This window comes from Scyliorhinus torazame, chromosome 8, assembly GCF_047496885.1.
Source record: "Scyliorhinus torazame isolate Kashiwa2021f chromosome 8, sScyTor2.1, whole genome shotgun sequence".
Taxonomy (NCBI): Eukaryota; Metazoa; Chordata; class Chondrichthyes; order Carcharhiniformes; family Scyliorhinidae; genus Scyliorhinus; species Scyliorhinus torazame.
The window spans coordinates 214,326,286-214,470,464 of NC_092714.1; the positions used below are offsets into that span (position 1 = coordinate 214,326,286).

The 144,179-nt window shown below is 47.5% G+C and overlaps 1 protein-coding gene across 1 annotated transcript; it reads right to left on the minus strand.

Annotated features, from left to right (window-relative positions):
- Window positions 1-9,566: 9,566 nt before the first annotated feature.
- On the minus strand, window positions 9,567-90,609 carry LOC140428905 (sodium- and chloride-dependent neutral and basic amino acid transporter B(0+)-like). Its single transcript, XM_072515553.1, has 5 exons — window positions 90,460-90,609; window positions 22,978-23,131; window positions 22,031-22,162; window positions 11,584-11,751; window positions 9,567-9,688 (listed from the first exon to the last, which is right to left on the minus strand). The coding sequence occupies exons 1-5, from the start codon at window positions 90,607-90,609 to the stop codon at window positions 9,567-9,569; spliced, it is 726 nt and encodes a 241-aa protein (XP_072371654.1).
- Between the last annotated feature and the right edge of the window lie 53,570 nt (window positions 90,610-144,179).

Genomic DNA, 144,179 nt, shown 5'->3' on the forward strand with positions numbered 1-144,179 from the left:
ACGGCAGCTTTCCAGACCCCTTACTCAGCACAACAAGCCGAACTTTTTGCCCTCACCCGTGCATGTATACTTGGGAGAGATCGCCGGGTAAATATTTACACTGACTCCCGATATGCTTTCGGGGTAGTTCATGACTTCGGACAACTCTGGAAGAATAGGGGATTCCTTACCTCGGCAGGCACAGAAATATCCAACCGGGGTTTAGTTAATGACCTACTGCAGGCCCTCCTTATGCCCGCGCAGATTTCCGTTATTAAATGCGCTGCACACACGAATGGTACAACCCCAGTTGACGTTGGTAATGAACGAGCAGATTGTGCAGCGCGAACAGCCGCGCAAATTCAGCAAGTGATGGTGCCTAAGATGTTAAGTCAGACTAAACAATCTACTATAAATATGTCTGCTTCTGACAAGTCAATGCCAACCATCCAAGACGTCATAAGATTACAGGAGGACGCTCCTGAGAGTGATAAACAAATATGGAAACGGTTAGGTTGTACATATGATTCTGTTTCCTCTTTATGGACCACGCCTGCACATCAGACTTGTATGTCTGATGTGCTGGCTTTATGGGTCATTGAATGTGTACACTTTGCAACTCATTGTGGGGCTCGAGGGACTAGTGATTTGTTGCTGGACACTTGGTGGCACCCTAAAATGCAGGGGTTGGCCCAAAGTATCAGTAATCGGTGTTTGATTTGTCAGCAATATAACACCGGAAAAGGTATCCCTTGTGGGATGGGGCAAACCCCGTTGCCCAGTGGTCCCTTTGAGACGCTCCAAATGGATTACAGTGAGTTGGAAAGGTGTCAATGTTATAAATATGTTTTGGTCATTGTGGATGTGTTCAGCAGATGGGTCGAGGCGTATCCGACTATCGATAATAAAGCTGCTACTGTGGTTAAAGTCTTGATGAGGGAAATCATTCCCCGGTACGGTATACCAGCTCAGTTAAGTTCTGATAATGGGCCTCATTTTATTGGACAAATTAACAAGGAGTTTTGCTCCCAGTTGGGCATACGCCAGCAGTTACACTGTGCGTACAGACCGCAGGTGGCTGGGTTGGTTGAGAGACACAATCAGACCCTCAAAACTAAATTGGCTAAATTAAGAGCAGACACGGGACTGACATGGCTGAAGTTGCTCCCCGTTGCCCTCTTCCAGCTGCGGGTTACACCTGCGGGACCGGCCCGGCTCTCTCCCGCCGAGATTCTTTATGGCAGGCCTCTTAGAACTCCCTGGAACCTGCAGGTTCCCAGACTGGTTCAGTTTCATCAGATGACTGAAGAGATGACCACCTATGTTCTAGCCCTCACGCAAGTGCTCAAGGAACTCCATGGCCAGGTCCGCGCGGCTCACCAGCATTGCCCCCAGTACCTAGCTAACTTTCAGTCCAGCCCTGTAGTTATGACATGGTCAAAAATTGGACTAGGAAGGGGTCGGAGCCGCGATGGGACGGGCCCTTCCAAGTTCTCCTTACCACCCCCACAGCAGTTAAAGTGGAGGGGCGAAGTGCTTGGGTCCACCTACATCACTGTAAATTGAGTCCATCTCCACTACTGTAAAAGGTCGGATACTAACCTGCCTCCCTTCTCCAGTGCTATTTTACAGGTGTGGAGCATGATGGAGTGGCTACGCATCGTCTGTATGATATTTGGCCTCACTTCGCTTGGCGTGTTATTGGCGATGGACATGGAAAAGGGGAATATTATGTATCTGTGTAGCCCAAACCAATCTACAAGGATACATCACCTATGCAAAGGTGATGTTCTTCGCTGCCCCCATATACGAGGACATGGTATCGACTTATGGAAGGTCACCAAAGTTAAGGAGAATGCAGGAGTCATGAAGCGGTTGCACCGGTCCCGGCGATGGGAAGGGAACATTATATGGACATTGCCTTGTTTTTGGAATACATGTAAATTCGATTTTGGATGTGTTAAGAGTGGTGCAATAAAGGTAAAATCAGGCTGTCAGGAAAGCGTAGGAAGAGGCTATGAGAAAGTGAAAGGGACTAGAGAGAGGATGGGGCGTATGAGAAGGGAAGTACAGCTAGAACGTAGGTTACCGGGAGATACACTTAAGTTATTTAAAGGCCAAACTGAGGAAAACCCGGGTAGTATGAATCTCTTCTACCAGATTTACCACCGCTTGTATGGCCAGGGACGGGTTGTCTGCTACCCAAACCCCGCAGCGGTGTCTAGGTTATTTTCTGTTTCACCGCTTTGGGGCACTCCCCAAACGGTGGTTCATTGTCAGCATTCCGAGCCACTGCCCGAGCAGGTCACTGTTCCTTACGATCCAGGTTCAGCACCACCGGCTATTTGCCTTCCCCTTCCTCGGGATAATTCCCATTCACAGTACGATAGGCTGCGACGGTGGAGGGCGTACATACCTAGCCACTTCACTCCCAATAGGGATTCCCGGTCCTACGAGAATTGCTTCAGCAGCGAAGGATACGGCTGTTTGCTGGTAGAGGTGGACACAAATATAACATGTCTGTTCCCCACCTGTACGGACAGGAGGTGCCATATCACCCAGGCGTCTGGCCAATGCGTTTGTTACAACACCACTTGCGTTCCATTGAACGCCGGTCTCCAGCTCCTTTGTGGCTGGGCGAATGTCTCTCATATCACTGTTGGGACTAGGGCTTTCCGCATTGCTGGGCGGCCCGAATGGGCATTTCAAAGTTGGATAAACTGGGCTACGGGGGGGTCCTTACGCAACCGATATGCTGATTGTGATGCTAGCCTGCACACGGAGCAAGGATACTACTTTTTATTTAATGGTACAGCGACCAACGTTTTGTCACCCCCATTTCCCCGCCGAATTGCTATAGGGACTCTAGTCCCTACCACAGTCCCCTGCCCTTCGGCGTGGAACCTGCATAATCAGTTAGCACGCCGGGCAGTCTCTGCTGAATTTTGCGAGAACTGGAAAAAACCTCAGGTTCTTGCACCCAACCGGGGCCACTCAGCCGGGTGGGGATTCTGAGCGTATTGACACTGGGAGGTGTGGGGGGTTCCTTGGCTGTCAGTGATCGGAATTATTTTATTTGCGGCCTTACCATCTTGGGAAATGAAACCTTGGGAGCCCTCGGGGCAATAACCAAGGAGTTGTCTCAGCTACGGTTGTTTGCAATGCAGAACCGGTATGCTGTTGACTATCTTCTGGCCCGTGAGGGTGGGGTATGCGCCATAGTGCAGGGCAAGTGTATCATGGGAGTTCAAGACTTGACCGCTAACATCACTAAATTTATGGATCGCATACGGGATCACTTGGACGGGATGCAGGATCCTGGCTCTTGGGGTAACTGGGGATTTGGAGGTTGGAAGGACTGGTTGATAAATATGGCCATGTATCTAGTGGTAGCTATCGGCTACATCTTTGTGGGCCTGGCCATCCTTAAATGTGTGATGGGTAGAATGCGGGGTGCACTGGATCAGATCAAAGCCCAAAAATATTTAACTGTTAAAATCCATGAGGGTGAAGCAGATGAAGGGGGGCTAAGACAGGAATTGGAAATGCAGCGACGGATCTTTTTAGATGAGGAACCGTAGCTATGGATTGGATAGTTCGGTTATCATGGAATGATAAAAGGAGGGAATGACGAATGTGATATAAAATAGTTACTTTAGAGATATTAGTTAATGTAATGTAGAAATAAGCCACTTTGATTCTGGCAAGTAGAGGCAAAGGATTTTAGACCGCATGGAAAAAGCAGGAAGAGGTGTGTCTATGAGAGTGATGCTGAATTGATAGGGGCTGGAGAAAGGGATTGGAAGTGAGCCAATCAGAATAGATCAAACAAGTCAGGAGGGACATAGGATGACCTATGGGCGTCGAGTATGTGAAACTTGATGCCATTTGAATGTATTAGTACGGAGCTCTTTGTCTGGGACATTCACTTAGTTCCCGGGGCTGCAGAGAGCAACATGTTATCTGTATCACTGTGGACTAGGTAGCTTGCAAGCTGAATAAAATAACTAATGTTATACCTGCAAATCCATCTCGACTTTTATTGAGGCCAGACTGACGGATAAAGAAATTTGGGATTCAACACTTCTTCAAAATCCATGCTGACTCTGTCCGATCCTGTTTTCTAAGTACTCTGCTGTAAGATCTTGATAATGGATTCTAGATTCTTCCCTACTACCAACTTCAGGTTTACTGTTCTATAATTCCGTTTTCTCTCTACCTCCCTTTTTAAATAGTTACATTACTACCCTCCAATCTGTAGGAACTGTTTCAGAGTCTATAGAATCCTGGAAGATGACCACAAATGCATCCATTATTTCTAGAGCCACTTCCTCAAGTACTCTGAGATGTAGATTATCATGCCCTGGGGATTTATCAGCCTTCGATCCCATCAATTTCCCTAACACCATTTCTCTACTCATATTGATCACCTCCCTCTCATTAAACCTGTGTTCCTCAATATTTCTGGTATCGGTGTCCTCATTTCCGACTTCGCTGGAAGGCCCATGCAACCCTGCACTTACCCGTGCCGGCTGCAGAAGGTCGGTGAACCTTTTGCAGCACTGCAGCCAGGTGCAGGCCTTGTCAGGTGGGGCAGCTTTCTGGACCTGTCTCTGGGCATCAGGTTGTTCTATCTGGCACTGGCCTCTTGCACCAGCATGAACAGGCATGGACTCATCCGTGAAACGGGGGCCATGAGCTGTACATAGAAATTCTGTCTTTGGTCAGTTGCTTTAAGGCTTATGCAAGTAGTGATGTCTTTGTGCCAGTGGAATGTTCTTCACCAAGTAAAGAAGTTGATGATCAGTCCCTCACATGGAATGAGTGAAGCAGTCAGTGCCCATAATTATCAAGACTTGGACAACATTCCACATTGGGCTAATAAATGGCAAGTAACATTAGTGCCATACAAGTGCCAGGCAATGACCATTTACGACAAGGCAGAATACAACTATCTCTCCTTGACATTCAATGACATTACCATTGAGGAATCCGCCACTATCAACCTCCTGGCCATTATCATTGACCAGAAACTAAACTGACCAGTCATATCAATACTGTGCTTAACAGAGCAAATCAGAAGCTAGGAAATCTGCAGAGAGTAATTCACTTCCTGACTTCCCAAAGCCTGTCCACCATCTAGAAGACACAAATCCAGAGTATGATGGAATACTCTTGGTTGGATAAATATAGCTCCAACAACACTCAAAACTTACTGTCCACGGCAAAGTAGCCTGCTTGATTAGCATCCATCCATCACAATAAACATTCACTCTGTCCACTACCAACACACAGTGGTAGCTGTGTGTCCCATCTGCAAGATACACTGCAGCAACTCACCAAGGCTCATTCAATAGCATCTTCCAAAGCTGCAACCTCAAAATATAGCAGCAAATGCATGGAAACACTACGAACTGCAAGATCCCCTCCAAGTCACACACCATCCTGACTTGAAACTATAATCCCTGTTCCTTCACCGTCACTGTATCATAATCCTGGAACTCCCTCTCGAATAGCACTGTGGGTGTATCTACACCACATGGACTGCAGCGGTTCAAGGAGGCAGCCCACCATCACCTTTTCAAGGGCAATTTGGGATGGGCCATCACTGCTGGCCTAGTCAGGAACACCCACGTCCCATGAAAGGACTTTTAAAAAACAGACACTTAGATCTTTGACCCAGGAGGTGCCAATGCTTTGGCCTAGGATGCCTCCATATAGTTTTTATTTATCCTTCTGGCGAAGACAATGTTTATAATAATGAGGCCAAGTTGAGAACATGTTTTCAGTCGGACTCTATTTGCATTGGCCTTTCGATCATGTTTTCCAATGGCTCTGCTCCAGACTTGAGTCATGGCCAAGCCTGGCATAACGTCCCCCAGGAGATAATTATGTTCTGTTTTTTGAGGTAGCAGTGAGGATTCATCAAAGTCAAAATAGAACTTTTCCTCAGTATCTTCATTGAAGATGTTGCCTGTGATTCTTTGACAGTTGCCTAGAATAAAATCAATGTCCTCTGGTTCTTGACACTTCTGCCAATTGGAAAGATTTCCTCCTATTTACTCTGTCCAGACTTATGATTTTGAGCACCTCTATCTCATTTGGAATGCGGAATATTTGGCTAATGGTAAAGTTCTTGGAAGTGTGGATGAGCAGAGGGATCTAGGTATCCATGTACATAGATCCCTGAAAGTTGCCACCCAGGTTGATAGGGTTGTGAAGAAGGCCTATGGAGTGTTGGCCTTTATTGGTAGAGGGATTGAGTTCCAGAGTCAGGAGGTCATGTTGCAGCTGTACAAAACTCTGGTACGGCTGCATTTGGAGTATTGCGTACAGTTCTGGTCACCGCATTATAGGAAGGACGTGGAGGCTTTGGAGCGGGTGCAGAGGAGATTTACCAGGATGTTGCCTGGTACGGAGGGAAAATCTTATGAGGAAAGGCTGATGGACTTGAGGTTGTTTTCGTTAGAGAGAAGAAGGTTAAGAGGAGACTTAATAGAGGCATACAAAATGATCAGGGGGTTAGATAGGGTGGACAGTGAGAGCCTTCTCCCGAGGATGGAAATGGCTGGCACGAGGGGACATAGCTTTAAACTGAGGGGTAATAGATATAGGACAGAGGTCAGAGGTAGGTTCTTTACGCAAAGAGTAGTGAGGCCGTGGAATGCCCTACCTGCTACAGTAGTGAACTCGCCAACATTGAGGGCATTTAAAAGTTTATTGGATAAACATATGGATGATAATGGCATAGTGTAGGTTAGATGGCTTTTGTTTCGGTGCAACATCGTGGGCCGAAGGGCCTGTACTGCGCTGTATCATTCTATGTTCTATCTAATCTCTTCTCAACCTTTGTTTCTCCAAAAGGGAGAAGACCCAGGTTCCCCAATCTATCCTCGTAACTGAGTCCCTCATCCCTGGATTTCCTCCTTGGAATGTATGAGCACACATTATTCATGGAGCTGTAATTTGCAGAACTCTACTGCACCACATTATTGTATACTATAGCTTAAGTTAAGCTACCTAATGTAGAATTTTGTGTCTGCAGTCATTGCCATCAATTTTCCCCACAAAGCTTTACCTCAATTGCTCCAATACCCCCCAGGTCTAACTGATCAGCATCAGGGAATGAGAAATTTATAGGAAAATATAGGAGAAAAGTGAGAAGAGAGTTGTAGACATCAGAAACAACAACCGATAGACAGAAGGGTAGGAAATCTAACAGAAATAAAGATGAGAGACTATGAGACTGTGAGACAGAAAATACAAAGAAAATTACTTTATCAATAAATTAGATACATTGGTGTAAGAACCTACATTTCTTAGTATAATCACAATTCTATTTTCCTAAACCCTTTTACCTTTCCTGAAGATCGGATTCCATGAAATAGGGCCAGCGCAGTTATCAGCCATGCCAGAAGCAAGCAGAGGGCTAAATACCAGACCAGCTCACCAGTCTCGTCGATCGAATGTGTACGACGCAAAACTGCTTTACTGAATAAAATAACGCTTGATGATTATACTATTCGTTAAACATTTTCTAGCAAATTGCAATGGTAATTACATATTGTAAGATTTTACCCCAGATCCAAATGTGTTTGAAAAATGTCCAGGTCATTGGTAATCGTTTTAGATTCTCTCCTCCACCCCCCTTTCCCCCCCTACGTTTATTCTTTATGGGATATGGAAGTTGTGGGAAAGCCAGCAGCTATTGCCCATCCCTAATTGCCCTAAAACTGAGCAGCTTGTTAGGCCATTTCAGAAGACAGTCAACCACATTGCTGTGGGTCTGGAGTCACATGTAGGCAAGGATGGCAGGTTTCCTTAGTCAGCATTAGTGAACATGTTCTTATATTTAACACTAGTAAATCATATGGGTTTTATCACCGTGAGACTAGTTTTATGTTCTAAATTTATGAATTCAAATTTCACTAGCATGGTGAGATTTTGAATCCATGGCTCCAGATTATTCGTCTGGGCCTGTGACATATCTACTATGTCATCACTTCCTCTTTAATGTAACGTAACTGTTCAATGTATTTAGAATTACAAAATCGAAATTAAATTCAATGGGCGAGATTCTCCGACCCCCCCGCCGGGTCGGAGAATCGCCGGGGGCTGGCGTGAATCCTGCCCCCGCCGGTTGCCGAATTCTCCACCACCGGATGTTCGGTGGGGGCGGGAATCGCGCCGTGCTGGTTGGCGCCCCCCCCCCGCGATTCTCCGGCCCGGATGGGCCGAAGTCCCGCCGCTAAAATGCCTGTCCCGCCGGCGTAGATTAAACCACCTACCTTACCGGCGGGACAAGGCAGCGCGGGTGGGCTCCGGGGTCCTGGGGGGGGGGGGGGGGGGATCTGGCCCCGGGGGGTGTCCCCACGGTGGCCTGGCCCGCGATCGGGGCCCACCGATCCGCGGGCTGGCCTGTGCCGTGGGCACTCTTTCCCTTCCGCCTTTGCCACGGTCTCCACCATGGCGGAGGCTGAAGAGACTCCCTCCACTGCACATGCGTGGGAATGCCGTCAGCGGCCGCTGACGCTCCCGCGCATGCGCCGCCCGGAGGTGTCATTTCCGCGCCAGCTGGCGGGGCACCAAAGGTCTTTTCCGCCAGCTGGCGGGGCGGAAATTCGTCCGGCGCGGGCCTAGCCCCTTAAGGTTGGGGCTCGGCCCCCAAGTTGCGGAGCATTCCGCACCTTTGGGGCGGCGCGATGCCGGACTGATTTGCGTCGTTTTGGGCGCCAGTCGGCGGACATCGCGCCGTTTCTGGAGAATTTCGCCCAATGTGTTTGATTCCTGTTTTATTTTTAAATATAACTTGGACTTAGGATGTTAAGACTACTCCTTCTGTACTCTCTGCATGAATATCTTCATCACTCAATCCCCGCCTCACTAGTTTATAAATAATTTACTGACCTCTATGTGAATCAAACAGATCTATTAATATCTACAGAATTCTTAACCTCCACCAGATTTTAGTTTTATTCCTTTTAAAGTTTTCAATTAACCCAAAATTTGGCACTCGTTACGGGTGAAAGCTATTTCAAAGCATGTCTTTGATAGAATTATCAAGTATGGTGAAAATTGCAAAAATATCAATCTATCTGCTAATTCACATCTGTCACATTGATGGATATGGCACTTCTATCAAGCCCCACACACCCTTCCCCACCATAACCAGCAATTCTGTCATCAGTACAATTAATTAAAATGGCAAGGAGGAAATTAAGCAAAGGTTAATTTTTGTCATTTAATTTTCAAATGTTGTGCTCAGTGTGAGACTTCTTCAGAACAAGTTAAAAATCTAAAATGTAATCAAATTTTGACTGCACACAATGCATTACTGAAGCAAAACTACATTATCCATTATTTTAATCATTTTGTCATGAGAGGTTCAAATGGGGTGACACAATTAAATGCTGGCCAAGCCAGCAACACCCCACGTCCCATAAATTTATTTAAAAATAAATTAGGTTAACCTCATTGTTATACATTAGGTATATCAAAATCAAAATTTAAAAATGTCAAGCAGCATATCCATTTTGATAATTTCACAAAAGATAAAATCTCTCAATGTAGCTATTCAGCCATTCTACTTACACCCAGTAATGCTCACTTGGGCTTTGTTGAGTTACATAGGCCAGAGTTCCATTTCTGCAAATTTCATCACTTTCTCCTTGAACACTCCTGCCAGCCAGTGTAAAATTGCAGGAAATATCTGTAAATTGTAATAGTATTAATAGCTATTAATCTAGTTTGCCAAATTATAACTACGGGGACTTTAATTAAACCCATATACTGGTGTCTAACTTTGCCTATTCAACAGGTCATCCGATAAGAATAAACAAAATCTAATCATTCAATCTTAGGAATGTAAAAGACAAGCAATTTGAAATTATTTATGGGACGGATAATCTGGATTTATCGAGAATCACTGAGGGATAAGACAGACAATGCCTGAGAAATTGGAATATCATCAGGCCCAAATGTGCCTTTGGTTGTTGTTTCAATTCAAAGCCACATGTTCTCTTGGGTGAACATTGTGCTCGTCACCAGTATAACAGGATACAAAAAATATATATTTTGAGAGACATTAAGGGTGGATTATTAGATATTCCAACAAATAACTAAAATTCAACTGAGCATTCTGTGGTTACCGGATGTTTACATTTAGAATTGTTAATCATGATGGCTCATTTAAAGGATATTATGCTCAAATGCTTTAATCTCATTTTAATGGTAGAACTGCAACATCTGCTGAATGATTTATACACAATGTAAAAAACTCTTCCAATTTGCAATTGCTTGTTTTCCTGGCTGAATTAAATGACCATTAACATCAGCCTAATTGCCACCACCATTTAGGCCTGCTAAAGTTTGATCAGATTCACCCGTTGGGGAAATTGCTCAGCCCTGTATATAGCCTGCTGCTTCTGCTGTTTAGAACATGCATTCCTGTTGTAGCTTTACCAGGTTGGCACCTCATTTGTAGGAATGCCTACTGCTCCTGGCATGATCTCCTATATTACACTGAACTCAGGTTGATCCCCTGATTTGATGATTATGATTGACTATATACCCCATTTGTTCTGCCACTGGAATGAAAAAAATGTGGGTATCCAGGCATGTGCAGTTTAAATTTGCCACTTTTGTAGAATGGAACATATTACATGTTATAACCTGCATGAGACCTACGGGGTCGGAGCAATTAGTCTCCCCATGAGCCTCGTTGAGTACAAACTCCCTCACTGAGGGGTGGGGAGCCCATGGACAGGTTAATAGACTTTGATATAAAAGTCGGCCAGACTTCGAACCGGCACCTCAGACCCAGCTGTGATCTGAAGATTATTGTACAAGTTATTACTTTGCAAGAAGACTAGTTTATCTTTATCCACCTGCCTCAGACTAGTCTGTGGCCACTAAACTGGCGACGAGAATAAAAGTGGCGTTTCACTCAACGTTGCTAACCATCAGATGAACAACTTTTCTGCACTACTGGACTAAGATTGGAATTCATTTTCCCCCGCAATATTTCAGAGCATAAATGGTTCAACGAGCTTTCAAGTTAGTACTTCCAGTAGCCCACAGTAAGGTTTTGGATAAAAAGGTCCGTAAGACCCTGAGCGGGATCTGTGATCCTGAAGCTAAGTATTGACGCCGTCGGAAACGCTGTCGCATTTCTCGACGGCATCAACACGGCCTCAGGATCAGCAATTCCCGGGCCGAGAATCGGCAGGCTGGCCACGTAGAGCGGCCCCCGACCGGCGCCGCGAACCACGCTGGATTCTCTGCGGAGAATCACGTGCCGGCGTGGCGCGATTCGCGCTGGTCGCTGGGATTCCCTGTTTCTAAAACTAAATTACATCAGTACAAAAGCACAGGAAATAAAAAGTTAATTCTTCACATTTTTTTCTGCAATGTCCATCTCCCTCCACCTTCCCCATCCGCATAGAAGAAATATTGCCAATCAAAGATAATTGACTAACTTGTTTACTTTCAACTTATAAATCACCAAAACATTTATGGCTTACCTACACAAATTCTGATCATTAGAACTACTGTATCTTTGTTAATCAAACTGGTAAATTCAAACTAAAATTGCTGACAGAATACCTTTCACTTTTCCACTGCATGTTTCATCTGCGCCCCACCAATCAAAGCACTCCGACCACGGCAAGGGGTATTGGAAGGAAGCAAAGAAATAGTACACAGAGTAGCCTATGATGCAGTTGTAGTAGAGGGCCACAAATGCTGACACAAAGACCATAGTGACACCTACACCTTCAAATGAAAGGAGAAAAAGGAACTCAGGTTAGAAATAATTTATTTGACTGCAGAAAATCGTTTCACTTTTACCTGGTTAGACAAATCAATGATTTTGTTCAATGACGGGTCCCACCATTTAGTTTTTACTCAAATCCAAAGAATCTCTACAGTGCAGAAGATGGCCATTCGGCTGGGAGATTGTGTATTGAGTCTGAAGAGATAGGAGAGGTCTTGAACGAGTACTTTTCTTCTGTATTTACAAATGAGAGGGGCGATATTGTTGGAGAGGACAGTGTGAAACAGATTGGTAAGCTCGAGGAAATACTTGTTAGGAAGGAAGATGTGTTGGGCATTTTGAAAAACTTGAGGATAGACAAGTCCCCCGGGCCTGACGGGATATATCCAAGGATTCTATGGGAAGCAAGAGATGAAATTGCAGAGCCGTTGGCAATGATCTTTTCGTCCTCACTGTCAACAGGGGTGGTACCAGGGGATTGGAGAGTGGCGAATGTCGTGCCCCTGTTCAAAAAAGGAACTAGGGATAACCCTGGGAATTACAGGCCAGTTAGTCTTACTTCGGTGGTAGGCAAAGTAATGGAAAGGGTACTGAAGGATAGGATTTCTGAGCATCTGGAAAGACACTGCTTGATTAGGGATAGTCAGCACGGATTTGTGAGGGGTAGGTCTTGCCTTACAAATCTTATTGAATTCTTTGAGGAGGTGACCAAGCATGTGGATGAAGGTAAAGCAGTGGATGTAGTGTACATGGATTTTAGTAAGGCATTTGATAAAGTTCCCCATGGTAGGCTTATGCAGAAAGTAAGGAGGCATGGGATAGTGGGAAATTTGGCCAGTTGGATAACGAACTGGCTAACTGATAGAAGTCAGAGAGTGGTGGTGGATGGCAAATATTCAGCCTGGATCCCAGTTACCAGTGGCGTACCGCAGGGATCAGTTCTGGGTCCTCTGCTGTTTGTGATTTTCATTAATGACTTGGATGAGGGAGTTGAAGGGTGGGTCAGTAAATTTGCAGATGATACGAAGATTGGTGGAGTTGTGGATAGTAAGGAGGGCTGTTGTCGGCTGCAAAGAGACATATATAGGATGCAGAGCTGGGCTGAGAAGTGGCAGATGGAGTTTAACCCTGAAAAGTGTGAGGTTGTCCATTTTGGAAGGACAAATATGAATGCGGAATACAGGGTTAACGGTAGAGTTCTTGGCAATGTGGAGGAGCAGAGAGATCTTGGGGTCTATGTTCATACATCTTTGAAAGTTGCCACTCAAGTGGATAGAGCTGTGAAGAAGGCCTATGGTGTGCTCGCGTTCATTAACAGAGGGATTGAATTTAAGAGCCGTGAGGTGATGATGCAGCTGTACAAAACTTTGGTAAGGCCACATTTGGAGTACTGTGTACAGTTCTGGTCGCCTCATTTTAGGAAGGATGTGGAAGCTTTGGAAAAGGTGCAAAGAAGATTTACCAGGATGTTGCCTGGAATGGAGAGTAGGTCTTACGAGGAAAGGTTGAGGGTGCTAGGCCTTTTCTCATTAGAACGGAGAAGGATGAGGGGAGACTTGATAGAGGTTTATAAGATGATCAGGGGAATAGATAGAGTAGACAGTCAGAGACTTTTTCCCCGGGTGGAACAAACCATTACAAGGGGACATAAATTTAAGGTGAAAGGTGGAAGATATAGGAGGGATATCAGAGGTAGGTTCTTTACCCAGAGAGTAGTGGGGGCATGGAATGCACTGCCTGTGGAAGTAGTTGAGTCGGAAACATTAGGGACCTTCAAGCAGCTATTGGATAGGTACATGGATTACGGTTAAATGATATAGTGTAGATTTATTTGTTCTCAAGGGCAGCACGGTAGCATTGTGGATAGCACAATTGCTTCACAGCTCCAGGGTCCCAGGTTCGATTCCGGCTTGGGTCACTGACTGTGCGGAGTCTGCACGTCCTCCCCGTGTCTGCGTGGGTTTCCTCCGGGTGCTCCGGTTTCCTCCCACAATCCAAAGATGTGCAGGTTAGGTGAATTGGCCAATGATAAATTGCCCTTAATGTCCAAATTGCCCTTGGTGTTGGGTGAAGGTGTTGAGTTTGGGTAGGGTGCTCTTTCCAAGAGCCGGTGCAGACTCAAAGGGCCGAATGGCCTCCTTCTGCACTGTAAATTCAATGATAATCTATGATTAATCTAGGACAAAGGTTCGGCACAACATCGTGGGCCGAAGGGCCTGTTCTGTGCTGTATTTTCTATGTTCTATGTTCTATGTTCATTGAGCCTGCACTGACCCTCCAAAAGAGCACAGTTCATTCAATTAAATATTCTTTGAACCAAATTTAAGTAGTTTTTTTGGGGAATCCCATGCAGGCACAGGCAGAGTGTACAAACTTCAAAAACTCTATTTCTGAAATTGTTTTGGAGTTTGAATAAATACCAATTTTACTGAAATATATTTAGAACATTTAGAGTATGTCAAAACAGTTTGATGAGCTGTGGGTACAAATAGCCAGAGTGATGTTAACAAACACCTGACCTCAAACATGGGGAACAATAGGCAATTAAAGTAACAGGTTAACTCTGGCAATGGTTTAAGTTATTGAAATTAAGAATATGGAAGCGGAGCGTAATCTGTAAACCACCAACAGTGGGAAGAGAGGAATAAATGTGCAGGTAAATTTCATTAAGGTTGAAAGGAGTTTAGTGCAACGATAAAGGGGTCCAAGTATCCTACTATAGGCTGTGAAAATAAAGGAAGCATGAACCATAAGAAGGGGAAACAATTCACAAAATGTGCATTAGAGAATTTCCTTAATCAGTACGTTTCCAGCATAATGAAGGGGGGGGGGGGAGCTGTGCTAGCTGTTGACCTGGGAATGAAGTGGGGAAAGTGGAGTATGTTTCAGTTGGAGAGCAGTTGGAGAGGTTCTGTCAAATTTCCCAAGTGGCCTTTCCACTGTTTTTCCACTCACCAGCTATCTATGTCAATTTTACATGGGGAGGACAAGACCTCAGGCAGTCAGCCCACCGAGGGTGGCCAACCCTCACAAATTTTACAGGATTGTCCCCTAATTGAAGCAAGTCTCGAGTCAACAAGTTGCCGGGTTGTATGTTGCCAGGATGCTGTTCAGTTTGTATTTCAGCATGCACACTATGCAATGTATGTCTGCACTTCTCCCAGCTGCTCAATCTGACAGTTCGTCAGCAACACAGCCCTCCCACTCACATTTGATATCAACCACTTCCGCTGGTATGTTTCCCCCATGCCACAGTCTCTCTTCATTTTCTCTGAGAGTTGAGCAACCTGAGCCCACCCTTCACCCCATTTGAAACCCCTAAGTGACCAAAACTGGTGGTAGGTGGTCAGGAGCAGGGTGGAAATCTAACATGTCATCCCTCTCATACCTCAGGGTGTGATGCCACCCTCAAGGAACCCTTTCCACAGCAGGCACTTATTTTCCCAAGGTCTTTCACCTGCATGTGGACCCTCCCTCCCCTGGTCTCTCCATCAAAATCCACACTCCTTTTGTCTCACCTACCATCACTGCCATGAGACCCCAGATTTTACCTGGTCCTGAGGGGACTATAGCCGCAGTCCTGTCTACTGCTGCCACTAGCGCTGCCAGGGCAACAGACCTGCTGGCCGATCTGACTGTCCAACAGCTCTCCAAGGCGGGACATCCACCCAACTGAGATAATCCTGTCTGCAGCTAATTAACACTCCTTGGAGTATTAAATGGCTGTGCGGCTGTTGTGATGGGCGGAGATGTGTCCCCCCCCCCCCAACTCTCCATTTGGTGGGGTAGAAAACGCCACCATCTGAATAATCTTACTCATGGTGTCAGAAGAATAAAGGCTTCAAATGTTCAAAATGAACCCAACAACTACAGATCTACCAAACTAATTGGAGACACCAGTCCCATAATAAAAAAATAATTTGCTCTTGGGAAAATTGAGTTCATGAATGAAAACAATGTTAGCAGAAATTTGTTAAAGGCAGTAACGTTTGACTAACTTAATTGAGCTCTTTGATGCAGCATTGGATAGAATCAATGAGAGTGTATGGTTGGTTGTATATACAGACATTATAGAGGCATCTGATGAATGATTACACAAGAGACTCAACAGCAAAATTGATGCCAATGAGAATGAAGGGCCAGTGATCACCTGGAGACATAACTGACAATGAAACAGGAAGTAGAATGTGGTGAATGGTTGCTTCCCAATGAGGAGGGAAGTGTGCTCTGTTGAGTTCTAGGGATTGGCTTTGGCTCACTGTTCTTTTTGATATGATCTAGGCTTCGGCTCACCAGGTAGAATTTCAATGTTTGTGAATGACACAAAATTCAGAAATGTATTAATTACGGAGGAAACTAGAAACAGATGCCCAGGGTACAAGGATTGGTGAAATAGACAACATGAAGTGAATCATTTTGATCTGGTGAAGAGGCAATGCAAACTAAATGGGGCAAATTTTAAAGGGAGTGCAGGATCAGAAGGACATGAGGGGTGTACATACAAGGGGAGGCAGTGACTTAGTGGTATTATCACTGGGCTCTTAATCCAGGGTAATGTTCTGGGGACTTGAGTTCAAATCCCACTTGGGCAATTGGTGGAATTTGAATTCAATAAAAATCTGGAAATAAATGACTAACGATGACCATGAAGCCATTCCTGAAAGCCGGTCGTGGCCATTGGACACTTCTTCCCGAGATTGGGAAAGGCGCGACCGATCACTCCGTGGCCGTCCTGACACCCACCCATGACCCTCCCGTGGGTCGCGACCCCGAGTTTGAAAATTGATGTGTTGGGTGCTCTGCTACACAGACGAACCAACACGGTTGCGAATGGTACAACTCAGTTGTATTACTAACATTTATTTACAGTGGTAAACTGGTTACTGAGGTTCGATCATAACCCTAGAATCTGTGGACCTATTCCTAATACTATCTTGGAGTGGCACTCAGCACATGGTGGATGTCTGAGTGGTTTGCTGTGAGCTCTGTGCCCTGAGCTGTCTCCTGCTGGAATGCCCGGGAAGTGTCGTGTTCCCTGTTTTGTAGTGTGTATGCTCTTGCCTGTGATTGGCTGTGGGGTTGTGTGTGTGTGTTGATTGGTCCGTTGATCTGCCCATCAGTATGTATGTATGTTTGTACCATGATGTTTACCTGAATATCATGACAAAAATGACTGCTATAAAACACTGATCAGGCTCCTGCTGGAATGTGTCTAATTCCAGGCTGTGCTAGGAAAGATGTCATGGCCTTAAGAGAACGGAGAAGCCATTTACGAGAATGGTTCCAGGGAGCCAGTTGTGTGTGGGGAATCAAACAGTCTTTACGCCCTCCAGTATCACAGTGTGTGAAGAAATCAAATTTAATTTCCATGGAATGGCTAGAGAAACCTTTTACCTCCTTCTCAAAGACATTTAACGGGGAGGTCGGGCAAAGGAGAGGAGAGAGACAAAGAGGAGTAGAGATTCTTGATAAGAGCAAATAAAGACCTGGGGCGGGATTCTCCGATCCCCCGCCGGGTCGGCGAATCGCTGGGGGCTGGCGTGAATCCTGCCCCCGCCGGTTGCCGAATTCTCCGGCACCGGATATTCGGCGGGGGTGGGGATCGCGCCACGCCGGTTGGCGGGCCCCCCCCCCGGCGATTCTTCGGCCGCTGCTGGAATGCCTGTCCCGCCGGCGAGAATCAAACCACCTCTCTTACCGGCGGGACAAGGCGGCGCGGGTGGGCTCCGGGGTCCTGGGGGGGTTGCGGGGCGATCTGGCCGCAGGGGGTGCCGCCACTGTGGCCTGGCCCGCGATCGGTGCCACCGATCTGCGGGCGGGCCTGTGCCGTGGGGCACTCTTTTCCTTCCGCCTTCGCCATGGTCTCCACTATGGCGGAGGCGGAAGAGACCACCTCCACTGCGCATGCGCGGGAGCGTCAGCGGCCGCTCACGGCATCCCCGCGCATGCGCCGCACGGCAAAGTCAGTTTCACGCCAGCTGGCGGGGCACCAAAGGCCTTTCCCGCCAGCTGGCGGGGCGGAAATCAGTCCGGCGCGGGCCTAGCCCCTCAAGGTTAGGGCTCGGCCCCTCAAGATGCGGAGGATTCCGCACCTTTGGGGCGGCGCGATGCCGGACTGATTTGCGCCGTTTTTGGTGCCGGTCGGCGGACATCGCGCCGATTGCGGAGAATCCCGCCCCTGGTTCCAATAGATGTATAACCAGAGGACACTGATTTAAGGTCATTGGCAAAAGAAAAAGGGATGACAGGAAGAAAAAAATTCTTACACAACAAGTTATGATGATCTGGAATGCACTGCCCAAAATAGTCTCCCCAAAATAGTCTCAAAAGGGAATTGGACAAGTACTTGAAAAAATGAAAATTTACAAGACCACAGGGAAGATCAGGGAGTTTTGACTAATTGGATGGTGCTTTCGAAATCCCAGCACAGACAAAGCTGAATAGCCTCTCTGCAGGCTGTATCTTTTATTATCTGATCATAACAAATGCTTGATGTTCCAAAATGCTTTACTGGGGATGGGGGTCAAAATGGTAAATGAACATACTGCTTTCCCCTCAGTGAATGAAGCATTCGGGGATATTTTAAAATTGTGAAATAGATATCGGTGTGCATATGTAAATAAAATATATTTTTAAAAATTCCCGCCCCCGCTGAATATCCGGTGCCGGAGAATTCGGCAACCGGCGGCGGTGGGATTCACGCCAGCCCCCGGCGATTCTCCGACCCGGTGGGGGGTCGGAGAATCTCGCCCCTGATCTTTTACTATCAAGGCTGTGGACCAACTAGGTAGGAAATCTGACAGACAGTCAATAGATGGGATGAAAAGTACAGTTCTACTCAGTTCCCGCCTGGCACAGCAGAAATTTTAAATAGCAACTGATTTTTAGAGAATGTATGACACTTGCGACAACAGTATCAGATTCATGCACAATTCAGATTAGTAACAGTAGCTAAAACTGAACTAAGACCATTCATAAAAATGGTTTTGAACAAAGTCTTGAAAGGTCCAGCATTAAAACAGGTTTGTTATTGTTTTGCACTTTGATTTATGGGCAATATGTCACCAAATTATTTAAAAATAATAGCAGAACTAAACATTGTGGGCCAAAAAATTTCCAACAGACATCTTGTGTGATTTGGGCAGGCTGTTTCTCGTTGGCTGCCGTGTTGAGATCGAGGCCTGTATTCACACACACTTAATCCCAAAAGTTTGCTACCGTGTGAATCTCACCATGCCTGTTTCTCTCGCTGTCTGGTTCGTCTGACTCATGCCTTAGCTTCGCGCAGCTAACAACTCAGCACTCTATCCCAGTCAAGACACGAGAATGGCAACGTTGAGACCTGCTCCTCCTTTTGGAGATGTTAGCCTGTGTAAGGTGTAGCAAACTCATCAAAGGACCAAAAATGAACTGGACATGTTGGAAAAGAACATTCCCTTTAAAAAAGGACAGATTGCTGTACAATCCATGTCTGCAGGCAGACAACTGAATATGCATTTTTCAAGACAAGCAGGCCATGAGTCATGAAACGGCCCGATCTCATTCAAAGAGGGGCAGTTGAAATACCAATCATTTGTTGCCCTGGCCAGACGGAACCACAATACCTTAATGGGATAACAATTAAAGTTGTCTCCAGCGACCATTGTCAAGAGACCAGCAGAAACCAGAGATATTGCAAACTTTTGTAAGGGCACTGATTAAAATCAAATTACATTATGACACCTTTTGGTTGGGGAACTTAATCACTTCCATCCTGTCAACAATCAGAAAGGCTTCCTTTGTCCTGGAACTCACCTGTGGGTCAGTATTTGACCCATTCAGGGTTTTGCCCTTAAAATGACAAGTCTGAGGAACTGTTTTGGGACTCTACTCTCCTGCCTGACACACTCTTCGCCTTGCTGAAGACAGACCACGCGAACCGGAGGAACAACAGCTGCAAGGACCGGCCAGCTTGGAAGAAGATCTAAAGAAATCTGTGCCAATTTTTTTTTAGCTATCCTGTTCCTGGAGAGGTGAGTATATTCTTCCAGCTCACAGAAAACTCCCAATTAGTATAGTTTGTTGAGGTTTGGGGTGGGGGAGTGAATATGACAGTGAAGTGCCACTGTTTTTCTGTGATGGAGGGATTGAATGTTTGTGGAAGGGGTAGCAATCAAGTAGGCTGCTTTGTCCTGGATAGTGTTGAGCTTCTTCAGTGTTATTGGAACTACACTCATCCAGGCAAGTGGAGAGTATTCCATTACACCCCTGACTTGTAGTTGGTGGTCAGGCTTTGGGGAGTCAGGAGGTGAGTTTTTCGCCATAGGATTCCTAGCCTTTGACCTGCTCTGATAGCCACAGTATTAATATGGCTAGACCTGTTCAGTTTCTGATCAATGGTATCCCCCAAGATGATTATTGTGGGGGATTCAGCGATGATAATGCCATTGAATGTTATGGAGCAATGGTTCAATCCTCACTTTTTGGAGATGGCCATTGCCTGGCAGTTGTGTGGCATGAATGTAAATTGGAGAGGGAGAGAGACTAACAATCAGTTTGGATTTCCAGCCCAGGAGCCTAAAATCCCCCCAGGCCTCCCCCACGCTTACCGTGACTGACCCTCCTTCTCTCAAGAGTGCCATCCAGTAAGCCAGTTGTACTGGAAAACCTCACTCTGCACTTCCCCCTGGCCAGATCAGGTGCCCCCAGACTCCAGACCTCAGACTTCTTCCAACAACATTAGAGAGCCAGTGCTTTGCTGTCCTTTGCCCATGCAGACACTTATCCTTGGGCCCAAAGAGGGTTGTCAGTGTTGAAGTCCTGCTCTTTAGTGTTTGATTGTTTGCAGCTGCCTCTATAGTGCTGATGCGCCTAGAGTACGGGCACACTGTTCAGACATCAAAGGTTACAGGACATCTAGTGCACTAATCGTTCTACCAGGCATGGCACTTGTTCCTTCGAGGAGGCACCTGAGAGTATGAAGTGCTCACAAAACTAACAAGACTAATTCTTCATTTGAAATAGCCTTCAGCTGTGAACCTGGAGGCTGCTCACAGTCAAAGGGGAGGAAGCCACAGCAGCGCTCTCCTGGAGAGTTTGGTAGGACTGGCAAGCTTCAGTTCTGGTTGCCCCCGTTATGGGTCTCTGCAATATTTAAATATGGCTTCAAGACGCAAAACTTCTCACACCCACCATGGGAGACCCCCCCAACCTGGACTTCTCCAACACCCCCCCCCCCCCCCAAATGGGAAGGGCTACTCACCTTCTCACTTCCTCTTGACAGCCACTGCACCCACTTGCCAATTTTTGTAGAGGTGCACTAAACGACACCCACTTGGACTTCTCTCTGGGGAGGGGTCGGGGAGAATGCAGTCTGCATTCGACTACAATCTCGCTAATGTAAAAGGCTGGTTTAGCTCAGTGGGCTAGACAGTTAGTTTGCAATGCAGAACAAGACCAGCATTGCGGGTTCAATTCCCATACCAGCTTACCCGAACAGGCAGCGGAATGTGGCGACTAGAGGCTTTTCACAGTAACTTCATACATGTGACAATAAAAGATTATTATTATTATTATTATTAATGAGATTGAAATGAATGCAAATTAGGCAGAGTGACCCCGGCATTTTTGGCCAAGATCTGGGACTCGAATTGGAAGCGGCCCGGTGAATTGCAAAATGGTTCACACCTGGTGAGAATCTCAAATTGGGCCTTTCCCGCAATTACCCCGGCGCATCCGAATCAGCGCCAGGCGCAATGCGGTGGGAAAATCACACCCAATTGTTGGCTTTAAGAGCACTTCAAATAAATGAGCAGTAAATTATTCAAAAAACCTGTTGCTACTTAACAGCATAGTAAACAAAATGGACCCTACGTTGAATGTTTAAATACATAAGTGCATTACGCAAAGAACTAACCAAGCACTAGAAGCATGAATCCAAAAGTCGGTCTTCCAAAATAATGAAACAGTAATGGTTTTAAACATGAATGTACACATTCATTACTGAATGTAAATTTCCTGCAGTTTGCTGCAATCCAGAGCTGTATCTCTGTCCTTATCTACTGCTGAACTTGCTATGGGCTTGTTAATCCACTTGAACAGGCAAAATGAGAATTGTGGCTCATAAATCCTGACTAGCTTTATTGGCAAAAATCTGATTAAATAAATTCCATATGTACTCAGCAAGAAATTGAATCAGCAATGCTAGTTGTTCTCATTGAAATAAACCAAAAATTGCAAACTTCAACACCCATGCTTCTAAAAATACAAAATATGCCATGCTGCTTTATAAATACCAACCTTGTAGGATTGGCACAGCTTTCCATATTAAAATAGGTCCCGAGCTGGAAAACTGCCCAAGTGAACATTCCAAGAAAAACATTGGCAATCCTGTTAGTGTCAGCATGGCTATGTAAGGAAGAACGAAACCACCTACACAATCAATAAAAATATGAAGCGAATCAGACAAATAATGTGAAAATGGTTTGCCATTGAACATTTAGAATATAAATTAGAAATACCATTGCCATTTCCAACAGGAATATATTCCTACGATCACAACAGTATGCATTGTGATAATTTATTCAACATCAAGATGATGTCCCATCCGCCCACCAGCCATAATAAGCCAGATGCCTGTAATTCAGTCATCCTGTATTGTTGCTAATTCTAAAAATTATTAAACAACCAAGTTTTCAAGTTTTGCACAACACCTTTACTCTGCCTGGTGCTTAAAGAGCTGCCATAACCAATAAATTGATCAATTTCACCAAAGCCAAGTAACTTACATAGAATTAATTACTTGGTTGCTGTTGCTAGACAAGGATGTGTTCCCAACTCAGAAATAGCTCTGAACAGTCAGTAATGCTGAAACTAAGCTCACAGTTCACAATTATGCTTTCCTTTCATAATAAGAAGGACCATTACTTCAGTTACACTCTACAACATTTTCAAAACCCAGGTAATTTGTACAATATAATGGCAAGTTAAAAATAATAACAGTAATAAAATTAAAACTAATGCCATCCATTTTTACCCTGTCTTTCTGTGGGAATTTAAGAATTTAATTAAAATTGGCTCTTGAAGATGCAAAAGGGACTCAATATCATTTGGACAGGCTCAGAAGGGTAAGAAGAAAGTGCCAGAATATTTTATACTTGTTTGTCCTTTAGAAATAAATTTTTCCCTCCATATTTAATTTGAACATAATTCTCTACGATCTCCTCTTATCAGTTTTATTACAGTACCTCCTCCATTTTTGTAAGCCAGATAAGGGAACCGCCAGATGTTGCCCAATCCCACAGCGTAGCCTATCATCGACATCAAGTAGTCAGTTTGAGAGTTCCAGACATCTCGCATCGTAACTGAAACATTATTAAGCTCAGATGAATCACTGGAATTCTGGAGAAAAAGTGTAAAAGAAAAATCAGACTTAGCAAGGTTTTTCTCCACGATATCTGAAACAATTATTATCATTCTGATGAAAGGTCACAACTTGAAACATTAAACTCTTTTGTTCACGACAGATGTTGCCAGAGCATAGGAACACGAGCTAGAGTAGGCCATTCAGTCCTTCAAACCTGCAACACCATTCACCGAGATCATGGCTGACCTTACTTCAACACTATTTTCCTGCTCCATCTCGCTTGATGTTTTTAAATATGTAGAAATCTATCAATCAATTTCAGTCTTGAACATACTCAACGACAGACCCCACAACTCTCTAAGGCAGAGAATTATAAATATTCACCACCTCATCTCAGTCTTAAATGGCCTGTCCCTTATTACGAACACATGAACAAGGTGCAGGGGTCGGCTATTCAGCTCCTCATGCCTGCTCTGCCATTTTATCAGATCATGGTTGATCTGATAACCTCAAATCTGCATCCTGCCAATCCCAATAATCTATCACCCCCTTACTTACAAAAAAAGCTATCCACCTTTTAATAAAAATATTCAAAGACTTTGCTTCCAACGCCTTCTCAGGAAACGTTCCAAAGTCTCACAATCCTCAGAAACATATTTTCCTCATCTCTGTCTTATATGGGTGACCCCTCATTTTTAAACAGAAACAGTTCCACATTCTCCCACAAGAGGAAACATCCTCTCCAGATCCACCCTATCAAGTGCACTCAGGATCTTGTATGTTTCAATGAAGTCACTTCTTAGTCTTCTCAACTCCAGCTGATACAAGCTTAGCCTCTCCAACCTTTCCTCACAAGACAACTCACCCATTCCAGGTTTAAGACTGGTAAACCTTCACTGAATTGCTTCCAATGCATTTACTTCCTTAAATAAGTTGACGAACACTGTACACAATACTACACATGTGGTCTCACCAATGTCTTGTACAACTGAAGCATATATAGAACAATACAGCGCAGTACAGGCCCTTCGGCCCACGATGTTGCACCGAAACAAAAGCCATCTAACCTACACTATGCCATTATCATCCATATGTTTATCTAATAAACTTTTAAATACCCTCAAAGTTGGCGAGTTCACTACTGTAGCAGGTAGGGCATTCCACGGCCTCACTACTCTTTGCGTAAAGAACCTACCTCTGACCTCTGTCCTATATCTATTACCCCTCAGTTTAAAGTTATGTCCCCTCGTGCCAGCCATATCCATCCGCGGGAGAAGGCTCTCACTGTCCACCCCATCCAACCCCCTGATCATTTTGTATGCCTCTATTAAGTCGCCTCTTAACCTTCTTCTCTCCAACGAAAACAACCTCAAGTCCATCAGCCTTTCCTCATAAGATTTTCCCTCCATACCAGGCAACATCCTGGTAAATCTCCTCTGCACCCGCTCCAAAGCCTCCACGTCCTTCCTATAATGCGGTGACCAGAACTGTACGCAATACTCCAAATGCGGCCGTACCAGAGTTCTGTACAGCTGCAACATGACCTCCCGACTCCGGAACTCAATCCCTCTACCAATAAAGGCCAACACTCCATAGGCCTTCTTCACAACCCTATCAACCTGGGTGGCAACTTTCAGGGATCTATGTACATGGACACCTAGATCCCTCTGCTCATCCACACTTTCAAGAACTTTACCATTAGCCAAATATTCCGCATTCCTGTTATTCCTTCCAAAGTGAATCACCTCACACTTCTCTACATTAAACTCCATTTGCCACCTCTCAGCCCAGTTCTGCAGCTTATCTATATCCCTCTGTAACCTGCTACATCCTTCCACACTATCGACAACACCACCGACTTTAGTATCGTCTGCAAATTTACTCACCCACCCTTCTGCGCCTTCCTCTAGGTCATTGATAAAAATGACAAACAGCAACGGCCCCAGAGCAGATCCTTGTGGTACTCCACTTGTGACTGTACTCCATTCTGAACATTTCCCATCAACCACCACCCTCTGTCTTCTTTCAGCTAGCCAATTTCTGATCCACATCTCTAAATCACCCTCAATCCCCAGCCTCCGTATTTTTTGCATTAGCCTACCGTGGGGAACCTTATCAAACGCTTTGCTGAAATACATATACACCACATCAACTGCTCTACCCTCGTCTACCTGTTCAGTCACCTTCTCAAAGAACTCAATAAGGTTTGTGAGGCATGACCTACCCTTCACAAAGCCATGCTGACTATCCCTGATCATATTATTCCTATCTAAATGATTATAAATCTTGTCTCTTATAATCCCCTCCAAGACTTTACCCACTACAGACGTGAGGCTCACCGGTCTATAGTTGCCGGGGTTGTCTCTGCTCCCCTTTTTGAACAAAGGGACCACATTTGCTGTCCTCCAGTCCTCTGGCACTATTCCTGTAGCCAATGATGACATAAAAATCAAAGCCAAAGGTCCAGCAATCTCTTCCCTGGCCTCCCAGAGAATCCTAGGATAAATCCCATCAGGTCCCGGGGACTTATCTATTTTCAGCCTGTCCAGAATTGCCAACACCTCTTCCCGACGTACCTGAATGCCATCTATTCTATTAGCCTGGGGCTCAGCATTCTCCTCCACAACATTATCTTTTTCCTGAGTGAATACTGACGAAAAATATTCATTTGGTATCTCGCCTATCTCTTCAGACTCCACACACAATTTCCCATCCCTGTCCTTGACTGGTCCTACTCTTTCCCTAGTCATTCGCTTATTCCTGACATGCCTATAGAATGATTTTGGGTTTTCCTTGATCCTTCCTGCCAAATACTTCTCATGTCCCCTCCTTGCTCGTCTTAGCTCTCTCTTTAGATCCTTCCTCGCTACCTTGTAACTATCCATCGCCCCAACCGAAACTTCACACTTCATCTTCACATAGGCCTCCTTCTTCCTCTTAACAAGAGATTCCACTTCCTTGGTCAACCACGGTTCCCTCGCTCGACGCCTTCCTCCCTGTCTGACCGGTACATACTTATCAAGAACACGCAGTAGCTGATCCTTGAACAAGCCCCACTTATCCAGTGTGCCCAACACTTGCAGCCTACTTCTCCACCTTATCCCCCCCAAGTCACGTCTAATGGCATCATAATTGCCCTTCCCCCAGCTATAACTCTTGCCCTGCGGTGTATACTTATCCCTTTCCATCATTAACGTAAACGTCACCGAATTGTGGTCACTGTCCCCAAAGTGCTCTCCTACCTCCAAATCCAACACCTGGCCTGGTTCATTACCCAAAACCAAATCCAACGTGGCCTCGCCTCTTGTTGGCCTGTCAACATATTGTGTCAGGAAACCCTCCTGCACACACTGTACAAAAAACGACCCATCTAATGTACTCGAACTATATCTTTTCCAGTCAATATTTGGAAAGTTAAAGTCTCCCATAATAACTACCCTGTTACTTTCGCTCATATCCAGAATCATCTTCGCCATCCTTTCCTCTACATCCCTAGAACTATTAGGAGGCCTATAAAAAACTCCCAACAGGGTGACCTCTCCTTTCCTGTTTCCAACTTCAGCCCATACTACCTCGGAAGAAGAGTCCCCATCTAGCATCCTCTCTGCCACCGTAATACTGCTCTTGACTAGCAGCGCCACACCTCCCCCTCTTTTGCCTCCTTCTCTGAGCTTACTAAAACACCTAAACCCCGGAACCTGCAACATCCATTCCTGTCCCTGCTCTATCCATGTCTCCGAAATGGCCACAACATCGAAGTCCCAGGTACCAACCCATGCTGCCAGTTCCCCTACCTTGTTTCGTATACTCCTGGCATTGAAGTAGACACACTTCAAACCACCTACCTGAACACTGGCCCCCTCCTGCGACGTCAAATCTGTGCTCCTGACCTCTATACTCTCATTCTCCCTTACCCTAAAACTACAATCCAGGTTCCCATGCCCCTGCTGCATTAGTTTAAACCCCCCCAAAGAGCACTAACAAATCTCCCCCCCCAGGATATTTGTGCCCCTCAGGTTCAGGTGTAGACCATCCTGTCTGTAGAGGTCCCACCTTCCCCAGAGATAACAACTCTGTTTGTTCTAGTTCTGAGCTTCCATCATAGCTCCCTGAAAGCCTGCCTGACATCCTTGTCCCCTTTCCTACCTATGTCGTTAGTGCCAATGTGGACCACGACTTGGGGCTGCTCCCCCTCCCCCCTAAGGACCCGGAAAACACGATCCGAGACATCACGTACCCTTGCACCTGGGAAGCAACATACCAAACGTGAGTTTCTCACGCTCCCACAAAATCTCCTATCTGTGCCCCTGACTATAGAGTCCCCAATTACTAATGCTCTGCTCCTCTCCCCCCTTCCCTTCTGAGCAACAGGGACAGACTCCGTGCCAGAGGCCCGTACCCCATGGCTTACCCCTGGTAAGTCGTCCCCCCCACAAATATCCAAAGCGGTATACTTGTTTCTCAGGGGAACGACCGCAGGGGATCCCTGCACTGACTGCTTTTTCCCAGTCCCTCTTACAGTTACCCACCTATCTCCAATCTTTGGTGTAACTAATTCCCTGAAGCTTCTATCTATGACCCCTTCTGCCTCCCGAATGATCCGAAGTTCTTCCAACTCCAGCTCCAGTTCCCTAACTCGGTCTTGGAGGAGCTGGAGATGGCAGCACTTCCTGCAGGTAAAATCAGCAGGGACACTAACTGCATCCCTCACCTCAAACATCCTGCAGGAGGAACATTGCACTCCCTTCCCTGCCATTCCTCTAACTTTCTACCAAGATCTGGCTCACAACTAAATTAAATTTTTATAAAAAATAATAATATAATAAAATATATCTCCCAATATTTGCATTCAATTTCCCTTGCAAAAAAGGTAACATTCTATTAGCTTCCCTAATAATTTGCTGTACCTGTATACTAGCCTTTCGTGATCCATGCATTAGGGCACCAAGATCCCTCTGAACCTCAGAGCTTTGCAATCTCTCACAATTTAAATAATATGCTTTTTATTGTTCCTGTCAAAGTGGACATTTTCCCACATTATACTCCATTTGCCATAATCTTTACCCACTCACTTAACAAATCTATATCTCTTTATAACCTCTTTATCCTCTTCACAACTTACTTTCCCTACATAGAGTCATAGAGATTTGCAGCATGGAAACAAGCTCTTCGGCCCAACTTGTCCATGCCGGCCAGTTACCACTAAGCTAGTCCCAATTGCCTGCATTTGGCTCATGTCCCTCTATACCCATGTAACTGTTCAAATGTGTTTTAAAAGATAAAATTGTACCCGCCTGTACTACTGCCTCTGGCAGCTTGTTACATCGAACATAGAACATACAGTGCAGAAGGAGGCTATTCGGCCCATCGAGTCTGCACCGACCCACTTCCACCCTATCCCCGTAACCCAATAACCCCACCTAATCTTTTTGGACAATAAAGGCAATTTAGCATGGCCAATCCACCTAACCTGCACGCCTTTGGACTGTGGGAGGAAACCGGAGCACCCCGAGGAAACCCACACAGACACGGGAGACCGTACAGACTCCTCACAGACAGTGACCCAGCGGGGAATCGAACCTGGGACCATGGCGCTATGAAGCCACAGTGCTAGACACTTATGCTACCGTGCTGCCCAAGTTCCAGACACTCACCACCCTGTGTGAAAAAAGTGCCCCTCTGGACCCTTTTGTATCGCTACCCCTTCACCTTAAACCTATTCCCTCTCGTTTTAGACTCCCCTACCTTTTGGAAACGATGTTGACTATCTCTGCCCCTCATTATTTTCTAGACCTCTATTAACTGAGTAGGTCCATATGTCATCAGCAAATTTGGTAACCGTCCTTTCATTCAAATCATTTACATGAAATGTAAACAGTTGAAGTCCCAGCACTGATCCCTGTGGCACACCACTTGTTACATCTCAGTAACCTGAAATAGATCCATTTATGCCTACTCTGTGCTTCCTGTTTGCCAGACAATCTTTTATCCATGCCAATATGTTATACCAGAACAGTTACACCTCGGGTTCATTTCCAGGGATCAAGCGTAGACTTGTGTGACATATGTGAAGTCAGGATGTCGTGTGTGCCCGGCAGCTGACAATATATACTTTGAATTGGACCAGGCCCATCAAGATGCCCAGGCAGCAGGATTGTCTGCCATCATGGATGCCCCAGATCCAGGGTGTAATAGATAGCATGCATGTAATAGATGGCACGCCTTGCAAGTACCGGAAGGTGCGGGAGCACCCTTCATTAACAGGAAAGGGTTCAACTCCCTAAACGTCCAACTTGTGTGCAGCCATCACCTGAAGATCATGCACATGTGTGTAAGCTTCCCAGGGAAGCAGGCGGTGGCCCAGTGGTTAGCACTGCTGCCTAACAGCTCCAGGGTTCAATTCCAGCCTCACGTGACTGTCTGTGTGGAGTTTGCACTTTCTTCCCGTATCTGCATGGATTTCCTCCGGGTGCTCTGGTTTCCTCCCACAGTCCCCAGGTTACGTGGATCGGCCATGATAAATTGCCTCATTGTCCAAAAGGTTAGGTGAGGTTACAGGGATAGGGTGGAGGCGTGGGCTTAAGTATGTTGCTCTTTCCAAGGGTCGGTGCAGACCTGATGGGCCGAAAGGCATCCTTCTGCACTGTAAATGCTATGATTCTATAACAACTACATCCTGGAACACTCGAGATCCCTGATGTCTTCGACAGACACCCAGGTTAACCAGTTGACTCTCGGGGGTGAAGAAATACCCACCTTGGTCTGCTGTGCCCTCCACAACCTGGCACGGCAGCAGGCGACGTGCTAGTGATGGAGGAAGAGGAACATGCAGCCTTGTAAGAGGAGGAGCAAGACCAGGAAAGGATGGAGAACGAGCTCGGCGAGGACCAGCAGGAGCTGCCTTCAGGGTGATGGGCCATGGTCGGTGCTTTCTGTGGGACAATATACAAGGCAGGAAGGTGATGATAACCCACTGTGAGCTGAGCTCTGGTGCTCCTCAATCTATGCCATAGTCTGACTCCTGTCTGTCTACTGACAGTGTGCTCACATCCATCACCTGCATGTGCTGTGCCTGGGGGATGGGAGCGCAGACCCAGGACCACCATGCCTGGGAGTCTGGGACTGGAGGAGGAGGGTATAGGCTGGCCCGCAGTACGGAATAACAAGACTTCACATGTCTCGGGTGTAATGTGTTTTAATGGTGAACAATTGCGATCCTAACTGACCCTAGCACCAATTGTGAGAACCTCCCTCGCCCCCAGTACCCCCTCAGTGATCCTGTATTGGCTTAGCCCTCCGTGCTCTGCCTTTACACCTAGGTGTGTCCCAAGGATGCACCTGAGGCGGAGGCAGCCTGCTGCTTACCGCACCCTGTGGCCTTTGATGCCCCTGGCAGGCATCCTCTGGATGGCCCGGAGATCGAAAGGCCCCGGCCGACTTACCTGTGGCACATGGCTCGCTGTGCCACCCTGTTCCGCCGGCTGATACCTAGACATGTCAGAAGGGGGGGGCTCAGGAGAGCTAGTGACCGCCATAGTTTCCCTGTAGGGTGCCTCCGGGTTGGCCTTCAGCGTTCCCTCATCCCGGTCGGCACCCATACGGCCCTGGGGGTCACTGTGGGATGGAGGGGCAGCTGGATTGAGCACCAGAAGCCTCTACATCATCTGGCTCTGCCCCATTCTCTGCACCATGGTGATGACGACCTCAGCAATGTCCCTCTGTGACCAGGCCATGCTCTGCAGTGCCGCGCCAATGTCCATCTGAATCTGGGACACTTCCCGCAGTGACTGAGACATGGTCTGGAGTGGTTCAGCAATGCCCACCTAAGATTGGGACATGCTCTGCAACACCTCGGTGAGGTCCACCTGAGGATGGGACATGTTCTGCAGTGCCTCGGCTAGGTCCACCTGAGACTGGGACACAGTCCTCAGTGACTGGAACATGCTCCACAGCATCTTGGCAAGGTCCATCTATGTCAGGTAAACGTCATCCAGTGATCGGGACATGCAGCCGAGGCCCTCAGCCATGGCCGTCACTGACTGAGCAACACGTTGGACACCACCACTCATGCTGCTGACACCGTGCCCCAGGCTCGCCCACTGCAGTCGCCACCCTGGCCAATGCCATCTCCTGCGCCAGTAGTCTTTGGGACTCCTCCAATCAGATATGGACCCACTGCAGTGTTGCTGACACCCCCTCTGATTCTCACGATCACATCCTAGCACCTGTATCAGCTCTGGGATAACCTGGTCCAGAGGCTCAACATCTGACAGGGACCCAGCTGGGCCCTGGGATCCCCCAGGATGTTCCTGCCTCCACCTGATATTCATCCGCAACCGCATAGTACTCACCAGATTGTGCCTCAGAAGCCTGTCCACTTACGCCCAACAAGATGTGTGTCAGCACTGGTGAAGGGTGGGGATGACAGCTGTGACGTCTCAGTGGTGGCATCCTTGGAACTCTCCTCCGAGGTTTTTCGGGAGGCAGGGTGGAGGCCACCCCAGATGGGCTGGCACCATCGGGTGGTGATCCTGCGGGAGAATGGACATGTGGTCAAAGGGAGGGAATGATCATTATTCTGACATGAACAGCACACGTGTGACATGTCATCTGAATGGGGGCCGGTGGCTCCTCACCTCTGCAGCACTAGCCAAGCTCAATGTGATTGGCTGCTTTGTCCTCAGTCATCCCCGCAGGCTCCGAGGCCCATTCCTCGTAGGGGGCGAGGACTCTGATGACCGGCACCCTACTGCCCATCTGGAGCAACTCCATTTTGTTATGGGCCAACTTCTCCTGTGGGGACAAAGAGAGAGCATGGTGAGCCACACGCTTCATTCATCATGGGGGGGTGCTATGGTGAGGGACAGGAGTGGGCATCGTTTCTGGGCACAGGTGGGTTGTACTGGTGGATGCCAGGGTCTGCTGGGGCACTGGTGTGGTATTGTGCTGGGGGGGGGGGTCATTTAGCTTCTTCTGGCACAGGGTGACACTCCCCGCGGATGGCTGCTGCCACTGCCTCCAGGTGACGCTGGCTGCACTGTAGCTGACCCTCTGGCCCCCTCGGGGGATCAGAGTATCCTATCTGGACTCCACCGCGTCTAACAGTCTGGCCAGGTTGACATCTCCGAATCGTGGAGCTGGCCTGGCCAGCTGCGTGCAGTCTGGGGTTTGATCTATGTAGCGCACAATGACTTACACGAGACGAGAAGCGATGAAGTCAATCTAGGCTTTATTAAGCGAGACTTGTCCCCAGCAGCTCAGCAACAGAATGAGGCTGCGGGGAGTAGCTCGAGCTCTCATACTCCACCTTCAGGGCGGAGCCAGAAGTCGGCAGATCCAACCAGGACCCGGGACCTGTCAGCCAATAGCCTCTCGGCTTCACAGGTACCACATTACCCCTAATACATACCACCACAATCTACAGGATCGGTTTAAGTGCTGCTCCCCCTAGTTAGCGGGGAGCTGTCGGGCACGGTCCACGCACATCAGCTGGCGGTTCATTCATTTCCAACATGAAGCCCATGGGGCATCATTACCAGCCCTAATTGGTGTTCGAAACCGGTAGCGGTTTCGCCTGGTCGCACATCAGGAAGCACCTGGCAATTCCCGCTCGATACCACACTTAGAAACCTTTCCGTCAGATCGCGCCCATAGTTGATGTCTCAAGCCGATAACTGTTCATGTTTTAGTATTGTTTTGCAATTATTTAAGAACAGGACTTAATTGTGCAACAGATGATGAGGCTGTATTTATAAACATGCACCACCCAGGAGTCCAGCAGCCATGAATTTCGAAATACAGTACTCACTTTTTCTGGATGTACAATTTCTTCACGGTGTGGCAAAGATGAGAGCAACTTCTTAAACATTTTCCGTGACTCTGACTGAAAGGTCTGTTAATGTCGAGAGTTGGGTGCGGAAGCTGGGTTTTCCTGATGATCCTGAGATTCGGTGTGGTGGGGGGAGGGGGGGGGGAGAATAAATTCTTCAGCTGGAAAGGTTTCTAAGGTGTGTGTTGAGGGGGAGAAGGTTGCTGGCGAACTCTCCTATGGCCGCTGCTCGTTCCACCAAACGGCCGTTTAACCGCTGCGTCAGCTGCATTTTTAGACTATTTAAAACCGCCAACTCCTCAAAAGTGTCCATTTTAAATTTTAAAAACAAACCGCAAAACAGGATCCGCCCCCCCCCCCCAAAAAAAATTACCTTATAATAGTTTGACAGTCATTGGGTGAAGTTTATCGAGCATTCGCCATAGAGGTGGTTTCACTGCAGTCTCTGAGCTGGAGGACTACCTTTTTACTCTTCTTAATGCTCTTCTCCTACTGACATATTTCTCTTTGCTTTCAGTCATGCCTGTTCACTTCCTTTTATTCAGTCCGCCCCATCCTTCAGCTTCACTCTTTGCCCCTCGATCCTTCGCTCGGATTCTGTGTAGGGGTCACTCTGGATAAACAAGTTGTGGATCTCGTGTAGCTCTGGCTGGAGGAAGGGGGTGAGGAAAGGATGTCAAGGATCAAGAGCAAGGGGGGGGGGGGGGCCAGTATGGTGAAGATGAGCAACATGGAAACTTATCCATTGTGGAGAATTGTATCCAACAGTTTGAAAGAGGTAAGGAGAAACTTGTAATGAACAAACAGCAGAGAATATTACTAAATAATGCCCTGAAGGAGATGATAGATGTTTTAATATGGGGTTGAAGATGTGGTTTGATCTAGAAGCATCCACATGGAGACAGTATTAGAAAGGGTGATGCATTGGTAGAAAGTCTGGTTGCTATTTAGAGTGTGTGGGCCCATCTCCACCTGACTTCGTTACCGATTTTGCGGACAGTGGGCGGTTCGTTGAGTTGGAGAGGAATTCCACTCCCATCTCTGAGGAGGGCCTGCCTCTGATAGCTGACAGCCAATCAGAGAACTTGCAGATGTCAACCCAAAAGTGCCATCAAGAGCAATGACACTGTTGGAACTGCAAGTAGTCCCAAACACAGAGGAGCCATGGAGACAGATGCACAAGTAAGTCAGGGTGTGGCCAGGTCCAGGCTGAGAGCATGCATACAACAAAAAGACAAACCGATTTGCATTTGTTTGAAATTCTGTCACTAACGCAATCCAACCAAACCAATATCGAAAGGGAAACATTGGGCGGGATTCTCCCATGCTGCGCTGTTTGGGAGAATCGCCATTCCCGCCGGATTTTTGTGTGACGCTGGTCCGACACTGTTCCGCCATTCTCCCAACCGGCGAGAATGGCGTCATCGAGTTCGGCGCATGCCGCCCGGAGAATCGCCTGAGGGGTTAAGTTTGGTGATTCTCCGGGCCCCCTGGTATTCAGCGGCCCGGATGGGCCGAAGTCGCGACAGCGGGGGGCGTTTGGGGAAGGGTGCCAGCATGCTCGGGGAGGAGGGGGGTGCATGGAAGGGTACAGCCATGCTCCGGGGGGGGGGGGGAGCGACGAGGGGTGTGGGGAAGGGTGCCGCCATGCTCGGGGGGGGGGGGGGGAGTGTGCAGCCATGATCGGGAGGGGGGGCGAGAGGGGTGGGGAAGGGTGCAGCCATGCTTGGAAGGGGGGGAAATGAGGGGGGTGGGGAAGGATGCAGCCATGCTTGGGGGGCGGGGGATGAGGGGGGTGGGGAAGGGTGCAGCCATGCTCAGGGGTGGGGACGAGGGGGGTGGGGAAGTGTGCCGCCATGCTCGGGAGGGGGGGGATGAGGGGGGTGGGGAAGGGTGCAGCCATGCTCTGGGGGAGACGAGGGTGGTGGGGAAGGGTGCAGCCATGCTTGGTGGGGGGGGGGAACGAGGGGGGTGGGGAAGGGTGCAGCCATGCTCGGAGGCGGGGGATGAGGGGGGTGGGGAAGGGTGCAGCCATGTTCAGGGGTGGGGACAAGGGGGGTGGGGAAGGGTGCAGCCATGCTCTGGGGGGGACGAGGGGGATGGGGAAGGGTGCAGCCATGCTTGGGGGGCAGGGGATGAGGGGTGGGGATGGGTGCAGCCATGCTCGGGAGGGGGGTGGGGAAGGGTGCAGCCATGCTCGGGAGGGAGGTGGAGAAGGGTGCAGCCATGCTCGGGGATGGGGACGAGGGGGGTGGGGAAGGGTGCAGCCATGCTCTGGGGGGGGTCGAGGGGGGTGGGGAAGGGTGCTGCCATGCTCGGGGGGGGGGGTTGAGGGGGGTGGGGAAGGGTGCAGCCATGCTTGGGGGGTGGGGAAGGGTGCCGCCAAGCTCGGGGGGGGGGGGGGGAAGGGTGCAGCCATGCTTGGGGACGACGACGAGGGGAGTGGGGAAGGGTGCAACCATGCTCGGGGGGGGGGGGAAGGGTGCAGTATGCTCGGGGGGGTGGGGAAGGGTGCAACCATGCTCGGGGGGGGCTGGGGGGGGAAGGGTGCAGCCATGCTCGGGGGGGGAGGGGGGGGGAGTGTGCCGCCATGCTCGGGGGCTGGGGTGGAGGGGGGTGGGTGGAAGTGTGCCGCCATACTCGGGGGATGGTGAGGTGGGGAAGGGGCATCACTTGGAGCAGGGGGCCTCCATGTTCCGGGGAGGGTTGGGAGGGTTTTCCGCAGGAGCGACATGCCTGCCGGCCTGCCATAGCAGGGCGGTGGCGAAGCCGCGCCTGCAAGTTGAGGTCATGCTGATGGTCAAAGGTCACTGGCACTGCCATCCCGCACAGCCACAAGCCTTGACATTGGGTGTGCTCAGCCCCCCCCCCCAGTTGCCGCAACACCCAGCTGACGGAGACCATCTCTGGGAAGGGTCAAGGTGACAAACATGCCAGCCCCCGTGAGGGCATGGCCAGCCCACAGTGGCGCAATGAGGAGGGATGGGCAAAACTGGGCAGTGGACGGATACTGTGGGCAGTGGTCAGGTTGCCTGTGTGTCTGTTGTGACACCAGCGAACCGGGGCACCCATGTATCCCATGGCACCTGGCTGTTGAGATGTCAATGCACCATCCTTAAACGTGTTTACCCCCCCCCCCCCCCGCAGATGCACCATCCTTAAACGTGTTTACCCCCCCCCCCCCCCCCCCGCAGATCCTAATGTTTGGGCACCAGCCAGCGATGTTTGCCGTTGTGGTGGAAGTCGCTGCCCTGTAGGTGCCTTTTGGCAGCGCCGCCGCAGGCGGCTCAGAGGAGATGCGGCAGCGGCGACTGCAGCAGAGGGACGGGCTGCAGAGAGCCCCGTGCCACCCGCTCAGGCTTCAGACCCGCCCGCCCGACAGGAGGGGGACAATGACCACCACATCGATGGGGATGCACAGTAGGAGGATACCGATCTTGATGGGGCGCAGGAGGAGGAGGAGGAGTAGGTGGTGGTGCCAAGGCGCTGGAGACACCCCATGAGACCTCGAGTGTACCGTCACCGCATGTCCTCCGAGGACCTGCCGGATAGGGCATGCAGGAGGAGACTCAGGATGAGTTGGGAAATCGTCGCCCATATCTGCCACCTCACAGCACACCTGGCACCACGTGGAACGGGAGGAGGACATGCTATCCCGGTGGCCATGAAGGTGATGTTTGCCCTCAACTTCAACGCGACAAGGTCGTTCCAGGCGCCGAGCGGGGACCTGTCCGGTATCTCCCAGGCATCGGTGCATCCGAGCAGTCACCGACGCCCTGCATGCCATCGCTGACCGGTTCATCCAGTTCCCAGAGGACCGTGCCCACCAGGGTGCCCGGGCAGCAGGATTCGCCTCCGTGGCCAGGATACCAATGGTGCAGGGCACGATTGATGGAATGCACGTTGCCATGTGTCCACCAGCGGAGAACAGGGACGTGTTCATGAACAGAGAGGGGACCTACTCCATGAACATTCAGGTGGTCTGCGACCACCGCATGAAGATCATGCACGTGTGAGCCCAGTACTCCAGCAGTGTTCATGATGCCTTTATACTGGCACAATCTTTAAGTGTGCTGTTGTAGTGTATTATAGTCCTTCTTCATGTGTGTTTTTTCTTTTTTCAGTTAATAAATATTCTTTATTAGTTGATCACAAAATGACTGGACTATTCCTCCCTCATTTGGATATCTTTCCCACCTTATATTGTTGATCTCCAAATTTCTTTCTCTGTCAGTCTGGCCTCAATAAAAGTTGAGACGGATTCGCACGTAAACAGAAGTTATTTATTTAGCTTGCAAGCTTAATCATCTTACAGAAATGTAAGAGACATCCAGCCTCTTTCATTCCAGAAAACGACTGAACTAACAGACAAAGGGATCTCTGCAAAATCAGTTCAAATGGTATCAAGTTTCACATACTCGACGGACATAGGTCAGCCTATGTCCCTCCTGACCTGTTCGATCTATTCTGATTGGCTCACTTCCAATCCCTTTCTCTGGCCCCTATCAATGAAGCATCACCCTCATAGACACACCTCTTCCTGCTTTTTCCATGCGGTCTCAAATTCCTTTGTCCCTAACTGCAAAAATCAAAGTGGCTTATTTCTACATTACATTAACTAGTAACTCTAAAGTAACTATTTTATATCACATTCGTCATTCCCTCCTTTTATCATTCCATGATAACCGAACTATCCAATCTATAGCTACGGTTCCTCATCTAAAAAGATCCGTCGCTGCATTTCCAATTCCTGTCTTAGCCCCCCTTCATCTGCTTCACCCTCATGGATTTTAACAGTTAAATTTTTTTCTCGGTGATTGGGGCGGTGATCTGATCCAGTGCACCCAGCATTCTACCCATCACACATTTAAGGATGGCCAGGCCCACAAAGATGCAGCCGATAGCTACCACTAGATACATGGCCATATTTATCAACCAGTCCTTCCATCCTCCAAATCCCCAGTTACCCCAAGAGTCAGGATCCTGCATCCCGTCCAAGTGATCCCGTATGCGATCCATAAATTTAGTAATGTTAGCAGTCAAGTCCTGAATCCCCATAATACACTTGCCCTGTACTATGGCGCATACCCCACCCTCACGGGCCAGAAGATAGTCAAGAGCATACCGGTTGCGTAAGGACCTCCCAGTAGCCCAGTTTATCCAATTTTGAAATGCCCATTCGGGCCGCCCAGCAATGCAGAAAGCCCTATTCCCAACAGTGATATGAGAGACATTCGCCCAGCCACAAAGGAGCTGGAGGCCAGCGTTCAATGGAACGCAAGTGGTGCTATAACAAACGCATTGGCCAGACGCCTGGGTGATATGGCACCTCCTGTCCGTACAGGTGGGAAACAGACATGTTATATTTGTGTCCACCTCTACCAGCAAACAGCCATATCCTTCACTGCTGAAGCAATTCTCGTACGACCGGGAATCCCTATTGGGAGTGAAGTGGCTAGGTATGTACGCCCTCCACCGTCGCAGCCTATCGTACTGTGAATGGGAATTATCCCGAGGGAGGGGAAGGCAAATAGCCGGTGGTGCTGAATCCGGATCGTAAGGAAGAGTGACTTGCTCGGGCAATGGCTCGGAACGCTGACAATGAACTACCGTTTGGGGAGTGCCCCAAAGCGGTGAAACAGAAAATAACCTAGACACCGCTGCGGGGTTTGGGTAGCAGACAACCCGTCCCTGGCCATACAGACGGTGGTAAATCTGGTAGAAGAGATTCATACTACCCGGGTTTTCCTCAGTTTGGCCTTTAATTAACTTAAGTGCATCTCCCGGTAACCTACGTTCTAGCTGTACTTCCCTTCTCACACGCCCCGTCCCCTCTCTAGTCCCTTTCTCTTTCTCATGGTCTCTTCCTACACTCTTCTGACAGCCTGATGTTACCTTTATTGTACCACTTTTAACACATCCAAAATCAAATTTACATGTATTCCAAAAACAAGGCAATGTCCATATAATGTTCCCTTCCCATCGCCGGGGCCGGTGCAGCTGCTTCATGACTCCCGCATTCTCCTTAACTTTGATGACCTTCCATGAGTCGATACCATGTCCTCGTATATGGGGGCAGTGAAGAACATCACCTGTGCATAGGTGATGTATCCTTGTAGATTGGTTGGGGCTACACAGATACATAATATTCCCCTTTTCCATGTCCATTGCCAATAACACGCCAAGCGAAGTGAGGCCAAATATCAGACAGACGATGCGTAGCCACTCCATCATGCTCCACACCTGTAAAATAGCACTGGAGAAGGGAGGCAGGTTAGTATCCGACCTTTTACAGTAGTGGAGATGGGCTCAATTTACAGTGATGTAGGTGGACCCAAGCACTTCGCCCCTCCACTTTAACTGCTGTGGGGGTGGTAAGGAGAACTTGGAAGGGCCCGTCCCATCGCGGCTCCGACCCCTTCCTAGTCCAATTTTTTGACCATTACATAACTACCGGGCTGGACTGAAAGTGAGCTAGGTACTGGGCAATGGCTCGTGAGCCGCGCGGACTTGGCCATGGAGTTCCTTGAGCACTTGCGTAAGGGCTAGAACATAGGTGGTCATTTCCTCAGTCATCTGATGAAACTGAACCCGTCTGGGAACCTGCAGGCTCCAGGGAGTTCTAAGAGGCCTGCAATAGAGAATCTCGGCGGGAGAGAGCCGGGCCGGTCCCGCAGGTGTAACCCGCAGCTGGAAGAGGGCAACGGGGAGCAACTTAAGCCATGTCAGTCCCGTGTCTGCTCTTAATTTAGCCAATTTAGTTTTGAGGGTCTGATTGTGTCTTTCAACCACCCCGGCTGCCTGTGGTCTGTAAGCACAGTGTAACTGCTGGCGTACGCCCAACTGGGAGCAAAACTCCTTGTTAATTTGTCCAATAAAATGAGGCCCATTATCAGAACTTAACTGAGCTGGTATACCGTACCGGGGAATGATTTCCCTCATCAAGACTTTAACCACAGTAACAGCTTTACTATAGATAGTCGGATACGCCTCAACCCATCTGCTGAACACATCCACAATGACCAAAACATATTTATAACATTGACACCTTTCCAACTCAATGTAGTCCATTTGGAGCGTCTCAAAGGGACCACTGGGCAACGGGGTTTGCCCCTTCCCACAAGGGATACCTTTTCCGGTGTTATATTGCTGACAAATCAAACACCGATTACTGATACTTTGGGCCAACCCCTGCATTTTAGGGTGCCACCAAGTGTCCAGCAACAAATCACTAGTCCCCCGAGCCCCACAATGAGTTGCAAAGTGTACACATTCGATGACCCATAAAGCCAGTACATCAGACATACAAGTCTGATGTGCAGGCGTGGTCCATAAAGAGGAAACAGAATCATATGTACAACCTAACCGTTTCCACATTTGTTTATCACTCTCAGGAGCGTCCTCCTGTAACCTTATGACGTCTTGGATGGTTGGCATTGGCTTGTCAGAAGCAGACACATTCATAGTAGATTGTTTAGTCTGACTTAACATTTTAGGCACCATCACTTGCTGAATTTGTGCGGCTGTGCGCGCTGCACAATCTGCTCGTTCATTACCAACGTCAACTGGGGTTGTACCATTCGTGTGGGCAGCACATTTAATAACGGAAATCTGCGCTGGCAGAAGGAGGGCCTGCAGTAGGTCATTAACTAAACCCCGGTGGGATATTTGACCACACATAATCATGTCAGGTTGTTCTGACGAAATGTCACTCAAATCGCCCCTTATTGTGGTAGTTTCCTGAATCAAGGCTAAACAGTCGTGGCCAGGTGCGTCTTCATGGACAGGGGGACCACTAAGAAAACAGGCTGGATTGATAGTGGTACAGTATTTAAATGTCAGACGTGGATTGTTCAAAAGGTATATCTCATACCTATTCTGACGAGCTGCGGTAAGATGCTGACCATTCGCCCCATATCCCTGGCATGGTACTGGTCATGGACCTGACGTGTAATATGAGGGCTTACCGAAGCTGACTGTGGCCATAAATGTGGTGATATTGTAACAAAATCGGCTGTACCTTCTTTTCCCGTGACTGTGGCTGTAACCTTGACTGGCCATTCGGTCTCAAGTAATGGCCGGTATTTGTCCTCCAACTCCCTGTTTCGTCCAGTTCTGTCATAGGCCAGGGTAACGTGATGCAGTGATAGTGGCTGTTCAATGTCTAACGTCCACCACTGGGGGGTGATAGAAATATAGCACTGTTGTCTCATCCTCCTCTTCGCTGATCCACCCACCCAAAGTCACTATATTGGAGCTCCTGCTGGTAAACTACCATTTCTGCCGCTTGTTGGGATCGCAGATCATCCTTTTTCATTACATACTCAGTCTTAACCTTTGTAACTGAGCCTCCTTCTTGGCCTACACCCTCCTTCCAGTAAAATCTGACTGCCCTTGCCATCTGGGAAGGGTCGTTCTCTGTCCAATTCATGTTATTACATTTCACAGCAGTAACCACAGAAGGTGGTAGGCAATGCATTAACATAGCACAGTATTGAGGGGAATTCTGACCAGTTTGATACAGCAAATCGCCTGACTGCCCCCGGTAGATTTCATTAAAACGCCCCAGACATTCCTATGGCTCATCAATCTTCCTAGGTTTTAGGTCTAAGATAACAGAAAGATTTATGGGCCTTTGAAATGTGCTATTCAACGCATTCAAGATCTGTGTCCTTCTTTTCTCTATTTGCTCTCTTCTTTTTTAAAACTTAAAAATGTTTGAAAATTCAAATTGAATTACTGCAACTTGCAAGCTTAGCTCTGATCTCAACTCAGAACTAAATTTACAATTTGCTTAACACAAACTTGTATAACATTTACAACTTAATTATTTCTTTATCTTAACAATTTTTTCTTTTAACAAGTTTTTTTTCTGTTACATACACATAAGTATTAGCAAAATCAACTATCATAAGTATGAGCAAAATCAATTATCATCTCCAGATTGACACTTTTAAAATGGTGTCCATGATCTTCTTTAAGTTTCTATTAATCTCCAGATAAAATGAGATAAACCTTATTTCAAGTAAGTAAAATTTAAGATTCTGGCAATTTCAATCAATTGCTTTCGAAAATAATAACTTTTATCAAAGAGGTGGAGAAACCCACTGGTTTCCTTTAATTAATTCAAAACGTAACTTTGCTGGTGTTCACTGACTCAAAGGAAAGGTATCCGATTACACTGCAGACTGTTATCTCAAGGCCTGAGTGAGAAGCACTGTCTGTTTTCAACTCCGCCTGCTGCTGTTAACCCTTTGAGAGACTTCTGCTTCAACCTCACAATCTCAACTAGACCTCGGAACTTTACAGTCCAAGGAGACAATTTTAGCTTAATCAACTATATATTTAAAACACTCACACATAGAGTTGAACCATCTTCAGATTTAAAAACAGTTATACTGGACTGAACCCCCATCTATTGAAGTCCCATCAGCCCCTGAACCCATATAATAGACTGAACCTTTATTATTTAAAGTCCCATCAGCCTCTGAACCCTAATAATAGACTGAACCTTTATTATTTAAGTCACATCAGCCTCTGAACCCCGATAATAGACTGAACCTTTATTATTTAAAGTCACATCAGCATCTGAACCCCGATAATAGACTGAACCTTTATTATTTAAAGTCACATCAGCCTCTGAACCCCGATAATAGACTGAACCTTTATTATTTAAAGTCCCATCAGCCCAAAACCCTAACCCAAGCCGAAACAACAATATGAAATCCCATCAATTAAAGTGCTAATCCCCAGACTGACCTGTGATTTCGTCGAGGCGGTCTTTCTGTGCCAACCGCGAGTGACCAGACTAATCAGACGATAAGAAGAGGGGAACAATCAATGCTGGTCGTTTTCCATTTCTACATTGAGGGCCCTTTGTTCCCGTCCTCCTGTTCATAATCAGTCTAATTCTGATTTCGCAGTTGGAACAGGATCGCCCAGAGAAATCCCGGGTTTCGGCACCAAATGTTGATCTCCAAATTTCTTTCTCTGTCAGTCTGGCCTCAATAAAAGTTGAGACGGATTCGCACGTAAACAGAAGTTATTTATTTAGCTTGCAAGCTTAATCATCTTACAGAAATGTAAGAGACATCCAGCCTCTTTCATTCCAGAAAACGACTGAACTAACAGACAAAGGGATCTCTGCAAAATCAGTTCAAATGGTATCAAGTTTCACATACTCGACGGACATAGGTCAGCCTATGTCCCTCCTGACCTGTTCGATCTATTCTGATTGGCTCACTTCCAATCCCTTTCTCTGGCCCCTATCAATGAAGCATCACCCTCATAGACACACCTCTTCCTGCTTTTTCCATGCGGTCTCAAATTCCTTTGTCCCTAACTGCAAAAATCAAAGTGGCTTATTTCTACATTACATTAACTAGTAACTCTAAAGTAACTATTTTATATCACATTCGTCAATATCACATTGAAAATATACACCACTGAGAACTGGTGTTCCAAGTTACCTTTCTGGGTTTTACGATACATTAACATTAGTGAGGTTCTTAACATGTGGTAGAAACTGCCAGTGGAGATGATTTGGCATAAACCATTGACCAGTGCACTACCAAGATTGGAATATCTTTTCATAAAGTTTCAAGGTTATGACTGTGAGATTGGGTACCAGCCAGATAATGTGATAATCACATTGGATACACTTAGCAGATTGTCTAACCACGCAAAAACAGAAGATATATCTTCAGATCTTAAGAATGCATATGGAACCCTTTTCTTTATTAGTTGAAGTATGGAATATAAGAGCAGGGAGATTTATGTTAGAGCTGTATAAATAATTTGTGAAGCCACAACCTGAATACTGTGTGCACTTCTTGTGACTTCATTAGAGAAAGGATATAATTACACTCGAAAGGTTACAGAGGAGATTCATGAGGATGTTGCCAGGACTGGCAACATGTAGCTATGAGGAAAGATTGCATAGGCAGGGGTCCTCCTTTGCACAGAGGAGGCTGAAAGGAGATTTGATTGAGATGTACAAAATTGTGAGAGACCTGGAGAGAGTTGATGGGAAGAGCCTATTTACCATAGAAGAGAGATCAGTGACTAGGAAGCATAAATTTAAAGTGATTGGCAGAATGATTAGAGGGGAGGTGAGCAAAAACACCTCATCCAGAGGGTGTGGGGTGTGGAACTCACTGTCTGAAAAGTTATCAAAGGCCCAAACCCTCAATTCAGTGAAAAGGGTTTTGGATATGAAACCAGGGCTATGGGCCAAATACTGGAAAGTGGGATCAGGCTGGATGTTTCGGAAGGCAGAGACACAAGGGATCAAGTGGCCTCTTTCTACGCCATAAATCTTTTCTGATTTGTTGTATGTGTAAAATCTGATATTTCGACTAGTGTATTCATCAACATTTTTACCCAGATGCCCTTATTTGCGAGCTGAACAAATGAAAAACAAGTTCACGGTTTAACGCGATTTTATTCACAATTCTCTCACTCAACAAAGTATGACTCAGAGCTGAGCTTTAGGTTTTACCCGCACTTAATGAAGAAGACTGGCCAGGCTACTGTAGACATCTGGGATGGCCACTTCCAGAACACAAAATGGACGCTCACAAAGAATGTAGGGAAATGTGGACAATACTAGACAGCAAGCAGGCATAGTGTCTGAATGTATATTTGGGAAGCAGTTACCAGACGGAATCGAAACTCTGGGTCGATTAGCATATTGATGGCCCATCTCCGAGAAACAAAGGACTAACACTCAGATAATTGATACTGTTACAGACATCCCGGCGCCAGAAAGACACAAACAAAGCAAGGCCAACAGCACCTAGGACAAGCCCAGCCATCAGGGCACCCACCCCTTTATTGGTCAAGATCGATAACAATGATCGAGAAGCTGCCCAATTAATTGGGATCAAGTTTAAGGCCCGCCTAAAAGCGCTCAAAGCCCCTCCAAGTACAAGAAGGAACCCCCACGAGAGATTCGCTCTCTTGGACTTGGCTCTCAAAGCGGAGAGACCCATCCACCAGCATCACCAGAAGCAAGTAAGTTTGAGGTCAACGCTCGCTACCAGACGGACGACCTTAGCTGTTCTGTTTCTCTTCGAACCCAACAGCCCCAGATCCGAACAATGGCCATTGTTTCTCTGACTAAGTGGGCACCCAAAGTTAAGTATAGGCGTTAGCGTTAGAGATAGTTTAGTTTGTAGTACTGTTGTGCATGAGTAGATCTTACTGTGTGTGTAAATAAATAGTATTGACTTTGAACTGACTAACTGGTGTATTGGCTCTTTGATCGGTATTCGGGTTGAACCTTGTGGCGGTATCGAGAGACACCTGGCGACTCTGAAAGTAGAATCATAATTAGGATTAAGAAAGGCGACCATATTGACCGTCATATTTATAACCAGATAAACAGGGCAACATTACTGGCGACATCTGATGGGACTCGACCTAGAAGTGGCTTTGTCACTCCGAGAGAACCCAAATTTGAATTAGAATCCAATTGGGAAAAGAAAAACCACAAGCGTAAGACCAATACCGAGCAAACCTCCAAGATTCAGAAGTGTGTTATTTGCATGCGTACTGACAGGTATATAAGGTAAACCTGAGAGATTTTGTTGCATAACACTGTCGGGAGTTTTGTAGGCTGGAAAATAGCGTAAGCCGTACCCGTGTTTACATCACCACTTTATTCCCCCCTGTTCCAAATTCGGTAGAAACCCCAGAGATAGCGATAGAAATGGCAATGAAGGCAATGGAACGCCTTATGAACCCCCAGGAATTTGAGGTCGCAGTGACCAGTAGAATAGGACAGTGTCCCGTAAGGGAAGAGGAAATCAGAACATATCTCAAAGGGAAAGGATGGCCCCTTGGAGTGAATTTTGTGCAAACGACGAAACAGGTCCCGGAAGTATAGGACATACTTGGTGGGAGAACCTGACAGAGATCCATAAGAAGAGCTTAGGGAAAGCCCGTAAGCCGATGGCAATCGTGTCCTGCTTGGCACAATTGCGAGGCACAGAGGAGGTCGTGAGGATGCTCCGCAGAGAGATTGAAGAGAGAAATAAGAATAGTGAGGGAGACGTGAGTGAGTACAAGAAAGTTAACAGGGAACTGAGAGAGCAGTTAGCGGCGAAGGACAAGGAGTTGGCGGATGTCAAACGGGCACACCAATCTTGTCTCGCCCATTTAAGCAGCTTTCAGTCGCAATATGATAAGGCCTACCAAGACATGCAACGCGCGGTGTTGATAAGAGAAGAAACAGAACACCAAGTCGAGCAGTTACAGAAACAATGTAACGATTTAAAAGCAGCCCTACGAGCACTCCACAGTTCCACGATGGATCAAAGGCAGAGCTCGGTATATCACGCCAAATGCCGAAAGCAAATTGCAGATTACAGAAATCTCTGCTTTCTGTACAAAATGTATTCCAGGACACATTTGGACCCCAATTAGACCAAGAAAATGGCCCTGATTGGCAGGAGTTAAATGAGACTGCCCATAGATATGTACATGGAACATGTACACAGGACAAACCACAGAAAAGAAAAGCACCCCCACCCCCGACTGCACAGGCAGAGCACAACCCTATGAACCCTGTCACCACACAGCGCAGGGCCACAACAAACGGAGACCCAGATTTTCTGTAATCCACCCCATTAACCGTCACTCAATTAAGGGATGCGTGCGATAAAATAACACCGTTCCTACCCACATCGGACCCACACCATTATTTCGCAAGAGTTAAACAACAGGCGACCATATACAGCCTGGATGAAAAAGAGCAAGTGAAGCTCACAGTTTTGAGCCTCGACCCCTCAGTCGTGGCAGCCCTTCCCGACCCACAAAATGTAGGAGGAGGCACCCTCCAAGAAATGCATGCAGCGATCCTAGATGCGATCAGCTACAACAAAGGAGACCCCGTAGAAGGCCTAAACAAATGTAGACAGAAAAAGACAGAGCACCCCACAGCATTTGCTGGAAGCCTGTGGATTCATTTCACAGCGGTATTCGGAGAGTTAGTCCGCGCCCATTTGACCCCAGAAAATATGGCCAAATGGACTTGAATCTTAGTCTCTCACGCGACCGAACCAGGACAGAGAGCTTGCGCAAATTACGACCCTTCAGACGAGGCCCACAATGAGAAATGGGTACTAAAGAGATTGTCCCAAGCTTGGGAACAGTCCGTTCAGGGAAAATCAGCTGACGGTAAAGCAGAGGAAGAGCAGGCAGATTCTAACATGCATCCAGTTAGGACACACCAGAACCCCGCATGGGTAAATGAGGGAAGAAACAGCCCACAGCAGCCTAAATCCCAAGAATGTTACAATTGCAGACAATTAGGACATTACACACGAGAATGTCAAGCCCCCCAGAAGCAGCAGCGCAACAGCAGGCAGGCACCCTGAATAATAATAGGGCCAAGCCAATCCATAGTATTAGCGCCCGTTCCGAGAACGCAGATATGAACGGCACCGATTGACGGTGTTCGGACTCCCCAACTTGGGTCTGCGGCACCCTTTGGGACAAGTCCGGAAGACCGGTAGTGGCAGGCTCAGTCCGGGGACACCCCGTAGAATTTCTTTGGGACACAGGAGGGTCCCGCACCATGCTCAACTCCTCCACAATGTTTCAACGAGACACATGGCCCACCACAGACACCATTACTCTCATGGGTTTTGCAGGGCATTTGCAGCAGGGACACATCAGAGCCCCTGTAGCGATTCAGATAGGGAACATTAAAATTAAACACCCCGTAGTTCTAGTTGATCTACCCCAGACAGCCAAACACATTTTAGGTATAGATTTTATGAGCTCCCACAATCTATTATTCAACCCCGTAAACAAATGTGTGTGGAGAATGGCAAAGGCAGCATGAGCCCCTGCCACGCTCACAGTTGGGAGACTACGTACACCGAATTAGAGCAGTAGGAGACTTCTGGTTCGACCCTCGATCCATTAGTCAAGACAGAGACGTTAGAGACGTTTTGCAGTGACACAAAGCAGCTTTTTCCCAGCACAAGCATGACTGTGGCAAGATTGCTGGCTTAGTGAACATTACAGGTCCTGACCCCAAACCCCAAAAGCAGTATGGTTTTCCCCAGGATGCAGAGGGAGAAATCTCAAATGTTATCCAGAGTCTGCTTGACCAAGGCGTACTCCGTTCAGTAGCCTCAACGAACAATGCCCCAATTTGGCCTGTCAGGAAACCCGATGGTTCATGGCGACTGACCATCGATTACCAGGAACTAAACAAAGTAACCCCAGTAGCAGCCCCCACTGTAGCCACGAGTCCCGAGACAATGCTAAAACAGGGACTCCAGTCAAAAAAAATTTCGGTTTTGGACATTAGCAATGGCTTTTTGTCCTTCCATTGGATAAAGCGTGCCAATATAAATTTGCTTTCACTTTCCAGGGTCAGCAATACACAAGGCTTCCACAACGCCCCCTCCATTTTTCACCGACAGCTGGCGAATGGTTTAGCCAAATTTTCCCGACCCAATTGCCTTGTCCAGTATGTAGACGACTTGCTACTGCAGAGGGACACTAAGGGAGAGCACATTTTGCTTCTCGTCGAACTATTAGGCCTCCTTAAACAAATTGGATGTAAAGTAAACCCCAAAAAGGCCCAAATTCTACAAGAAAAGGTAATTTATTTAGGAACAGTGATCACCCATGGCAAACGCGAGATCGAGCAGAAACGCATCGACTCCATTGTCAAATTGCTCCTGCCCCATAATGTCACAGCCCTCCTGTCATTTCTAGGACTGGTTGGCTACTGTAGGAATCACATCGACGGTTTTGCCACAAAGGGAGCACCCCTCTCCGAACTCCTAAAGAAGCAAGCACCATGGGAATGGCTTCCAAAGCACACGGATGCCGTGGATGCATTAAAACGACCCCTTAGCACAGCTCCCGCATTACAGGTCCCAGATCCACTCTCCCCATATGCAATTGAGGTTGCAACCACTGACTGAACCCTTTCGGCCGTGCTGCTCCAAGAAAGACACGGTCGTTTAGGCCCCGTAGCATATGCCTCACGAGTACTTGATCCAGTTGAGCAAGGATTTTCTGCCTACGAAAGACACCTGCTTGCAGTTTTTTGGGCAGTTCAATAATTCGCCTACATAACAGGACTCAACCCCATCACCATTTTAACTGAGCACACCCCAACACAACTTCTCCTGGATGGTAGACTAAAGGACGGCACAGTCAGCCAAATTTGCGCCGCCCGATGGACCCTTCTCTTACAGGGACGGGACATAACAGTGAAGAGGACAAAAACACACACTTTCCTCGCAGACAATTTACACTATGCCAGCACCCCACATGAATGTGAAATCATCTCCACCAAACAAACACAGGATCCTTTGTACCAAAGTCAGCTCCCCAGAAACCAGGCACTACACCCCAGTGACCCAAGCCCACAGACATAGGCGCACCCCGAAAGATTTATGTGGATGGCTCCTCCACAGTTTTGAACGGTAAAAGGATTACCGGTTGCGGTATATATGTAGAGGACGCGCGTTAGAGGAGATACCTTTGAAATTGCCCGGACATTTAGTCTCACAGGCAGCAGAACTAGCAGCCGTAGTGTATATTGTAGAGCACCCGACTCATTCCCGACCCCAGCCGACATATATTCCGACAGTCTCTATGTCTGTCATAGTTTAACAGAATTCATACCCCTGTGGGAATCTAGAGGTCTCGTTTCCACAGATGGAAAACCCCTACCCTCAGCCCCATTACTCCAGCATAGGACAGCTAAAGATCGGAAATATGGTATTGTTAAAGTTCGTAGCCATCATCGTTCTTCCCCCCCTGGTAACGTTAAGGCAGACGCCCGAGCAAAGGCAGGTTCCAGACACAGTCACTTTTGGAATCCTTCCCGAGAGTGCTCCAGTACACGCGGTTCAGGTCTCACAGACCAACATTCAGGATTTAGCGCAGGCCCAAAAAGAAGATGGACAGCTCAGGGAAGTTTTAAAAGGCAACTTCCCAGCCCCTTACGATAAATACAAGAACACGTTGACGACATATGAAGTTTTAATTTTAAAAGAAGGTATTTATGTGGTCCCCACTCAGGATAGAAACCAAATTATTTGTCAATTCCATGACAACCATGGACATCAAGGCATAGAAGCCTCACCTACCTCAGACCTCTGTGCTGGTGGCCCGATTTAAAATCCAATATAACGCACTACATTGAAAACTGTTCAATCTGCGCCCAGAACAATCCGGACAGATATGCAAGGAAAGGTCAGCTTAGTCACACCCGCCCCGTTAATGGCCCCTGGACGAATTTGCAGATTGATTATATAGGACCCCTACCCCCCTGCAAGAATGGCTTTAAGTATGTGTTGGTGGGCATCGACACCTTCACAAAATGGGTGGAAGCTTTTCCAACCAGAACAAACACGACTAAAGCGACAGCCAAGATCCTCACTCAGCACATCTTTACAAGGGCAGCACGGTAGCATAGTGGTTAGCACAATTGCTTCACAGCTCCAGGGACCTAGGTTCGGTTCCCGGCTTGGGTCGCTGTCTGTGCGGAGTCTGCACATTCTCCCCGTGTCTGCGTGGGTTTCCTCCGGGTGCTCCGGTTTCCTCCCACAGTCCAAAGATGTGCAGGTTAGGTGAACTGGACATGCTAAATTGCCCTTAGTGTCCAAATTTGCCCTTAGTGTTGGGTGGGGTAACTGGCTTATGGGGATAGGGTGGAGGTGTGGGCTTGGGTAGGGTGCTCTTTCCAAGAGCCGGTGCAGACTCAATGGGCCGAATGGCCTCCTTCTGCACTGTAAATTCTGTGATCTAAGATGGGATCTTCCCCGCAGTATCGAGTCCGACCAAGGCTCACATTTTACAGGACGAGTGATGAAAAACGTCCTCACAATTTTCGGAATCAAACAAGAATTCCACATTGCATATCAACCCCAATCAAGTGAAATAGTTGAGAGAATGAATAGGACTCTCAAGGCAACCCTAAGAAAAACGGTGCAACAGCACAATAGCACCTGGGACACAGTTCTCCCCCTTGCACTAATGTTCATAAGGAACACGGTATCCACATCGACAGGATACACCCCCCCACACCCTCATGACCGGACGACCATGAAGGGGACAGAATATTTGTTAGGACGCGATTTGGCCAGCCCCACAGTCACTGCCCTCAGCCATGAGAAAGCAGTTTAGCAGATTGTCGAGAATGTAAAAGCAGCCCAGCTCGCAGTAGCTGTTAGGCTTGGGACACGGAAGAAGCAAAGTAAAGTTTGCTTCGACAAAACAGTACACGCCACAGAATTTGTAGTAGGGCAGCAGATCATGCTATCCCTATACAACCCCAGCTCATTCCTCTTCCCCAAATTTGCAGGACTGTACTCCATTTCTGATAAAGTCAGCCCCTCCGTATATAAAATTACTTCTCCCAATAGCAAGTCTGCATGGTTTCACATAAACCAGCTTAAGGCTTATGGCACACAGAACAACCATTCACACCACATCTCACTTGCAGCAGCAGATGAACACGCCCTGCCCACGGACGACCTATTCCTACCCTCCCCCAACCAGTCCAGCCCATCCTCAGACACTACTTCGACTCCACCCCCAGAGGCATGACTCTGCCTCTCCCTTCATTCAACCAGCAGCGATAGCATCATCAACAGCGATAGCGACAGCCCCATAGCACCGCGACACGATTACACCCCTGCACCAGACCCACTCCCAGCGACTACAAACAAGATTCCAGCGACCCCTTTGAGACCACATACATTAAAGCCCCTGATCCAGACCCACCGCCTGATGATTATGGATTGCCCCCTACTACCTCCAACCTCGACACGAAACACTGGCACCGAGACAATTCGTACAGACTCATCCGGAATGATGAGATTGACCCCAATTCGCCCCAAGCAGCTTTGGCACAGCTACTCCAGTCACGAGTATGGCAACCGGGAGAAGATGTTGACTTGGAGTCTGACTCCCATCAGACGAGCCCTTTTGCGACTCTGCTCGCTATAGAGCAATGAGGTGTCCAGATGATGGTAAAAAGGAACCGATGGAGATTTACGATGTCCTTTCTGATGGAACCTGCACAAATTTGTTGTGTTACGTTCAAAGTTTGTTACTGTACATGTTGAATGTTGTTTGTTCACTTAAAGTTTATTCATGGCCCCACACCACCACTCTTTTAACGCCCACAGGCAGTTCAAGGAACAAGTTTATCGGCAGACACCCAATCGTAACTACTCTTCTGATTCGCAGGTAATCATAAGAGACAGTATCCACGATGAACACAAATTCTATCAGTTCTTGTCCGGTCGCTCAGGCAGTGGAGAAACGGCACTGGTCCACGCCCTGCCTGAGGACCCCCATCTGGTCAGCTACGCACGGCTAGTGCACATACGGCACTAGTCACCGTCCTACCCGGGGATTCCACCCATTCTTACCCGCCGTGGCCCATACGCACCCCATTCGGAACTTTTGGTTCAAAACTCTTTTGTTTTTTTTCCAGCGACACTTTGGTTGCTCTCCGTATGTTATTTACACTCTCAAACACTGGGATGGTACACTCACTGCATCGATCGTACAGGCTGCGAGACTGCTCACACTGTGACAGTATTTTTTTCTCGGATGTCTTGTCCCAAAATATTTGGTTTAAAAAAAAAAATGAGGGAGTCACAGATGGTGACCAATTATAATGGGTAATTGGTAATAAAAGGAAAAACAGACAAACACACGAGATCTTAAGCAAGATAATAACAGAAATGCGTGTGTCCACAGAAATCCAGAACCACAGAAGCCACAGGAAGACCATGGAAGGAAGAAGAGAACATGAGGACAGACATCATGTCTACATTTGGATCTTCGCGGGATCCCTACAGTTGCGCGCGGCCGCGGCCCCCCTGACCCCTATCTCACAGGCCGTGAATGTTTCCCATCCCTGCCATACACTACATCCAGAGACAGCAACTGATACACCAACCTGGTGTGACAAGTTTATCACCTGGTATTCCCTGTCCTACATTGTAGAAGCTCTGTTAGCCATGGCAATACTCTGTAGTGTCATCCAGACACTGAGACTTAGGAAATGGCGAAGGAAAGCCTCCCGCATTCCGGTATATACATTCAGACCCCCTATTTTCGGACTTCAGCAAACCCCCCCACTCTCTTTAAGTGAATTAAAGTGCATCGATTTTTTTTTGTTTGTTCTATTAAAAAGATGTAAAACTCTGTGCTTGACTGCCAACCTACAGAGACATGTATTGCTGCTGTTGTATAGTTTATACTGTTGTAAATTCTTTTAAGTGACTAAGGATAGTTTAGATAAGAATAGTTAGAGTTTCCCGTGTTTAATTGTAATGCATGCTTGAATGTCATAGCGCCCCGTAGAATTTTATAATATTGTGTGTATATAAAACAATTTAGGTAAAGTTCCAATCCATAGGACAGAGTAGAGTAGAGCCTGTCCTTGATTGCGGGTGCTCGACTTGGGCAGAGAACAAAGAAGATTCAGTAATATGATCCTTCACGCTTCGCGTTGAGGATCACAAGGAGGGAGTGTAGCCATCTGGGATGGCCACTTCCAGAGCACAAAATGGACACTCACAAAGAATGTAGGGAAATGTGGGCAATAGTAGACAGCAAGCAGGCACAGTGCCTGAATATATATTTGGGAAGCAGTTACCAGACGGAATCGAAACTCTGGGTCGATTAGCATATTGATGGCCCATCTCCAAGAAACAAAGGACTAACACTCAGACAGTTACAGACATCCTGAAAGACACAAAGCAAGGCCAACGACCACCTAGGACACGCCCAGCCATCAGGGCACCCACCCCTTTATTGGTCAAGATTGATAACAATAATCGAGAAGCTGCCCAATTAATTGGGACCAAGTTTAAGGCCCGCCTAAAAGCGCGCGAAGCCCCTCCAAGTATAAGAAGGAATCCCCACAAGAGATTTGCTCTCTTGGACATGGCTCTCAAAGCGGAGAGACACATCCACCAGGATCACCAGAAGCAAGTAAGTTCAAGGCCAACGCTCGCTACCAGTCTGACGACCTCAGCTGTTCTCCTGTTTCTCTTCGAACCCAACAGCCTCAGATCCGAACCACAGCCATTATTCCTCTGACTAAGTGGGCACCCGAAGTTAGGTATAGGCGTTAGCATTAGAGATAGTTTAGTTTGTAGTACTTTTGTGCATGAGTAGGTCTTACTATGTGTGTAAATAAATAGTATTGACTTTGAACTGCCTAACTCGTGTATTGGCTCTTTGATCGGTATTCAGGTTGAACCTTGTGGCGGTATCGAGAGATACCTGGCGACTCTGAAAGTAGAAACATAATTAGGATTAAGAAAGGTGACCATATTGACCGCCATATTTATAACCAGATAAACAGGGCAACACTACAATCACTCATTGTTGATATCTTCCCTGGGCTTTGAAACCAAGGGCCCTTCTTCTTGCAATGGTTGTGCCTGGGGAACTCCCAGGTTATAGCTGAAGATCTGTTCCAAATGTTCCTTCCATTATACTGGTCTGCTAGCATTGAGTTACAGGTACACGCCCACAACTGGCCGGAGTTCCATTGTCCCATCCAGACCTGAACTCATTAATCGGAAAAACAGGATACTCCTGTTTATCAGGGCTATTCAATCAAGCTGATTGTCCTCTGAAACACCCTAGTCTGACCAACCATCAGCTAATTATAGAGTCTGATGGCTTCTTTTGTCTGTCCTTCGTCCTGCTGCAAAGTTGATCACCTATGTCTGGAAATTCATTATATATTTATAGCATGGTCTTGTACTTCTGTGTAAACACGAGTGGGTAATCACAAAGTCCATATAGCAATAATGAGTTTATGTGTTCAGTTGAGTGCTCTTGCAGACGACCGGTATCAATTCAACCGGGACCTCATGTGGAGGTTTTTATTCCTGGCCTATGTGTCTTCCAGTACCACAGATTCTTTGGTTCTTTCTATCTAAAAGTTGACTTCATTGATGTTGAACTTGTAGACTTTCTCCAAATTGGGCTGATACATTTTGCACAACAAAAATGCCAGATGATACAAGAATAAACAGGGAAAGATTCCATATGACGGAAACTGTGGAAAACCATTACCAAAGGATGGTCTGATTCAATTCAGCATATTCTGGAACATGTGAGTTCATTTTGGCCTTATCAGGGCAAGCTAGGCACCTCCCAAGAAGTTATTTCTAATGGTAGATCTGTCATCATACTGGAATCTTCGTGACCTGATATTCTTCAACAACTTCATCACTTATTCATCAATCAGATCAGAAAACTCACAAGAAAGACATACTATTTGATAGAAATGAGCAATGATTTTGACATCATCCTCAAGATGTGTGAGACATGTCAAGAGCATATGCCAAGTCACCTCTTTATTGTCCATGGCACTAAACTCATTGTCATCATCGACTACTTTACCAAGTACCCCGTTATTCAACAATTGCACAATACTTCAAGTATCACTGTCACACACATTCTTAGTGTTATTTTCAGTTAGTTTGCTGTGTCAATGACATTGTTATGTACAACAGTGTGCAATTTATTTGGAAGCTATTTCAGGATATGTGTGAGAAATGGAATAGCAATCACACAATTTCTTCTCCTCATTACCCTCGATCTAATGGCCTAACTGAACAAATGATTTGCACAGTGAAATCTCAAATGTAGGCAGAGCAAGTATGATCTACAGATTGGAATATTACAACTGAAAGTAACACCTTTAAGTGTAACTTCCATCAATGGCAGAGCTCATGTTTGGAAGGCCAGCACATACTAAACTACCGAAGGGGCTCTTGTTCATTGGCACTTTATGCCCAATCAATAGACTGGCATTTGGAAGGAGCGGGGTCATTTATTTGCATTAGATCTTGTCCTACTCAGTTGCAATGTGGGTTCTTCCTGGTTCACCAACTAGTGGATGGGGTTGGGAGTGGGGGGAACACGGTGGGGGGGGGGGGGGGGGCGGGGATAGAATAGAGTGGGGGGAGCCTGTGTCACTCAAGCAAAACCCAGCCCTATGTTTCTATGTTATTAGAGATATATTTAACTGCATTCTGATACAAATCGTTGGACTGTTTCAACTCCTCTTGCTGGAAATCTATTCTGTGAAATTTGTAAGCGTGATTGGATTGCGATTAGAAAGAGGTTATGTGATCGAATCAATACTCAGTTTAACATACATTGGAATAGATTTTTTTGCTCCTGCGCATGGTGTATTGTATCCCACGAACAAAGCATATGATGCACAGAAAACAAGGATTGTTCCTTTATGGCCGTGTGATCCTCCCTACCAAGCTTTCTTCTCGTTGCTGCACCTGTGGAATCCAACACATTTACATCCGAGAACAGGAAAACATCTTAAAGAAGTCCAAGAGATTAATTATAACCCCCTGTCCAGTGGAAATCTGCTGGCTGAGAAATTAAAGAATTTCACCGTCCCTCAGATCCTGACTATTTCCAACCTGTTTTGGACATGTTACAGCGAATGAGACACTTGGCTAGTGCAGACCGCATAAATCTGATTCTTACTATATCAACAGAACTCCAATGCTGGTTTAACTGGAGCCTGGACAAAGAAGGTGTTGCGGCCTTCCCACAAGACAGAGGCAGGTATGCAGATCGTCTGATGACAGAAAGACCTTCTGTGCAGGAGATTTCCACTCTGTTTTCAGGGGTAGTCCCAAACCGTTTTTTACTCCGGCAGGATTTCAAGTTGTGATTGTGCCTATTCCCCGCCATTGGCGGAATGGGACTCCCGACATTTGCATCAATTTAAATATTATCAGGACTTTAAGTTCTGATAGTCCCCCCCCCCCCAGGTTAAATTGTCCATTCATGCCAGTGTGCCCTCACAACGTGCAATTGGCGAGTAAAACCTGCACAGTGAGCATAGCCCCAAAGGCAGAGGGTCATCCTGGGGCAGTAACCTGGCATTTCCCCAGCACTGGAGGGGGCGGTGCCTGGGTGGGGGTGTTGCATGGGGATGGGGTTCTATGGGAGTGGTGGTCCTTCACTTTTTATTCATTTACATCGGAGACATCCCGATCTGATTGATCCCATCATGATATCATGGGACCCACCCCTTTCATTTTTTTTGCCACGGTGGGAAAAGCTAGCCGGCTGCCAGCCACTTTCCCCACCTAAGATGACACTTTGGCAAAACATGCCAAAATTCCACCCCATAACTCTGAAACTTTCTTTTGCAGGACCAGCTCGGAATAAGAGTATTCCTCCAGGTCTCAGAATTAAACTCACGACCTCCCCAAACATACAATCCCACTTCCCCCTCCCATTATTGACCTGGAGAATGGCAGGTGGTCGAAACTATCACGCATCTGTGGTACAAACCTCTAAAATCTGGTGTAAAAATTAAACAAACTACAAAATAAGTATGATTAATGTGGAATATTTGAAAATATATATATTGCTACTGAATCTGCTTCCATCACTCTTTCAGATAGTCTATTCCAGATCATGGCGACTTGATGCTTCAAAATCATGTTTGTTCATGTCGCCTCTAGATCTTTTCCCAGCTCTAAAGAGTGTTTGCAGATTTTAAAAAAAAATAAACATGTTTGTTTAATACAAATTAATTCTTAATTGCATCAGATTTTGGTCCTGTTGAATTCACCAGGAAGTGTAACAATTTTCATAATCACTCTTGATTATCTCTCTTCTTTACAGACATTGCTGTTACATCTTTCAAAGCTAAAATTAATCACTAGACGGTTCAAACAATTTACTGAGATTTCTACAGTTAAGAACAAACTGCTGAGATCTGCCTCATCAGTCGTGATGAATCTTCAGTTCAACAAAAGTTCATGTAAAGTTAATTTAACAAAGAGTCGTCATTAAATTAGCACTCCTGTTTCAGTTTGAAATAAGAACTGGCCATCACTCCCACATTAAACCCCATACATTAGTACAAATTAAACTATTCATTGATTGCACAAACAGATAACTCACAACAAAGTGAAACATTCATTAGATGAGCCAAGGACATAAAAGATCAATCTCTGTGTTTTCAACCATAGATAGTTACCTGATTCAAGCTCAGCATTTAATGTAAAATCCTCATCCAAACATAACATGGTTCCTTGGGCAGCATGGTGGCGCAGTGATTATAGCACTGCTGCCTCGTGGTGACAAGGTCCCGGGTTCGATCCCGGCTCTGGGTCACTGTCCGTGTGGAGTTTGCACATTCTCCCCACAACCCAAGATGTGCATGGTAGCTGGATTGGCCAAGCTAAATTGCCCCTTAATTGGAAAAAATGAATTGGGTACTCTAAATTAAAAATATATATATATATCATGGTTCCCAATAGTCTTCTTTTTAATGTTCTGCTAACTAATTAAACACAGTGCAATGTCAACTTTCACCCATTGACAAGTTTTGAAGAATTTAAAAAAGCACATTCTACATTTAGTTTCTGATTACAGCAGGACTTAAATTTGAACCAAACCTGTTTTTAAAAATATAAAAGTTATGTGCCGAGCACATAATCACTCTTTACAAATCGGAAAAGAACCAGAAGTGACACAAACAAACAATGGTTTTGAAGCAGGGAGTTGCCACGACCTGGAATGCACCGTCTGAAAGAGTGGTGGAAGCACATTCAACAGTAACATCCCAAAAGACAATTGGGTAAATATTGAAGAAAGAATATCTACGGAGAAAGAACAAGCACAGAAACAATGGATTGAGTAGCCTCATTCTCCGCTGCATCATTCTATGATTCTAATCCATGACCTTTGATATTCTGTGGATAATTTACTGATTCACTGATTGCAGCAGAAATATGATAAAATATTACAATGACTGCTAAATAATTACAGGTTCCCAGTGGTTAAATTGCTAAATGTATCGCATAACGAGCTAATACATCCCAAGCCCATCATGAATGTGTACTGAATTACTGGATCTTACTGGGGCTATCTCCCTATGAAGCTTTAATAAATTTTGGAACATCAGTGACAGTGCAATATTACGTGGCTTGTTAGAGAAATTAATTCAATGAAGCCAATGTGCATTTCTGAAACCATAGTTACAACTTCTAAATCTATTCTCTTGATCTTCGAGCCTGGTAGTGCAGCTCCAACAATACTCAAGAAGCTCGACACCTCTAGGGCAAAGCAGCCTGCTTGACTCCTACCCCTTCCAAAGAAATTCAAACCCTCCATCACTGACAAACTAGTCACAGTGAGTACCATCTACAGGATGCACTGCAGTAACTCACCAAGTTTCCTTAGACAGCACCTTCCAAATCCATGACCAGTAACATCTCGAAGGACGAGAGCAGCAGATACCTAGGAACATCACCGACTGGAGGTTCCCCTTCAAGTCACTCACCATCCTGACTTGGAAATATATCGCAGTTCCTACATTGTCAAAATCCTGGAACCCCCTCCCTAACAACACTGTGTGTGTACGTACACCTGAAGGTTTTCAGGGGTTCAAGAAGGCAGCTCCCCACCATCTTCTCAAGAGCAAGCCGAGATGGGTAATAAATGCTGGCCTCGCCAGCAATGCCCACAACATGTAAAATGAATGTTAAAAAATCCAGGATCCTCTGAATGTCAACATTTTTCGATCTCTCACCATTTAGAAAAATATTCTGGCTTTCTATTTTTCCTACCAAAGTTCACATCAATAATTATATGTAACTGCTCAAACACGTCAGTTTAAAAGTGTAAAATTATCAACTGCTGCAGAACGTTAACTTTCAGCAACAAACTAAGTGTCAGAAAGACAGTTATTGGCCCCATAGTCTGTGGATATTTGAATTCTGCAAAGACTTTCTAGTTAATTAACTTTTATGATTTTTCCTATAACAAGAGTTTTTTTATTGATTAGCTGTTTATTTACTGTTAGAATCCTGCCCTTGTACCTGTTGGCATGGAATCCCATCGAGAAAGACATGATAAGTTTCTTCTCCCTGATAGCAATTAAGTGACCTTGTGAAATAAATGAGGGCACCCTCACTGCACTGCCAAATGGATGCAAAGCTGCATCGCAAAGTGTTTTCAAGTTCAGCATAATTGATACAAATTCAGCAGGCTTGGAAAGATCTCAAGGAGATGTAATTTAGAAAATTGGTTTATGAATAAAGGATGCTCTTCTGTGGCTGTGCTTTCATTACACTGTACAATTAACGCAAAAACTGTATCAAGAATGCAAAATAATATTACACTGCATGTTCCATCAACCTGTTCAATGTAATTAGTATTGATAAATAAAGCAAAGTTGAAGAGCTAACTTTTTGTACACAATATTTATATGTTTATTTTCCATCGCATCATGCAACATTGTTAAGTACATGGTTGCACTGTGTAGCGCACAAAGACTCCGAGAGACGAATAGAGTGAAGTCGATGAGGCTTTATTAAGCGTGACTGTTTCCCCCGCAGTTCAGTAGTAGACTACCTGTGGGGGAGGGCTCCAGGTACTTATACTCCGCCTTCGGGGCGGAGCTAGAGGTCAACGTCCAACCAGGACCCGGGATCTGTCAGCCAATGACATCATGGCTTCACAGTCCCACATGACCCCTAATGCATACTACCACATTCACCCCTTGTTAAAAATGAACCCGGCGGGGTGATGCTTCGCATGGTCGTAAGGGTTTACAAGGCTGGTCCTGGGAGGAAAACTTTCACATGTTATAACAGTATGTACAAGGTTTTTTTTTTTTTTGTTTCAAACTATTTACAGTAATCGTCAGGAAAAGACAAAATGTTCTTGTTAAAAGTCCACATTGTACTGTTAGATCGACGCCACGAGTCGGTCAGGCGGTCTGGTCGTCCGTGTCGATCGCCTCAGTCCCGGTGGTGGTGGTGCTTGTTCCGGTGTTGTCTTCTCCGGGAGCCTTACGGTTTCAGCTTGGGCTTTATTCCTGGTCGGGCCTGGGAGGAGGACTGATCCTCCTGGGAAGGGGGCGGTCGCGGGGTGCGGCAGTGGCAGGAAGGGGGGGGGGTTGGGTGATTGGTGTCGGGGTGGTGTGTGTGTTGCCGGCGGGCGCCAGATCTCGCAGAGAGACCGTGTCCTGTCGGCCGTCGGGGTACTCCACGTAGGCGTACTGCGGGTTCGCGTGAAGGAGGTGAACCCTTTCGACCAACGGGTCCGACTTGAGCGCCCGCACGTGCTTTCGGAGCAAGATGGGTCCTGGGGCCGCCAGCCAGGTCGGCAGCGACGTTCCAGAGGAGGACTTCCTGGGGAAGACAAGGAGGCGCTCATGAGGCGTTTGCGCGCGGCCACGTCTACGGAGGCTGCTAGGGCCCGTGCCTCTGAGAGTCCTAGTGACTCTTTTTCTAGAAGTCTTTGGCGGATTTGGGAGGAGTTCATACCTGCCACAAAAGCACCGCGCATTAACATGTCCATGTGTTTAATTGCGTTCACCGACGGGCAGCTGCAGGCTCGTCCCAAAATTAGTAGCGCGGCGTAGAATTCATCTATCGATTCTCCGGGACTTTGCCGTCTCGTTGCGAGTTGATAGCGAGCGTAGATCTGGTTTACTGGGCGGACGTAGAGACTTTTCAGTGCTGCGAACGCCGTCTGGAAATCCTCTGCGTCTTCGATGAAAGAGAAAATCTCCGTGCTTAACCTCGAGTGCAGGACCTGTAGTTTTTGGTCTTCTGTGACCCGGCCGGTGGCCGTTCTGAGGTAGGCCTCGAAACAAGTCTGCCAGTGCTTGAAAGCTGCTGCCGCGTTCACTGCGTGGGGGCTGATCCTCAGGCATTCCGGGATGATCCTGAGCTCCATAGTCCTTTTTAGCCACACTTAATAAATTGTAGCGCACAAAGACTCCGAGAGACTAATAGAGTGAAGTCGATGAGGCTTTATTAAGCGTGACTGTTTCCCCCGCAGTTCAGTAGTAGACTACCTGCGGGGGAGGGCTCCAGGTACTTATACTCCGCCTTCGGGGCGGAGCTAGAGGTCAACGTCCAACCAGGACCCGGGATCTGTCAGCCAATGACATCATGGCTTCACAGTCCCACATGACCCCTAATGCATACTACCACACACTGTAAGTATAATGGACGTCATATCTGCCCAACAGTTCTGGGAAGAGATAAGAAATGTAATGGGTCGAGAGCCAGATATCCAGGAGGCTGTACAGGAGTAACCAGTATAAGTAGAGCTAGCTATGGATGTATTGGAAAGAGATATAAAAGGAAGTCATACAATTGATAGCCATGCCTTCTCTGATAGAGCAATGAACAAAATAATAATAATCGCTTAGTGTCACAAGGAGGCTTCAGTGAAGTAACTGTGAAAAGCCCCTAGTCGCCACATTCCGGCAGCTGTTTGGGGAGGCCGGTACGGGAATTGAACCCGCGCTGCTGCCTTGTTCTGCATTACAAGTCAGCTGTTTAGCCCACTGTGCTAAACCAGCCCCAGATACAGATTGTGGGTGCGATCTACTCGAATAGGGACAGAGTCCCGTAGCGCAAGATTAGCCGGGTGTTTCCTGGCGGTCGGAGAGCCAAGAAACATCCTGCTATCTAACTCCCATCTGGGTAGATTGGGGACCTCAGCGGGCAACTCCCCGATGAGGCCACATTTAGCCCCATTTTCTGCACTGATGTGCTCCACTTGCCAGAACCTGGCAAACTTTGGAGAAAATAATTTTATTGACAAGAATTTTGTTAACAATAGCTGAGTGAGTGGGCAAAGATCTAACAAATGGAGCATAATGTGAACAAATGTGAAACCGTCTATTTTTTTGCAGGAAGAATAAAAAAGAAGCTTATTATCTAAATGGTGACCGATTGCAGAACTTTGACATATAGAGGGATCTGGATGCCCTAGTACATGAACCATAAAAGGCTAGTATGCAGGTACAACGAGTAATTAGGAAAGCTAATGGAATGTTGTTACTTCTTGCCAGGTGAATTGAATATAAAAGTAGGAAGGTTATGCTTCAGTTGTACAGGACACTGATAAGACCAGATCTAGAGTATTGTGTACAATATTCATCTCCTTATTAAAAGAAAGGCGTAAATGCATTAAAAACAGTTCAGAGAAGGTTTACTTCACTAATACCTGGATTGAGCAGATTGCCTTATGAGGAAAGTTTGGACAGGCTAGGCTTGTATCCATTAGAGTTTAGAGGAGTAAGAGGTGACTTGATTGAAAGAGATAAAATCCTGAGGTGTCTTGACAAGGTGCATGTGGAGAGGATGTTTCTTCTTGTGCAAGCTGGAAGAGGCAGCACCTCATCTTCTGATTAGGCACCTTACAGGCTTCTAAATTCACCATTGAGTTAACCAACTTCAGACCATGAACTCTGTCCTCCATTTTGTCCCCCCCCCCCCCCCCCCCAAAGTGCCAGTCTGTATCTTGTCCTCATGTTTTTGCAGAGTGCTGACCCTTTTTCTACTACTAGTATTCCCTGCTATTTTGCTTTAAGAGAGTGATGATCTTTGTTCTGCTATTAATATCTACTCTGGCCCAATGCTTTAGTATTCAATACTATCATTCACACTCCCTTTGCCTTGCATTCTATGACATCTTTACCACTTAATTCTGCCCTCCCACCCTCTCACCTATCTCTGACCTTCTATTTTGCTCCACCTTTACCTTCCTCCTTTTTCAACAACACAAAATTCATCGCATTTCTACCTATATCCAGTTCCAAAGAGTCATATTGCACTTGAAACGTTGGGTTGGATTCTTCTGCCCTGCCTGCTGCAAGATTGGCACGGGCGGGACGCGGACCATGTCAAGGTCCATTGACCTCGTGCGGAAATTTCCGGTCACCGGGTGGGCGCGGCTGGAAAATCCCACCCAATTAACTCTGTTTCACTCTCCACAGATTCTCCCATGCCTGCTGCGTTTTCTAGCAGTTTTTTGTTCTTATTTTCGAAAAACATTTATCGGGGTAATTGTGTCATTTATCATTGTGCTATTACGACTTCCGGTGGCGGCATGTAGAGGAGAAGTTGCATGTTAGGCGGCTCCTGCTTGAGGCGTGCTTTTAGAAGTTTTAAAGTCCGGTCCTGGGGCAATTTGCGAATGATTGAATGAAGGAATATACAAGGAAGGCAAAGGATGACAAAAGGATTCAGAAAAACAGCCATGAAGAAGGGAGGGAGTGAGTATTCACCGTCGAGTGAGAGGACCAGCCAGGGAGCTAGCAAGGTCGCGGAGGCTGGGCTACCGGGTGGGGCCGCACTGTTCACAACAGAGAGGATGACTGAGATGATGTCTTTTGAGCTGGGGAAGCAGTTTGCGAAGCATATGGAGGCGTTGAGGAAGGAGATGGTGGTGACTTTGAAGATGTTGGTGGAGGAGGCAGTTGCCACGGTGAGAGTAGCTGTGGCGAAGATATCGACTGAACTGAGGGAGCAGAGCGAGAAGGTGAAGGGAGTGGAGGAGGCCATGTCACAGCACAGCGATCAGCTCATCTCGATGGGGGATGAGCTGCAGAGGGTGGTCAAGGCCAATAAGGGGCTTCGAACAAAGCTGGAGGACCTGGAGAACCGCCCGAGGCGGCAAAATTTGAGGATTGCGGGCTTTCCCGAAGTGGTAGAGGACCCGAGGTCGACGGAGTACTTCGCCAAGATGTTGCCGGAATTTTTTTTTTTCAAATAAATTTAGGGTACCCAATTCATTTTTTCCAATTAAGGGGCAATTTAGCATGGCTAATCCACCTACCCTGCACATCTTTGGGTTCTGGGGGTGATACCCATGCAAACACGGGGAGAATGTGCAAACTCCACACGGACAGTGACCCAGAGCCAGGATCGAACCTGGGACCTTGGCGCCGTGAGCCAGCAGGGCTAACCCACTGTGCCACCGTGCTGCCCGATGTTGCCGGAATTGATGGGGGAGGATGACGAGCCCTCCCAGTATGAACTGGACCAAACACATCGGTCGCTGGGGCCGAAGCCAAAATTAAATGAGCTGCCAAGGGCAGTGATCATCTGCTTCCACAAGTACCACATGTTGAACTGGGTGAAGCAGAAGCGAGAGGTGTAGTGGGCTGGTGCTGGAGTTCACATATACCAGGAATTGATAGTGCAGCTGGCAAAGAGGCGAGCGGCTTTTGGCCACGTTACGACGGCATTATGCAACAGTTGGGTGCGGTTCGGTGTGGTTTATCCAGCGAAGCTGAGGGTAACCTATAACGCCAGAGGTTTATACTTCGAGACAGTGAGATGGCGGAGACGTTTGGGAGGGCAGAAGGCCTGGAGCAGATATGAAGACTAGGACTGAAGAGGGGCTGTGGACTGCGAATGGGAAGTTGGGAGAGTGTATAAGTATTTTACATTTTTTGGAGGTTTTTTTTGATCTACATTGTTCTTCATTTACTTCACGCTGTTATAGAGTTTAAGATTTTTGATTGTCGTTCTTTGTTGCGACGGTTTTATGTTATTTTATTGCGATGTTTGGGTTTGGTATTTTTTTTCCTGGGTCGGGGCAGGAGGGGAAGTGAGGGAAAGCCTCAGGTGGGGGCCCCCGCGCTAGCTAACTTAAGTCTTCTAGTGAACGGAGGTGAGGGGCTTCAGACATTGGAACCTTGCGAGCAGGTTTCGATGGGCCGGAGAGGTGTGAAAGGGGACGGGGAGATCGATACTGGGTAAGGGTTTTTCAAGAGTAAGTGCAGGGGGGATTCTGGGAGGGGGAGGGGGTTCAACGTTAACTATGGATAGGGGCGGGTCAGGCTCATGGGGCAGGGCCTGATGTTACGATGATGGTGAATAAAAAGGGGGGCAGGGGGTGAGAGACCCCTGATTAGAATAGTTACGTGGAACGTGAGGGGATTGGGTGGCCCAATCACGAGATCAAGGATGCTGATGCATCTGGAAGGTTTGAAGGCCGATATGACGATGCTGCAGGAGACTCACTTGAGGGTGAAGGACCAGGTGAGGCTTAGAAAGGGCTGGGTCAGCGAGGTGTTTCATTTGGGATTTGATGGTAGTGCTCAAGAGGTAGCGCTCCTGGTTTGCAAAAGAGTACGGTTCCAGATGGAGAAAGTGGTTGCAGACCAGGGAGGCAGGTATGTGATAGTGACAGCGGCATTGAGGGAGAGGCTGGTGGTGCTGGTAAGCGGGTATGGTCCCAACTGGGATGATGTAGGATTTGTGAAGAAGGTATGTGGGACCATACCCGACTTGGATTCACACAAATTGATAGTGGGCGAGGACTGGAACCTGGTGCACGAGCCGAAATTGGACAGGTCACGGCCGCGCTCGCTTGTCCCGTCAGGGGGGGGCGAAGGCACTGGCTGGACTAATGGTGGAAATGGGAGGAATGGACCTTGGAGGTTTCTGCACCCAGGGGAGTGGGAGTATTCATTTTCCCCCTCGGTCCACAAGGTTTATTCACAAATTGACTTCTTTGTGGTGGGGAAGGCGCTGTTGCCTGGGGTTAAGGGGTCGGAATTCTCGGCAACTGCGATATCGGATCATGCGCCGCATTGAGTGGATATGGTGTTGGAGAGGGGGGCAGTGCATAAGTCAGGGTGGTGATTAGATGTGGGGCTGTTGGGGGACCGAGGGTTCTGTGATAAGATTGGGAAAGTAATAGAGGAATATGTGAGGTTCAATTGTACGGGGGAGGTTTTGCAGGCGGTGGTTTGGGAAGCTCTAAAGGTGATGGTGAGGGGGAAGGTGATCTCGTTTAAGGCAAAGGTAGATAAGGATGAGAGGGTGGAGCATCAAAGGGTAATAGATGAGATGTTGGAGGAAGATAGGAGTTATGCAGAAGACGGGGATCCAGTGAAGTTGGAAAAAAGGAAGGAGTTACATGCGAGTTTTGACCGGCTGTCCACAAGGAAGGCGGTGCGCCAATTGAGGCAGGCAAGGGGAGCGGTTTACGAATATAGAGAGAAGGCAGAGCACATGTTGGCAGGCCAACTTCAGAGGGAGGCAGGTGTGATGGAAATTGTTCAGGTGTGGGATAGGGCAGGGAAGTTAGTGGTGGCTCCAGATCAGATTAAAAGGGTGTTTGAGGAGTTTTACGAGAGATTGTATAGGTCGAAGCCACCTGGTTGGGGGGGGGGGGGGGGGGGGAGAGAACCAGGAGATGCAGGAATTCCTGGATGGTTTGAAAGACCCGAAGTTTGGGGAGGGGGATAGGGACATATTGGATGGGGCGATAGCGGAGCAGGAGAAAAAAGATGCAATTGGAAGGATGCAGTCGGGGAAGGATGCAAGACTAGATGGGTTTCCAGTGGAGTATTACAAGAAATTTAAAGATAAGTTGGTGGCGCTGACAGTGGGGATGTTTGAGGAGGCGAGAGGGAAGGGTGTGGTGCCACAGACTTTGGGGTAGGCATCGATCTTCCTGTTGCTCAGGAAAAATAAGGATCCGACAGGCCCATATCACTTTTGAATGTGGACGCAAAGATGTTGCCAAAGATATTGGCGGGTAGGTTGGAGGAGTCCCTCCCGAAGATGATAGGCGAAGATCACACGGCGTTTGTGAAGTGGAGGCAGCTCTTTTCAAACATTACGAGGGTGTTGAATATGGTTATGGCACCGGCAGAGGGGAGGGAGAGAGGTAGTTGTGGCATTGGACGCCGAGAAGGCGTTTGACCAAGTAGAGTGGAGGTATTTGATGGCAGTTCTGGAGATTGGGCAAAGGTGATTAAATCTTTACAGATCCAGAGATGGGGTAACCCCAGGTTAAAGAGGTGTGAATTGTATCAAGCCAGGACAGTTGGTAGGATTTCGCAGGCCAGATGGTGGGGGATGAATGTAATGTGACATGAATCCCAGGTCCCGGTTGAGGCCGCACTCATGTGTGCGGAACTTGGCTATAAGTTTCTGCTCGGCGATTCTTCGTTGTCGCGGGTCCTGAAGGCCGCCTTGGAGAACGCGGCAGCACGGTTTTGTGAAGGGGAGGTCGTGTCTCACTAACTTGATAGAGTTTTTTGAGGCGGTCACTAAGATGATTGATGCAGGTAGGGCAGTGGATGTTGTCTATATGGACTTCAGTAAGGCCTTTGACAAGGTCCCTCATGGTAGACTAGTACAAAAGGTGAAGTCACACGGGATCAGGGGTGAGCTGGCAAGGTGGATACAGAACTGGCTAGGTCATAGAAGGCAGAGAGTAGCAATGGAAGGATGCTTTTCTAATTGGAGGGCTGTGACCAGTGGTGTTCCACAGGGATCAGTGCTGGGACCTTTGCTGTTTGTTGTATATATAAATGATTTGGAGGAAAATGTAACTGGTCTGATTAGTAAGTTTGCAGACGACACAAAGGTTGGTGGAATTGCAGATAGCGATGAGGACTGTCAGAGGATACAGCAGGATTTAGATTGTTTGGAGACTTGGGCGGAGAGATGGCAGATGGAGTTTAATCCGGACAAATGTGAGGTAATGCATTTTGGAAGGTCTAATGCAGGTAGGGAATATACAGTGAATGGTAGAACCCTCAAGAGTATTGAAAGTCAAAGAGATCTAGGAGTACAGGTCCACAGGTCACTGAAAGGGGCAACACAGGTGGAGAGGATAGTCAAGAAAGCATACGGCATGCTTGCCTTCATTGGCCGGGGCATTGAGTATAAGAATTGGCAAGTCATGTTGCATCTGTATAGAACCTTAGTTAGGCCACACTTGGAGTATAGTGTTCAATTCTGGTCGCCGCACTACCAGACCACTTCAAATTCCGAAATGCTTGCTCCCTCTCTGGGGTCCAGGCAACAACTGAAGGGGCATCCTGTAGGGTAGCCATGCGCAGTACCGCGTCCATCTCCCTAAAGTCCGGGATCCACTGCCTGCAATAGCCCACCATGCCGAGGAAGCTGAGCGTCTCCTTTTTGTACGCGGAGTTGGAACCCTTGCTATAGCCTGTATTCTTTCAGACCCAAGCCTCCGCTGCCCTTGCTGAAGCTGAAATCCTAAATACTGAACTGTCTCCTGACAGAATTGCAGCTTGTCCATTGAGGCCCTATGCCCTCTTTTTGCCAGATGTGTCAATAACAAAAGGGTATTTTGTTGACAAACTAGCCCTCCCTCTGAGGCTATCAATAAATTGTCATCATATTGAGGGAATGTTGAACCTGCAGACAACTGGCACTCGTCCAAGTCTCTTTTAATACTGTTAATTCCGATATGTAAAGCAAATAGATGTTGACTTTCCAGGTGCAATGGTATGGAGAAAAAGGCTGAGCATAAATCTATGACAGAGAAAGTGTCTGCTGCTGGTGGTATAGAAGACAAAATAACATTTGTGTCCGGCACCAATGGAGCAATAGGGATAACAATTTTATTGACGGCTCTGAGATCCTGTACAAATCGCCACTCGTTGGGTCTTCCCACATTTGGAATGGGGAGTATAGGGGTATTACAGGGGCTTTGTGTCCTCTTCAGCACCCTTTGCTGTAATAGTGCACTGATCACTTCCTCTATTCCTTTCTCTGCGTCTGACGCCAATCGGTATTGTTTCAAGCATGGCAGGGCAACGTTCTTCTGTAACTGTACCCTGTGCACTGGGGCAGAATGTACCTTTCCAACATGATTTTTATGCTGTGCCCATAGATCTGCCGGTACCTGAGCCAGGATTGAAGGGAGTAAATGATGGCTCTCTCGGGGAGGTTGTTGTCTTTCAAATGTAGCAGGCCATTGCTCCTCTTTCCAGGTCACTTTGCCCTCCTGTTTGCCATAAAATTCTATCAGGCAATTTTGTCCACCCATTTCAATATAAATCCCATGTATTACTTTTTTCCTTTGGCCTCTTTGATCACTTCTCCTATTTGCTTTGCCTTAGCGGGATGTCTTACGGCCAATGTTAAATGGGGTTCTGAAGTTAAACCCATCCTAAAAAGGTCCCTCTGACTATAGGGCAACTGTACTAATATTCCAAATCCCACAACACCGAAAAATAAAAATGGGGTGACATGCAATGTTGTCTGCTTCCCTAGGTGATATTGCGCTTGTAAATTGTATGACTGCTCGTCTTCACGAGCATACCACGCCGTGCAGTGGGTCACTATGCTCTCTCGGCTGATCTCTATCAGGTGTTTTAATAACTGCGCCCAAGGGTCAGTAATCTTTTGCAATGCTTCCTGCAGTTGTTTAAGAATTGTGCTGTAAGGGTTAAAGTCCAGCTGCCAGCAATATAACACACACACAGAGCGATCTGGCTCTTGGTCAAAAGCTATTACATTCAACAACTGCTGAGAGCGTATCTGAGGCAGTTTCATAAACATGCCTTTGTTAGTGCAATGAATTATTGCCCCTAATTTGCAGAGGGTCTGCCTGCCAAGCAGAGGGAGAGGTGTAGTTTTTGAAATAATCATAGTATCGACCAAGGGGATATCGTCAATTTCCAGGTTAGTCGGGCGTGGTAATGGCTCAGTCATGGGAATGCCGGCTACTCCCACAGTGACAATAAAGGACTCACCGGGGGTTAATTCCACAGAAGGGGGCACAGACGACATAGTAGCACCGGTATCGACCAGAAGGTCCACATAATGATCTCCTATTTTAACCGTTGTCATGGGTTCGTCTCTTACTGAGTTGGACAGTCTGACCATAGCCGCCTGTATCACCTTTTCTCCGTGGCACCCCTATTGGTTTTGGTTAGGGTTCGGGTCAGTGTACGTAAATGGAGGTGGGGGAGGGGGCATGTCTCCGAGTGGGGCGCATCCTTCCTGGAGATTAAAGTTACAATCACGAGCCCAATGTCCCTTTGCCCCACATCGCCTACATTGATCCTGGGATCTATCTCTTCCTTGCCACTGTCCTCTGCTTCTACCCCTACCTCTCTGCCCCCTGCTGGCCTGCTGACCACGACCGTGCCCACCCTTTCCTTGGTAGAATTGCCCTGTGATTCTAGGCTTTTGATCTTTGGGGGCCATGAACAGTTCTTCCCGGTCCATGTTCACCAAGGAGGTAACCACTGTCGTCCATGGCTGTGTTTGCCAGGTGAGATTAATCAATTTGTAACTTTGTGCATGCTCTGGTAGCATGCAATTCAATAATGTCTGCACCTTCCTGGGGGTTAAATGCTCCTTTGCCCCTTGCATGATAGCCTCTCTTCCCCCTATTTGCTACCCAGTGTTCAAGGGACTCATTTCCTTAATTTAAATGAGCATCATTGTAAGCCCAGTCCCCGTTTATACCAGGTGGGACCGCGATTCCGTCTTTTAAATCAGGCCAAGATGCATCATAAGAGCATTTTAAAAGCAGCAAAACATCTCCTGGGAGGAGGCTATAAATAGCACACATTTAAGTCAATTTCCAATGATTGATTTTATAGGCATTAGCTATTCTTAGAGACAAATATTTTTTCTTTGTCAATTCAGAAAAGATCAACTGTCTGCTGAAATGGTTAATGTTTCCTGCAGAATCTAAGGGGCGGAGAACTTGGCATGATGCCATTTACGCTTTTTCATGTAATCTAAAAACTTATTCATATTCAATTACTTTTATTCGTAAAGGCACTTTCTTTCTTTTAAACTGATCGTAATTTCCAATGTTTCCGTTCATGAGAGAAAAATCACTTAAGTTATAATCTCTGACTCACAAAGACAGACGATAAAAAATACAACGCACTTCATGCTTTAACTAAAATTAATTGGTTAAACAAAACACACAGATTCTCACAGCTCACAAATATCACAGTTAACCGTTAGCCTTATCTCACGGCTACAGAAAATCTGAATTCCCTTTCTCTCCAGGAACTCATCTGTGATGCTTTTACCTTAATCTTCTATTTACTTTTACTCCCCTGTTTTTTTTTCCGAAAGGGGGTCAGCTTCATTAGATTCCTATGCGGGACATATAGGTTTTCCTACATCATTCCGTTGCTTTACGATTGTTTCTTTTCATTTTCTTACTCATTTTGACTCTCTTATCTGTCCTCTTTAAGGAGTTCACCTTCTTTCTCGCTGCGGTTATCTTTACCGAGGCTTCGGGACGACCTGTAAGGAAGCGGCGAGTTTAGTGCTCATCGTTCCTTCTGCAAAATACTTTAGAACATATGTATAACAATAACAACAACCGCGGAAATCGGAAATCATTTACAAATACTACAGGGAGCGCACACCGGTGTTAGTCCTTTTGCGAATCTCGAAGTTTGCTGATTGTCCAGTATGTTTTAGTTTTTCAGTCTCTAAGGCACCTTTGTTCTTCCCATGCAGCTATCATTAATTTATTAACTAAGATAGCTCTCCTAGCATGAGTCACTGGCCAGTAATTAAGGCTGCCGAGCCGCAGACCCCCTTTTCAGCTGGGGTCGCGCTATGGTTCTCTCCCTTTCAGCTGAGAGAGTCCTTTTAGAGAACTGTTTTGGTGATATGCACACCTAGGAATTTGAAGCAGTCAACCATCTCCACCTCGGTGCTGTTGATGTAGACAGGGGTGTGTGTAATTTGCTTCCTGAAGTCAGTGACCCACTCTTTAGTTTTGCTGGCATTGAGGGAGAGGTTGTTATCGTTACACCACTCCACTAGGTTCTTTATCTTCCTCCTATATTCTGACTTGTCGTTGTTCACGATCCGACCCACTACAATCGTGTTGTCAGCAAACTTGTAGATGAAGTTGGAGCCAGATTTAGTCACACAGTCGTGCGTGTATAGGGAGTACAGTAGGGTGCTAAGTATGCAGCCTTGCGGGGCCCTGATATTGAGGACGATCGTGGAGGAGATGTTGTTGTTTATTCTTACAGATTATGGTCTATGGGTCAGAAAGTCGAGGATCATGTGGCAGAGTGAAGAGCCAAGACCTAGGTTCTGGAGCATTGATATGAGCTTGGCTGGGATTATGGTGTTGAAGGTGGAGCTGTAATCAATAAATGGTGGTCTGTTGTAGGAGTCCTTGTTGTCGAGATGCTCCAGGGATACATGTAGGACCAGGTAGATGGCGTCTGCTGTGGACCAGTTGCGGTGGTATGCGAATTGTAGTGGATCTAGGCATTCTGGGAGTATGGAGCTGATGTACCTAATAACCAGCCTCTTGAAGCGATCGATGTCAGAGCCACCGGATGGTAGTCATTGAGGCACATTGTCTGGTTCTTCTTTGGCACTGGTATGATGGTGGTCTTCTTGAAGCAGGTGGGGACCTAAGGACGGAGTAGGGAAAGGTTGAAGATATCTGGGAACACATGTGCCAGGGACATGTTTTTTTTACCAGGGTAGCAGGATTCTCAATGGTGCAGGAATATATCAAATGCGTGCACGTGGCTCTGTGGGTGTCAATGGGGAACTGAACCAAAACTGCAAAGGGTCCACTCCCTGAACATATAGCTGGTGTGTGACCTAGTGTGAGACCAGCTGATCTGTTTTCATCCATCATGCGCCAACTATCCTTGAGCCTCCACATAAAGCCAGAGGGTGGCTGTCTTGTGACAAGGACACCTGTTCTACACATGTCTCATGACTCCCTTCCATCACCTTACCACACATGAGCAGCACTGCTGCAATTAGAGCCAAGATGCAACCAGAAACATCGTGGCGTCAACCATTGGAATTCTCAGCTCGGGAGGAGATGTCCAGTATGCATCAAAGCATGTCTCTCAGTTAGCTGTGGTCTGCTGCTTCCTCCACTCCTTACCATCCTGAGCACACAGCCCTTGTCACCAGGCCTTCAGTAAGGGGGAGGAAGAATCCAGGACATCATCACTTCAGATGGGCTGTTCGTGCGCACCCTGAAATAAAAGACAGCATAAAAAAAGAATCGTTCAATTTGAACTTTACCCAACATACATAATTCAGAAAATAAAGGTGGTTTTCAGGATTTATATTTGTACTGGTAAACATGAAAAATTAGGTTTAGCTTTAAGTGGGTTTAATTATGGCTAAATAAGATTTAGATTCATGTTGGACAAAGCTGTTTGTATGTCTGAGGGTTGGTTCAGTTCAATTTGTCTCTGTTGTGCTTAGAAAGGGCTACAATATGAAGAGTAAATAAACTAGCAGTTGCTGCTTAGAAACTGGGGCCTTGTAAGGTAGAAAAGCTTTTAAGTTTTAGTTTAATTAATTTGATTGCATTTGGAGATAGGTAGTGAGAGAGAAAGCAGCTCTCACTGCTCCGCTAGAAGCAATTGGTTTTAGAAAGCTACAAAAGGATCACCTCTCTCAGCCTAACTAGAATAAAATCCATTCTATGGACTAATAGTTAAGAAAACAGATGCTGGACACAAAGTCAAGCTAGTTAAGGAAACTAGGGAAATGACGAGAAGTTTCCAAGATGCCTGGAGTTAAAGGAACAGAGGAAATTGGGAACCAGAACAAATTACTGTTCAGTAAAGTCACAGAAAGTTAAAAAGGCATTGGATTATTATTAGGAAAGAGTTAATGTTCCCTCGTGCTAAACTTAGAATTGGACCTGTAATTGTATAATAGACCACAGTCATTGTTTGATATATTGCACATAGATGTAAAGGGGACACAGGTGCACCATGGAATTGGAAGAGAAGTGATTTTAGAGCGCAATAAAATTGGAGTTGAAGAAGTCAAGACTTGCTTTCTAGTTCTTGTTACAGAGATACTATCAGAGCTTTCAGTGGTAGTAGAGAATGGTTTCTGATAGTAAGTAAAAAGGATTGCAAACTGAAATTATTTTGGACGAAATACTGTATTCTGAATTGTAACCAGAAGAGTGATTTAGGTAAACCTGGAAAACAAATGGCTTAATCCAAGTGTAGAGTGTCGGGGTGTGATTACCCACCATTGTTTGATGAGTGTCAATCCTATGAACATTGGAAGAACGTGGACATGGGTTACGTCATTGCCCAAGAAAAAACAAGGAATGGCCTTGGCACTTTCGCGACCATACAGAAGCAAAACAAGATGCAAAGTATTCTTGCCATTGGATTCGGATCAGTTCGACTCAGATGAATGTTCGAACTTTCATGAATAATATTTTCCAAAAGGATGATTTATTAAGTGCTTATGAGACCTGATCAGATTTTTAATGATTTAGAAAGTCTGAGGATACCTCCTTAGAAGAGTATATAATGGAATTCAGACGACTATATACTAGGCTGCAAAGATTCTGTCTAGAAATTTCTCAGTAAGTATTGGCTTTTAAATTATTGGACTGTTCAAAGTTAGAAATATGGATAGGCTTCTTTGACGAGAGTTAAATTTGCAGAAAGACACGCCCTGTTAGAACAAATGTCAGATGCTCCAAAAAGGTTCCTGGGAAAACATTCCTTCCTGACAACATTCATGACACAAATTGGCTGATCGGCGATATGACAGACTTTGGAAGACACAATGTTAACAAAATGGCGAGGTGGTCTAGAAACAGGCTGCAAAATCGATGCAAAAAGACATTTCAAACTAAAAAGAAGTGGGGACAGAAACAACTTTAGCAATTATGGCAGGAGGAATGGATTGGGAAATTTCAGAAAAATATACCCCAGAGACGGTGTTTTAGGTATAATTCGCAATTCCATTATGCAATAAACTGTCCTAAGAAATATAATAGAGTGCTCCAAACATGAGACGAAAGACTCTGAAGAATGAGAGGGAGATATTGACCAGAGAAGGCATTGTCTTGGTAACGAGAAGTTTCAGTCCAGTGATGAATGTGCTGGTCGCAAAGTCCTTCAATTGTGCCGTATTAGATAGCGGATGTACATCTACAGTAGATGGAATAGACTGGTTGAAATGTTACCTGGACTCTTTAAGTGACAAAGATCGGAACAAGGTTAAGGAATTTGGAAGTTCCACGGGTTTCAGATTTGGGGATGATAATACCCTTAAATCACTGAAAAGAGTAGTGATACTTTGTAAAATCACCGGAAGGAATCATTTTATTAGAACAGACGTCGTATCCAGTGAAATACCTTTTACTATTGAGCCAGTCATTACTTAATAAAGCACATATGAAACTTGACATGGAAAACAACACCATCATATTTGGAAAAACTGTGAACTTACAATTTACACATTCTGGACACTATTGTATTCCGTCAATGAACCCTAATTTTTCTTGTAATAAAATTAAGGAAGTGCTGTTAACATCAGAGAGCAGGGGTCTAGAAGACAAAACGTTGATTGTGTTAAAGCTGCAATGACAATTTACCCATCCGTCTTCCCAAGGATTAAAAAGTTTGCTCAGGAATGTGGGGATAACAGATGGAGAATATACCAAACTTATAAAACAGATAAGCGACGGATGTGATATATATAAGACATGTAGAAGAACATCATCACGACCCATAGTCAATATGTTCTGAGTGAGAAATTTTAATGAACTTGTAGTTATGGAGCTTCAGGTGTGGGATAAAGAAAAGAACATTTTCATTTTACACTCTGTAGACTTGGTAACTAGGTTTAGACAGCTGACTATTATACGCAGTGAAGGCATTGTCTTGGTAACGAGAAGTTTCAGTCCAGTGATGAATGTGCTGGTCGCAAAGTCCTTCAATTGTGCCGTATTAGACAGCGGATGTACATCTACAGTAGATGGAATAGACTGGTTGAAATGTTACCTGGACTCTTTAAGTGACAAAGATCGGAACAAGGTTAAGGAATTTGGAAGTTCCACGGGTTTCAGATTTGGGGATGATAATACCCTTAAATCACTGAAAAGAGTAGTGATACTTTGTAAAATCACCGGAAGGAATCATTTTATTAGAACAGACGTCGTATCCAGTGAAATACCTTTTACTATTGAGCCAGTCATTACTTAATAAAGCACATATGAAACTTGACATGGAAAACAACACCATCATATTTGGAAAAACTGTGAACTTACAATTTACACATTCTGGACACTATTGTATTCCGTCAATGAACCCTAATTTTTCTTGTAATAAAATTAAGGAAGTGCTGTTAACATCAGAGAGCAGGGGTCTAGAAGACAAAACGTTGATTGTGTTAAAGCTGCAATGACAATTTACCCATCCGTCTTCCCAAGGATTAAAAAGTTTGCTCAGGAATGTGGGGATAACAGATGGAGAATATACCAAACTTATAAAACAGATAAGCGACGGATGTGATATATATAAGACATGTAGAAGAACATCATCACGACCCATAGTCAATATGTTCTGAGTGAGAAATTTTAATGAACTTGTAGTTATGGAGCTTCAGGTGTGGGATAAAGAAAAGAACATTTTCATTTTACACTCTGTAGACTTGGTAACTAGGTTTAGACAGCTGACTATTATACGCAGTGAAGGCATTGTCTTGGTAACGAGAAGTTTCAGTCCAGTGATGAATGTGCTGGTCGCAAAGTCCTTCAATTGTGCCGTATTAGACAGCGGATGTACATCTACAGTAGATGGAATAGACTGGTTGAAATGTTACCTGGACTCTTTAAGTGACAAAGATCGGAACAAGGTTAAGGAATTTGGAAGTTCCACGGGTTTCAGATTTGGGGATGATAATACCCTTAAATCACTGAAAAGAGTAGTGATACTTTGTAAAATCACCGGAAGGAATCATTTTATTAGAACAGACGTCGTATCCAGTGAAATACCTTTTACTATTGAGCCAGTCATTACTTAATAAAGCACATATGAAACTTGACATGGAAAACAACACCATCATATTTGGAAAAACTGTGAACTTACAATTTACACATTCTGGACACTATTGTATTCCGTCAATGAACCCTAATTTTTCTTGTAATAAAATTAAGGAAGTGCTGTTAACATCAGAGAGCAGGGGTCTAGAAGACAAAACGTTGATTGTGTTAAAGCTGCAATGACAATTTACCCATCCGTCTTCCCAAGGATTAAAAAGTTTGCTCAGGAATGTGGGGATAACAGATGGAGAATATACCAAACTTATAAAACAGATAAGCGACGGATGTGATATATATAAGACATGTAGAAGAACATCATCACGACCCATAGTCAATATGTTCTGAGTGAGAAATTTTAATGAACTTGTAGTTATGGAGCTTCAGGTGTGGGATAAAGAAAAGAACATTTTCATTTTACACTCTGTAGACTTGGTAACTAGGTTTAGACAGCTGACTATTATACGCAGTGAAGGCATTGTCTTGGTAACGAGAAGTTTCAGTCCAGTGATGAATGTGCTGGTCGCAAAGTCCTTCAATTGTGCCGTATTAGACAGCGGATGTACATCTACAGTAGATGGAATAGACTGGTTGAAATGTTACCTGGACTCTTTAAGTGACAAAGATCGGAACAAGGTTAAGGAATTTGGAAGTTCCACGGGTTTCAGATTTGGGGATGATAATACCCTTAAATCACTGAAAAGAGTAGTGATACTTTGTAAAATCACCGGAAGGAATCATTTTATTAGAACAGACGTCGTATCCAGTGAAATACCTTTTACTATTGAGCCAGTCATTACTTAATAAAGCACATATGAAACTTGACATGGAAAACAACACCATCATATTTGGAAAAACTGTGAACTTACAATTTACACATTCTGGACACTATTGTATTCCGTCAATGAACCCTAATTTTTCTTGTAATAAAATTAAGGAAGTGCTGTTAACATCAGAGAGCAGGGGTCTAGAAGACAAAACGTTGATTGTGTTAAAGCTGCAATGACAATTTACCCATCCGTCTTCCCAAGGATTAAAAAGTTTGCTCAGGAATGTGGGGATAACAGATGGAGAATATACCAAACTTATAAAACAGATAAGCGACGGATGTGATATATATAAGACATGTAGAAGAACATCATCACGACCCATAGTCAATATGTTCTGAGTGAGAAATTTTAATGAACTTGTAGTTATGGAGCTTCAGGTGTGGGATAAAGAAAAGAACATTTTCATTTTACACTCTGTAGACTTGGTAACTAGGTTTAGACAGCTGACTATTATACGCAGTGAAGGCATTGTCTTGGTAACGAGAAGTTTCAGTCCAGTGATGAATGTGCTGGTCGCAAAGTCCTTCAATTGTGCCGTATTAGACAGCGGATGTACATCTACAGTAGATGGAATAGACTGGTTGAAATGTTACCTGGACTCTTTAAGTGACAAAGATCGGAACAAGGTTAAGGAATTTGGAAGTTCCACGGGTTTCAGATTTGGGGATGATAATACCCTTAAATCACTGAAAAGAGTAGTGATACTTTGTAAAATCACCGGAAGGAATCATTTTATTAGAACAGACGTCGTATCCAGTGAAATACCTTTTACTATTGAGCCAGTCATTACTTAATAAAGCACATATGAAACTTGACATGGAAAACAACACCATCATATTTGGAAAAACTGTGAACTTACAATTTACACATTCTGGACACTATTGTATTCCGTCAATGAACCCTAATTTTTCTTGTAATAAAATTAAGGAAGTGCTGTTAACATCAGAGAGCAGGGGTCTAGAAGACAAAACGTTGATTGTGTTAAAGCTGCAATGACAATTTACCCATCCGTCTTCCCAAGGATTAAAAAGTTTGCTCAGGAATGTGGGGATAACAGATGGAGAATATACCAAACTTATAAAACAGATAAGCGACGGATGTGATATATATAAGACATGTAGAAGAACATCATCACGACCCATAGTCAATATGTTCTGAGTGAGAAATTTTAATGAACTTGTAGTTATGGAGCTTCAGGTGTGGGATAAAGAAAAGAACATTTTCATTTTACACTCTGTAGACTTGGTAACTAGGTTTAGACAGCTGACTATTATACGCAGTGAAGGCATTGTCTTGGTAACGAGAAGTTTCAGTCCAGTGATGAATGTGCTGGTCGCAAAGTCCTTCAATTGTGCCGTATTAGACAGCGGATGTACATCTACAGTAGATGGAATAGACTGGTTGAAATGTTACCTGGACTCTTTAAGTGACAAAGATCGGAACAAGGTTAAGGAATTTGGAAGTTCCACGGGTTTCAGATTTGGGGATGATAATACCCTTAAATCACTGAAAAGAGTAGTGATACTTTGTAAAATCACCGGAAGGAATCATTTTATTAGAACAGACGTCGTATCCAGTGAAATACCTTTTACTATTGAGCCAGTCATTACTTAATAAAGCACATATGAAACTTGACATGGAAAACAACACCATCATATTTGGAAAAACTGTGAACTTACAATTTACACATTCTGGACACTATTGTATTCCGTCAATGAACCCTAATTTTTCTTGTAATAAAATTAAGGAAGTGCTGTTAACATCAGAGAGCAGGGGTCTCGAAGACAAAACGTTGATTGTGTTAAAGCTGCAATGACAATTTACCCATCCGTCTTCCCAAGGATTAAAAAGTTTGCTCAGGAATGTGGGGATAACAGATGGAGAATATACCAAACTTATAAAACAGATAAGCGACGGATGTGATATATATAAGACATGTAGAAGAACATCATCACGACCCATAGTCAATATGTTCTGAGTGAGAAATTTTAATGAACTTGTAGTTATGGAGCTTCAGGTGTGGGATAAAGAAAAGAACATTTTCATTTTACACTCTGTAGACTTGGTAACTAGGTTTAGACAGCTGACTATTATACGCAGTGAAGGCATTGTCTTGGTAACGAGAAGTTTCAGTCCAGTGATGAATGTGCTGGTCGCAAAGTCCTTCAATTGTGCCGTATTAGACAGCGGATGTACATCTACAGTAGATGGAATAGACTGGTTGAAATGTTACCTGGACTCTTTAAGTGACAAAGATCGGAACAAGGTTAAGGAATTTGGAAGTTCCACAGGTTTCAGATTTGGGGATGATAATACCCTTAAATCGCTGAAAAGAGTAGTGATACTTTGTAAAATCACCGGAAGGAATCATTTTATTAGAACGGATGTCGTATCCAGTGAAATACCTTTTACTATTGAGCCAGTCATCACTGAATAAAGCACATATGAAACGACATGGAAAACAACACATAATGGAAAAATGGATAGAAACCAGACTGGGCCACCGCCAAAGTTCCTCACTGATATTGGGGGTGGGGGGGGATTTGCTAACGATGAATTTTTGAATATGCCTGAGAACATGAACATAATAGTTATGAGTGCAGCTGCAGAAAGCACATTTAGCACTGGGTGTGCGAGATCAATCATGCTGTGATAAAAGAAATGCTTCGTAAAAGTTTGGCAGATAGGCCAAGATGTAAATTTTTTTTTTTATTAAATATTTTATTGAAAATTTTTGGTCAACCAACACAGTACATTGTGCATCCTTTACACAATATTATAACAACACAAATAACAATGACCTATTTTATAAACAAAAAATGAATAAATAATAAATAACAAAAATGAAAACTAGCCCTAATTGGCAACTGCCTTGTCACAAGTAACACTCTCCAAAAATATAATTTAACAGTCCAATATATAATTATCTGTAGCAACGACCTATACATACTATACAGTATATATTAACAACCCTGAGAGTCCTTCTGGTTCCTCTCCCCCCCCCCCCCCCCGCCCCCCCCCCCGATCCTGGGCTGCTGCTGCTGCCTTCTTTTTCCCATTCCGTCTATCTTTCTGCGAGGTATTCGACGAACGGTTGCCACCGCCTGGTGAACCCTTGAGCCGACCCCCTTAGGACGAACTTAATCCGCTCTAGCTTTATAAACCCCGCCATGTCATTTATCCAGGTCTCCACCCCCGGGGGCTTGGCTTCTTTCCACATTAGCAATATCCTGCGCCGGGCTACTAGGGACGCAAAGGCCAAAACATCGGCCTCTCTCGCCTCCTGCACTCCCGGCTCTTGTGCAACCCCAAATATAGCCAACCCCCAGCTTGGTTCGACCCGGACTCCTACTACTTTTGAAAGCACCTTTGTCACCCCCATCCAAAACCCCTGTAGTGCCGGGCATGACCAAAACATATGGGTATGATTCGCTGGGCTTCTCGAGCACCTCGCACACCTATCCTCCACCCCAAAAAATTTACTGAGCCGTGCTCCAGTCATATGCGCCCTGTGTAATACCTTAAACTGAATCAGGCTTAGCCTGGCACACGAGGATGACGAGTTTACCCTGCTTAGGGCATCTGCCCACAGCCCCTCCTCGATCTCCTCCCCCAGCTCTTCTTCCCATTTCCCTTTTAGTTCATCTACCATAGTCTCCCCTTCGTCCCTCATTTCCCTATATATATCTGACACCTTACCATCCCCCACCCATATCTTTGAGATCACTCTGTCCTGCACCTCTTGTGTCGGGAGCTGCGGGAATTCCCTCACCTGTTGCCTCGCAAAAGCCCTCAGTTGCATATACCTGAATGCATTCCCTTGGGGCAACCCATATTTCTCGGTCAGCGCTCCCAGACTCGCGAACTTCCCATCCACAAACAGATCTTTCAGTTGCGTTATTCCTGCTCTTTGTCACATTCCATATCCCCCATCCATTCCCCCCGGGGCAAACCTATGGTTGTTTCTTATCGGGGACCCCCCCAAGGCTCCAGTCTTTCCCCTATGCCGTCTCCACTGTCCCCAAATCTTCAGTGTAGCCACCACCACCGGGCTTGTGGTGTAGTTCCTCGGTGAGAACGGCAATGGGGCTGTCACCATAGCCTGCAGGCTAGTCCCCCTACAGGACGCCCTCTCTAATCTCTTCCACGCTGCTCCCTCCTCCTCTCCCATCCAATTACTCACCATTGAAATATTAGCGGCCCAATAATACTCACTTAGGCTCGGTAGTGCCAGCCCCCCCCTATCCCTGCTACGCTGTAAGAATCCCTTCCTCACTCTCGGGGTCTTCCCGGCCCACACAAAACCCATGATGCTCTTTTCAATCCTTTTAAAAAAAGCCTTCGTGATCACCACCGGGAGGCACTGAAACACAAAGAGGAATCTCGGGAGGACCACCATCTTAACCGCCTGCACCCTCCCTGCCATTGACAGGGATACCATATCCCATCTCTTGAAATCCTCCTCCATCTGTTCCACCAACCGCGTTAAATTTAACCTATGCAATGTGCCCCAATTCTTAGCTATCTGGATCCCCAGGTAACGAAAGTCCCTTATTACCTTCCTCAATGGTAGGTCCTCTATTTCTCTACTCTGCTCCCCTGGATGCACCACAAACAACTCACTTTTCCCCATGTTCAATTTATACCCTGAAAAATCCCCAAACTCCCCAAGTATCCGCATTATTTCTGGCATCCCCTCCGCCGGGTCCGCCACGTATAGTAGCAAATCGTCCGCATACAAAGATACCCGGTGCTCTTCTCCTCCCCTAAGTACTCCCCTCCACTTCTTGGAACCCCTCAACGCTATCGCCAGGGGCTCAATCGCCAGTGCAAACAATAATGGGGACAGAGGGCATCCCTGCCTTGTCCCTCTATGGAGCCGAAAATATGCAGATCCCCGTCCATTCGTGACCACGCTCGCCACTGGGGCCCTATACAACAGCTGCACCCATCTAACATACCCCTCTCCAAAACCAAATCTCCTCAACACCTCCCACAAATAATCCCACTCCACTCTATCAAATGCTTTCTCGGCATCCATCGCCACTACTATCTCCGTTTCTCCCTCTGGTGGGGCCATCATCATTACCCCTAACAACCTCCGTATATTCGTGTTCAGCTGTCTCCCCTTCACAAACCCAGTTTGGTCCTCGTGGACCACCCCCGGGACACATTCCTCTATTCTCATTGCCATTACCTTGGCCAGGACCTTGGCATCTACATTTCGGAGGGAAATAGGTCTATAGGACCCACATTGTAGAGGGTCCTTTTCCTTCTTTAAGAGAAGCGATATCGTTGCTTCAGACATAGTCGGGGGCAGTTGTCCCCTTTCCTTTGCCTCATTAAAGGTCCTCGTCAGTACCGGGGCGAGCAAGTCCACATATTTTCTATAGAATTCGACTGGGAATCCATCCGGTCCCGGGGCCTTTCCCGCCTGCATGCTCCTAATTCCTTTCACCACTTCTTCTACCTCGATCTGTGCTCCCAGTCCCACCCTTTCCTGCTCTTCCACCTTGGGAAATTCCAGCCGATCCAACAAGCCCATCATTCTCTCCCTCCCATCCGGGGGTTGAGCTTCATATAATTTTTTATAAAATGTCTTGAACACTCCATTCACTCTCTCCGCTCCCCGCTCCATCTCTCCTTCCTCATCCCTCACTCCCCCTATTTCCCTCGCTGCTCCCCTTTTCCTCAATTGGTGTGCCAGCAACCTGCTCGCCTTCTCCCCATATTCGTACTGTACACCCTGTGCCTTCCTCCATTGTGCCTCTGCAGTGCCTGTAGTCAGCAAGTCAAATTCTACATGTAGCCTTTGCCTTTCCCTGTACAGTCCCTCCTCCGGTGCTTCCGCATATTGTCTGTCCACCCTCAAAAGTTCTTGCAGCAACCGCTCCCGTTCCTTACTCTCCTGCTTCCCTTTATGTGCCCTTATTGATATCAGCTCCCCTCTAACCACCGCCTTCAACGCCTCGCAGACCACTCCCACCTGGACCTCCCCATTATCATTGAGTTCCAAGTACTTTTCAATGCACCCCCTCACCCTTAGACACACCCCCTCATCTGCCATTAGTCCCATGTCCATTCTCCAGGGTGGGCACCCTCCTGTTTCCTCCCCTATCTCCAAGTCCACCCAGTGTGGAGCGTGATCCGAAATGGCTATAGCCGTATACTCCGTTCCCCTCACCTTCGGGATCAATGCCCTACCCAGCACAAAAAAGTCTATTCGCAAGTAGACTTTATGGACATAGGAGAAAAACGAGAACTCCTTACTCCTAGGTCTGCTAAATCTCCACGGGTCTCCACCTCCCATCTGCTCCATAAAATCTTTAAGTACCTTGGCTGCTGCCGGCCTCCTTCCAGTCCTGGACTTCGACCTATCCAGCCCTGGTTCCAACACCGTATTAAAATCTCCCCCCATTATCAGCTTTCCCATCTCTAGGTCCGGAATGCGTCCTCGCATCCGCCTCATAAAATTGGCATCATCCCAGTTCGGGGCATATACGTTTACCAAAACCACCGTCTCCCCCTGTAGTTTGCCACTCACCATCACGTATCTGCCCCCGTTATCCGCCACTATAGTCTTTGCCTCGAACATTACCCGCTTCCCCACTAATATAGCCACCCCCCTGTTTTTCGCATCTAGCCCCGAATGGAACACCTGCCCCACCCATCCTTTGCGTAGCCTAACCTGGTCTATCAGTTTCAGGTGCGTTTCCTGTAACATAACCACATCTGCCTTAAGTTTCTTAAGGTGTGCGAGTACCCGTGCCCTCTTTATCGGCCCGTTCAGCCCTCTCACGTTCCACGTGATCAGCCGAGTTGGGGGGCTTCCTACCCCCCCCTTGTCGATTAGCCATCACCTTTTTCCAGCTCCTCACCCGGTTCCCACGCAGCTGTATCTCCCCCAGGCGGTGCCCCCCCGCCCATCCTCTCCCATACCAGCTCCCCCCTCTCCCCAGCAGCAGCAACCCAGTAATTCCCCCCTCCCACCCCCCCCCGCTAGATCCCCCGCTAGCGTAATTACTCCCCCCATGTTGCTCCCAGAAGTCAGCAAACTCTGGCTGACCTCGGCTTCCCCCCGTGACCTCGGCTCGCACCGTGCGACGCCCCCTCCTTCCTGCTTCTCTATTCCCGCCATGATTATCATAGCGCGGGAACCAAGCCCGCGCTTCTCCCTTGACCCCGCCCCCAATGGCCAACGCCCCATCTCCTCCACCTCCCCTCCTCCCCCCATCACCACCTGTGGGAGAGAGAAAAGTTACCACATCGCAGGATTAGTACATAAAACCCCTCTTTGCCCCCCACATTCGCCCCACCACTTTGTTCGAACGTTCTTTTTAATAACCCGCTCATTCCAGTTTTTCTTCCACAATAAAAGTCCACGCTTCATCCGCCGTCTCAAAGTAGTGGTGCCTCCCTCGATATGTGACCCACAGTCTTGCCGGTTGCAGCATTCCAAATTTTATCTTCTTTTTATGAAGCACCGCCTTGGCCCGATTCAAGCTCGCCCTCCTTCTCGCCACCTCCGCACTCCAGTCTTGATAAACGCGGATCACCGCGTTCTCCCATTTACTGCTCCGAGTTTTCTTCGCCCATCTAAGGACCATTTCTCTATCCTTAAAACAGAGGAATCTCACCACTATGGCTCTGGGAATTTCTCCTGCTCTCGGTCCTCGCGCCATCACTCGGTATGCTCCCTCCACCTCCAACGGACCCGCCGGGGCCTCCGCTCCCATTAACGAGTGCAGCATCGTGCTCACATATGCCCCGACGTCCACTCCCTCCACACCTTCAGGAAGACCAAGAATCCTCAGGTTGTTCCTCCTTGCGTTGTTTTCCAGTGCCTCCAACCTTTCCACACATCATTTCTGATGTGCCTCCTGCGTCTCCGTCTTCACCACCAGGCCCTGTATATCGTCCTCATTCTCGGCTGCCTTTGCCTTCACGACCCGAAGCTCCCGCTCCTGGGTCTTTTGTTCCTCCTTTAGCCCTTCGATCGCCTGTAGTATCGGGGCCAACAGCTCTTTCTTCATTTCCTTTTTGATCTCTTCCACACAGCATTTCAAGAACTCTTGTTGTTCAGGGCCCCATGTTAAACTGCCACCTTCCGACGCCATCTTGGTTTTTGCTTGCCTTCCTTGCCGCTGTTCTAAAGGATCCACTGCAATCTGGCCACTCTCTCCTCCTTTTTCCATCCGTATCCAGGGGGGATTCCCTTCTGGTTTACCGCACAGTGTTTTTAGCCGTCAAAATTGCCGTTGGGGCTCCTATCAAGAGCCCAAAAGTCCGTTTCACAGGGAGCTGCCGAAACGTGCGACTCAGCTGGTCATCACCGCACCCGGAAGTCCCAAGATGTAAATTAACTAAGTTTTAGTATAGAACCCATAGAATCGCTACAATACAGAAAGATGCCATTCGGCTCATTAAGTCTGCACCGACCCTCCAAAAGAACACCCGATCCTGATAACCCCATAACAATCTATCCCTATAACCCCATAACACCAACTAACCTGCACACCTTTGGACACCAAAGGGTAAATAAGCATGGCCAATCCATCTAATCTGCACATCTTTAGACTGTGGGAGGAAACCAGAGCACCAGGAGGAAATCCACACAGATACGAGGAGAACATGCAAAAATAGATGAATGGAACGATCCAGGAAAGGTTACCTGTACAGATGGAAAAATAATCATTTTGCAGCATGGAAACTAGATTGTTCAGTTACACTCATCAAGATTAGTGGGCACAGATTACAAGTTTGCAGATATAAAAGGGGTTAGTGGAAAGTGCTGAGGAGCCAGGTACTTCTCATACACATATCTTACAGAATTATGAGGATCAGTTCGTGGAAATTGACAGGTTATCTGAAGAGGTACATAGTAATTCTGATGAACCGGATGAGGCTATTTGTCAAAAAGGACAACTGCCAAAAAATGGCACTAAAGTGACATACTTGCCAGAAGGGGACAGTCAGTGGAAGGATGCAACTATAATTGGCAGAGCAGGTAAGGCCACCAGAAAATATAAAAACTGGTTGAATGTATAAGATAAAGGGAAGCAGTTTAGGCCCATGGGTTGGGAACATGAAGTACAAAAATGGAGAGCACAGAAATGTAGTGTCAATTTGGACAGTATATCTGGCAGTGAACATGCCCATTAGAACAGATCAAGAATTGTTGAAAGAAGGTCTGATAATGGAAGGGGCAAATCAAGCCGCCTCAGTCTGGAACGAGACACAAGGCACGACACAAGGCAAGATACAAGGGAGTAGCTTAAAAAGGTCAAGAAATATGATACAGACTAGGAATGTTATAAGAAACAGAAGCCCATATGATCTAGATGCCTTGGTGGTTTCCAACAAATTAGAGGATAAGTTAATAAAAGATGTAAAATAACAAGAACTGCAAAGTTGGAAAAAAATTGGGTGTACAAGGTGGTCCCAGATAGGGAAGCAAGTTTTATATCTCATAGATGGATATGCATGGAAAAGGTGCTTCCTGATGGAACCTATAAGGCCAAAGCTAGGCTGGTGACACAAGGTTTTGAAGAAAACTTGAATTGGAAGTCAGTCCTCTGGTGCATTCAAATACATTGGGTTAGAAATCAGGCAGAGTATCTCACAAGTCACTCTACATCATAGAATTTGCAGTGCAGATGGAGGCTATTCGGCACATCGAGTCTGCACTGACCCTTAGAAAGAGCACCCCACTCAAGCCCAGGCCTCCACCCTATCCCAGTAACCCAACCTAACCTTTTGGACACTAAAGGGCAATTTAGCGTGGCCAATCCACCTAACCTGCACATCTCTGTGAAACCGGAGCACCCGGAGGAAACCCACGCAGACACAGGGAGAAAGTGCAATCTCCACACAGTCAGTCACCTGGGACTGGAATTGAACCTGGGGCACTGGAGCTGTGAGGCAGCTTTACTTGGAGAATATTAACCTCATAGAAATTACTCAGGGTAGGGGCTCAAAAAAGGAAATGGCGGCTTCTGAAGTAGAAGAAGAGAGACTCTGAAGTTAAATTGGGCAGCTGAATTGGTGAGCTGGACAAAACCAGTCTGGATGCCAGTTTTGATGTTTTAGAACTAAGCACTGAAATGAACAACCAAAGTTGAAGAAATTGTTCGAGCAAACAAAACATTGGTGAAATTTAAATTGGTGTTTTGAAATGCCCATCTTTATGTGATATTAGACAACTGAAACCGATTGTTTATAGTGACACATCTTATGCTAATCTTTGTGATGGTTTTTTGAGTGTGGGAGGATTTATAAATTTTCTCCTGGGGTAGAAAGTTAAATGTTGCCCTTTAGCATGGGAAACTAAAAAGATAAAAAGAGTGATAACATGTACATTGGTAGTGGAGATACTTGCCCTAGTGGAGGCAGTAGAGATGGCATTTTATTATCCAGGATCCTGACTGAAATTTTAAATGGAACAGGGTATCCAGGAACAGTACCTAGAGTGTCACATAGACAATAGGTCCCTTTGGGAGAATATCCACTCTACAAAATGCATCAAATAAAAGAGACTATGGATTGACATAGTGAGCCTAAAACAGTGCTAGACAACAGGGAGCTTCACACAATCAAGTGTGTTGACAACTGTGATGAAAAAATGGGCTAGCTCAAATAAGTCATGAGAAATTGTTAAAGGGGAGTGTCTATTCCTACAAGGAAGAGAATGTGAAGGTGGATAAAATATATATGTATATATTTTAAGAAGGGCAAATAGGGTATATTTATTGTAGAAAAGAAAATATATATATTTGTATCAAGGTAATTTATGTCAACCATAAAGATGATTATTTTTTCTTTCAGAGGGGAATCTGTTAGGAAAGAGTTCATGTTAATATTCCCCAATGCTTAGGTTAGTATTGGAGCTATATTTATTTAATAGCCGACACTTATTGTTTGAAAGAATGCACATTTATACAAAAGGGATACAGGTGGCACTGTGAATTTGGAGACGTGATTACAGAACTCGATAAAATTGGAGCAGAGTAAGTCAAGACTTGCTTTCCAGTTTGTATTACAGAGGTATATGCTGAACAATCGTAAGAGGCCAGAGAGATATCTGTAGCAGTGCCAAGGTTTGTGAGAATTTACTACAGTTTGGAAAACCTTATTTGAAATAATTATGGAAATCTGTGGCTGGTCCTCGGAGTTTGTGTAAAAGTCTTAAAGACAAAGGAAACTTGAAGGGAGAGGTGTAAAACCTGAGAGTGAAACCTTGATGGAAGCAGCGGAGGGAAAGCATAGTTTAAAAGATTTGAAAATGTAATTTTTGAAAGTGGAATTTGAAATCACTCATGTGGAAGCCAGAGTTCAGTGAGAGAAGGTGGCTCACTAATAAAAGTCATTTGAGACGATTTTGAGGAGAAATACACTGACATTCATTCGGGTTCGGAGAAGAACTTGTCTCACTTGTCATCTTGTGTGCTCAAAAGGAACTTTGTAAGTTTATGTGACCATTGTAGCTTTGTAATCTGTGTTAATCTTAAAATCTGTGTGAAATTGTTAAAACCAGGGGCTGGTTTAGCACAGGGCTAAATAGCTGGCTTTTAAAGCAGACCAAGGCAGCCAGCAGCATGGTTCAATTCCCGTATCAGCCTCCCCGAACAAGCGCCGGAATGTGGCGACTAGGGGCTTTTCACAGTAACTTCATTTGAAGCCTACTTGTGACAATAAGTAATTTTAATTTCATTTCCGTTCATTTTCATTTCATTTTCAAATATGGGGGGAGAAAGGAGTTGTATAATAATCTAACTTTTCATATTTAATAAATGTTTTTTTCCTGTTCTCAAAACTAATTAGTTGCCATGTGACTTTACTCCTCCACGTTTTATTTTTACCAAGTAAAGTTGCGTCTTTTGAGCCAGGGTTCCATTCTGGGATCTTCCAGACCAGTAGCAACATCAACTGGGATCGTAACAACTTCCAAAACAACATACAATCTGCAATTAATCACCCTTGTGCACTCCCTGCCTGGCCTGCTGGAGACTTTGCCTCTCCTAGTGCCCCCATATACGATATGTTAGTGCCTGAAACATGGTTGGTGGAAGGCTGCTGGATTTTGTGTGGGATGCTGCAGACCTTCGAGCAGCTCTGGGCTTTGAGGGTCCAGTTTTGAACAGCAACACATTGGCATGGATGATACTCGTCTTGATTGGCTGGCTGACAGACAAATGCAGTGGCAGTGATGGGCACATGAATGGTGTCATACTGAGGGAACAGCAGGAAACATCATCTAATCATTGGTACTTACCTGTGGCAGTGCCTCAGCAATCCTAGTAATCAGCACGAGCACAGATTGCTGGACTGCAGTTAGATCCTGCAAGCCCCTTTGAGCACTGGTCCCTGCGGCCATGTTGGCAGGAGTCTGAGCCTGCCTTGCACCAAGCTGCTCAACAGGCATCTCTCTCCTGATCTCAGTCTGTGCTTCCACTGCTGCACTCAGATGGTCTGTGGTTTCAGTTTGTGCTGCAATGGCAGCACATCATGGCTGGGCCTGCAAGTCCTGCCATGGACTTCACTATCATCGCTTCTAGAAAGCATGTGCTCCAAGCTTGGTGCGAGAAGTGTAAAGTCAGAGAAGTGTTTGTAAGTGAAGGGCTTAGGAAAATGGTTAGTAAGAGAGAGAGGGACAATGCATTGCAAGATTGAAAGAGGAGTGGGAAGGTGAAGAATATTTAGCAGTGAGAGGGGAATTGATGGCAGTAAAGAAATGTTAGAGAATCAGCCTCGAAAGGCACAAATTGTGAGATATTCTTAAAGGTACCGAACAGTATGAGAAAGGAAAGTCTTTAATTCAAACTGAAGTGTAAGTAGGATAAAGAGATACATTGATAAATTCAAATGGTAAAAGACAGGTTTTGAACTGATATTAGCAAAAACTACTTTTTACACGAGTGAGCAAAACATGTGTTATGGGCCAGGGTTCAGAGAACACCAAAGTATATTATGGAGTTCACCTGACCCACAACTTTGAATAGATTTTGGTTATGGGGAGCACAAGGGCCCACTTTACAGGTGTGATTCAACAGAGAACTAAAAGTATTTTTAAACAAAAATAATGTTTATTCTATAAATCCATTTAACATTTTCTAAACACGCAGTAAACAGTCTATCCACTACCAACCCTGATAACCCCCCAAAAGATACAGTACTCTATAGATAACCCTTAATAACTTTCCAAACAATATCCATCAGTCAAAAAACCCTTTTAACAAAGACAGTAGGTTTGCATTCATTACAGAAACAGGTATTACTTTGAAATCAACAAGTGATCTGGAGACATTCTTTAGATTGCAGAGAGAGAGAGAGATCAATACACACATCTGCTTGCTTTGAATGCAGCTCTCCAACTGAAAGCGAAACTAAACACAGAGCCAAAAGCTTTCAGCACAAAATGAAAGTTTAAAGGGACATTCACATGACACATGTTACAGTTGCACTGGTGCATTGATAGGATTAGTTAACCAACACTCTCAGTTCATCTTTTTTAATCCTTCACGTGATTTAACTTGCCAAATGCTGGTTTGAATGCAGCTGGGTAATTATGAGAGACTACAATTTCTCAGATTCCATCAGCTTCGAACCGTAACGAGACATCTGATATTCCTGGGAGTTGCGTGCGACAGACAAATCTTTCCTAAAGTTTCAGTAAGACCTGGGGTGCAATCTTTCCAACCAGTTGCGCCTGGTGCCAATCCTGTTGTTCAACCATAGAATTTACAGTGCAGAAGGAGGCCATTCGGCCCATCGAATCTGCACCGGCTCTTGGAAAGAGCACCCCACCCAAGGTCAACACCTCCACCCTATCCCCACAACCCAGCAACCCCACCCAACACTAAGGGCAATTTTGGACACTAAGGGCAATTTATCATGGCCGTTCCACCTAACCTGCAGATCTTTGGACTGTGGGAGGAAACCGGAGCACCCAGAGGAAACCCACGCACACACGGGGAGGATGTGCAGACTCCGCACAGACAGTGATCCAAGCCGAAATCGAACCTGGGACCCTGGGGTTGTGACGCAATTGTGCTATCCACAATGCTACCGTGCTGGGAGCATTGCAAGAGAGACCAAAAATGGGCTTTGCGCCGGGCACTGAACCATGCATGAGTCACCTGATCTACGGCGCCCTCACTGGGCGTTACCAGTACTGGCCCACTCAAACATGGATTGGTTGTAATGGCACCTGGAGGGTGGTTCCCAGGCCATTGGAGACTCCTGGATGGTCGGAGAGAAGTCAGGGTGGCACCCTCGTACTCTTCCTGGCACCTGAGCACCTTGGAACTGCCAGTCTGTCACCCTGGCAGTGTCCCAGGACCCTGGCAGTGCCACTGGGTAGTGTCTTCGTGGCAGCTCCAGGGTCCCTGGGTGGCAGTGCCAGGGGTTGCACCCCTTGAGCTCGCCAGTAGGATATCCCTCTAAGTGCGGCCTCGACAGGGAGAAACTCCCCAAGGCCCATAAAAATGGCAAAGTGCAGTTGGATAGCGGATGGATAGCCTTGGAGAAACATCCCGCTAAACGTGCCCTGGGTGAATTCTGCTCTTAGTGTATCAATGGTATTCGATATATAGCAGCAACTGAGTAGAAGAGAAACAAAGACAGATGTTTGCATTACTTGAGGTGTTCAGGACAGCTAAAAAGCCTTCTTACCCCCAAATCAGAACATTTTCTTTGTAAGTTTGGTCTTCTTTGTTCCAGGAATGATGGCTTGGGTCGAGGGAGTAGCCTAGTAGCTCTCTGAGAGACAGGTATCAGTGGTTTTTACTGATATGGGCAATACATTCCAAGGGATATGCTTAGTAGTACTTCAGGGTGCCAAGCCCACAAAAATGAGCTAATCTCCTACTGACCCCCACAATCTTCTGTCGGGTCAACACTGGAGATGCTATCCAGGTGTAAATGCTGAGATTGCAAGCTAAAGAATTTCAGGATCAATGGATGAGTAGAAACTATGTGTGTTGTGCCAAAAAATACATTTAAATGGCAAACATTCTGCAAAACTGGGCATCAATAATTAAATAGCACCTTGCTTTTATAACTGACATTATCAGCACCTCAGTTCTGGCACAGTGCAGCAGAAATCCATATAAGTTTGTCACCTTTCTAATGGATTTTCACTGCATTCTCTGGGGACTGAAGCAGTGCTAGTGTCAATAAAAATGTGAGCTGCTGTGTAAAGTTCCACTTTGTACTTATCACTTCATCATAATGTATGGACCTGGCAACCATTATTCTATCATTACTTTTGCTGCATTCACCCAGAAAACCAGGCTTTGAAAAACAGTGATACATTTTACATTACATCATGTAATGGATGTTAAGTAGTATTGGATTTTAAAAGTAAACAAACAAGGTGGCCTGGATGTTAACAGTGACATGTTGCATTGTTAGTGTTTCAGACGGGAAACACAGAAATGCATGTTTCCCCATATCCTGTGGAGTTGTAATTCCATGGGGCTCCACCTGGAAATCAACTTAATCGACAAGACTTGGCTTCCAGTAGGACTGGGAGGACTCTGGTGCAGATGGTGGAACCAAACAGGTCTCATCCATGGGCATGTTGGGTTTGGGTTAATCCACAAACCTGGGAGGGTGTCCAATCTTCATGGGAGGGAGGTGGGGAGAGTATGCAAATCCTAGAGGTCTGATCTTAGTGGTATTTTCCAATCCCGACAGGGAGACTGGACTTAGATGGTGTGTCTGAGGTTGGGAGACCTTGGGGCCCAGAGTAAAGTACTGTTGCTCCTCCTGGCCTACAAGCCGTACTGTAAAAACCTGATGGGCTGCAGTTAAAACTATAAATTAAGTTAAATCAGAGGCTTCCAGCACTTGTATTGCTAACTTGCCGGATGGGAGCAGGTGCTTGCCCACCACTTGTCCATCCCTTAAACCTTGAAATGGGCAGGTTGGATGTGGGTTGAGGTTCAAAGATTTAATTTGCTGACCCAATCACAATCGAATGTTGGGTGCCAAAAGCCAGCACAATGTTTAAAAAAATAATTTAATTATATATTTGCTGCATTTCACATTACCTATCCGAGCCTAGCCATTAAACCTCCCAAAATGGGTTCACTTCCCACCTCTGTGCTGTCACCCTGAGACTCTCGCAGGATCTGTCCACCTCTAGACTTAACTATTCCAATGTTCTCCCGGATTTCTTGTGTTCTCCCGGATTTCTTGTGGCTAAGTTACAGTGGGCGAGCAGTAAAATCTCAGAGGAAATTCTCCCTATATCCAATTTATACAGACTTGAAAATAAAATTCTGATATCCAAAATAAAATCTCATTCACTTCTGCATAATATTCTTCATTCATGCATAACATTTAAATAGCTCTATGGATTGAAGAGCAGCAACCAATCACATCTCTTGGTGAATTTGATCCTGAAAATAGCCTTGACTTGTTTTGTTGTGAGATCAGGGTCCAGATGGGGGTTTGGGGGATTGTCTGTTTTCCCAGTCAAGTGTGATTCTGATGTTAACCCTTTACTCTACACCTACCCTCATGTCCTTATCCCTATCGTATTTACATCCCGCTATATCTTCCTCCAGAGTTAATCTCTGAGTTGCCTTGACCAATCTCTCTGATCTCGTTCTGATCTCCTTTCGAGGTCGAGGACATTCCGTATTCCCTTCTGTTTGTGTGAGCAATCTTGACCTAGGTAGCTGTAGAACTTGTAGTTAGCCTTTTTGCTCTTTCCTTGGGACCTGAGTAGTAAGCTTAGTGTCTTTCTCTCCAAGGATATTAAAGTGCTGCAGTTTCTCCTTATGATAAAGCTTTTGATTAAAGTCCCACATAAGAGGTAAGTGTGCAAAATTAAAGCACATGGCATTGGGAGTAATATATTGGCATAGATTGTGAACTGGTTAGCAGACAGGAAAAAAGGAAGCAGGAATAAATGGGGTTTATCAGAGTGGTAGGTCATGACTAGTGGGGTACTACAGGGATCAGTGCTTGGGCACCAGCTACTCACAATATATATCAATGATTTGGATGAGGGAACACAATATAATACCTCCAAGTTTCTGGCAACCCGAGGTGGAGATGGTTGGCAGCTTCAAATTCCTAGGTGTGCACATCACCAACAATCAGTCCTGGTCCACCCACATTGACACTACGACCAAGAAAGCACAACAGCGCCTGTACTTTCTTAGGAAACTAAGGAAATTCAGCATGTTGAAATTGACTCTTACCAACTTTTACAGATGCACCATAGAAAGCATCCTACCTGGCTGCATCACAACCTGGTATGGCAACTGCTCGGCCCAACACAGTAAGAAACTACAGAAAGTCATGAATACCGCCCAGTTCATCACACGAACCCGCCTGCCATCCATTGACTCTGTCTACACCGCCCGCTGCCTGGGGAAAGCGGGCAGCATAATCAAAGACCCCTCCCACCCAGCGTATTCACTCTTCCAACTTCTTCCATCGGGCATGAGATACAAAAGTCTGAGAACACGCACGAATAGATTCAAAAACAGCTTCTTCCACACTGTTACCAGGCTCCTAAACGACCCTCTTATGGCCTGATCTGATCTCTTCACTCATCTTTTCTACTGAATAGTACTACCGTCCTGTATGCTGCACCAGATGCCTGTGTCAATGTTTTTACATTGTGTATTTTATATTTGCCCTCTACATTTTCATGTACGGAATGCTCTGTCTGAGCTGTATGCAGAACAATACTTTTCACCACTGTCATGCGAGAGTGCCTTTAAGAAATGGATGTTTAAGCAATGTACCTTTAAGGAATGGAGATGATCATATTACTGAAGTGATGTCACCGGGGTGGGTGGGTGGGGGGTGGGGGGGGAGCTGAGCTCACTTCTGCTTTTGGTTTCAGTTTTGCTGAGAGCAACTAAAAATGTGCCTGGCTGGTTTTGCTGAGAGCAGTTTAAAAATGCAAGGCTGTTTCTCTGGAGTTTATTGTTACAGCCATTTCATTTAAAAATAGTACATGTGGCAGGATGAGAAAATGTGATAGCCGATGCTTTGTCACGAATGTGATCAATTGAGAAGGTTTTCGGTTGGAGGAAGAAGAACAAAGAAAAATGGACTATATTATTATACCTGTTTGAATGTGTTGTTTTCTTTAAATGAAAATTTATATTTACTGTGTGCATTTCTCAGTGGATGGTGCAAAAGTGAAAAATTAAACCATCTTGAAGTTGATGGTTTTTTTTTTTGGGGGGGAGGTGTCATGCGAGAGTGCCTTTTAGAAATGGATGTTTAAGCAATGTACCTTTAAGGAATGGAGATGATCATATTACTGAAGTGATGTCACAGGGGGGAGCTGAGCTCACGTCTGCTTTTGGTTTCAGTTTTGCTGAGAGCAGCTAAAAAAAGTGCCTGGCTGGTTTTGCTGAGAGCAGTTTAAAAGTGCCTGGCTGTTTTTGCTGTGAGCTGCTTAAAAGGAGAAAGCCAGTTTGAGACAGCAGCTTGAGAAGTTCTGGTTTGCTGTGATCTGCTTGAAGGGAGAAAGCCAGGTTTGAGAAAGCAGCTTGGGTGTGTCTGTGTGTTTCCAAAGAGCTGCAGGAAGAAAGCAGGGTGCTGGAGCTGAAGTCAACCAAGCTGATATATCTCTGCCATAAAACAGAAAATATATATTAACTGTGACCTGGGGTGTTACAGTTTTGAAGGTTTGAAGCCTTTTGGATGTTTGAAGGGAGAAAAGTCTGCGGGGCGTTAATGGCGCCGCAGACATCGGAGAATGGCACGGGTGTGCGCAAGGCAGCCGATTTTGGGCCTGCCGATATTCTCCCTTCCGGATGGGCCGAAGTCCCGTCGACGTGATGACCGGTCACGTCGACGTAAATCAAACCTCCTTTTCATCGGCGTGAACCTGTGCTCCAGGTTCACGCCGACCAGCGTGGAGGTGAGTGACGGCCTGGGGGGTTGGCCGCTGGGCAGGCGATGGCATGGCCGCAGTCTGAATGTGTGGGGGAGAGGTGTGTCTCGGGTTGTGTGTGTGTGTGTGTGCGGCGGGGGGGGGGGGGTGGTTAGAGTGGGCTGGGCTCCGGGGGAGTGCCGGGAGGGGGGTCCGTGCCGGGGAGGAGGATGGGGGGTCTGTGCCGGGGAGGAGGATGGGGGGGGGGGGTCCGTGCCGGGCAGGAGGATGAGGGGGGGGTCCGTGCCGGGGAGGAGGATGGGAGGTCCGTGCCGGGGTGGGGGATGGGGGTGGGGGGTCCGTGCTGGGGAGGAGGATGGGGTGGGGGTCCGTGCCGGGGAGGAGGATGGGAGGTCCGTGCCGGGGAGGGGGATGGGGGGGGTCCGTGCCGGGGAGGAGGATGGGAGGTCCGTGCCGGGGAGGGGGATGGGGGGTCCGTGCCGGGGAGGAGGATGGGGGGGGGTGTCCGTGCCGGGGAGGAGGATGGGGGGGGGGGTCCGTGCCGGGGAGGAGGATGGGAAGTCCGTGCCGGGGAGGGGGATTGGGGGTCCGTGCCGGGGAGGGGGATGGGGGGGGGGTCCATGCCGGGGAGGGTGATGGGGGGTCAAATGAGTTGGTCCACCTGGCCAGGTGCGAGCCTCCAACAGTTGGACCCATGCGGTCCATGCCACCTGGCTGGGGGGAAGGAGGGGATATGGGCAATGATGACATGTCGTCGTTCCCACCCCCCCCCCCCCCCCCCCACCAGGCCGTCATGTTTTCCGATCATCCAGCGATGTTGGCCGCCGTGGCGGCAGCCGCTAATGTCCATGTTGCCCTGGATGAGGAGGAGGAGGAGGAGCGTGCCAGAGAGGCAGCGCAGGCTGCCGCATAGGGGCAGGAGGCAGCCGCCCAGGCTGGAGGGACACCTGACCGACAGGACGAGGAGGGGGAGGAGGACGTCGCGGCCCCACGGCAACGGAGGCACCCGAGGGCGCCCCGTGTGTACCGGCACCCACCCGGCAGTCATACCAGGACGTCACAGACCGGGAATGCAGGAGGAGACTCCGGATGAGGCGGGAACCCGTGGCACACATCTGCCACCTGCTGGCACACCTGTCACCGCGTGGCACTGGCGGGGGACACCCTCTCCCCGTGTCCGTCAAGGTTACGGTGGCCCTGAACTTTTATGCAACGGGGTCATCCCAGGCACGGAGTGGGGACCTGTCCGGCATATCGCAGACATCGGTGCATCGGTGCATCCGGGCAGTGACAGATGCCCTATATGCCATGGCGCACCGCTACATCCGCTTCCCTGTGGACCGGGCCAGCCAAGATGCCCAGGCCGTGGGCTTCTCTGCCGTGGCCGGGTTCCCCATGGTCCAGGGCGCGATTGATGGGATGCACGTCGCCGTGCGGCCACCTGCAGATAACAAGGCCGTGTTCACCAATCGGAAGGGGACCTATTCGATGAACATACGGGTGGTCTGCGACCACCACATGATGATCCTGCACGTCTGTGCCCGTTACCCAGGCAGTGTACACGACTCATACGTGATGTCACGCTCATCCATCCCCGGCATGTACGAGGGACGCCATCCCCGGCTGAGGGGCTGGTTGCTGGGCGACAGGGGCTACCCATTGCGATCGTGGCTGATGAAGCCTATACGGAGGCCACGCAATGAGGCGGAGAACCGCTACAATGATGCCCATGTAGCGACAAGGGGAGTGATAGAGAGGTGCTTTGGCGTGCTGAAGATGCGTTTCAGGTGCCTGGACCTCTCTGGGGGCGCCCTCCAGTATCGGTCAGATAGGGTCGGCCGCATCATTGTGGTGTGCTGTGTCCTGCACAACATAGCCCAACAGAGGGGCGATGTGCCGCAGGCAGAGGAGGGCGGAGTGGAGGAGCAGCAGAAAGAGGCGCAGTCCTCCCCAGATGAGGGGGATGGGGGCAATGGTCAGGGCTAGACACAGGCGGGTGGCTCTCCACCGTTACCGGCTGGCCCAGCGGGCACGGGACAGGCTGATAGCCGCCCGCTTCACTGACTAGATGGGCGTGGGAATCGGGTAGTATGGCCACAGACCGCACACCATGGCAACAGCCGACCACCCACACCACCCACCCATCCACCCACCCAGCACCCTCACCCCCCTCCCCAACCCCACCCACCCCACCCGCATGCACACCACCGCCCCCATTGCCGATCCACCTGCGGCACAACGGCCGGGCTCACACAGTTGCGGGTGGACGCGTGTCTATTGCAGGCCATGGAGGATGATGACAACCCGCCCTGCGGTGAGCTCCTGGCTCCACATCGTTGGACTATGTCTGACCCATGGCCACAGTACCACCATCCACCCGGACTATCCCTGCATGCGGCTGTGACACTGCAGCGCACGGTCCCGTCCTCTGCCCGGGGGGATGTTGATGGCGGCCCAGGGTGAAGGGGGCAGACTTACCTGGGGCTGAGGTAAGACCACCCCTCACACACACACTTGCGCTCAACGTACGTGACACCCCCGCACGCTTTGGACAGAGCACAAAGGCAGCTTCTGTCGGTGTAACATTGACTTTAATAACCAAAGGAGTTCATGCACGTGCCCTAGCCCCTAAAACTCATCTGTGCCCTGCACCCGTGCCAACTTACTCAGTGTCTAATTGTTTGACCTTACGGGCCCTTTGACTACGTCTACGTGGTTCCCCAGACGGTACAGCAGACCTGGAGGTGGACTCCTGTGATTCCTGCCCTCTGACACTGGATCCCTTTGGCGGCCGTTTCCTGGGGCGTCCTGGCCTAGATGGGCCAGGCTGCGGCCCGGGCGACAGTGATGGCGAGCTGCCAGCCTGTCCTGCCCGTTGCCCACCCGATGCACCTGGGACGGAAGGGGGGGAGTCCGAGCTGTCGCGGTGTTCCGGGACCTCCTATACAGGGGGACCCAGGACGGACCACACCACCTCCTCCTCCCTCGGGGTGCCCGATGGCCCCCAGGCCTCTACATGGGTGGGGGATGCGAACGGACTGGCCATCTGACCCCCCCCCCAACATCTGGCGCTGCCAGTCCTGGAGGCCCGTGCTGGTATCGCCAGGGGTCTGCAGGTTTGCAGCCATGGAGCCCAGGGGGTTGGCAAACCCTGTCTGTGACAGTGCGACGCCGGCTCGCACATGGCCACTGGCGCCGATGCCCTCAGCGATGGCCTACAGAGACTGGGCCATGGCCTGCTGAGACTGGGCCATGGCCTGCTGAGACTGGGCCATGGCCTGCAGAGACTGGGCTATGGCGTTGAGCGCCTCTGTCATCTGGCGCTGGCACTGGCTCATGGCCTCCTGTGAGAGGGCAGCCATGTCTTGGGCCACAGACGCCGCCTGCACGGAAAGCCCCAGGCCTCGCAAACCGTTCCCCATGTCTGACACCGTCGCACCCATTGCCTCCACCGCGGACGCCACCCGTGCGGTGTCGGCCTGGGTGGCACGCATGACCGGCACCACTCCCAGCTCCTAGATGCGGGTGGACTCCTCCACCTGCTACTGCAGCCGCCGCAAGCCGGCCGACACCCTCTTCGCTCGTCTCCGGGTTGGTGGTTGCATTGGATCTATGTGTGGGTGTGGTAACTCCAGGAACCCGGGATCCATCTGGGCGGCTGATGTTCGCTTGGGCTGGGCTGCACTCCGACCGCCCGGCCCCTCTGCTGCTCCTACCTCCACCTGCTGTACCGGGACGGCTGTGTTGTGCGCACCAGTGAGTGTACCAGACGCCTCATCACTAAAGTGCCCAACCGAGGTGAGTGTTTCTGCGATGGTGGAGGGTGTTGGTGACAGCAGTGGCGTTGTGTCGTGCTCTTCGTCCCACTCTGAGTCCATGGTACTTTGGGGTGGGGGTTCGTCTCCACCCATCCACTCTGAGTCACTGTCTGGTATTTCGTCTTCCTGGGTAGTGCTGTCCCGGGTAGGGGTGTCCTGGGTAGTGCTGTCCCGGGTAGGGGTGTCCTGGGTAGTGGTGTCCTGGGTAGTGGTGTCCTGGGTAGTGGTGACCTGGGTAGTGGTGTCCTGGGTAGTGGTGTCCTGGCTCGGCTGTGACGGGGGCCTGTGGCTGCCCCGTTCGTCGCTGGGTGGCACACGCCTGCGTCGTCGTACCCGCACGTACGGGGGCGTTGACTCCCTGTTGCTCCAGGTCTCTCCTTCTCCCGTGGTCTCCAAGGGACATCCTGCGGGCGTCGCATGTCGGAGGGTCCGGGTCTCTCCGTCTCCTGTGGTGTGCGAGGGGCATCCTGCGGGTGTCGCATGCCGGAGGGTCCGGGTCTCTCCGTCTCCCGTGGTGTACGAGGGGCATCCTGCGGGCGTCGCATGCCGGAGGGTCCGGGTCTCTCCGTCTCCCATGGTGTGCGAGGGGCATCCTGCGGGCTTCGCATGCCAGAGGGTCCGGGTCTCTCTGTCTCCCGTGGCCTCCGAGGGGCATCCTGCAGGCGGTCTGCATCTGCGGGGATGGGTGCCTCGACGTTTGCTCCAGCGATACACAATGAAGCATGCATGGTTAGACACGCAGGCAGTGATCAGGTGGTATGGGGGAGGGGGGACATGGGGGAGGGGGGATATGGGGATGGGCGGGATATGGGGACGGGCTGTCGGTGACTCATTTGCTAGTACGCCCCCGACCTCTGCATCAGCAACCTCGCGGTCCTCAGGTCCGCCAGCCAGTTCCAGGGCCCTTTCCTCGTGTTCGGTCAGTGGCCTCTCATCAGCGGGGCCTCCTCCAGTTCTCACATGCTCCCTATTGTTGTGTGCTCCCTTCTCCTGTGGCGGGGGGGGGGCGGGGGGGGGGAGGTGGGGGTGGTGGCAGGGGTAAAAGGCAACAGTGTTAGGCAGGTATATGAATGCACGCCATCGGTTGCACGTGTATTGCAGAGGTTAAGGTTAGGGCTGGATTCACTTGGTAATATGGGGGATATAGGGGAGGGGGGATACGGGGGAGGGGGGATATGGGGGAGGGGGGATATGGGGGAGGGGGATATGGGGAGCGGGGGATATGTGGAGGGGGATATGGGGAGGAGGATATGGGGGAGGGGGTTATGGGGAGGGGGTATATGGGGGAGGGGGGAATATGGGGGAGGGGGTGATATGGGGAGGTGGGATATGGGGGAGGGGGGATATGGGGGATGGGGGACGGGGTATGGGGGAGGGTGATATGGGGAGGGGGGATATGGGGTAGGGGGGATATGGGGGAGGGGGGATATGGGGGAGGGGGATATAGGGGAGGGGGGATATGGGGGAGGGGGTATGGGGAGGGGGGAAATGGGGAGGGGGATATGGGGAGGGCGGGTATGGTGGAGGGAGGGATATGGGGGAGGGGAGGATATAGGGGAGGTGGGATATGGTGGAGGGGGGATATGGGGGAGGGGGGATATGGGGAGGGAGGGATATGGGGAGGGGGGATATGGGCGAGGGGTGATATGGGGGAGGGGGGATATGGGGGAGGTGGGATATGGGGGAGGAGGGGATATGAGGGAGGGGGATATGGGGAGGGGGGATATGGGGAGGGGGGATATGGATATCGGGCAGGGGGCGGAGGCTCACCCTGCCTGCTCTGACGAGGTCATTCACCTCAGGGCCGCAGCGGTGACGGCCTCTGCCACCTCCCTCCACAGATGCCAGCTGTGGCGTGGGACAATTCTGCCGCCGTGCCCGGGATACAGGGCCTCCCTCCTCTGCTCCACGGCATCCAGTAGCGCCTCCACATCCCGTGACTGGAACCTCGGGGCTGAGCGGCGGCCAGCCATCCAGTCGGGTGTTCCGGTCGGGTGTTCTGGTCGGGTGGGGGGGAGCAGCGCGTCCTTATGAGCCGTCACGCCGTGCGGCGTGTATGACGCTGCACGGCGTGAACCACGTGCGCAAGCGCGGATCCCGTCACGTCGCTGCTAGCCCATTTCGGGCCGGAGACTTTTCAACCATTTTTCCGGCGTGACGCAAGTCGGATTTGCGCCATTTTCTGCGCCGTTCGGCGGACTTTGCGCCGATAATGGAGAATTTCGCCCCACGCGTCCATAATTGTAATATCACACCTGGGGAAAAAGCCGTGTGCTAGGAAAAGCAACAAATACATTAAAGGGTTGAATTCCATGATACATTTTGGGGTTCTGAAAAAGCCTCGCCCATAACACCACTGTCCCTCGGTACACATGACAATAGAAAAAATCCAAAGTTGAGTTAAATCCATGCAGATTCTTGGAGAGCTATTTGGCTTTGGTACTGTAACCATTTCTGATCAACATTTTTATGGAATGGCAGTCAATAAAATAACTCCTTGCTGATGCTCTTTTGCAATTTCCCTCTTTATTCTATCCAAGAGTGGATGAAGGACTTTTCTCCTTGTATAGAGGCAAATTGGTTTAGCATCAGCTTGGAGGGTGTTATGGCACTCGGTCGGAGTCTTGTAAACGATATTGGGAATTAATTTTGAAATGTACTGCTGTATTTCCCATTGGCAGCTTCATCCATTTTATGGATTCATTGCAGTTTTAGATAAGCAATTCTGCTCAGCAGGTGGCACTTTTGATTTTTAATGACATCGAGCGGTTCAAGGATTTCCAAGGGTTTATGTTTCAGCGTTGTCACTTTTAAATTTGTCCCAACAGGGTTTTGCAATTTAACAGTTAAGGTTGCAATATTATTTGTTTGAGCCATTTGACTGGGCGGCACGGTAGCACAGTGATTAGCACAGCTCCAGGGTCCCAGGTTCGATTCCCGGCTTGGGTCACTGTCTGTGCAGAGTCTACACATTCTCCCCGTGTCTGCGTGTGTTTCCTCCGTGTGCTCCGGTTTCCTCCCACAGCCCAAAGATGTGCAGGTTAGGTGGATTGGCCATGCTAAATTGCCCTTAGTGTTCAAAATTGCCCTTAGTGTCGAAAAAGGGTGGGTGGGTTTAGTGGGTTACAGGGATAGGGTGGAGGTGTGGGCTTGGGTAGGTTGCTCTTTCCAAGGGCCGGTGCAGACCCGATGGTTTGAATGGCCTGCTTATGCACTGTAAATTCTGTGATTCTATGACTTCATCTGAAAAATCAGAAAACCCTACTACTATGTCTAGTTTTAAGCTCTGTGGGCTGTCCATTCACTTTGAGTTTAACACTCCAATTCTTGTTCTCAGTATGATTTATCTCCCCCAGTAAAGGTAGTTACTTTGGTTGTGATCTAACAGAGAAGTTCCGAAGCGTGGTAGCGAGCCAGAATTGCTGGGTGCTTCCCGACGGCCACCCGGCGAGACCGTCAGTGGTATCTGTCGCCAATTAGGGCCAGGAGTGATGTCCCACAGGCTTCATGCCGGAAATTACTGTCACGCCAGCTGATTTGCCTGGACCGCATCTGACAGCTCCCCGCTAACGAGGGGGAACAGCACTTAAACCGATCATGCAGCACAAACCCCAGACAGCAAGTAGCCATGACATCACCCAGAGCCGCTCCATAATTCGGAGATGCCGACCTGGCCAGACTGTTGGACACGGTGGACACCAGACGGGATACCCGAGGGGGTCTGAGGGTCAGCCACAGGGCAGTCAGTGCTGCCTGGGAGGCAGCGTCAGCGGCCTTCAGTGTGGAGGGTATCACGAGTAACACAACCCGATGCCACAGGAAGCTAAATAACCTCCACTGGGCCACATGGGTGAGTTGGCATCGGCCCCTGGTACTGATTCTGCCTGCCACCCCCGCCAACCCAACCCTCCACCTGATGATCCCCAGCCTCCACCAGTGCAGAAACACACATCGATGGGTGAAAGTAGTGGACAGGTGGCTGGGACACAACCTGGCGACTACTGCAATGTTGCTGATGCACATAAGGTAGGAGGTAGGAACAAGGGGATAGCAGTCGGAGGTCTGCTGCATCCCAGGGCCCAGCTGGGTCCCAATCAGTTGCTGAGCCTCTGGACCAGGTTATCCCCGAGCTAATGCAGGTGCTAGAGTGTGACCATGAAATTCGAGGGGAATGTCAGTGGCCCTTAACCGATTGGAGGAGTCTTAAAGGCTACGGGCACAGGAGATAATGCCAGCAATTCATGACACCGAGGACACTGCAAGAGCGACAACTGTCATGGGGAGTCTGGGACAGCTTGAGTGGTGGTGTCTAAGGTGTTGCTCAATCAGTGATGGCCATGACTGAGGGCCTCGACCAGTCACTGGGGGACATGTTCCTGATACAGGTGGACCTTGCCGAGGTGCTGCAGAGCATGTCCCAGTCTCAGGTGGGCATTGCTGACGTACTCCAGTGCATGTGGGCGGCACAATGGCAGTGCGTGGCATGGTAGCATAGTGGTTAGCACTGTCGCTTCACAGCTCCAGAGTTCCAGGTTGGATTCCCGGCTTGGGTCGCTGTCTTTGTGGAGTCTGCACGTTGTCCCCGTGTCTGCATGGGTTTCCTCCGGGTGCTCCGGTTTCCTCCCACAGTCCAAAGATGTACAGGTTAGGTGGATTGGCAATGATAAATTGCCCTCAGTGTCCAAATGGGTTGGGTGGGGTTACTAAGTTGCTGGGATGGGGTGGAGGTGTGGGCTTAAGTGGGGTGATCTTTCCAAGGGTCAGTGCAGACTCGATGGGTGGAATGGCCTCCTTCTGCACTGTAAATTCTATGATTCCATGTCCCAATTGCTGAGGACCATGTCCCAGTCTCAAGTGGACCTTGCCAAAACACTGTGGAGCATGTCTCAGTCTCAGGTGGGCATTGCCAAGGTGCTGCAGAGCATGACCCTGTCTCTGAGGAGCATATCCAAGATGCAGGTGGACATTGGCGAGGCACTACAGAGAGTGACCCAGTCATAGAGGGGCATCACTGAGGGCGTTGGCACCATATGCAGACAATAGGGAGCCACCAAGGCTGGCAGAGCCAGATGATGCAGGGGCCTCTGAAGCTCACATCACCGATCTCTACATCCCAAGGTGACCTCCAATGCCCTACGGGCACCGACCGGAAAGAGGCCAACTCGGAGCCTCCCTGCAAGGAGATGATGGTGGTCACCAGCTCTCCCGAGTCTCCGCCTCCTGACAACGGCGCCTCTCGGGGTGAGCGAGTGGAACAAGGTAGCTTGGAGAGACATGTGCCAGTAGCATGTTGGCCGGGGCTCTCTGGCCCCAGGCCCTCCAGAGGACCCGGCCAGGGACATCAAATGCCACTGGGCGCAGTGAGCAGAAGGTTGCATTCTAGGGACGCACCCAGACATAACGGCAAAGTACGGAGGGCTAAGCAGATACAAGATCACTGAGAAGGCACTGTGGGGGAGGGGGTAGCATCATTGCTAGCTAGGAACAGTTGGTGTCACGATTGTACACCGTTAAACACATTACACCTGAGATACGTGAAGCCTCTGTCATGTTATTCTGCATTGCAGGCTGGCCTACCCCCCCCCCCCCCCCTCAACCCCCCCAGCTGCCCTGGATCCTCCCGAGCTCGCCCTCCAGCCCCTCCTGGTCTAGCTCCTCCACTTCCTCCTCCTCTGATGAGGCTGCTTGTTCCTCCTCCTCCACCTCCAGGATGTCGACCCGCTGCTGTGCCAGGTTGTGGAAGGCACAGCAGATTGCCAAAAAGCAGGCGGCCCGCCGGGGGATGTGCTTCAGTGCACCACCAGAGCGGTCCAGTCATCGGAAATGCAGTTTAAGCAATCCAATGCACTGCTCAATAACAGCCCGGGTGGCCACATGGGCCTCGTGAGATTGGGTCTCCGCATAGGTTTCCAGTCTCTGCACTGACGTCATCAGCCAGGACCTCAGTGGGTATCCCTTATGCTCCAGAGTAAATTGGTCATCCTGAGTTGTTCTTCGACGACACTGAGGATCTCTGACTGCCCTAGGATGTAGCTGTCGTGCATACCTCCTGGAAAGCGGGCACACACGTGCATGATCTTGAGGTGGTGGTCGAACACAAGTTGAACGTTCAGGGAGTGGAACCCCTTCCTGCTAATGAAGGGCACTCCCGAACAGCACGGTGCACGAAAGGCGACATGCAAGCCATCTATGACTCCCTGGACCTGGGTTACGCGGCAATGGCAGAGAATCTTGCTTCCCGGGCATCTTGATGGGCCTTGTACAGGTCAAAGTTTATATAGTCAGCTGCCCGGGCAATGAGGGTATGCTTGACTTCACGGATGCACTTGTGGGCAGTTGGTTGGGTACACCACACAAGTCCCCTCTCTAACCCTGTAATGAATATGAAGCATTGAAGGTCAGGGCTGCAGTGACCTTGACAGCGACCGAGAGCAGGTATCCTCCTCCTTCACGTGATGCCAAGCCCGCAAGGGCATGGTGCAAGTGTCGCATCGTTGCCTTGTTGAGGCGGAACCTCTTGCGGCACATGCTGTCCGATATCTCCTCAGAATACCAGCGTCACCTTAACCACCTTGGGCCACTGCCGCCTCCCCCTCTGGGCTCTTCATGGGCTGATGGGTGACTGGGTCCTCAGGGTGTGGGGCGGGCCTCTGCACATGGGCTGTCACCTCAAGCCTCTGTCGACACTGCTGCTGCTGCCTTATCCAGCGTTTGGCTGCCTGGACTTGAGGGAGCTGTTGTGGGGTCTACAATATTATCAATAATGTGACATCTGGAAGTAATTTGAAAGGGTGAGAATCCGACAATCGTCTGTGTCTTCCACCACATGACCCTCAAATCCCCCAAGCCACCCCACCCTTACACTTCCCGCCTTCTCTCAGGATGCCATCCATCAAGACGGTTGTGCTGGGGGACCCTGCTCTGCACATGCACCCCTGGCCACCGCACGGGCCTCTGGGCACCGGACCTCAGACACCCACTGGGAACATGACTTGGACCGGACGCAAGTCTCCTCCCTGATCCACACACCCACTTTCTGGTCGCTGGGATGTCCTCAGTGCTGAGGCCCAGCTCTTGGGTGTTTGTTTGTTGGCTGCTGCCTCTGTGGTGATGATGCCTCCAGTATTCATGTGGAGTATCCATGTCTCACTGTCTGATTGGGATGTCAGGCAGTAACACTTGTCTGCGACATGACATGTCGACCCACGGGAATGCACTGAGGAACTGTGGAGTGCTCACATTACTAATATTGCCAATTCTCTATGAGCAATAGCCTTCAACTCTGCAGCCAGAGGCCACCACGATCAGTGGGATTTAAAGTGACCTGCAGCATATTGCCATGGACAGGGCTCTGTCCTGGGGGTGTTCGATGGGACGGACAGGCAGCAGCTGATATCACCTCTGTTATGGGTATACACAATCCGAGGGGTGGCATGTTGGACACACGGGCGCTGAGCCCTGCACCTCCCAGCCCAGGGACGATCCCCAACAATGGCAGCCGACCCCCCCCCCGCTGACCATGGCGCCCCCTTGGGTGCACCCCCAGCCGCCCCGAATTCTGAGGCAGCTCCAGAGCCCACGGGTTGGTTGCCCAATTTCCAAGATGGCTATTAATCTGCTCTGATCCACACAGCAGCCATTGCGTTGACATCACGTTTTTAAATAAGTGTCCTAAAGGGTGCCTACATGTCCGCTCACTGGAGAGGTGGTTAGATTCCGGGAGGCCATTACATAGTGGAACCTTCCTGTTAATGAGGTGGAGATTTACATTAATTGGTGATTACTAGTTTCTTGCCACTGGCCGGTTAGATCGGAAATCAATCGGCACCTGTAGAGGTTCCTGATTTCGTTGTGGTTCTGGTTTAACATGTTCTTCATGTTTTCACACCTTTCAAGCATTATTGAGTGACAAACAGTTCTGTTTCCTGAGTTCTGTTTGCTTCGCAATCACTTTAAGTAGTGTTATATCCTCCTATCATCGTAGGAGATTTGATAATGCTTCAACTTGGATTGTGAGTACAATTCTGTCGTGAAACAGCTCGGGTGGGATTGACATCACGTGGGATGCAGCATATTGCCATGGACAGGGCTCTGTCCTGGGGGTGTTCGATGGGACGGACAGGCAGCTGCTGATGTCACCTCTGTTATGGGTATACATGATCCGAGGGGTGGCATGTTGGACACACGGGCGCTGGGCCCCGCACCTCCCAGCCCAGGGACGATCCCCAACGCCAATATTGTAATGGCCGATTGGGCGGAGAATCTCTTCCGATGCCAAAATTGGGGGCTGTGCCGGTTTGACACCGGTTTTCTATCCTCCGCCCTCTCTGAAAGACCGTCATTGTGTTGCGCGCGCATGCCATTGGAACGACGTTGGCATGTCACCTGAAGGCCCTCCCCTGATGTTCCATCCCCGATGACCGGGTTCCCAGCCATGTGGGGCCGTGCGGTCTCAGTGGTCGAAAACCCGGCATGGCGGCTGCGGACTGTGTCCAGCAGTTGGCCGGGAGCCGTGGTGCTGGCCGGGGGGGGGCTTCCGCAAGGGCTGGGGGGACTGGTGGGGGTAGCCAAGGGGTGGCCGGGGGGCACTATTTGGCAGGTCGAGTCCGCGCACAGCTGGAGTTATGTTTTACGGCGTGACCGCTGCATGTCGTCGCATTGCGCATGCACGACCACAGACCCGGCTATTCTCCAGCCGTCTGTATCGTGGGAGCCGGAAGTTTTATTCGGCGCTGTTGCTAGCTCCTCACAGGTCGCAGGATCGGTGAGGGTTCGGCACCGAATTTGCCATCGTAAAATGCCACAGTTCCCACGCCGTCGTCGGCACTTAGCCTCCAAAATGGTGAATCCAGCCCCTCACCTTTAAGATTCCATAATCGCAGTTCCCAGTCAGCACAAAGTGTCCGTTGATGTACAATCCATGCATTTGCCTGGTGTTTGTTGTCCTTTATCAAATTTAGCCTCTATTGTTAAGTTTTGATGGATGTTGAAATAAGAGATAAAAGCTGGCAGTACTTCTTCATAAGAAGTTGAGGTTTTGCTGTGTTTTTTATTTGCTGCCACCATTGTTCATGTTGTGGTCAGTGTCTAGATGGGAAGTTTTAGGGATTATCTATTCTCCCAAAGTATGCTCATAGAATCCCTACAGTGCAGAAGGAGACCATTCAGCCCATCAAATCTGCAATAACCCTTCAAAAGATCACCCGACCTAGACCCATAACCCAATCAGGGGTAATTTAGCTTGGCCAATCCACCTAACCTGCACATTTTTGGACTGTGGGAGGAAACCGGAGCATCCGGAGGAAACCCACGCACACACGGGGTGACAGTGCAAACTCCACACAGTCACTGAAAGTCGGAATCGAATCCGGATCCTTGGCTATTTATTTTGGGTAAATAATTACACATTTGGGCCACTATGCAAGATTGGAGCTTCTTCTCCTTCTAGGTCTCTCTTACTTCTCAGGGATGTGATCTGACGCCATTGATACATCCACAACACGTATGCTTCTAATCTTAACCATTTACTCTACATGGTCCATCTTTCAAAACCCAACTTAAAGAACTGTTTCTTATCAGCTCTTCAGTAGTTATTCTTATACACTCTGGACAGTATGCTGAAGTGATATCTTGCCGTGGAGAATTCCACATGAAAGTAAGTTATCGTTTAACTGTGTTGAAAATATTACAGTACCCTGTTATCAATTTTTAATCCAAAGAGAAAATGCTGGAAAATCTCAGCAGGCCTGGCAGCATCAGTAGGAAGGGAAAAGAGCCAACGTTTCGAGTCCAGATGACCCTTTGCCAAAACTTTGATTTTCCAGCATTTTCTCTTTGGTTTCAGATTCCAGCATCTGCAGTAATTTGCTTTTCTCAATTTTTAATGGCCAGTATGGGAAATGCAGCAAGTTGTAATAGCCAATCAACTGCGAATAGAGGTCTTTAAAAGTATAAAGTGGTTTAATAGGGTAGTTGTGAAGAGAACATTGCCATTTTGCGGGGAATGGAGAAGTAGGGCTCGGAAATATAAAATGGTCACAATCAATCGAAATAGGAATTCAGGAGAACTTCCTTTCCTTAGGAAATGGTTAGAATGTGGAACTCGCTGCCATGTGGAGGTAATGATGTGAATAGCTTGGATGAGTTTAGGGGAAGCTAGTACGCGACAGAGAGAAGAATAGAATAATATGCTGACAGGGGTAGATAAAGTAGTGTGGAGGGAAGCTCATGCCGAGCAAAAACACCATCATATACCAGTTGAGTTGAATGGCCTGTTTCTGTGCCGTAAATTGTATGTAATTCTGTGTAATACATTTGACCCAGACACAGCAGCATATTTCAGAAGTCACCATTGTCTAAAATTTGTGTTCTTTTGTCAAATCTTCTGCCACTGTTGATTAAATTGAAACGCCGAATGGAGGATTAAACGAGCTGGAGTGCACGGATTGACTAATGGAGTGTGTTTATCTACAGTTTTCAGAAATCGTGGGGCAAGCTTGAAATGCCTTGGCAAAGCAGCAACATGTTTTATCAGGATTCAACTGCAAAATGCAATATTTACACAAAGTAGTTGGAATAGGCAGCAAATGTTGCAATACTATCCATCATTGTCAGCTGGACCTTCAAGGCATTATTTGAATGCATTGGTTAAAATGACAGATTTATTATTAACTTGGAAGGCTTAGGGTGAAACAGTACTAGTCTTCTGAAAATATTCCTTGCAGACATATTTGAGATAAGAGAAAGCAATTACAAATGCTAATGAGGTTTTCTTTCCTCTCTCTCTTCGAGTAAATCCTATAACAACTCATCAAAGTTAAGACATCCCAGGTTTCACAGCATCTCTGTGCCTCTCGCTGTTTTAGGCTAGTTCACAACCTCACAGGAAACATACAAATCCTCATTGTTTTTGTTATATAACTTATAGTACACAATTTTTACTTTTTATTTTCTGCAATGGATATAAAATGTATGAAAATTATTTGTTCTCATAGACGGCTGATACCCCAAATAATTAAATATTGTCATTGTATCTTTTTTTTAAAAAATTTTTTTAAATTAAAGTTTTGCAAAGTTTTTCATTATAAATAGTAATAATCCTAACACAGCAAAATAGAGTGAACATTAACATAGTGCAAAAAGAGAATATACAATAGCAATTGACTAGACGTGACCCCACGCGCCTCAGTCTTCCCACACCCTCCCAATGGAGCACTCACCCCCACTCCCCTATGGGTCGCTGCTGCTGACGTTTTAATTTTCCCTGAGAAGCCATCGGACGGTATTTTGCCCCCGCTCAACAGCAGCAGCTCTGTACACTTGGCAAAATTATTTACACACATAAGTGTAAATTATTTCCACGCACCTGTTCGTGGTGTTGTCGTCCATTGCTTCCCCCAGACAGAGTTCGCTGCCATTGTCGTCTCGTTCCGCTTCTGCACACCTCCGCTTCTGCGGCCCTCCCGTCTTCCCCATTTTCTCTGTTCCTTTGGACGTTAAGTTTGTTAACGTTTCCCTGCCTCCCCACTCCCTGGCTCTCCTCTATTGTTCCCTGTCTCTACCCTCTCCCCCCCCCTCTCCCCGCTCCTGCCACCACCCCCACCCCCCCACTCCACCCCCACCGTGGCTCGCCTTTCCTTCCTCTTAGATTTAGCTGTCACCGCCCCCCCCGCCCCCCCCCCGCCTTTCCTGGTCTATCTCTCATTTTCATGCTTTGGCTACTCTCCCCTGTTTCTTGGCTACCTGGCTATTCTTCTGCTTGTTCGTTGGCCACAAACAGGTCCCGGAACAATTGGGTGAATGGCTCCCACTTTCTGTGGAAGCTGTCGTCTGACCCTCGGATGGCAAATTTGATTTTCTCCATTTGGAGAGATTTTGAGAGGTCGGACAGCCAGTTTTGGGTGGTGCTGCTGACCACCAGTCGAACAGGATTCTATGGCGGGCGATCAGGGAGACAAAGGCAAGGGCGTCCGCCCTCCTCCCCAGGAATAGATCTGGCTGGTCTGAAACCCCGAAGACCGCCACTTTCGGGCATGGCTCCACCCTCACCCCCACCACCTTGGACATTGCCTCGAAGAAGGCTGTCCAGTACGCCACAAGTCTGGGGCAGGACCATAACATGTGGCCGTGGTTGGCTGGGCCTCCTTGGCACCGCTCACATCTGTCCTCCACCTCCGGGAAGAACCTACTCATACGGGTTCTTGTTAAGTGGGCTCTATGTACCACTTTTAGTTGCGTCAGGCTGAGCCTTGCGCACGTGGAGGTGGAGTTGACCCTAAACAGTGCTTCGCTCCAGAGTCCCCACCCTATTTCGATCCCCAGGTCCTCCTCCCACTTCATTCTTGTTGCGTCCAGTACGGTGTCGGCCCCTTCTACCAGTCGGTCATACATGTCACTACAGTTTCCTTTATCGAGTATGCTTGCGTCCAGTAACTCTTCCAGTAGTGTCTGTCGTCGTGGTTGTGGGTGTGTCCCTGTCTCCTTTTTTTAGGAAGTTTTTTAGTTGCAGGTACCTTTGCTCGTTCCCCCTGGCTAGCTGGAATTTCTCTGTCAGTTCGCCCAGTGTTGCGATCCTGCCATCCATGTATAGGTCCCTGACTGTCAGTGTCCTTCTGTCCTGTCCCCACCTTTTGAAGGTGGCGTCAGTCAGCGCTGGCGTGAACCTATGGTTGTTGCAGATGGGAGCTTTACCCGACATTCTGGTCAGGCCAAATTGTTGCCGTAGTTGGTTCCAGGACTGGAGGGTGGCTATTACCACCAGGCTGCTGGAGTGTTTTTTGGGTGGGGATGGGAGCACCACCGTGGCGAGGGCCCGGAGGGAGGTCCCCATGCAGGAGGCCTCTTCTGCACACACCCACTCGGCTGGCTCCTTGATCCATCCCCTTATTCGCTCGGCCATTGCCGCCCAGTGGTAAAGTTGTAGGTTTGGGAGGGCAAGTTGGATCCCTCTGGATTTTGTTTTGTGTAAGACCTTCTTTGGGATCCTAGCATTCTTCCCCCCCCCCGCCCCCCCCCCCCTATACGAACGCCATGATTAGTTTGTCTAGTGCTTTGAAAAAGACCTTGGGGATGTAGATCGGGATGGATCTGAATAGGAAGAGGTGCCTGGGCAGCACGTTCATTTTGATCGTCTGGACTCTCCCCGCGAGGGAGAGTGGGAATGTGCTCCATCTTTGTAGGTCCTTTTTTACTTCCTCTGTCAGACTGGTGAGGTTCCATTTGTGGATCCCTTTCCAGTCATGGGCTATTTGGATCCCCAGGTAGCGGAATTTGAGTCGGGCTTGTTTAAGCGGCAGTCCCGTTAGGGCTGCCCCACCTACTTGTGGGTGTACCGGGAAGATCTCGCTTTTGCTCATGGTGAATTTGTAGCCCGAGAAGGCGTCAAACTCATTCAGGAGCATGATTATTCCGTCCATGCTGCTCTGTGGATCCGAAATGTAGAGGAGCAGCTCATCTGCATAGAGTGAGACTCTGTGCTCTCTACCGCCCCTTTGCATCCCCCTTCAGCTTTTTGCTGCTCTGAGCGCGATTGCTAGTGGTTCCATCGCTAGAGCGAACAGCAGCGGGACAGTGGGCATCCTTGTCTGGTGCCCCTGTGCAGCTGGAAGTATCGGGAGTTGGTATTGTTGATCCGTACACTTGTCATGGGAGCGTTGTATAGGAGCCTTACCCAGGAGGTGAACCCTGTTCAAAGCCCAAACCGCTCCAGTACCTCGATGAGGTATTTCCATTCGACTCTGTCAAAGGCCTTTTCTGCACCTGGGGAGACGATCACCTCTGGAGTTCTCTCCCCGGAGGGGGTCATTATCACGTTCAGCAGGCGCCTGATGTACGAGGTAAGCTGTCTACCTTTGACAAAGCCCGTCTGGTCCTCTGCGACCACTTCAGGTACACAGTCTTCTAGCCTTTTGGCTAGGATTTTGACCAGCATTTTGGCGTCTGCATTCAGCAGTGAGATGGGTCTGTATGACCCACATTCCATTGGGTCTTTGTCTTTCTGAGGTATCAGCGAGATTGAGGCCTGTGCTCGCGTGGGCGGCAGTGTGCCCCTCGCTAGCGAGTCTGTGAACATCTCCTGCAGGTGCGGGGCCAGTGCTGTCGCAAATATTTTGTAGAAGTCCACCGGGAACCCGTCGGGTCCCGGCGCCTTCCTCGCCTGCATGGAGCTAATGCTGTCCATGATCTCTCCTAGTGCTAGTGGTGCTTCCAAGCCCCGTTTTTTGCCCTCCCCCACGACTGGAATGTCCAGTCCATCAAGGAACCGTTTCATCCCGGACTCCCCCATTGGGGGCTCTGAGGTGTACAGCCCTTGGTAGAAGGCCTTGAAGGTTTTGTTGATCTTTTCTGGTTCTGTTTCTAATGTGCCTCTGGTATCCCTGATTTGTGCAATTTCTCTGGTGGCTGCCTGCTTTCTCAGCTGGTGTGCCAACAGGCGGCTGGCTTTGTCTCCGCGTTCGTATAGGGCCCCACGTGCCTGGCGGAGTTGGTGCACTGCTTTCCTGGTGGAGAGCAGGTCAAAGTTCCTTTGTAGCTCTTTCCTCTCCGCCAGGAGCTCTACCGTCAGGGCCTCGGCATATTTACGGTCTGCCTCCAGTATGGAGTCGACCAGCTGCTGCCTCGCCACCCTTTCCTCCCTATCTCTTCGCACTTTGAAAGCGATGATTTTCCCTCTTAGTACGGCCTTTAGTGCTTCCCAGAATGTGGAGGGTGAGACCTCCCCGTTCTGGTTGTTCTCTGTGTACTCTGCAATGGCCCGTGATAACCTTTCGTTGAAGGCCTTGTCAGCTAGTAGGGCGACGTCCAACCTCCATGTGGGGCGTTGGGCCCTGCCTGTCACCAGCCTCACGTCCATGTAGTGTGGAGCATGGTCTGATATCACAATTGCGGAGTATTCCACCTTGTCTATCCCCGGAAGCACCATTTTCCTTACCACAAAGAAGTCAATTCTGGTGTATACGTTGTGTCCTGGGGAGAAGAAGGAGAATTCCTTCTCCCCGAGTGGGCGAACCTCCAGGGGTCCACCGCTCCCATCTGCTCCATAAAGTGACTGAGTTCCCTTGCCATGCCTGAGGTTTTGGGGTTTGATCTGTCTGTCTTTGGGTCCTGTACACAGTTGAAATCCCCCCCCATGATTAGTCGATGCGTCGTTATGTCAGGGATTTCTGCCATGGTCTTCTTGATGAAGCTCGTGTCATCCCAGTTGGGTGCGTACACGTTAACTAGTACTACCGGTGCCCCATCCAGGGCCCCGCTGACCATGACATACCGTCCCCCTGGTCCGTAACCGTCTTTGTCGCCCTAAACATCATCCTCTTGCCGATCAATATCGCCACCCCCTTGCCCTTTTTCCATAGCAGGAATGGTAGATTTGTCCCACCCAGACCTTTCTTACCCGCAGTCGGTCCTGCTCTCTCAGGTGTGTCTCTTGGAGGAACACTATGTCGGCCCTCATATTTCCTAGGTGGGTGAGGACTCTGGATTTCCTCACTGGGCCGTTGAGTCCCCTTACGTTCCAGGTGACTATCCTGGTGGGGGGCTTCTGCCCCCTCGCTCCTGTGGGATTAACCATACTTACCTGGTGGACGCGCCTCTGCCCTCCGGGGTTCCCCTTTGTTAGGGGGCCGTCCAGGATGGCCGCTGTCACTGCTCTCTCCATGCGTTCGGGTCCCTTTGCTCCAGGGTTTCCCTTTGTCCCAGGGGTACCCGACATGGCCGCCCACTGTGCGTCTGCCAATCGGGTAGTCCCCTGCACTCTGTGGTCTCCCTTCGCCCAGAGACCGTACTGGGTGGGTGCTTGCAGCGATTCCTTGTTTCAAGCCCTTGGTTGTGGCACTTTGTAGCCGTATTCCTTTTCTAGCCTTGTTTGTCCCTCCTTCCCTGTGTCGCCCCTCCTCGGTCTCTCCCTCCCTGTGTCCCCCCCTACCCGGTCTCTCCCCTTTCCCCCCTCTCCCTTGTGCCCCTCCTTTGTCCCTCTTTCCCCTGTTCCTGTCCCAGTTTGCTTTCCCGTCTCTGTTGAGTGGTCCCCCCCACCTCCAGCCTGGCGCCTTCCCCCCTGTTGGGGGCGCGCTGCGGCCCTGCTTTGTTGCATTCCCCCGGCGCTAACTTTCCTGCTAGTACGGTGGCCCCCCTCTCGGGAGTTACTGTCTCGCTTCTCCCTTGCCCGGCCTCTGCGGTTTTCTGCCCGCTCTTCCCCTATCCTACCCTGCACTCCTCTTGCTTGCTCTCCCTTCTCCGCTACTCTCGTTCCCTCGTGCTGGGGCCTGGCCTCCCACCTGAAGCGGTCCCTCGGGCTGTGGTTTGTTCTTTGTTCAGGGTGCGCATGCCGTGGCAGGGGTGGGGGGCCTGGCTTTGCCCCCCCCCCTGCCAGGGGCTCCTCATTTCTACCTTCGCTGGTGGTTTTCCAGCCCGTGTTCCTCGACAAACTTGTTTGCTTCGACAGGGGCTGTAAAGAAGTATTCTCAGTCTTGGTATGTGACCCAGAGTTTCGCTGGGTACAGCATACCAAACCACACTGTCTCCTGGCTAGGTCTGCCCCAATGTCCTCGTAAATTCTAATGGCATGTCCTTCCCATTTGCAGGTTCTGTTTTTCCTGGCCCAGCATAGGATTGTTTCCCTATCTTGGTACCGGTGCAGTTTAGCTATAACTGCTCTCGGGTGTTCCCCTGCTTTGGGCTTCGGGCGCAGCGGCCGGTGTGCTCTGTCCATTGCTGGTGGGCTGGGAAAGGTTTTCTTCCCCACTAAGTCACCCAGCATCTCGGCCACGTATGCCGTGGGGTTTCTACCCTCGATCCCCTCTGGTAAGCCCACTATCCTGACAATTTGGCTTTTCGAGCGGTTTTCCCGATCGTCCACTCTGCATTTCAGGCTCCCGTGTGTTGTGCCCAGTCTTGCCACCTCCCTCTCCAGGGCCGTGATCTGGTCGCTCCCGTCAGTCGCTGCTTTCTCCAGCTCCTTAATGGTCCCTCTTGGGCTTCCAGTTTCTTCCCTTGGGCGTCCAATTTCTCCTCTGCTCTGCCCAGGGCCTGCTGCACCTCCGCCAGGGCCTTGGCCATTGCTGCCTGCATTGCGGCCTCTATGTCTGCCCCAGCCTCTGCCTTGTTTACCTGCTGATGTTCCCTCAGTGCCTCGGCAAAGGCTGCCTTCCAGTTCCAGCTCCCCCGTGGCCCCGGGGGAGACTGCACCTGTCTGCCCAGCTCTTTTTGATGCGGCGATACTTACGTTCTGCCGCTTTGCTCGCTAATTGGCTCATCTGAACGGGCTCGCCCATTGCCCCGTCTGCCTTTGGTGCCCCTTCTCCCTCTGCTTTGGCTCCCTTCTGGCATTTTTCCCCCCTTTTTTTCCCCTCCCCCCTCTTATTTATTTATTTATTTTCTCCCACCCTTCCCTCTTTCTCCTCTCCTCCCTTCTCTCCTTTACCACTTTACTTTTCCTCTTTTATAAAATTCTTCTCAGGTGAACGTGTTTTGTTTGAGAACAAGAAAAGTGCAAAAATAATTTATTTTTTTAAAAAAGTTTTAAAAGTTGAAAAGTTTTCTTTCCAGAGTTTTGTTTTTGCAAAAGTTATTTTTTCCTTCCTTTTCCCTCACTCACCCAGGTTAAGAGAGAGAGAGAGAAATGAAATGAAAATCGTTTACAGTAGGCTTCAAATGAAGTTACTGTGAAACGCCCCTAGTCGCCACAGAGGTAAGTACCATATTTTATTATTATTACTTTTTTAAAAAATTTAATTTAGTTGTTAGCCAGATCTTGGTAGAAAGTTAGAGGGATGGCAGGGAAGGGAGTGCAATGTTCCACCTGCAGGATGTTTGAGGTGAGGGATGCCGTTAGTGTCCCTGCTGATTTTACCTGCAGGAAGTGCTGCCATCTCCAGCTCCTCCAAGACCGAGTTAGGGAATTGGAGCTGGAGTTGGAGGAACTTCGGATCATTCGGGAGGCAGAGGGGGTCATAGATAGCAGCTTCAGGGAATTAGTTACACCAAAGATTGGAGATAGATGGGTAACTGTAAGAGGGACTGGGAAGAAGCAGTCAGTGCAGAGAGCCCCTGCGGTCGTTCCCCTGTGTGGTAGTATGCATTAGGGGTCATGTGGGACTGTGAAGCCGTGATGTCATTGGCTGACAGATCCCGGGTCCTGGTTGGCTGTTGACCTCTAGCTCCGCCCTGAAGGCGGAGTATAAGAACCAGAAGTTCTCCCCCGCAGGCCAGTCTGCTACTGAACTGCGGGGAACAAGTCACGCTTAATAAAGCCTCATCGACCTCATCTCTATTCGTCTCTCGTGAGTCTTTGTGCGCTACACCCTGAGAAACAAGTATACCGCTTTGGATACTTGTGGGGGGGGGGGGGACTTACCAGGGGTAAGCCATGGGGTACGGGCCTCTGGCACGGAGTCTGTCCCTGTTGCTCAGAAGGGAAGGGGGGAGAGGAGCAGAGCATTAGTAATTGGGGACTCGATAGTCAGGGGCACAGATAGGAGATTTTGTGGGAGCGTGAGAGACTCACGTTTGGTATGTTGCCTCCCAGGTGCAAGGGTACGTGATGTCTCGGATCGTGTTTTCCGGGTCCTTAGGGGGGAGGGGGAGCAGCCCCAAGTCGTGGTACACATTGGCACTAACGACATAGGTAGGAAAGGGGACAAGGATGTCAGGCAGGCTTTCAGGGAGCTAGGATGGAAGCTCAGAACTAGAACACACAGAGTTGTTATCTCTGGGTTGTTGCCCGTGCCACGTGATAGTGAGATGAGGAATAGGGAGAGAGAGCAATTAAACACGTGGCTACAGGGATGGTGCAGGCGGGAGGGATTCAGATTTCTGGATAACTGGGGCTCTTTCTGGGGAAGGTGGGACCTCTACAGACAGGATGGTCTACATCTGAACCTGAGGGGCACAAATATCCTGGGGGGGAGATTTGTTAGTGCTCTTTGGGGGGGTTTAAACTAATGCAGCAGGGGCATGGGAACCTGGATTGTAGTTTTAGGGTAAGGGAGAATGAGAGTATAGAGGTCAGGAGCACAGAATTGACGTCGCAGGAGGGGGCCAGTGTTCAGGTAGGTGGTTTGAAGTGTGTCTACTTCAATGCCAGGAGTATACGAAATAAGGTAGGGGAACTGGCAGCATGGGTTGGTACCTGGGACTTCGATGTTGTGGCCATTTCAGAGACATGGATAGAGCAGGGACAGGAATGGATGTTACAGGTTCCGGGGTTTAGGTGTTTTAGTAAGCTCAGAGAAGGAGGCAAAAGAGGGGGAGGTGTGGCGCTGCTAGTCAAGAGCAGTATTACGGTGGCGGAGAGGATGCTAGATGGGGACTCATCTTCCGAGGTAGTATGGGCTGAGGTTAGAAACATGAAAGGAGAGGTCACCCTGTTGGGTGTCTTCTATAGGCCTCCAAATAGTTCTAGGGATGTAGAGGAAAGGATGGCGAGGATGATCCTGGATAAGAGCGAAAGTAACAGGGTAGTTATTATGGGAGACTTTAACTTTCCAAATATTGACTGGAAAAGATATAGTTCGAGTACATTAGATGGGTCGTTTTTTGTACAGTGTGTGCAGGAGGGTTTCCTGACACAATATGTTGACAGGCCAACAAGAGGCGAGGCCACGTTGGATTTGGTTTTGGGTAATGAACCAGGCCAGGTGTTGGATTTGGAGGTAGGAGAGCACTTTGGGGACAGTGACCACAATTCGGTGACGTTTACGTTAATGATGGAAAGGGATAAGTATACACCGCAGGGCAAGAGTTATAGCTGGGGGAAGGGCAATTATGATGCCATTAGACGTGACTTGGGGGGGATAAGGTGGAGAAGTAGGCTGCAAGTGTTGGGCACACTGGATAAGTGGAGCTTGTTCAAGGATCAGCTACTGCGTGTTCTTGATAAGTATATACCGGTCAGGCAGGGAGGAAGGCGTCGAGCGAGGGAACCGTGGTTTACCAAAGAAGTGGAATCTCTTGTTAAGAGGAAGAAGGAGGCCTATGTGAAGATGAGGTGTGAAGTTTCAGTTGGGGCGATGGATAGTTACAAGGTAGCGAGGAAGGATCTAAATAGAGAGCTAAGACGAGCAAGGAGGGGACATGAGAAGTATTTGGCAGGTAGGATCAAGGAAAACCCAAAGGCTTTCTATAGGTATGTCAGGAATAAGCGAATGACTAGGGAAAGAGTAGGACCAGTCAAGGACAGGGATGGGAAGTTGTGTGTGGAGTCTGAAGAAATAGGCGAGATAGTAAATGAATATTTTTCGTCAGTATTCACTCAGGAAAAAAATAATGTTGTGGAGGAGAATGCTGAGACCCAGGCTAATAGAATAGATGGCATTGAGGTACGTAGGGAAGAGGTGTTGGCAATTCTGGACAGGCTGAAAATAGATAAGTCCCCGGGTCCTGATGGGATTTATCCTAGGATTCTCTGGGAGGCCAGGGAAGAGATTGCTGGACCTTTGGCTTTGATTTTTATGTCATCATTGGCTACAGGAATAGTGCCAGAGGACTGGAGGATAGCAAATGTGGTCCCTTTGTTCAAAAAGGGGAGCAGAGACAACCCCGGCAACTATAGACCGGTGAGCCTCACGTCTGTAGTGGGTAAAGTCTTTGAGGGGATTATAAGAGACAAGATTTATCATCTAGATAGGAATAATATGATCAGGGATAGTCAGCATGGCTTTGTGAAGGGTAGGTCATGCCTCACAAACCTTATTGAGTTCTTTGAGAAGGTGACTGAACAGGTAGACGAGGGTAGAGCAGTTGATGTGGTGTATATGGATTTCAGCAAAGCGTTTGATAAGGTTCCCCACGGTAGGCTATTGCAGAAAATACGGAGGCTGGGGATTGAGGGTGATTTAGAGATTTGGATCAGAAATTGGCTAGCTGAAAGAAGACAGAGGGTGGTGGTTGATGGGAAATGTTCAGAATGGAGTTCAGTTACAAGTGGAGTACCACACGGATCTGTTCTGGGGCCGTTGCTGTTTGTCATTTTTATCAATGACCTAGAGGAAGGCGCAGAAGGGTGGGTGAGTAAATTTGCAGACGATACTAAAGTCGGTGGTGTTGTCGATAGAGTGGAAGGATGTAGCAGGTTACAGAGGGATATAGCTGCAGAGCTGGGCTGAGAGGTGGCAAATGGAGTTTAATGTAGAGAAGTGTGAGGTGATTCACTTTGGAAGGAATGACAGGAATGCGGAATATTTGGCTACTGGTAAAGTTCTTGGAAGTGTGGATGAGCAGAGAGATCTAGGTGTCCATGTACATAGATCCCTGAAAGTTGCCACCCAGTTGATAGGGTTGTGAAGAAGGCCTATGGAGTGTTGGCCTTTATTGGTAGAGGGATTGAGTTCCGGAGTCAGGAGGTCATGTTGCAGCTGTACAGAACACTGGTACGGCCGCATTTGGAGTATTGCGTACAGTTCTGGTCACCGCATTATAGGAAGGACGTGGAGGCTTTGGAGCGGGTGCAGAGGAGATTTACCAGGATGTTGCCTGGTATGGAGGGAAAATCTTATGAGGAAAGGCTGATGGACTTGAGGTTGTTTTCGTTGGAGAGAAGAAGGTTAAGAGGAGACTTAATAGAGGCATACAAAATGATCAGGGGGTTAGATAGGGTGGACAGTGAGAGCCTTCTCCCGCGGATGGAAATGGCTGGCACGAGGGGACATAGCTTTAAACTGAGGGGTAATAGATATAGGACAGAGGTCAGAGGTAGGTTCTTTACGCAAAGAGTAGTGAGGCCGTGGAATGCCCTACCTGCTACAGTAGTGAACTCGCCAACATTGAGGGCATTTAAAAGTTTATTGGATAAACATATGGATGATAATGGCATAGTGTGGGTTAGATGGCTTTTGTTTCGGTGCAACATCGTGGGCCGAAGGGCCTGTACTGCGCTGTATCGTTCTATGTTCTATGTTCTATTCCGGCACCTGTTCGGGGAGGAGAGGCTTCTGGTCCGGAGTCCCTCTTTGTTCCTGCCTCGTGGTGGTTGCTGCCGGGGGCGGGGTGTCCCGGGGGGGGGGGGGGGGGGGGGGGGGTGGGGGCTGGGGGGGTGGGGGGGTCGGTCGGACGGTCCCCGCTGCTCGGTCAGGGTCGCCGCTCGTCGCACCCTGCAGTCTCCTACTGGGGAGGGGGGGGGGGGGGGGGGCGGATCACTCCTCTCCCGATGGCCCAGTTCCCCGATTTCGCGGGAGACTTTAAAAAACTTTTTAAAAAAATTCTAAGAATGTTTTGTTTTTTAAAATCTGGAGGCCCCCTGAACAAGCCCTCACTTCGTGGAACTGCGGGAGCCTTTTTGCTGCGACCGCTCCGCTCACGAACGCCACCGGACGTCTTGACATTGCATCTTAATATGTGAAAACAAAAGGTGGGATCAGGTGAAGTTTGAATTTCACATGGTCCATTACATTATTAATCATCTATGATGATTATTCATTGGAAATAATTTATGTATTTTGGCACCTACAAAGCTAAAATTATTATTTAAAATGATTTTTAAAGCATGAATAAAAGCACAATAATTGCCATAGCAATCACATCAATATTACCCACCGCAGGAAATGATACACCACCAACCAACTGTTCAATGTTAAAAACTGTTTAAGCTGCATCTGAAGTACATGCAGACGAATATATGAATTATGAGCAGGAGTCGGCCATTCACACCCCTCCCCCTGCCTGTTCCACGATTTGATAAGATCGCTGATCTAATCGTTGCCTCTACATTCTTGTCTATCCTCAATTGACTTCCTTGTTCATACATTCATAAGATACAGGAGCAGAATTAGGTCATTTGGCTCATTGAATCTGCTCTGCCATTCGATCATGGCTCATCTAATTCTTAACTCCACTGTCCTGCCCGTTCTCCATATCCTTCAACCCATTAGCAATTAAATATCTGTCTAACTCCTCCTTAAATTTACTCACAGTCCCAGCATCCACGCACTCTGAGGTAGCGAATTCCACAGATTCACAAACCCTTGGGAGAAGTGAATTCTCCTCAACTTGTTTTAAATTTGCTACCTCTTATCCTAAGGCTATGATCTCCCGTTTAGAAAGCCCCATAAGGGGAAGCATCAGCTCCACGTCTACTTTATTTATACCTTTTATCATCTTGTATACCTCAATGTGATCTCCCCACATTCTTCTAAACTCTAGAGAGCATAGGCCTAAACTGTTCAATCTTTTTTCATACGACAAACCCCTCATCTCTGGAATCAACCGAGTGAACCTCCTCTGAACTGCCTCCAATGCCACTTCACCTTTCCCCAAATAAAGGGACCAAAACTGTGCACAATACTCCAGGTGCGGTCTTACCACTGCCTTGTTTGGTTCCTTACTTTTATACCCTATTTGTCATTCAAGAATCTAGTTAACACAGCCTTAAACAGCACAGGAAAGCTCAAGCCATCATCAGGGACCCCCCACACTCTTTATATCATCAATTTGAAAGGTACCCGAGGAAAGATTTTTTCGCAGTGCCGTCAGCTTACTAAATTTTATCATGTAAATTTAACCTGCTGCTTTTAATAATAATAATAGTCTTTGTTAGTGTCACAAGATGGCTTACATTAACCTCGGTATGTTTTGTCATCCAGCGTTCCCTACTTCTGCCAGCCTTGCTCTTCACCTGAATAGGAACATGTAGACCCTGAACACGAGCTAATTCACTTTTAAAGGCCTCCCACTTGCCAGAGGTCCCTTTGCTCACAAAGAAGCTACTCCAATCAACCCTTGCAAGCTCCTGTCTAATTCTTCAAGGGGAGAAAATTACAGAGTGATGGGGAAAGAGCAGGGAAGTTGGACTAAATGCATAGTTCTTTCAAAGAGCCAGCACAGCCTCAATGGGCCAGATGGCCTCCTTCTGTGCTGTAAGATTCAGAACTGAAAAATAGCCAGGCTCCCCCAATGGCTAACTATGTCGCCCGCCGTGAATTCAGTCATACAAATCAGGAAGTTCGCACATTTAACTAATTTCACAAAACTAACCTCACCCAGCTCTGTATGAGGGTTATTTAAATTTTTAAAATAAATTTAATGTACCCAATTCATTTTTTTCCAATTAAGGAGCAATTTAGCGTGTTCAATCCACCTACCTTGCACATCTTTGGGTTGTGGGGGCGAAACCCACGAGAATGTGCAAACTCCACACGGTCAGTGACCCAGAGCCGGGATCTAACCTGGGACCTCGGCGGCATGAGGCAACAGGGCTAACCCACTGCGCCACCGTGCTGCTCCAGTGTATGAGGATTATTAACGTTGGCCTTAATGTTCCCGAACAAAGAAGGAGAAGAAGAGGCAATAAAGGAATCCATTCTTGATCAAATACAAAGATTTGATGCTGTACTCTTGCCTGCATGTGATTTTCCTCTTCAGCAAAATTAATGGGTGCTCGTCAGGGTGGAAAAATCACATGCAGGGAGCCAAACGTGAAAGTGGAAAATGCCAGTTAATAACTTCAGCTAGAAACTTCAAAAAAATATAGAACTTAGATGAGGACAGGATTCAGCTAGGTTTTAATGTCGCTTACAGGCAAACAGCCTCCCAATGCTTACCATTAATCGACACAGCTAGTAGCTGAGATACATGAGGGCTGCTCATAATTTTGGAATGATACTCCAGCAAGAGCTTTTTTGATTTGATTTGATTTATTATTGTCACATGTATTAGTACAAAAGTGAAAAGTGTTGTTTCTTGTATGCTGAACAAACAATGCATACTGTACATAGGGAAGGAAGGAGAGACTGCAGAATATAATGTTACAGTTATAGCAAGGTGTAGAGAAAAGAACAACTTAATACGAGGTAGGTCCATTCAAAAGTCTGATGGCAGTAGGGAAGAAGCTGTTCTTGAGTCGGTTGGTACATAACCTCAAACTTTGGTATCTTTTTCCTGACGGGAGAAGGTGGAAGAGAGTATGTCCGGGTGCGTGGGGTCCTTAATTATGCAGGCTGCCTTTCTGAGGCAGCGGGAATTATAGATAGAGTCAATGGATGGGAGGCTGGTTTGCGTGATGGACTGGGCTACATTCACAACCTTTTGTAGTTTCCTGCGGTCTTGGGCAGAGCAGGATCCATACCAGGCTGTGATACAACCAGAAAGAATGCTTTCAATTGTGCATCTGTAAAAGTTGATGAGGGTCATAGCTGATATGCCAAATTTCCTTAGTCTTCTGAGAAAGTAGAGTCGTTGGTGGGCTTTCTTAACTATAGTGTCGGCATGGGGGGACCAGGTCAGGCTGTTGGTGATCTGTACACCTAAAAACTTGAAGCTTTCGACTCTTTCTACTTCGTTCCATTGATGTAGACAGGGGCATGTTCTCCACTACGCTTCCTGAAGTCGATGACAATCTCCTTTGTTTTGTTGAGGGAGAGATTATTGTCGTCACACCAGTTCACCAGATTCTCTATCTCATTCCTGTACTCTGTCTCGTCATTGTTTGAAATCCGACCCACTACGGTGGTGTCATCAGCAAATTTGAAAATCGAGTTGGAGTGGAATTTGGCCACACAGTCATCGGTGTATAAGGAGTATAGTAGGGGGCTGAGGACACAGCCTTGTGGGGCACCGGTGTTGAGGATGATCATGGAGGAGGTGTTGTTGCCCATCCTTACTGATTGTGGTCTGTGGGTTAGAAAGTTCAGGATCCAGTCGCAGAGGGAGGAGCCGAGGCCAAGGGCATGGCGCTTGGAGATGAGTTTCGTAGAAATGATGGTGTTGAAGGCTGTTGATACTTTTAGGAGGAAAGGAACAGAGAAAATTGTCAAGATATAAATAACATCCATACCTTGCATTCATATCACAACTCTAATGCAGAAATATGTCCCAAGGTGTTTGGACTAATTAGTTCCAGACATAAAAATGTGCCTTCAATGATAAAATGAAAATGTGGTGTCACTTTTTTGAACTTTGATTTAACCTACTCCTTTGTGTTTGTGTTGATGAAGATAACATTCATTTTGTGTGTTGATTTCCTTTTTCAGCTTTCAAGGAAAGCTTTTATGCCATGAATAAGTTAATATGTTTAACTCGTGGTATTTTATGGTACAGCAACATGCTCTGGTGTTAAATGGTCAGAATTAGACATAGATTCAGTCCAATAATTTCAGAAAATATCACACCGCAGAATAATTAACCCTGCCTACCTTAATTTTCACATTTTTTTAATGGTTGGCCCAAAGTAACATTGTAAGTTTTATTGTTATACCAGTTTAGGATAATATCTGTAGCAATCACAATACTTGCAAAACACAATGGATGGAATTTCCCAGGACAGTGTCATTTTTGGTACGAAAATTGCTGGGATACCCCTCGGCCCTGATGGTGTGAGCTGAATCGCAATCTTGAGGCACTTTGAAAAAGATTTTTTATCCACATGAAAAATGTATTGTCTGAGGCACTAAGCGTCTGACTCACTCACCCCAGGGGCCATCCGGGCACATCAATCAAGGAGGCGCTGCATTTAAACGGCTACGCAACACTCGCTCACAGTCAAGCCAGAAGGATGACAGCCAAGACACCAGCTCTATAATTCACCGAGGGGGCCCCCACAAGAATGGTGGATGTTGTAGAGGAGAGAAGGGCAGGAGATGCTGCAGCACGGTCATGAATCCCGCCTGGGAGACGGTGGCAGCACTGGTCACTGCCAGCAGCCTGATCAAGAGGATGGGAGTGCAGTGTCGGAATAAGCTGAATGATCTACTTTGATCAGCAAAGGTCAGTGTCTTCTCTTGGCACTCCACCTCAGAATGTCACCTGGAACCCACAAGTCTCCACCTCACAGGTTTTCAGCACCCGACCTCCCAGCATCATCCTCAAACATCCCTGACGTTCCTCACCAGAACCCCTTCTTATAATAGTATAATAAAAGTAATCCTTTTATTGTCACAAGTAGGCTTATATTAACACTACAATGAAGTTACTATGAAAGCCCCTAGCACGCCACATTCCCTGCCTGTTCGGGTACAGAGAGGGAGAATTCAGAATTATCAGCTGGTACGGAAATTGAACCCGCACTGCTGGCCTTGTTCAGCATTACAAACCAGTTGTCTAGCCCACTGAGCTAAACCAGCCTGCTTAGGCACAGTGTTATTGTTTATGTCTGACTCATTCCAGTTGTCATCGACTACTGATCCACTAGGCGTTGAGCTCACATTATCCCCTTTTGTGTCTCTGCAGGAGAAGATAGTCCACAACCAGAGAGAGAGAGAACATGGGTGTTGGAATGCCCAAGCTGAGGATCCTGACTCCATTCAAGGAGACGGCCATGGAGCTCTCAGGGGAGGAGCAGGGGCGGGCCTGCACAGAGAGTGAAGTGACCTGCGGGAGAAAAGTGAGCAGCCTATTCACCTACATCCAGATGATCACTCTCAAGTGAGAGTTTTGTTGTCCAAACCCTTGACCAGGCCATGTACTAAAACCATATCACTTGCCTTGCAGAAACATTAAATGAAGAGCCTGGATTGTCTATCTATTGTGCCCACTGTCCACCCTCAAAAGCACCTCAGAGGAGATCTTGGGGGAGGACGCAGATGAAATACCACACCTATCACCCACATCATCCACCATCGCCTTTTGTCACTTTTGGTGTTGCCGGCGATGCGTGGCACCCTGGCCAAAACTGCAAGCGTGGCAACCACAGTGGAAAGCCTGGGGCAAGACGTCAGGTCCATGACTGCTGAAGTCTGAGGCATGGCTCGGTCCCTGAGGATCATGGCTGAGGGGTTTAACACCATGGTGCATGCAATGGTGAACCTCCAGGCCTGGCAGTGCCAGATGACGTTGAAGCTTCTGGAGCTCATTCCAGCTGCCTCTCCGTCCCATGGAGCAACCCAAGGACTGACGAGCACCCGGAGGGAGGAAGAACCACTGGAGCATCTCTTGGAGACTTTCACCCAGGAGAGCCTGTAGTGACCAGTCCTTCCGAATTCTCCATTTCTGATATCGGCACACCTCAGGGGCAGCAGCTGAACAGCTTGATGCAGCAACATGAGTGCCATCAGATAGTAGGCCAGGGCCCTCCAGGACCCGGCCTCCAGAGGACACCCGCCAAGGACTTCTCAGGCAACCTGTATCCCCAGTTATGTGTGTGGGGATACATTCTTGCTGGTTCTGTATCCCGTGATGTGCTGGTGCGGCGCCAACCCCTCTGGCGTCCACCTAGCCCCTGATAATGCGGAGGATTCCACACTTTTGGGGGCTGTTGGTGCCGGAGTGATTGGCGCCATCTCCCGCCGGCGTGGTGACTTATTCCCCAGAAGGGAGAATCCCGGCTCTTAGCTTCACCCGGTAACCTCATCATCTTACCAAGCTGGAATATAATTAATTCCACAGGGAATGCCCCCCCCCCCTTAATCCAAATAAAACTACATTAGCCCAATCTTTTTGTGATGGTTAATTGCACCCCTGGCTCCCAAGCTTTCAAACCAGAAATTTTAATAACATTTTTAAAAACATGACTGTAGCAGTCATACACACACTACCCCAGGCGTATAATCCTTACTGCACCAAATACCTATAATACAATGTATCTGAAATTCCTACATCCATCAGAGACTCCTTGGTGTGATGGGACTCATAGGACAACATGAGTGTTGTCAATTGCCCCCTGCACCTGGAGCAGACCAGCTATGGTGACAAATCCTGCAGCCCTCTCGTACACACATGTCACTTGTGGAGCCCTGGAACGAACCTTTCGTACAGAGGTTGATGGTGCCCAAATTGGACAGAATGTGACACAGAGACCACACTGTCTCCCTGTGAGGTGAAGTCTCCTGCGGCACATATTGTCTGACAGCTCCATGAAGGACACACAGTGTATACTCTGTATACACTCTCTCCTTCTTGGCCTTCGTGCCCTCTTTTCGGCTGCTGCTGCCTCTGAACCTTGAGCCTGCTCTGAAACCCCATGGTCTCCTGGCACTGGGTGTTACCTGGGTGCCATCGCTCATTGCTGCTGGAGTCTGCGCTCCCCCAGCATTGTAATTAGCAGAACTGTCAGCTCAACTGGCTCCATAGGGATCTCGATCAGTAAACCACAAGGGATGAGAGAGAGAAGGACAATCAGGTTGGTGTTGCTGCCCCTTAACATCAGTATCTCCCCTCACCCATTATCCTCCCAATCCTGGAAGCAGCCAGTCCTACACACCATCCAGCGGCTACCACTCATTCACACCTCAGGTGCCCTTCCATATGCATTATGTGACCGGCTCTGGTCAGTGCCCTCACCCCTTCAGAGTTCCCTTTGGCCTCCCCTCTGGTTGTCCCCTATCTTAATCTTTACATCATTGGGGGTTCTGACAGGAGGTTTCAATGGTCACCCATCCCTCATAGGCAGGGTCAACTGGATGGTTTTGTCCACCTTGAGGTTCTAATGGATCTTCAATGACAGGCGCTGGGGCCAGACACTTATGCAGAGAACCAGTCCTCTCAATCCCAAGCGTTTATCCTTGAACTATGAGTTATCACCCCTCTCCATTACTTTGACAATGTGTGCAGCTGACATTGTTAAGGGTTAACTCATTAGGGCACGGGCCTCAGGAATGTTAGACGGCCTCTCATGATATTTTTCAGCCATAGTGGAATGCCATTTGCGGCCACTGCTAAGAGGCCCACTAAATCCCACCCCTAATTCAAAACTGAGAGCAACAAAAATGTTTGCTGCATTAATAGAAGCAAGCAATATAAATGAAATCGCCAAAAATGGAGACGTAATACAATTAGCTTAGTAAGACAATATTTGGCTAAAAGAAACAAAGTACCTAAATGACCCTAACCCAATCTATAATACCTAACTTCGCTAGTTTACAAGTCTTGAGCAGTTGCCCATTGTAATGTGGAAGAGGGTGTAAATTCCCCTGTAGCCCCTGTTATAGCAATGGAATTCATGGTGCTGAAGAATGGTTTACAGAACGATTGCATTGCACAGATTTCCTGGATCCCGACAAATAATAGGGTATGGTTTAGCACAGTGGGCTAAACAGTTGGCTTGTAATGCAGAACAAGGCAGCAGCGCGGAAGCCGGAATGTGGCGGCTAAGGCTTTTCACAGTAACTTCATTGAAGCCTACTTGTGACAATAAGAGATTATTATTAATAAAGGCACTGGATTCATAGATATTCCTAAAGTGTCAATTAAAAAATTATATTTGATTGTTTTTTTTTCTCTTGATTTCCATGCCATTGTAGTGCATCTGCCCATTAGAGTGCACAACTATCATTCCTCATGTCAAGGATTGATATTGATATTTTTCATCTTTCAGATTGACAGAAGATAGTGCTGGATACTTTAACTTAACTAGAGTTAGTTCATGAGCTATGCTAATGTGGGGTCAAAAGTCAAGGCTCAGATTGTAATCGGTGTGAAGTAGCAAATACTGTTGGAGATGGTCAGTATGTTAATATTGTTGATTTGGTGACTAAAATTGAAAATGCAAAATTAGGAGATATAGAACATAGAAAAATACAGCACAGAACAGGCCCTTCGGCCCACGATGTTGTGCCGAACCTTTGTCCTAGATTAATCATAGATTATCATTGAATTTACAGTGCAGAAGGAGGCCATTCGGCCCATTGAGTCTGCACCGGCTCTTCGAAAGAGCAGCCTACCCAAAGTCAACACCTCCACCCAACACTAAGGGCAATTTTGGACACTAAGGGCAATTTATCATGGCCAATCCATCTAACCTGCACATCTTTGGACTGTGGGAGGAAACCGGAGCACTCGGAGGAAACCCACGCAGACACGGGGAGGATGTGCAGACTCCGCGCAGACAGTGACCCAAGCCGGAATCGAACCTGGGACCCTGGAGCTGTGAAGCAATTGTGCTATCCACAATGCTACCGTGCTGACCTTAAGAACAAATAAATCTACACTATATCATTTTACCGTAATCCATGTACCTATCCAATAGCTGCTTGAAGGTCCCTAATGTTTCCATAGAACATGGTAACATCCTTAATTATTCTGTTATCACATTGACTGTCAACCATTATCTACAATGTGAACACTCATAAATGTTAATGGTTTTGGGTTTGGCATCTACTAGTACCACCAGTTAGCATGCATTCAAAATGTAATGCCAAAAGGAAAATCCAGACATTACTATTTTCGAATAAAACATGAATAATGCATTAAAAAAGATACATGTGCTGATTTTTCTATCATATAGTTTCTGTTTTTAACAGGCCAGGTCTGGGAAAGAGATTTAACTATTTCTTAATCAAAGCTGTTCCACTGTCGTTCAGTTGAACCTTTCTGTTTCTGAATCAAAAGGTGATGGATTCAAGTTCCACTCTCAAGACTTGAGCACTTATTCTGGGTGAATACATCAGTACAGTTCTGAGGAAGTGCTGCATTGTTGGTGCCACTGTCTTTTGGATGAGATATTTAAACTAAGGCTTCGCTGGCCTCTTTGTCGAATGTAAAGAATCCAAAGAACAGCAGGGGAGTGCTTTCTGTGTCCTGGCCACTATTTATTCCTCAATCAACATCTAAAACCGATTAACTGACCAGTTACTTCATTGCTGTTTCTGGGACTTTTCTGCATGCAAATTGGCTGCCAATTTGTTCCATGTTAGAATGGTGACAACATGTCAGAAAAGTGCTTTGGAACATCCTGAGGTTGTGAAAGAGGCTCGCTCTCACTCTTATATAAAATATTGCTTCTTTAAGTATTATATTGTTTTATGGAGAAATGGCATGTCAAAAGTCAAAGAGTATAGTTCTCAAATGCTTAAAATTAAAAAAGGTGCATTGAAAGCAATGTGGCTTTTTAAATTCTGATCCTTGTTTACAAATTCTTCCATTTCCTCCCCCCCCCCCAACCTCTCTCTCCCCTTTTTATGCTCTGATCCCTTTAGCTCTACAACCCTCTGACGTGCCTGCATTCATTTCATTCTGGCTTCTGGAGGATCACCAGGTTTAATTGCTCCAGTCTTCTTAACTGCCTGGGTTGTAAGGGTTCTGACATTCCTTCCATGGTTTTTTCACCTCTCCATCTCCTTTAAAGCACTCTTAAAAACCTGCTTCCTTGATCAAACCTTTGGCCTTATGCACTAATATTATCTTATATGGCTCAATGTCAAATTTTGTTTTATGACGCTGCTGTGAAGCACCTTGGGATATCGCAATGAAATGAAATGAAATGAAAATCGCTTATTGTCACAAGTAGGCTTCAAATGAAGTTACTGTGAAAAGCCCCTAGACACCACATTTTGGTGCCTGATTGGGGAGGTAAGTGAACCGTGCTGCAGGCCTGCCTTGGTCTGCTTTAAAAGCCAGCGATTTAGCCCTGTGCTAAACCAGCCCCTATACATTGCAGATTCTATATACACAACAAAAATTCTTCCATCAATGTCTCATTTTTCAAACTACATTTCGATACAGACCTATGCAAAGTAAACATGTTAGTTCAGCAAGTTTTAAAGAAGCATTTTCAAGCAGCGTCTCAAAGAATGCTGATAAATCTAGGGCGGGATTCTCCCATTCAGCGGCAGAGTGTTCACGCCGTCGGAAACGCCATCGCGTTTCACGCCGTCGTGAACTGGCCGCTGGGAGTACCGAGGGGCCAGCATGGCGCTGGAGCGGTTCAAGCCTCCCATCCCGGCACCAACTGGGCACCCGGAACCCATGCATGCACAGTGGCGCCAACACCAGGATGTTCCAAAGCACTTTTCTGACATGTTTGCACTAGGTGCTGAATTTGGTGCATTTTGAGTGCTATAGTAAGAGTTTTGTGACCGAGGGAGTATAAGGCTTCATTTTTATCTAAAGTTTAGCCTTTCTTTTATTTAGTTAATTAACTTAAAAGTTGCTGTTTGGTTTAGAAGAAGGTGAATTTTCAATCAGCTTTAAATAAGCTTCTACTTGTAGGCACTTGCAGCTGGAGCTTGTTAATTAGTTAATTGGATTAGGCCAGTTTTCAGAGGCTAGATTCACAGTATAAAAGTGATCCCCTACAGTGCAGACTTTGTTTGCACTGAGTGCTGAATTTAGTGCATTTTGAGTGCTATAGTAAGAGTTTGGTGACCGAGGGAGTGCTGAATTTGGCGCATATTGAGTGCTATAGTAAGAGTTTGGTGAACGAGGGAGTGCTGAATTTGGTGCATTTTGAGTGCTATAGTAAGAGTTTGGTGACCGAGGGAGTTAGGTGAGGAGGGAGTAAGGTGCTCCTTTCATTTTGTTTCCGACATTTCCGCAAAGAGTGAGAAGAGAGCCAGGAGTTTACAGAAAGTGTAGCTGACTGGGAGCAGAGTCGGAGGGCGGAGATCTAGTTAGTCCACAGGGCAGCTATATTCTGTCAGGTAAGAGGGGATGGAGGCTAGGCCAGTTGCATGCTCCTCCTGTAGGATGTGGGTGGTGAGGGATACCACCGGTGTCCCCGCTGACTATACCTGCGGGAAGTGCACCCAACTTCAGCTCCTCAAAGACCGTGTTAGGGAACTGGAGCTGAAGATGGATGAACTTCGGATCATCCGGGAGGCAGAGGGGGTGATTGAGAAGAGTTACAAGGAGGTAACCACACCCAAGGTACAGGACAAGAATAGCTGGGTTACAGTCAGGGGGAAAAAAACAAACAGGCAGACAGTGCAGGGATCCCTCGTGGCCGTTCCCCTTCAAAACAAGTATACCGTTTTGGATGCTGTTGGGGGGGGATGACCTACCGGGGGAAGGCCCTAGCGGCCAGGTCTCTGGCACTGAGTCTGGCTCTGGGGCTCAGAAGGGAAGGGGGGGAGAATAGAAAAGCAATAGTTGTAGGAGATTCAATGATTAGGGGAACAGATAGGAGATTCTCTGGTCGCGAGCGAGACTCCCGGAAGGTATGTTGCCTCCCGGGTGCCAGGGTCAGGGATGTCTCGGATCGTGTCTTCAGGATCCTTAAGGGGGAGGGGGAGCAGCCAGAAGTCGTGGTGCACATTGGTACCAACGACATAGGTAGGAAAAGGGGTGTGGAGGTAATAAACAAGTTTAGGGAGTTAGGCTGGAAGTTAAAAGCCAGGACAGACAGAGTTGTCATCTCTGGTTTGTTGCCGGTGCCACGTGATAGCGAGGCTAGGAATAGGGAGAGAGTGCAGTTGAACACGTGGCTGCAGGAATGGTGTAGGAGGGAGGGTTTCAGGTATTTGGATAATTGGAGCCCATTCTGGGGAAGGTGGGACCTGTACAAGCAGGATGGGTTGCATCTGAACCAGAGGGGCACCAATATCCTGGGAGGGAGGTTTTCTAGTACTCTTCGGGAGGGTTTAAACTAATTTGGCAGGGGAATGGGAACCGGATTTGTAGTCCAGCAACTAAGGTAGCCGATATTCAGGACGCCAAAGCGTGTTTTGAGGCAGTGGGGAAGGGAACACTGACAAAGGAGAGTACTTGCAGGCACGGAGATGGGTTGAAGTGTGTATACTTCAACGCAAGAAGCATCAGGAATAAGGTGGGTGAACTTAAGGCATGGATCGGTACTTGGGACTACGATGTGGTGGCCATCACGGAAACTTACATAGAAGAGGGGCAGAAATGGTTGTTGGAGGTCGCTGGTTATAGATGTTTCAATAAGATTAGGGAGGGTGGTAAAAGATGTGGGGGGGTGGCATTGTTAATTAGAGATAGTATAACAGCTGCAGAAAGGCAGTTCAAGGAGTATCACCCTAATGAGGTAGTATGGGTTGAAGTCAGAAATAGGAAAGGAGCAGTCACCTTGTTAGGAGTTTTCTATAGGCCCCCCAATAGTAGCAGAGATGTGGAGGAACAGATTGGGAAACAGATTGTGGAAAGGTGCAGAAGTCACAGGGTAGTAGTCATGGGTGACTTTAACTTCCAAATATTGAGTGGAAACTCTTTAGATCAAATAGTTTGGATGGGGTGGTGTTTGTGCAGTGTGTCCAGGAAGCTTTTCTAACACAGTATGCAGATTGTCCGACCAGAGTAGGGGCAATATTGGATTTAGTACTTGGTAATGAACCAGGGCAAGTGATAGATTTGTTAGTGGGGGAGCATTTTGGAGATAGTGATCACAATTCTGTGACTTTCACTTTAGTAATGGAGAGGGATAGGTGGATGCAACAGGGCAAGGTTTACAATTGGGGTAAGGGTAAATATGATGTTGTCAGACAAGAATTGAAGTGCATAAGTTGGGAACATAGGCTGTCAGGGAAGGACACAAGTGAAATGTGGAACTTGTTCAAGGAACAGGTACTACGTGTCCTTGATATGTATGTCCCTGTCAGGCAGGGAAGAGATGGTCGAGTGAGGGAACCATGGTTGACAAGAGAGGTTGAATGTCTTGTTAAGAGGAAAAAGGAGACTTATGTAAGGCTGAGGAAACAAGGTTCAGTCAGGGCATTGGAGGGATACAAGAATACCAGGAGGGAACTGAAGAAAGGGATTAGGAGAGCTAAGAGAGGGCATGAACAATCTTTGGCGGGTAGGATCAAGGAAAACCCCAAGGCCTTTTACACATATGTGAGAAATATGAGAATGACTAGAGCGAGGGTAGGTCCGATCAAGGACAGTAGCGGGAGATTGTGTATTGAGTCTGAAGAGATAGGAGAGGTCTTGAACGAATACTTGTCTTCTGTATTTACAAATGAGAGGGGCGATATTGTTGGAGAGGAAAGTGTGAAACAGACTGGTAAGCTCGAGGAAATACTTGTTAGGAAGGAAGATGTGTTGGGCATTTTGAAAAACCTGATGATAGACAAGTCCCCCGGGCCTGACGGGATATATCCAAGGATTCTATGGGAAGCAAGAAATGAAATTTCAGAGCCGTTGGCAATGATCTTTTCGTCCTCACTGTCAACAGGGGTGGTGCCAGGGGATTGGAGAGTGGCGAATGTCGTGCCCCTGTTCAAAAAAGGGACTAGGGATAACCCTGGGAATTACAGTCCAGTTAGTCTTACTTCGGTGGTAGGCAAAGTAATGGAAAGGGTACTGAAGGATAGGATTTCTGAGCATCTGGAAAGACACTGCTTGATTAGGGATAGTCAGTACGGATTTGTGAGGGGTAGGTCTTGCCTTACAAATCTTATTGAATTCTTTGAGGAGGTGACCAAGCATGTGGATGAAGGTAAAGCAGTGGATGTAGTGTACATGGATTTTAGTAAGGCATTTGATAAGGTTCCCCATGGTAGGCTTATGCAGAAAGTAAGGAGGCATGGGATAGTGGGAAATCTGGCCAGTTGGATAACGAACTGGCTAATCGATAGAAGTCAGAGAGTGGTGGTGGATGGCAAATATTCAGCCTGGATCCCAGTTACCAGTGGCGTATCGCAGGGATCAGTTCTGGGTCCTCTGCTGTTTGTGATTTTCATTAATGACTTGGATGAGGGAGTTGAAGGGTGGGTCAGTAAATTTGCAGACGATACGAAGATTGGTGGAGTTGTGGATAGTAAGGAGGGCTGTTGTCGGCTGCAAAGAGACATAGATAGGATGCAGAGCTGGGCTGAGAAGTGGCAGATGGAGTTTAACCCTGAAAAGTGTGAGGTTGTCCATTTTGGAAGGACAAATATGAATGCGGAATACAGGGTTAACGGTAGAGTTCTTGGCAATGTGGAGGAGCAGAGAGATCTTGGGGTCTATGTTCATACATCTTTGAAAGTTGCCACTCAAGTGGATAGAGCTGTGAAGAAGTCCTATGGTGTGCTCGCGTTCATTAACAGAGGGATTGAATTTAAGAGCCGTGAGGTGATGATGCAGCTGTACAAAACTTTGGTAAGGCCACATTTGGAGTACTGTGTACAGTTCTGGTCACCTCATTTTAGGAAGGATGTGGAAGCTTTGGAAAAGGTGCAAAGGAGATTTACCAGGATGTTGCCTGGAATGGAGAGTAGGTCTTACGAGGAAAGGTTGAGGGTGCTAGGCCTTTTCTCATTAGAACGGAGAAGGATGAGGGGCGACTTGATAGAGGTTTATAAGATGATCGGGGGAATAGATAGAGTAGACAGTCAGGGACTTTTTCCCCGGGTGGAACAAACCATTACAAGGGGACATAAATTTAAGGTGAAAGGTGGAAGATATAGGAGGGATATCAGAGGTAGGTTCTTTATCCAGAGAGTAGTGGGGGCATGGAATGCACTGCCTGTGGAAGTAGTTGAGTCGGAAACATTAGGGACCTTCAAGCAGCTATTGGATAGGTACATGGATTACGGTAAAATGATATAGTGTAGATTTATTTGTTCTTAAGGGCAGCACGGTAGCATTGTGGATAGCACAATTGCTTCACAGCTCCAGGGTCCCAGGTTCGATTCCGGCTTGAGTCACTGTCTGTGCGGAGTCTGCACGTCCTCCCCGTGTCTGCGTGGGTTTCCTCCGGGTGCTCCGGTTTCCTCCCACAGTCCAAAGATGTGCAGGGTAGGTGGATTGGCCATGATAAATTGCCCTTAGTGTCCAGAATTGCCCTTGGTGTTGGGTGGAGGTGTTGAGTTTGGGTAGGGTGCTCTTTCCAAGAGCTGGTGCAGACTCAGGGGGCCGAATGGCCTCCTTCTGCACTGTAAATTCAATGATAATCTATGATTAATCTAGGACTAGGGTTCGGCACAACATCGTGGGCCGAAGGACCTGTTCTGTGCTGTATTTTCTATGTTCTATAACACCAACCCGCGTATGCGGGTACCTCCCTCAACGCGCCAGCCCCAACGTAACATGGCGCGGGGGTTCAGGGGCCGGCGCGCAGGAAAATAGGCCCGGGGAGCAAGAGGCAGATCCGCCAATCGGTGGGCCCCGATCGCGGGCCAGACCCCATCGGAGGCCCCCCCGGGGACGAAGCCCTCCCCCCCCCCCACCACATGCCGCCCCCGACCCTGAGCGCAGAGTTCCCGCAGGCTGCGACTAGGTGTGGACGGCGCCGGCGGGACTCTGCCTTTTTGGAGCGGCCTCTCGGCCCATCCGGGCCAGAGAATCGGCGGCCTGGCCATGTACAGTGGCCCACGACCGGCGGCACGCCAAACGTGACGGCGCCAATGGCGCCGCTTTCCACGGAGAGTCGCATGCCGGCGTCGGGGCGGCATGGCCCCGTTGCGGGGATTCTCCGGCCCCGGGCTGGGAGAATCCCACCCTTAGCCTTTTTCTCATTAAAGTTGGTTGTACAATTCATCCTGCTCAGTATTCCCTATTTTACTTCAAAGAGTGAGTAATCTTATAAAGCATTCTAATATACAGAAGAATGTAAAGGGTTCACAAATGTATATATTCTCTTTCTCCTATTTACAGTGAAATATCACAAGCATACACCTCCTAAATCAACCACACCATAGTTTCAATAAGTGTCTCTTTACATTAGCTCAAGTTAAATCTCAGTTAATGTCCAGCATTGGCATACAAGTAATATACAATTGTCAGATTCCCGCCTTTCTGATCAAGTATCAATTATGCCAAATTTCCTCTATATTCTGAACAAAGCATTATATTGCAAGTCACCTCTCCTCTAGGACCCTAAACAAGCTATTCTCTTTGTAAAAGAGCCAGTTCGTGACTTGTATCCATCCATTTAGTTTTAGAGTTTTCCTTTCTTTCCAACAGTTTTTCCAGCCAAAAAGGTAAATCTGTAACCTTTTTAATCACCCACACTCTTCATAAGCATCTATCATCCCACAATGATCAGTTATCTACATAACATTTTGTGGGTATGCTACCTTCAGTTCTCGCCTTGTATAGAATTTCACTTAAAATACTTTGCAAATAGAATTCCATGTCCATTGCTTCCAAAAGCGCCAGTGTCCCAGCAGCTAAAGCACTTTTAACAACACTTTTTGATTTTCTTAAGTTCCCAAGTTAAAGGACAACATTTCCCATTTTCACCAATACGAAAAACCATGAAATAAGTTGCACTAGAATTCCCAACAGGAAGGAATTCCCAACAGGAAGATTAGCATGTTTCATCCTCTTTGTGTCTCTGATGTATGGGAACTTTAGTATGCATTTCATAAGGTTTTTAAAAAATGTTTGATTTGCCCTTAAAACATTCTCGATTTTGGAGTGTTCGATCAAGTGCTTAACTCCAACACATCATAGCGTTGGCCTAGACTGAGTGCTGGACCAATTCAAATGAATAAGCAAGCTTCACAATTGTTCTGTCTCTTCTTTAGATAGGATATCGGCTGGAATTCTCTGGTCCAGCCAACAGCGCACCACCTCCTGCGGATTTACCGGCAGCATGAATGGCTTCAATTGACAGCAGCGGGACCAGAAATTCCTGCTTTTGGTGAAAGACGCACTGTCTCCCACCGTTGGGAAGGCTGGAGAATCCTGCAATCTTTCTATGATGACCTCAGAGGATTAACAAAGATGGCAGTAACATTCCCCAAATAGGATTGTCGATTTGGTTATTCCAGATCTATTCAGTTTGATACATAAACAAATATATTTAAAAGCTCCTCAAGCCTGACTCCAGATTTTAAAAGCTGCTCTTATTTTATTAATAATACTTCTCAATTTCCACAGTACCACCCCATAGAAAAATCATCAACGTGCATCAAGAATATGCCTGAAAGCTTCCCTTGATGATACCAACATATCATTGCAGGATCTGCTTTAGTTGAACACAACTATTTTCAGCAGCACAGATCTCACTGAAAAATATTCCACCTTAGAAGCATCATTCTGGCCATAAATGCTTTTGTTTGGTTTTCATTGTTTCTCCACTACATTTTCTGCCACTTTGGGTGGTTTCAGAAAAGCTTTGTGAAAAGTATCATCTTGCAGAAATGTGACTTTTATGTTGATAAATCAACTCTCCCATGAGTATGTGGCAAAAGGAGCTAAAAGATTTTCCAAGTTATTTTTCCAGTTGTGGAGAGTCCATCCTGAACATCTGCATCACCCAGTCACTTTTCAAAATCCCCAGCAGTTAGCTTTGCTTTAATCTTGTAAGTCCCATCTGCAAGTGTTTTCTCAATCCAAATCTGCCTTTGTAAAAAAGGTGTCATTGAAGTTCATCTGGACATTCAGAATAAACTCCAAATTCTCTCTAGCTATCTAGCTCCCTTTGTTTTGCCTCTTTTATTTGTTTATCCTCAAGTTGATTAGCAACCACAATCATTCACTCCATCCATCATGGTCACACAGTCACATCAGTTTTGTACCATTTACAAGATGCACTGCAACAACTCACCAAGGCTTCTTAGACAGCACCTCACAAACCCATAACCTCTGCCATCTAGAAGGACAAGGGCAGCAGATATATAGAAACACCACAGCCTGCAAGTTTGCCTCCAGGCCACTCATCATCGTGACTTGGAAATATACCCCCTTTCCTTCACTGTCGCTAGGTCCAATTCCTGGAATTCCCTCCCTAACAGCACTGTGGATGTAACAATACTACATGGACTGCAGCAGTTCAAGAAGAGAGCTCAGCACCATCTTCTCAAGGCCAAGTCAGGGATGAGCATGAAATACTGACCTAGCCAGCAAAGCCCAGATCCATTGAATGAATAATAGCATAGCCACATTGGTATCCATTGGTTATATCTGTGACAGGGAAGGAGCACAAGACTCTTTCTCTATTTTACTCCTCTCTATTTTATTTTCCAGTTATGTTGTGGCACTGCACTGTAGCGGCATAGCTTGTGGTATTGCTGATCTAGTTCTCTCTTTTTGCTTTGGTTATGTATTAGCAATTGTGCTTGCAGCAAATGTCTGTCAAGGACAATAAAAATGTATTGAAAATTGGGTATAGCTAAAAGAGCTTTTGGCTGTGCTGATCTGACCACAATGATTTTACACGTGTCTGAATTTGTCATTGGCAAATACCCTCCATTATCAGTCACATTTAGCTGGTGTCTCAAAACTGGTCCCTACCCCTGGACAGGGTTTTCAGGTCAGGCACAGGGATTGATGGGAGCATAAAGTACTGTTGTTGCAACCTTGTTAAATGCTCTCGTGGAGGCCAACTAAGATTTAAGTGACCTTTTAGTTTCCCAATGAATTGTAGGAGGTGGTAGCGGGAATAGTTAGGCTGCCTGGAAGCAGGCACCCAGCATCAGGTTTGGATGCCAGCATGCCGCACAAGCCTACTGGCCTTGCCTTCCAGCTTGGGTACAGGTGCAGCCAAAGACTGTGGTGTCCATGATGCTTTATTTATTTTTTAATTATTGTTTTAAAAATGATTCTGCGAGGGCAACTTCACATTCATATCCTCTCAGTTACTTACCCATTTATTGCAGGCAACTGGTCCTCTCAAGCTGGACGACCTATGATTGTTCTTCACATTTCAAGAGCTTGCCTTATTTAGTCAGGTAACTAGTCTATATGCCAATTAAGGGGTTGCCGTACCAAAATCCCAAAGTATGACTATAATTCCCTGTCCTGGGGGCAATTCCAGGCTGTTTCCTTCAGCCAAAGTGAAAATTCAGTCTATGGGCAGAATTTTACACTCACCCCAAGGCAGGATCTGAGGTGTGGTGGGAGAGTGGAGGGTAACATTGAAAGAACAGGATTTCTCCTCCCCCCCCGCCCCCCAGGAACTTGCACATAGACGCAATTTCATGCTTGCCGGGCAGGGCCTCGGGTGGGAAAGCCATCCACTCACCTATTAAGGCCCTTAAGTGACCACCAAGGGTCATATCCTGACTAGTCTCAATTTTTAGTCTGGCGGCTGAGAGGATGCTGCAAGGGTGGGAAACAGACATTTCCACCTTTCCCAATCTTGGATGTTAAGGGGGGGGTGCCTCACTCTGAAAGCCCCCTTAAAGTTGGGCAGCATCCTCACCCCGGGACAATGTAGCTCCGGGTCCCCCTCCCACCCTGGACCACCGCCTGATAGTTTGATCGCCCTCTCTAATCGTCCACCCCCCTGCATCCTCTACCCTCCCAACCTCGGGATTTACCTTCTCCAGGGTCCCAGGACTTAGTCCCATGCACAATGCTGCAGTACCATTCTGGCCACAGTAGCGCTATGGCTGGCTGTGTTGAAGCAGATTGGCCGACAGCTGTCACGGGTGGGACTACCTTCCAAAGACATTCAGAATCCCCTCTCACTGTGAACCAGCACTCAAGTGAGTGTTAAATAGCAGTGGGAGCAGAGAGTTGGCAGCTCCGCATCAGGTGGTGACTCTCGGGCTTTCCTTAAAATTCTACCCATATCTCCAAGTGATTTGTCTATAATCACCCCTTTCTCCTTACTGAGAATTATTGTGCAAAGAATAAATCTGGTTGCCAGGTCAACAAAAAGTAGAATGAAAATATTTCTGTCTTTGTTCCATGCACTTACATCCATGGCAACTATATAATTAAAGTGACATGACAATGGCAAACCTACAGGAGGAAGTGGTGATGGCCTCTCATTTTTTAAAATAGATTTAACATTTCTGACTAATTGCTTTTATTAGCCTGATTAACTGTTTTCAGTTGCTTGTTCTGGTCGAGGTTAGCCAAAGCAAAAATATATGGTTAACTATTCAAATATTGATCAAGATTGAGGTTGTCAGATTCCAGGTGGTTTACCAATTAGATTACATTCTGTGCAAATGGAATGTGCGAAATTGGAAATTAATATTTTAATGAATATGTTTTATGGCATCCATGGAGAAAGTATTTTCATGGACATCTTTGTGATAGTTTGCTTCATTTGATAAGAGTACGTTTCATAATTTTTCATTTAAAAACATTTTTTAAAGCAGCAAAATACTGCATAATAGATTATGTGCTCAAATACAAGAAAATACAAGCAGAGAAAATGCAGGCAGCTCAGGGGACTCCTTGGTGCACTTAATTTTGAATACTGGTGAGGGAGAGGATTCCTCTCATATAGACAGAGCTAAGAGCATTGCAATATGGGTAACTGAACTCTACAAGAAGAAAGATCAAGATTTAGGGGCATTCCTCAGCGAAAGCAGCGGAGAGGCATTTCTGTGATTGTAGATATGATTCCCAGATAATGCGTTGTCTCTTTGGTGCCAGGATTAAGGATGTCACCGAAGAGCTGTAGAACACTCTGTAGGAGGAGAGTGAACAGCCAGATTTCATAATCCAAATTAGTATCAATAACATAGATAGAAAAAGGGTTGATGTCATACAGGCACATTTTAAGAAGTTAGGAAGGAAATTAAAAAGCAGCACCTCAAAAACTAGTTGTTGTGTCTAGGTGAGTAGCGGTTAAACAGTTCCCAGCTTTGCGCTCTCCTTGTTTGACTCCAACAGGTTTTTGTTTAAAAAGGATATATTTGCCAATTTACAAACATATGAACTCGGAACAGGAATTGACCACTCAGCCCCTTAGAGAGTTGTACAGTACAGAAGAGGCCATTTGGCCCATCAAGTCTGCACCAACAAAACTACACTTAATCTACAGTAATTCCACTTTCCAGCAATTGGCCCATAGCCTTGAATGTTATGACATTTCAA

Bases quoted from the DNA above. Each gene is read 5' to 3' on its own strand.
- LOC140428905 (XM_072515553.1), bottom strand. From the start codon at position 90,609: ATGCCTGTTGAGCAGCTTGGTGCAAGGCAGGCTCAGACTCCTGCCAAC. The intron at 23,132-90,459 runs GTAAGTACCAAT...CTTTTTCTCCAG, and splicing joins TTGCTGAGGCACTGCCACAG to AATTCCAGTGATTCATCTGA. The intron at 9,689-11,583 runs GTATTCTGTCAG...TACAATTTACAG, and splicing joins ATGCAGTGGAAAAGTGAAAG to ATATTTCCTGCAATTTTACA.